Raw genomic sequence first — 109,503 nt, 5'->3', positions numbered from 1 at the left:
TGGTGCCCAGGGTGGAATTGATGGATTTGAGTTCCTCCCTGAAGCCCAAATACTGTTCCTCCTGCAGTCGCTGGGTCTCCTGAAACTTGGCCAGTACCATTGCCATCGTTTCCTGAGAATGGTGGTAGGCTCCCATATGTTGGAGAGGGCCTCGTGGAGAGTGGGTTCCCTGGGCCTGTCCTCCCCCTGTCGCACAGCAGCCCTCCCAGTTCCCCTGTGTTCCTGTGCCTCTGTCCCCTGAACCATGTGCCCACTGCCACTGCCCCCAGGTCTCTGTTGTTGTTGGGGTGGTGGGTTAACCTGGGTTCCCTGTAGTGGTGGACACACTGCTGATTGACGTGTCCTGGGGACAGAGGTATGGGCCCGCTGGGTGGGTGTTGTGCTGGTGTTTCCAGAGGGGGGAAAGTCTGTAGTGGCTTGTGCCAGTGTGAGGGGAACCGACTGTCCCGAGGTCCCAGATGGTCCGGGCTGGTCGTCTAGATCCAGTTGGACAGGGCTGCTGTCATCACTGTGGGCCTCTTCTGTGGGTGGAGTGGGCATGTCTGGACCCTCCTGTCCGGTGACGTTGGGTAGGGGTCCTGCAGGGGTGAAAAGGCATGATTATTGCATGTGTGTGTGCCATGTTGTGCAATGGGTGGGTGACCGTGTACCCCAGTGCTTGCATTCCTGTGTAGGACCTTGTGTGATGATGGTTTAGGGGGGTGTATGGGTATGTGCAGTGGCCATGCTTTGGTGATGGGTGTCCATGCTTTGGTGTTGCATGCAGGGCTTGGGTTTGGGATGTGTGGTTTATGATATTGGGACATGTGTGAGGAGTTGGAGTGATGGGGGTGAGGGCGAGGGTGGGGGTATGTGATGGCATGCAGGTAGGGTGGGGGATGTAGTAGTTAAGATTTGACTTACCAGAGTCCATTCCTCCAGCTACTCCTGCGAGGCCCTCAGGATGCAGTATAGCCAAGACCTGCTCCTCCCATGTTGTTAGTTGTGGGGGAGGAGGTGGGGGTCCGCCGCCAGTCCTCTGTACCGCGATGTGGTGTCTTGAGACCACGGAATGCACCTTCCCCCGTAGGTCGTTACACCTCTTCCTGATGTCATCCCGTGTTCTTGGATGCTGTCCCACTGCGTTGACCCTGTCTACGATTCTGCGCCATAGCTCCATCTTCCTAGCTATGGAGGTGTGCTGCACCTGTGATCCGAATAGCTGTGGCTCTACCCGGATGATTTCCTCCACCATGACCCTCAGAGAACCTGGGGTGTCTTTGCGGGGCCATGGGGTGGTGTGGGTGATGTGTGGGGTGGTGTGTGTTGTGATGTGTGAAGTGATATTTAGAGGTGTGTTGTGTGAGGTGCGTGGATGTTATGTGAGTGATAATGTTAAGTGCCTGTGGATGCTAGTGTTGTTGATGGTGGTGTCTCTCTCTGGCCTTCAGTCGCAATTGTGGTCGTAGGAGTTTGTGGGTGATGTGGGTGTGTGTTTTATATTGTATTGAGTGTGTGGGAGTGGTGTGTGTATGTGTATCAGGTGTGTTCATTTTGAATTGTCCAATGTGGTTGTGTTTTGTAAGTGTGTGTGTATTTTGAGCGCGGCAGTGTGTACCGCCAATGGAATACCGCGGTTGAAAGACCGCCGCATGGATTCATGGGTCGTGATAGTGTGGGCGTATTCCTGTTGGCGTGACGGTGTCAGTTTTGTTATCACCAGTTTATCACTAACCTTTGGTGTGGCGGACTTGTGTGGGTGTCTAAATTTTGGCAGACTCCGGCCTTTGGGTCATAATGACCGTAGTGGAATTCCGCGGCCACGGCGGTGTGTTGGTGGTCTTCTGCACGGCGGTAAGCGGCTTTTACCGCCAATGTTGTAATGACCCCCTAAGTCAACTGTGCAAACATTACAACGTATATTTCAGTAGTTGTGAAAGCCCTTTTTGTATATTTCTATGTGATTACAAAATATTTTATTAGGATGAAAACAAATCAGAATACTTTACATGTTGATGTTCAAAGGCTATGTTTTCTGAAACCCAGTTTTCACAGATTGTTAATACACTATATAGTTTTATCAGTAAAGCTGCAGGTTAGTGGAGAGGTTTTTGGACATTTACTGTGTGTAGATGACAATATGTTACCACACCATGGTTTAGTAATATATTTATTAAAATTGAGTGTTTAAACAAACTGAGAAACACTCCTGTCCTGATGGCAATGTTGCTAGTAAACTAAAAGAAGTCCTAGGTTATGTGGGCTAGACCTCATGGATATGTGGGCTAGATTCTTGTGATGCATGCATTAAACTTTAGTCTACTTAATCAAACAAAAGAGGTTTTTTGTAGTGCAGAAATGCTGAGCTCACATATTTGAAAGTGCAATCATATGTGAGAATTAAGAAAAAGGCGACTCTGTAAACTGCCTAGGATCACACAATTTGAGACCTGTTTATGGGTCAAGTACATTACAGTTAGGTCGAGTAGATTATTTAAGTTACTCTACCAGCAGGTCTAGTAACATTTTTATGATTTTTCGAGCCCTGCTATGATATTAGTGCCAAACTGATGTAATACAAACTGCCTCAACTGTCTCTATATTGCTGTTACCTCTGTCAACGTTCCCCTGGATTCTCCTATGGAGAGTCGAGCCCTATTTGGGTGAGGTGTTTATGTAGGTAATGCAACCATGTTTACCCTGGCAATATCAAAAGTCTTAAAGGTAATGTATGTGTTTGATGCTGCAGCCTTCTTTGAAACAAAGTCATATGTTATATGTATGTTAACAGCACTTCAATAAATCTTTGTGGATCATAAAATGTTGCAGGATCTACCATTGCGTAACTTGTCCTGCTACTTCTTTTTCAACCCAGAATAGAATACGTCAGTGGTATACATTAGTATACATGGGTTGTTCTGCTTCAACATCAACGTAACTTCGTAAAGGGAATCCCCTTGTTGTTAGAAGGGAAGTGTTAGACCTGGCATTTTTGTTGTGGTTTTCCCACTAATGTTTTTCCTTCAGACCTCTTGTTTTGCTGACTGTTTTTTGCTGGCTTTAGGACTCTACATTCTTTACCGCTTCTAACTAGTGCTAAGGTGCTTGTGCTCTCTCCTTAGAACATGGTAGACCTGTCTTATACACAATTGGCATATTTCATTTCCGTAGGTCCCTAGTAAAGGGACAATATCTGTGACCAGGGCCTCTAAATTAAATGCTACTAGAGGGCCTGCATAAATGATTGTGCCACCCTCATAAGTAGCATTTTAAACATTCCACGGGCCTGCCAATGCAGCTTGTGTGCTCAGTTTTAAACTGTCATTTCGATCCATCAAAATAAACCTTTCGCTAGGCCCAAACCTTACTTTTATGTCACCCCTAGGGTTGGGCCTGGAAAACACAGAGGACAGGGTGCAATGGATTTTTGAAAAGTACGACGTGTACTTTTAAGTTTTACATGTCCGGATAGTGAAAAGCTCTTACATTTATTTTTCACTACTGCAAGGCCTACCTCTCCACAGGATAACATTGGAGTTACCTTATTATATTTAGTAAATGTAATTCCCAAATGGGGACAAGAAATCAGCTCATGTTTGGTGCCTTTGGAATTGTAATGAAATGTCCTAACACAGTGAAGTTGAATTTTCTTACAATTTTGAAAATACACTTTTAGAACATTGACGTTTCCCTGCCTTAACCATTTGGTGCCTGCAGCCCTTCCTCTGGATCACATGACTGGGTATAGTTAACAGTTTAACAGTGGGCTTTGTGTATTCCTCCTAGTTAGCCACACATAATTGGGACCTTAGGTGTGCCTGGATGGGCCATTACTGGCTGGATGGGAGAGATGAGCTGGGCCCAGCCCTATTTAAAATTAAATAGGCTGTCCTGCCTCCACATAAAGGGCTGCATAGCCCCTGTAGTTAGTCTGGAGCCAGGGACAGGAAGGCAGGACACCTGTGTAATTCAAATGCCTGCCTCTAGAAGCTTTGCCCCACTTCAATGGCACAACTGGTTATAAATATTGGACCTCATACACCAGCTCTTCAATACACTTCTGGACCTGTGGATACTCTGCCATGAAGAAGGGCTGTTGTGCTGCTGAAAGGACTGCCACTCTGCTGGACTGCTGCTCTAAAGGATACTGTTCTAAAGGGCTGCTGTCCTGTTGTGCTGACTTGCTGCCCTCTTGCCTTGCACCTCGACTCTGCCATCTGTGTGTCCAACCCTGCCAAGCGGTGCCACCCCAGTCCTGGACCCTTGGAAACGAGCTTAAGGTGCTCTGCCATCCTCTGTGGATTCAGGAGAACCAGCTCATCTCCTTTGCTGTGCGGTGCTTCCCTGAGCAAAACCAATGTATCGTTTCTGCTGTTTGGATTGGAACTGGTGCAAAGACCTGCTATGCAGCCCACCGCCTCTTTGGAACCGCCACTGTGGTACACATCCTCTGTGCAGACCCTTGCATCCTTCATCAATGGCAACCTTAACTATGATGCCAAGCTCTATATTCCAGTGTTGCCATTGACGCATTGCCCCCAATTGCGCAATGAATGCTCACTGACGGACTTCACATCGTAAGCCCTTATCGTCAGGATCTTCTACGACGACACAGGACCTTGCACCACAGCCTCAACGCACCTTGGAATTGACTCATCACTTCGACTGCATGACGCATTTCCGACATGGATCCTTGCAATGCGCTGCAAACCAGGATTTAAGGTACTTTGTTCAGCGGGCCTAGCTGGGTCCCTGTAGCTGGGCTATTTGAATATTTATGATACACTATTTGTCTGCAAATATTGTGCACTAGAATGATTATATATATTATTAACAAGTCACCAATTATTATACATATGCAGTAAAAGGTTAAATAAGCCCCAGCCATATTTCCTGCATATTCCTAATCAATTAATCTAAACCCCGCTTTGGCTATAACTAACTGTCCGATAGCATAATTGTATTAGTCTATAACCATATGCCAAGTCATGTAAAGCTTCCTCACAGTTTATCCTGCCATTAGGTCTAAAGTGAGGCCCCCATGTTTAAGCATCCCTCCTGTAATCAATCTGTGCTTGTAACCCTTCTCCTACGCCGGAATCTTATACACCTTTCTTATGCATGGTGCTTATTGAACCAGGAGTGGTCAGTTCATGCTTGGCTCTTGTTTTCTTTTTACAGTGAACAATGCTTATTCAAAATATACTAATAACACATAAGCCTCCAGCTACTTTTTTCCCTTCTTCCTACAAGATAGAAATTGCAAGGTTGTCTCTGCTTCTAACCACATTCCAGTTGGTGTTTTTATGAAAGAGGAGGAGATAATAGAATGTTTGTTTCTCAGATTTGTTAGGCTGGGTATCAGATACCAATGGCAAGCAAGAACATTTTATGGGCTGCATCACTTAAACAGGTCTTTGTTAGAACACAAGAGAGCATGTTTCCCAAGCCCTGTATTTTCGCCATGCATTCTAATGCTTTTAATGTACAGTGACCATGTTAGCATACAACCATGCCTGTACTATAGCTAGCATTAAAATATATACAGAAATTTGACGCACGTCAGTATTGCATCCTTTACTGTGAGTCAGACAGTGGTCTTCCATCTTCAAGATCAATAATAGTCCACATAAAGGAAGAGCCACTCATCCAGAGCCTGTAGGGCCTCAGGCAGTAAGATATCAGCTATTTTAGACAGCCATACCACTACCTCTTGAGAACAGGATTTAGGCTTACTTTTCTTACTAAACTCTGAATCACTGGGGGTGTGGCCAGGATGGCAACCGGTTAAAACGTGATTCCCTGCCCTTCGTCCCCATTGCACGTGAAGCCCCGGTAAACTGCCACTGGGCCCCTGAAAAGCTCATGCCAGAGCACCACAAGCAGGGCCCACACTGCAACAAGGATGGCTGGGTTCCCACCTACATTGTCACAACAATAAGCCTGACGCAGCTGCACCACCACCTATGCCATAGGATGGCAGATGCAGCATACCACTCAGTGGCATAACACGGGATGGGTGATCCAACCGCGCCCGAACCTACAACCACCACCATATCGCTGAGGGTGGGGTGTCCACCTCGCTGCCTGGGTGGTGGATCTTTGGGGCTGGTCCGCGGTGCTCGTCGGTCCCTGCGGCCTTAGCTGTGACGTGCTGCACAGGCGATAGGAAGAGCCACATCACCTGATGACCGCGGGGCACCGGAATTGGGGGCATGGAAATAGCGCTGCCATGAAGATGAAGGGGCCTTGTGGCTGGTTGCTGCAGCCCCCGTGGCTTGATACTGGGGGCCTGCATGGAGATCCTCCCTTCTACTAGGGAAGAATTCACAGCACGCCATGGTGCACTTCACCCATCAGCGCATGGGGCGGGTGTTGCTGGTCCTGCCTGAGAGAAGCCACTTACAACCTCTCAGCTGCCTGGAGGATAGGCCGCACTATCAATGGCCCATGGACGGGGGCTCAGAGGCTGGGCCTCATGTACCTAAACCCTATAGTGCAGCAAATCAGATGGAAGGATTGGCCCTACCAAAGACACACTGGAGTTTACCCCCAAGGACCAGCAAACACCTTGCAAGCCACAGACCTCGACAATTAGAAAGTGGACACCGGAGTCGGAACCACCAGCTTGTGGGGTGTTTTCAGGCCACTGAACCACAAGCTACGGACAACAGAGACAGTGCACTGCACTTACTGGCAATCCATCTTGCCCCCTCCTGTTGTTCTGGCTGAGTGCTGCACTGCCCTACCTCTCAAGGCTACATGGACAGGTTGCGGGACATTGCCCCCGTGCCTATGGAGGGCCCACTGTGGGGCTGTAGAGCTTTGGTCGCCAGTGGGCGAGCGGGGGTTGGCCCAGACCGGGCGGAGGAGGTGGGGCTTGAAAGGGAGCTACCTCGCATGATGGTTTAGCCGTGCAGGAGAGTTAATTCCTCAGGACTGCTTGCCCTCACAACGAGAACCTGCCATCAAGATGCGTGGTAGCCATCTGACTCCCCCTTATCAAGAACGGAGAGGAGGGGGGGCTGAAATTAGGGAAGGACCCTGCTCCACAGAAGATCCTGGCCAATGACACCACAAATATTCATGAAGACAAAACATGACAACCACCAGTAACAAGAAGGAACACTCCCACAAGGAAATGCTAACTAAGATGGCCACTGCTGACCGACCCTTCCAGACAACCCAAGACACTCAGCCACTCAGCCAGAGATGGATGAAGCAGGAGGCTTCGTGACCCACTCCTTTATGGAGGCTCTGTATGCATCTCTGAAAGACGACCTTCAAAATGTCAAGCGAGAATCGTCTCTAGACCTGAAATTGGTTCAAAAGGTCTTGGCTGAGATTGGAGATAGGGTCTCCACACTGGAGGACAACGCATCCAGCAGAGATGAGGAACTCGAACATCTTCAACAAGAGATTATTCACCTTAAGGAACAACATGTGAACCTCCAAGCATATGCAGAAGACCTCAAAAACAGGTCAAGGGGTAACAATGTCCACATTAGGGGCGCCCCAACAGCGGCCAAGGGGAATGATATATATACTCGTATATTAAAGCCCTCTTCGCTCAAATCCTGGGATCTCTGGAAAGAGATATCCAGCTGGACAGAGTGCACAGGGTAGACAACCCCAGCTCGTCCACCTCTTGCCTGATGGACATACTGGCGCAAATGCATGATGTTCCAATAAAGGAGCAAATAATTTGTAAAACGAGGGGGCTTCATCCACTGCAATTTCGAGAACACACCCTGACAATATACCAGGATTTCTCAGCCATCACTTTCCAAAAGAGAAGGGACTTTTGCCCAAGGGTAAGAAAGGAGTCCCCTACTCATGGGGCCATTCATTACGTATATTGTTCTGCTGGGAAGGGAAGTTGCACCAAATTTCCTCTTTAACCTCCGCATGTGACCTCCTGGGTATTGATAAAGACACAGACATAGAATCAGATCCTGCCCAGTGAACCATAGAGGCCTTAGGTACTCTTGATTGTAAAAGCATCCACCCTCCACCAGGGACCTGCGACCAGACACCATAGCGCAAGAATGAACGATAAGTGGTGCTGGAGATGCTAGCAGGTGAACCAGACACATTGGAGACAACTTGAGATATACAGGGCCTTGATTTGAGTATTTGCATGGCCTAGGTGCCCTATGGGAGGTGAGGGAGTGGTAGGAATACTTCTGTCCATGGACTCTGATCTGTGAATTCCACTGGGGAGTTGATGGCTCGTGTTCCAGTTCATTTCTGTCCGATGGAGATTACTTTTGTTCTTGTTTACATTTCTTTAAGGGGTTTTACATTGGGGGCACTCATACATGCCTGTCAGGCTTTCCATGAAGGCAATTTCTCACTGTTCTGGAGTACTACACTGCAAAAGCACACATCAGAGACATGAAGGGCCCACAGATAGGGGGTAGCTTCAACACTCATGCAACAATACACGATAACCTACAGACTGTAATGCTTAATGTGAAGGGCTTTAACAACCCTGTGTAAAGGAAATCCATTCTCTCATACCTTGAACAGACAAAAGCAGACATATCCCTCGTGTAGGAGACACACATACTGGCAAGGGATTGGCATTGTCTAAAGTCCTGAGCCTTCACCCAGCAAATTCATTCCTCCATAAACAATAAACCAGCAGAAGTAGCAATCCTCACCTCTAGATCCTTTAAAGGAAGGGTAGAGGATAAGATAGCAGAGATCAGAGGGAGGCTGTTGGTTTATGACATTCGTATAGGGGACCGCATCTTTGCTCTTGGCTCTATATATGCCCCAAACAACAGCCAGGAACCCATCATCTGTAAAGCAGGTGCAGAAACTATGACCTCAAGGAAAAAAATGGTCTTACTGGGGGGAGACCTTAACACAGTGTTCCATAACGACGCAGACAGCTCAGCACCTTGTCATGGGGTGTCAGGGGTGATCTCGAGCAAGAGCGCTCAATGGGTACGGGAAATGGGGCTTCAGGATTTGAGGAGGGAAAGTCATGCTCACTCTCAAGATTACCCCTACTTTCTCATGCACAAAACCTACGCCAGGCTCAATTATTTTCTAGGAAGTAAGGAATTGCAAAATTTGGTTACCGACATTGAAATAGAACCTCGTTACCTGTCTGACCACGCTGCCCTAATAGACCTTACTCGCACTCTTGCGACCCACACAAATCGGCAGTGGCGTTTAAGAGAGACACACCTACACAGACCTGAAGTAGTTAAACAAATTGGGCAGGCTATCCACTTCTATCTCACGATCAATGACACTGCGATACCCCCATTTTGATTTTGTGGGATGCTTTAAAAGGAGTGGTCAGAGGAGAATTCTTAGCAATATCCGCGGCAGACAATAAGTTGCACCGGGTGAAGAGGGAGCAGCTGCACCAACAAGTTAAGGAACTTGAACCCATTCACTATTGCACGGGTGCACCCTGGGTATGGTGAAAGTTAGAGGCAGCACGGAAACAACAGGCACACTTGGACCCTGACAAGGTGTAATACTCTATCTTCCATCTAAAGCATTGCTTTTGCATGGGCGGGAACAAGTATGGTCAACTATTGGCCAACAGGCTTCATGCTCAGTGCCAAGCTATGAATGTCGAGGCACTGGCCTGGGAGGATAGCTCCAAGATCAAGAGCGTTACCTTATTGCTTCCACATTAAGAGACTTCTATAGTGCTTTCTACTCTGCTGAGTCCATTCCCACAGATAATGTGGATAGGTACTTAAGGAATGAAAACATGTCCCAGCTAACCCTGACGCAAGCAGATGAGCTAGATCGCCTCATCCACACAGAAGAAGTCACATCAGGCACTGCCCGCATGAAACCTCATAAGTCACCGGGACTGGATGGTATTCCGGCAAGTTTCTATAAGATCTTTCTCCACTCGCTGGCACCCATTCTGACTCGGGTATTCAAATTTATAGATAATCCACACAATCTGTTTCCATCTTTGAGGGAAGCATCTATAGTAGTAATTTCCAAGCTGGGGAAGGACAAACAGAAAGTTGAGTCCTACTGGATGATTTCCCTACTCAGTGTTGATGTTAAACTGCTTACTGGTATTTTGGCAGCTCAACTGAATCCGCAGATGGCGGATTTGGTCATCCCTGACCAGGCAGGGTTTGTTCTCCTCAGAGAATGCTGTGACATTACTAAGATAATCCTCCACATAATTGCTAAAGCTAAGAGTTCCAAAAGAGAAATCTTACTATTGCCCGTAGATGCCGAAAAGACATTCAATCACCTCCACTGGCCCTACCTGACAGCGATGCTTACTCACTTTGCCTTTGGATTCTGGTTTCACAACTGGATATTGAGTAACTATGGCCATCCAAGGGCAACCGTCAGGGTAAATGGTCATACATCAACCTTCTTCACCATAAATATGGGGACTCCACAGGGGTGTCTGTTGTCATACCTGTTATTTGCACTCTACGTGGAACCCTTTGCCGAAAAGGTGAGTGAACACCCGAATATCACTGTGGTCCGCTTTGGTGGGAAAGAACATATCATCTGCCTCTACGCAGATGATATCATAGCCTTAGATAACCTGCGCACGGCCCTATTGGCATTCTTAGAGGAAGTTGGGTACTTCAGTGAGGCAGAAGCTTTGCAGATAGATATACAAACATCCCAGCCCCTAAATCTCTTGGTTTCCCCACACATGGCAGCTCAAATCTCTAGCAACTTCCCAATTCAGTAGACCACAACTACCATTCCCTACTTAGGCTTCCAACTAGCCTTGACAGTTGCCTCTCCTTCGTTTGGCTGCAAGAGGATTTTGGGATGCCGGAGATAGAGAGACTACGCTATCTTCAAGCCCAACACTGGGTAACTCACCCTACAATTAAACCTGGGACCCAGAGATCTTTAACAACCTTTGAAAGATGACTGCTTGCTGTCGAAAACCCCAGGGCAGAAATAATGGGAGCTGGAACAGGGTAGACACCTGTCTTATCCAGGTGACTGGTTGACACCTGTTCGGTATAAGTCAATAAGGACGCTCAATGAAGGACCACACGCCAATTATAAATACAATTTAGCTTTACTAGAATTGCAGGTAAAATGTAGGCATTTAGCACATTAACAATAGTAGAATAAGAATAGCAATGAAAAGCATTTATTTATATATAAGTACACTACAAGGAGCATCTATGTGTATATATATATATATATATATATATATATATATATATATATATATATATATATATATAAGCAAAGATTTAATTGACAGATATAAGTTTTGATTAACTGTATACTAAAATGCATCACACTGCGATATTCAGGAAGCAGAATATAAATGAGTTGAATACTGCAGATAAGCTTTGATTTACTGCACACCAAAATGCATGTTTCAATTACTGCAGCAGACTCTCACTACGATGTTCAGGAGGCAAATTATAAATGAACTGAATACCTCAGATAAGCTTTGATTTACTGCACACCAAAATGCATGTTTCAGTTATTGTAGCAGTTCACACTAAGAGGTTTAGAAAGCAAAATATAAATGAGCTGAATACTTCAGGTTATAAACACAGTTCAAGCATAAATAATCAGTCATAATAATAGAGCAGAGAAACAAAGGCCTTTCATCCCTGTGTGCAAACTTAACTTAGTCCATGACATGCTGGGAAGTACTCTATCGCCTGTTTGGACCTCTCTCCCCCTCAAGCACCACGGTCAGCAAACAGGGAGACCGTGCTGGGCCATGGCAGCTTCCACAATTCCATCTGCGAGCTTCCAAATCCCTCACCCACACTTCAGTGCTTAAATAACTCGAAGCTTGGATTCTATCTCATTCTGGCATTTTCTAGCTATGTTATCAGTACTTGGCTGCTCTGCTCTTCTCCAGCCTTTGTTTTCATTCCATCTTTTCCCTATACTCTCGTTCTCAAAGTTGAGACGGAGTCTTCTACACAAACAAGCTTGAAAATAATATCATGAACTTTTCCACGATGTTTGGGAGGGGATTTCTACAGGCATTACACTCATCTACACTGCTCAAGCTAATTAACCCTTCGCGTCACAATGTCTTCCGCACCTTTCCCTATACTGATCAACACCTGATGCCTAAAGAATGGGGGAAGATACATTACAGAGCTCATAACACTGCTTGTAACTCTGCAAGCATAGAAACTGCTATTAAGATCATCACCTAGTGGTATCATACGTCCCCCCTTGTTTACAAAGATGCTATCCCAAACCGCAAGGCCAACTGCTAGCAAGAATGCGGTTCGCCGGGCACACTGCTCCATATTCTATGGGAATGCCCAAAACTTTCTCAATTCTGGGATCCGGTATTACAAGATATAGATATACACCTAGATACCTAACTGCCCAGATTTCCTGCCTACACAATCCTAGGCCTCTCTAACCCATTCACATTCCCCACATCCCCGCTCAAATCTCGCAAGGGCCGGCAAGTTAGCTTAGCGCTAGGAGCAACTCACCAGACGATCCTAGCACACTGGGACATGGCTAAGAAACACACACATTTGGCCTGGCTACCCAGAATGTGGTACATCCTGGGTATGAAGAAGCTGTACTTGGTACTGACATCTCAAGGGGACACATAGAGCGATTTATGGAAACCATATATAACATTGTTATTCTAAGAGTTCCGAGAACTGACATGCCCTAAATATCTGAGGTTGCTACGTCTCCTGGAAATTGCACCCCAACATCGAATGGATGAAGATCACACACTTGACACCTAAACCTCTTTTCCAATACAACAGCCTGAGAGTACCACAGTAGGAGGGATTAGGGAGGGAGAGGACCTTAAAACAGTATCTCAGATTCATTTCATAGAGTGATGATCCTGATCAGTTAGCAAGGGGCTCTGGTTGTACCATCATGCTCTACTGCATTGCTGATTTTGAATATTGAGTTCTGGGCACATTCGACTATTTGAAATTCCATTTTGTACCTGTTAGAAATGGGGTTACTGGTTGGCTAAGGTAGGTACTTCAGCCAGGCGGAAACCACCACTGTAGTCTGGGCAAGGCAGTTACACACCCAAGATAACCCCTGCTCACCCCCTTGGAAGCTTGGCACGAGCAGTCAGGCTTATCCTAGAGCGAATGTGAAACGCCTTTGCGCAACACACACAACAAATGTGACACAATAAATACACCACAAAGGAAACACTACAAGTTGGTTAAAAATATACTGTATTGCATAAAACATCATTAGACCAAACACAACATGTATCAGTAATACCCTGCTACACAAGCAGTTTGCTGAACATTACACAAGTTACTAGTACTCTGCGAAAGTAAGCAGTAGTCAGGTAAACACATAGGGTACTACTATTCTGCAACCTTATCATGAATGCCAAGCCATCACCATGAATTCACATTTCATGAAAACGTTACCATAAGGCATAAATCATATAAAACATTACCCACCCTCCAACAATTAGACAGATCCTGCAATTATGCACATCCACCCAATCAGGTCATGATAAAATGCAGAGGAAACACTGAGGGTAAAATGGAGCACAAGGGGGAATGGCAGTCTGAAGGGTAATTATCAACAATGCTCACCCGATGTTGACTATTGTGCACCTGTGCTCCATAGGTGAACTAGCTAGTGGATCTCTGTTCACCAAATCCGCCTAGGAGCTCCTGTGTGCCTCGTAAAAACAATGTGGTAACTTTTCCTGGTGGAGCAGCCCCGCTCCTTGTATGGGGGCCTCGACCACAGGGGATGATGGGGGAAACCCTCATTGGGCTTCACTGTAGAGTAATCCTGGCTGGGGCTGCTGCCACCAGGAACGTGGCTCTGTCTTCCCTTACCAAGGCCAAAGAATTATGCCCCCAGCAAATGCCCAGAAAGGCAGACCTCGCTTGATATTCTCCGCCGTCACAGGCTCCTCCAGGGAGCCCCGAACCGTCCTCACCTCTGGGGCCGCCAGGGCAGCTGCTTCCCGCTGCTCTGCTTCTCGTCAACGGATGCTGGGTCCACTCACCTGGGGCCGTGGCAGTAGAGAAGCAGCTAAGGACACGGCTCCAGAAAGGGATGCCCGCTTGTGCCCTGGAGGCACTACCTGGTGTGCGCTTTGTCCACGCTACTGGTATGCTAGCAATCAGCCAACATGGCTCTCCTCACTTCTCCACACCTTGTCCTCCACAAGGGAGGGGCTACACAAGCCCTCAGCGCTCTCCATGCACTGTTCGTCTTGTGCCAGAAAGGGGCAAGTGCTCCAAGACACAACACCACGGTACTCCCTACGCGCTGGTGCTCAGGGGAGATAAAGTGCTCTTCAACGGCTTTATTCAGAAAGACAGAAGCAAAGTAGGGCTCTCTCCACGCGCTAGTAAAAATATATTACTTGAACAAAGCGCTCTTCATGCGCTATAACAAACAGGTTGAGCGCTCTCCATGTGCCTGCCTAGTACAAACAGAGCTTGCCTCTCGCTGGGAAAATAAATGATAGAGCGCCCTTCATACGCTTGAGTAAGGGGAATTGCAGGGGGAAAGGGAGGGACATCACCCAGCCCCTGGAGCCAGCAGTGGGGGCACAGGCCTGCCAGGCCCCAGCAAGCAGGCCAGCACAAGGGTTCAAATGCAGTGATAGTCCCTTTGTGGCCTACCAGCTCACAGGTCAGCACAACAGCAGAGCATTCCCAAAGTGGTTCCTGGCGAGTGCTTCCCGCAGCATCTGGTGTCCAGTTCATCTGTCCATTAGTGTGTTAAAATGGGGGGACATCTCCCTGTAGGTATACTCATTTTGAGCAGCTCCCACAAAAGGGAGAGAGGGAGTTCCAACCAGCACTAACCGGTTCCAGGAATGTCCCCTTTCTCCTCCAGCACTGGCTCCAGACATCAGTAGGGGGTAAGCAAGCCCTTTGTGTGAGGCCAGGGCACAGCCTTCACAGATGCATGTGTGTCCCGCCTCTACCACTCTCAGCCCAGGAAGACTATTCAGTATGCAGATGTACTCTTGTTACACCTCCACCCTCCCTGTGTACAAGCTGTCTGAGAAGTATGCACAAATCCCAGCTGTCACTCTGCCCCAGACGTGGATTGGAGTAAAGCTGCAAAACACCAGAATCATAAGTATAGAAAAATGCCCCCTTTTTAAATCTGCCATTTCTACAATGGTAATAAAAAATCCACCTACACAAGTAAGCAGCATTTCTCACTAGAATTCCAACTATACCAAGCATGCCTATACCACTCCTCATAGATCATACAATACCACTTAGACATATGAAAGGCATTTCCAGTGCACTCCTATGAGAGAGGCAGCACTCACAGTAGTGAGAAACTAAATAAGTGGTTTGTCACTACTTAGGACATGTAGTACATAAACACATATGTCCTACCTTTTACATGGCAACACAAAAGGATGATGGGCGGAGTGCTGACAATGCAAACACTCACCCCCAGTCACAGTTCTGGGTTTAATCCATCGTTCTTTTGCCCACCATGCCACCCCAGTTAGGACCCAGCCATATGCAAATCAGTCCAAACTGGGGTGACGTGGCGAGCAAAATAACGATGGATTAAACCCAGATCTGTTACTGGGGGTGAGTGTTTGAAAAGTTTCAACACTCTGTCCATCATTTTATTTTGTTTTGTGATGTTGCTACCTTTTACATACACAGCACCCTGCCCATGCGGCTAGCTAGGACCCACTTTAGGAGTAGTAAAAAGGGAGTTTAGGCCTTGACAAGTTGTTGGACTTGCAACGTCAATGTGGCAGTAAAACTGTGCATGCATGTGCCGCAATGGCAGGCCTGAGACAGGTTTGAAAGGCTACTTCTGTGGGAGGAGCAAGCTGCACTGCAGCCCCACTAGTAGTATTTAATTTACAGGCCCTGTGTATATGGGATACCACTATCAAGGGACCTATAGGCATATTAAATAAGCCAATCAGTGGTAAGGCAGTCATACCAAGTTTAGACGAGAGAGCACATGCACTTTAATACTGATCGGCAGTGATAAAGTGCTTAGAGTCCCAAAGGCAACAAAACAAGGTCAGAAAAATAGGAGAATAAAGGCAAAGCGTTTAGGGATGACCCTGTAAAAAGGGCCAGTTCCAACAGTACCATAGATATGTTTATATATTTTGAGACATTATGAAAGAATTCTGTACTAACAACTCTGTCGTGTCAACTTCATTGCACCCCTGGCAACTGTCTCTAGGCCATACCGAACTTCTTGAATAAGGCTTTAACTGCTTTTCTTTGTCTAGCTTCAGTGTAAAAGAGGTCAAATTTCCGTCTCATCAAAACACCTAGAATCCTAGTTATTAGGGAATACTACCACTCCCACATTTCACAGTGAAAAAGCCTGACTGTCAGTGTCTCTGAAGTCCTTGAGACAAGGGCCTTTCACATAGGCAAGGTCAGCAGAACTTCAGCAGGATCTTTGAGCTTCTTCCTAGCAAGGAGTGAATAGGCAGCACTCAGCTCAACGTTCCAGAAGCCCTAACAGCATTACGTTCTACACTGATCTGTGTTCAAAGTGGTGTAAAGAAAGCTAAGACGTAGTAGCCCGCTGCTAGAGTCTATGATTCCACAAATGTTCTAAGCCCAGCCATTCAGGCTGGAACAGAATTTCCCTTCTCTGGACTTCATTAAAAGTGACTCCGCGTGGGGAGAGGCTGCATATTAACTCTGAACGCCTCAGACTTAATATTGGGGGCCTCATTAACTCTGACAGTGAACAATTAACAGAGATTATGAATTGTATCTGGAGAATTCCTTGAGAATTACAGGGAGAAACCATAATTTTGGTGGAACTCCATTTTTTCCTCATTCTACCCTCATCCACTACTCCCTAGACACTTCAGCTTCTTTTAGCAGCCAAACTTTCCAGGTAAAATATGAAAGGACTGCTGTGTTTCCGCAGACCGTGTAATCACTGATGGGGCCAGGGGCCCAGTCACTGACCGCTTCGAGAATTCCAGACAAACATAAATGTTCGTGACCTGCTCATGATAACCGTAATAACAGGTGCACCACTAGTAATATGGAAGCATTTAGCATGCATATACATAAACACACACACTGATCTTTGGAACCAGTATTGCAAATATTGGGCATTTGTTTGCAGTCATGCAATAAAATAACATGGGGGGGTGGTATGTCCATAGGTCGATAGGTATGTCCACTGGGTGCAGCTAATGCATTCTAAACATGTTAAATGTTTTCACCAGCAAGGGAAGGTGCAGAGTAGAGCAAGGGGGCTACCCCTATAAAACAATATTTTGGAGGGATCCGTGGTAGGCCAAAAGGTGTTGCAGAGGAGCAACAAGTTGCTGTTTAAGGATCCTTCTTGATCAGGGACCCTAAAAACTATTACCAAACAGTAAAGACACATAGAACTTTGGTCAGTCCTTAAATACACCTTCTGAAGCAACCATTGGCTGCATTCAATGGGGTACAAGCCACATATCATGTTTTCTGCCTCATTCCAACACATTGGAATGGTATAGTTCATTTGGATTTAGCAATTGGTCCCTGTGTATTGCTACTGTGAGCGCACATGTATGAGTGGTGATCAATATGGAGGAGTTCATTAGCATTCATTTGGGCTTTTGTTGCATGGGTGGAAAACTCTCTAAGTAATAATGGCGACTTTTTCTCTTGGGGCTCCAGTTGCGTCCATGGTTTATAGTTGAAACATTCCATGATGGATCCTTCCATTGGTGAGGATCTGGGTTTGTGTGCCAAACTTTGCACAGCCCAGCTCTCATCTTGCTTCTAAAACACTGAAGATTGAGATTAGCCTAATGGAGACCCGGGATCTTGTGCTTGTGACTACGCCCATCAGATGCTGTATTTGTCTGGTTCCATAATGTTTGACCCTTGTTGGGGACTCTATAATACTAAGCTTGCTTCTGGCTGGAAAGGGTGGCAGCATAGTCCCTGTAAGAAATAAATATGCAGGGCCGACAATGTTTAAAGGGGAAGCAGAGACACTTTATTACAGGGTAGCATGGGTAAAGTGCACAGAATTATAAAACCAGCAAGAATATAGGGTCCAGCAAGAGGCAAAAAATCCAGGGTGACCTTTCAGAAAATGTGGATTTCCCACACCTTTCAACAGGGAAGTTTTTTTTTACTTTGTGAGGAAGGAGGCTGGTCTTAGAGTGGGCGGCACCTGAGAATTTAACCAGGCCTTTAAGGCCGTCACAACCTGATGTACCTCGGAGAGAAATTAGTTGGACCAGGATTTAAGCCACCATTGCTTGAGCATCGGTGATTGAGCAACAATGAAATCATTGGGGGGGCTGGACCTGGAGAAGGAGTGGCCACTCGTCCCTAAGCCAAAAACACTAAAGCCTTGCGAACTGAAGGTTGCACCAAGGTGTGTCCCAAGGAAGTTGTGAAATCAGTAATGGATTTCAGTAGCGAAAAGTCTCTAAGCATGAGCTGAAATGCCATTCTTTGAAAAGGTTACTAGACGATCAGGTGCTGACCATGTCATTACGGCTCTTCGCCATGTAACAGTGTGAAGTATGCCAATATTATGTGGCACTGTGTGAGTTGGCACATCTGAGGCCAACCATACTACCAGAGTTTAAGGTCTTAAGGAGCAGCTGCCTTCTCTCTGAACACCAACAGCCAAAATCTGTGTTTGAAGTGCATCATTTATTGAATGTGATCAGGGAGTGTAATCCACAAGGCTGCTTTCAGCATGTATGTTGAGACATGTGTAGTGAAAGTAGCTACCTTGCACACACAAGTATTTAAAAGGGTGCAACAGCAGGCTGTGATCAATGCAGGACATTGGTGCACTATTTTAATTCCTTACTTATGATAATGCCTGTGGGAGTTCAAACTGGCCTCCATGGCTTCAGCTTCTCAGTGGTTCACCTAGATAACATACTGGCCAATGATGCTTTGTGCAGTAGGTGTGCTTCAGTAGCCTGTCAGAAGTCAGCCGCTTGCAATGCAGTTCACTTAACTTAGTTAAATGTCAGGGACATGGCCTGAGGCACGAGATGGTTGCGCCTCATAGAGCTGCTCTTGGCCGGGGCCTGTAATCCAGAACAAAACAGAACAATTCTTGATCAGCGACGAGCACCAGCACTCTTAGCCAGTGGAGGCAGGCAGAGACCCAAGGGGTTGTGGTGGGTACAGCCTGCTGCTGCTAAGGGCACAGTGGAGCCCCACACAGTGATACGGCAGGGACTATCTCCCTCCATGCCCATCCCAGTAGCATGTAGGTCCGAAGTGCTGCCTAGGTGGGGAGAAAAGACCTGTGGCACATTAAAGTCCTGAGTAGCCTGGTCAACACAACGTTACCTGCTGGACTGGCTTAGTGCTTGACGTGGCCTACTGTCCAGGACTAGGTGCCTGTGACGCAGTGTCTCCTCACTGTAGCCACTGTGAAGGTAGACACAGCCAAACTGGAGGCCTTGGATAGTACAAGTGCTTCCACCTGCCTACGGGGGCTATGCTCCTTGATCCAGCCCTCTTCCCCTTGTGGCTCACCTTTCCCAGCGCCAGGGTTGGACAGTGGGAAGTGATTGTCCACCATGGGCCCCAGACCATAGATATACCAATTTGGGTCCTGCAGTATACGAACCTATCTGTGCCTCTTCTCTGGCCTAAACTGCCTTACACTCAGGATTGGGGAAGGGCAGATCTCGTCCTATAGTACTGTGCCCCTGGGACTGATTCATCTGCCATCTCACATTTCACACAAGCAATAAAGACTGTGAGAGAGTGTTGGGGGCCTTATGGGGAGACATGGGACTTATGGAAGCCTCCCTCTGACACCGGCCACGACTTGGATGACTGGTGACATTGGTGAGATGCCCCATGATCCCATGACGACTAAAACACCGTGGCCACCTGTGGAGGAACCCAAGGCAATAAAAATGGACACAATCATCAGAGCCATTGCTAAGACCAGACTGGACCTTGGGGCAGAGTGGACGCACTGGCAGTAGAATTGGGGCACCTGCAAGAGGATCAACACAAACTCTTGGACAGTCAAGCATGCCAAAACGGCCATTCAGGACCTCCAGCACCAGGCTCAGAATATCAAGAAGCGAGTCACAGTACTTACCAACAAGGTTTGTCCCCTGGATGACCATATGGAGGACACCAAGGGTAGATCTATGTGTAACAATTTGCATGATAGTTTTCTGAACTACAGAGATAAAGACGCTATCCTACATGCTGCAAGGTGTATGGACCACTTATCCTTTGAAAACATGTAAGTCTTCTTCTTACAGGACTACGTTCTCACTGTCCAATTCAATGTGCCTCATTCATGGGCGTAAAACGAAAATTGAGAGACGCCAGCTTCAAATACACTTTATTGTTCTCTGCAAAACTAAAGGTGCTTGCAATCAGGGATCATATTATGTTTATGGAACACCCCGATGCATGAAACTGGGTCAAACAGCGGTGATACCCTTCACCTGAGACATGGAGTGATACCCCACAAAACCGTCTATGTTCCCCCTTGAGTGCCCGCGGTCCCCACCAAAAACCAGCCTCATACAGATCTACCTCCAGTGCCCTGTCACCAGCGCAGGTACAACGTGAAAGCATCTCACCCACTGGAAGCCGGATCAGACCCGCTCCACAGATGCTTCAGATGATGCCTCATGTGACAAAAAATCAGGGGCCTCAAATAAGCATGTTAACTATCATTCCTTCTTTAATAAGACCTCAGACAGCTGGAGGCATGATATAAATGCCCACACTGCTCGCATTCTGGCCTTCAATCGGAGGGAGACAAACACCATTGGGATGACGGGGTAATACTAAGCACTATCTTTGTGACTTTCCCTACACCTGTGCCTATCAATACTACTGATGTACTTGGTGGGCTCGGATCATGGCTGCTTTGTCTCATCCCCCTCTAGGCGCTAACATGCTGTCCTGCAAGGAACCTTCCCTGGACTCCTTCACACATATACACGTCAATGGACACATTCACCACCAGTCTTTAAATATGAACTCGGGTGCTCTCATACATCTTACATCTCTCTAGCACAGGCCTCTTCGACCCCACACATACCATTATCTCTTTAAGTGCTCCACCCTCACATAACACATCAAAAGCTACTCCCCATATAAGGAGCTGCAGCCCACACCAGGTATCTTTGGCCCTGGTGTGAGGAGGGACCCGGTGCTGAAGCATGCCATCTATGGGTGGGTGAGGGTTACCGTCTTTAACAAAACAACTGTCCATAGTACAGAGACTCATGTCCTTATTTTCCACACGTACCTCACTGTGTAAGTTTAGTGTTTTAGGGAGCAATACATGTTTGGTCTGGCCAAGTGCTCCCACAGGACCCTTTTTCTGTAAATTCCATTGGCATTTCTCATGACACCATAGCATACACATAGGAAGAAGCAATACATACGACATCCTGCATGTACTAGTGAGTGCTATACCACCACGCACTCTCCTCACATTCATTCAGAGATGATGAATTTCTCCACGTCATCACATTACCAGTGGTACTCGTAGTGTAGAGTGATCTCCTAGACTGTAAAATCACAGAACAAGAGATCAATTGTGCCATTCGAGACTGCCACATGTAAGACCTCAGATTTTGATGGGCTGCAAATCGAGTTCTGCAAAATGTTTGACGATCTACTGGCCCTGACACTGGCTGAACTGTATATTTACACCAACCCTTAACACAATGAACAGGGGGTTCCCTCGAGGTCACTTCCTACAGAGAGTTAGCCATGTTAGGTAGTGACTATGAGATCCTTAATAAAATCCTAGCAATGGGATTGCTGGACTTCATGTCTGGATCAGTCCATCCTAAACAAAATAGATTCATACCTGGCAGATCTACACCCCTAAATAGACGGAGACTGTGTAGGCTTCTTGAAAAAGCCCCGTCCCATTGGCACAACATAGATTTTCTGGTACTTGACTATGAAAAGGCTTTTGATATGCTTGAGGGAAACTATGGGGGTCATTCCAAGTTTGGCGGGCGGAAGACCGCGGGGGCCATTTCGACTTTCCCGCTGGGCCAGCGGGAAAGGCCCTGCAACACAGAATGGAGCCGGCGGTGTTGCAGGGGTGCGACGGGTGCAGTTGCACCCGTCGCGATTTTCACTGTCTGCTAAGCAGACAGTGAAAATCATGCTGGGACCCTGTTAGGGGGGCCCTGCACTGCCCATGCCAGTGGCATGAGCAGTGCAGGGGCCCCCAGGGGCCCCACGACTACCGTTCCCGCCATCCTGTTCCTGGTGGTAAAAAACGCCAGAAACAGGATGGCGGGAAGGGGGTCAGAATCTCCATGGCGGCGCTGCAAGCAGCGCCGCCATGGAGATTCAGCCCAGCCAGGGGTAATCCGGCGGGAAACCGCCGGATCCCCTTTTCTGACCGCGGCTTTACCGCCGCGGTCAGAATGGGCAGGAAAGCACCGCCAGCCTGTTGGCGGTGCTTTCCGTCGGTCACGGCCCTGGCGGTTTTTACCGCCAGGGTCGGAATGACCCCCTATATGTTCATGGTCCTCATAGATAAGATGTTACAACTAATTAAACTCCTATACATGGAACCAATGGCCAGGTGAAAGATTTGTCAGCTGATTCCTGATCCCTTCCCTCTAAACTGCAGCATGCACCAAGGATGCCAACTCTCGCCCCTGCTCTTCTTTAAGCTAGTAATGGAGCCGCTGGCGAAGCGTATCCACCAATCAGGGAGAGCGGCATACCTCTCAATGGTGCATTGCACTCAGTCTCTCTCCATGCAGATGTCCTAATTTATGTTAAGGACATGTGCGAAAGTGTGGATGACATAGCATTGATATTGCATGCCTTCAAGGCAGTCTCGGCACTGAGTGTTCAAATCCTGTCTGATGCACAACATAGCCGTTGATACTCACTGAATCAAGTAGGAACCTTCCAAATTCCAATATCTGAGCATCAACACTACCACGCCACTCGAGACCTGAAAGATGGCAATCTGATGAAGGCAATTTCCTCTCTCCTGCCACATATTGCGTTTTGGTAACCTCTTCCCCTGACAGTGCAGGACTACTCTTTTACTAACCTGCCATCCCCATACCCCGCAGCACATTCCGCTTACTGAACACCATGTTAGGAGACTTGATCTGTAATAAATATTGGTGTAGAGTTGCCCTAGCCAAGCTACAGCTCCCCATTTATAGAGGAGATCTGGGGGCCTTGATATTTGAGTGCTATTAGTTAGAGATGCAGCTCCAATGGCCAGCTAGTTGGCTACCCATCCACAGGGGATAGGCAGAGCATCCAGACTATTGTCTGGGAATTGTTCCATCTAAAATAAATTTTACCAGTGGCCCCTAATAATTTCGTATAGCCATGGCAGTTTCCAAAGGGAATTGCAAACCTCTATGGATGTGGTATGATATGCACCAGGGATCCCTCTAAGATCTATATGTGACTGTAGAGTGGAGATGGTGGAGACCTGGGAGTCCACAAAATGGGCACACTGTTTCAGGAGGGTGCCCTGATCCCTTTCAACCTAGTGTCAGAGAAGACTGGCCTTCAGTGTGACAGTTACTGGTGCACAGGTGACTGGTTGTGGTGTTAGAGCACTCTGAACTCCCTGCTCATCCTTTGACACAAGCTATGTTTACAAAGGGAACTGGAAAGAGACTCATCTTCTAGATTGCTAAAGACATGCCAGACAGGACCGCAGATTCATTAGTTTTTCTCAAACAGAAGTGAAAACTAGACATAGGACACCCCCTTACCTCCAAAGAATGAGGCAGGGCACTTGCATAAGCGTGTGAGGTCTCCCACAATGCATTATTCCAATACATACAGCACAACATCCAACACAGAGCCTATTAAACACCATCTTGACTTCACAAAGTCTACACCACAGCATCACCAGGTCGCCTCCTTGGCAGACATCATTTACGTGTTTTGTGTCTGCCCTATCATGTAAACCTTCTGGGATGAATTCTGCACTATCATCATGTGGACCACACGTGACAGGACATGGACAGTGCTGACAGCTGCATACTGGGTCTTCATGAGCATCATGAGGCAGGAAAGTGGTCAATTTCTTTATTGTCTTGGCCCTGCTAATAGCCAGGTGCACAACTGAGATCAAATGGAGAGCTCCACCATTGCCAAAAGCTACACACAAAGCTCAGCAAAGCACAGCTGTCCACTGGGCTGCAACAGAGTCCATGACATTGCGTCGAGAGGAGATACATGGTCTCTAAAGGTGCCCCGTCACAGCCACCTGGGTTGATCTGCTTCTTGCATTCTAAAGTTAAGTTAATGATGACACCAGGCCACAGTAGTCTGGCACATGAACAACAATTCCCTGCCCTTACACACTTTTAAGCCAACAACCCTCACTGTGTATTCCCAGCCCCTTCAAGCTAACAGATAGCAGACAGACATCCCGCCTCAGAGTGCATCCACCAGGAGACAATGCCACACTAATCTTGCAGGATTCATAGTGCATGAAAAGACTCACTATTGTGTTTTATTGCATGTTATTCGTTTACCAACATAATATGCTGTTGCTGCTTCAGTGATAGTCTCCTAAATGTTCTGGTGAATGCATGATATGACTTTTGCCTATGCTATGTAAAACAGAAAACTCAATCAAGTTGGTTAAAAAAAACTTAAGGCCTGATTTAGATCCTGGCGGTGACATATAATGGGATCATAGTACAGGGGGCGGGATATCCGTCATGTTTGTGACGGAGTAACCACCTCCACCAGAATGTAAATCAGACCCTTAGTTACAGACACCTCAATCAAGTTGGTTAAAAGCAAAACTTAGTTAAACGTCACTGAACTTAAATGGTCTAAAGATCCACTGGCCTTGTGATTACAGAAGGCCCACTACACTGTCCCTGCTCTTTTGCTACCCCTTTCCACATACACTCCCTAGTCCGAAGCACCTGATCTATTCTTGGCCTTGGTGGGCTAAAAGCAAAATGAGAGGCAAGCACAGTGCAGCAGGATTAGATCTTACTTTTACTTGGACTGCGACCTGAGGGAGACCTGAAAAAAAATCAGTAGGCAGAAGTAATTGCCAGGTGCCCTATTTGCAACCACAGGGGTACCAATTAACCACTGCAACCAACCACCATTGTTTTGCCACAGCTGAAAGTGGCAATTGCCCTCAAAGATTGGCAGGCTGAGGCAAGAAAAGGTTGGGGAGGACATTAGCATGGAGGCACTTGCAAATACTGCCATGCTGATGTCTCTATTCCTCCAGACTGAAGAGATACCAGGCAGAACCAAAATGTGGCAGAAACACAAGAACTTCACTGCAATGTCAAACTCTGAGGATTCTCCACAACCCAGGAGGCTCAAGGAATCATAGTAATCCAGTGACAAAAGGAAAACCCCTAGGAAGCCCTTTTTTAGGTTTCGCCTAGACAGTGCAGGTGCTGTCTCTACAAGACACATTGTTTACATACAGTGGACGTACAGCCCGCCCATAGCTTACCAGTTGTTAGCTTCAGTGTCACTCTCAGTTCCTTTGTCCCCATTTGTCACAGCGTGCGGGCATCATGTCCTCTGTTTGTGTTTGGCTTTCCCCTGGAACATGGACCAAGTACTTGTGTCCATCCATTGCTCAGGTTTTTAAATCTACTTTTTGTCCTTGTGTTTTCAGTAATTCTCCAGTATCCCCGCCCATGTAGCTTCTATTACCGACCACATGTCTCGCTTCCATGTTGCCTCTTTCCCCTCCCACTACCCTGTATTTTATGCCAATGCCACTCTGCTTTACTCTGCACCACTCTACTTTACCCTACTGCATTCTATTCTGCACCACTCTACAGCACTGGACTCTACATCTGTGTCACTCTGCTCTACACCACTCTAACCTAAGCCAGAACTTATTTTACTTTGCACAGGCACAGCATAACCACATCATCGCGATTGGCGCTTTTGGTGCTCTTTTTTTTTTTTACTTACAAATACTTTTGGTTCTACTTATTGTTTTTGTCATTTGGGTGTTATTTTATTTATTACATTACTCTATTTTTCTAAATTGCTTCGGCATTTTTCTTGTGTTCTATTTTCCATCTATTTCTGTTAGAGTGCAGCATATACTCTTTACACATTGGCTCTAAGTCAAGTATGACTGATTTTGGAGCAAGCTAACAGAAGGCTGAGCACAGGTTTATTTAGTGACATTTTTGTGGTTTACCCGGACAACGATTGTGTTTATTGTTTGAGTGAGGCTCTTGTTTCATGACCCTTACCTTGCTTCATTCTCCCGCCAGGTGCAAATTCCTGCGGGGTCCGCTGCCTGGATGCCTGAGCGACGGTTCCCTTCTCTTTATCGGTCTCCTTCCGTCTCTCGTTTGACGATTTTCTAAAAACATATTTTTGCTGGATTCTTCAGCAATGGTGTAAAAAAGTTTGGAGCTCCTCCTTATGCTTCCAGACCCAATGGCGGAACAAAGAGTCTGAAGATGGCTATCACGCACAGGAACTTCCGGGATGCCGTCCGACATCACACAGGGGACTAAGCACCAAATTATGGTCGACGGCGCCCAAGAGGAAAAAAAAAAGAAAAGGGAAAAACAGACAATTCTAGACCAAACCACTAGATAGCAGAATTATGCAAAGCATGTGAATCCAGAAAACGATTAATGCTGCAACACCCAATTTCATACATGGTCCCACCAACAACCACCGCTACCTTTTCTACCAGCCAGGCCATGGGAAAATCATACAGCCATTTGATTTTTACATGGCAGGTGTTTGGCAGGCTGCTGGAAGGGATACCACCATCTGACTGACCATATCCCAACTCTACCTTGTAACTGGCAAAAGGAAAGAAGCCAGTAGGGGATTACCTTCAGGGATGATCTGCTATGTCAATGAACAATTTGTATTTCATGAAACTCTCTACTTTGCATAAGCCAAAAAGATAGCTCAGATAAGTCATTCAGTCCTTGTTACAGTAAGTTTCCACCCACTTAGTGTATCTGCTGGGTAATAACACTGTGTGTTCCTATCTGGACATTTTCCACCAAGAGGCCAGCTGAATACTAGGCTGATAGAAGGTGATCCATATGGTGTTCTGCCGAGGGTGTGACTGCTGTGGTTCCTAAGAAACTCTCTCTGTCATTGCTTTGTGCATAGTGCTGATTCAGCATTAGTTGTTGGATGCAGCAGGGCCTTAATAGTCTTGGGTATCTTTGGGGGAATATTTAGGTATTTTATAGAGATCTGTATAGCTTGTATTCTGTCATTAGTACGAGCCTGCATCGCTTTCGGGGTTCGGGTACCTTCAAGCCCTTGTCTTCAGGATTTGTTATAGACCCAAGTGTGTTTTTTGGTTGTTTCAAATGCAAGTGGATAATACCCAGTTTTTGTGTGTATCTTTGACTGAACTTGTTATACTGGATTGTAGTGTTTGGCATGTGTATCCAGTGGTGTTTACCAATCCATGTAAAGGCCATCTGGGAAGAAAAATATTCTCCAGACTAAATGAGGAGTGTTGATTAGGAGTGTAATGTTGTGACCCCAATGAAGTTCAGTACAGTGTTAAACTGTGCCTCTTGAGGTCTATTGGATAGATGTGCAATGGTGTGTCTACTGTGTTCCAGTTGAGGGTCTGGTCGGCGCATATTGTTGTTAGTATTTGATGTGAGCCTGGTGCTACCCAACTAAAAGAAATATGACTTCTGCTATGTGTGTGGTCAGTGCTTCATGTTGTCGGTTGTTTGCTAGCGGAAGGCTGGGTGCACAGCAAGAGCTAATAACCAGTCACAAACAAAAAAGGATCTGACTTTCAGTGGTAATCTGGGAGTGATCCAGCAGGTGCAAATCTCTGTTCATCTCCACCAGTCTTTCTTAAATGGAGTTTCATACTGTACGGTAGTAGACGGATCCTGCTGTCAGGTATAATAAAGACACTAAAACATTTCAAAAAGATTTATTTTTTGAGTGGAAATTACTAAAAAAAAATGTACAATCAGTACCAGCATACAAGCAAGAAATAAAATATTAAATTACCCAGTTGCAAATAAAACACCAGACCCAACAGAAACAACAGTTTAGCAAGAATACAGAAAACCTCCTCATTTTTTTGTAACAGGCATCACTTACAAAATCGTTGACAAACAAATTACACTATTTTTAACGAGCCAGGTTCCATTCTCTTTAACCTCCTAATACCAATTAAACCAAATTAAAAGCTTACCAGTCACACTAGTATTGAAGAAGAGTTCAGCGAGCTTCTACAGACAGTGAATGGCAGTGATCAAGGCAGATCTTTATTATTTGAATGAACATCTTTATCCCATGATATGTTTAGTGTCATTCTGAAGTCTCCTAACCTATCTTTTCTAAATGGGACCAGCTTTTACCTTCCTGTGATATTACACTGCCTTGAATCGTGAGCCAGAAAACTCCAGCTGTATGAGGTGTTCTTCCTTGTGATCTGTACTGCTTCTATGGTATTCGTTGGTGAAGTGAATCTGAGTTCAATTATAAACTTTAGTTTCTTTGAGAAATCATTTTGACAGCTTACTCATCATTTTGAATTTAACAGCAGTTAATTCACAAAATAAGCACTATTAACCTGGGTATCTCCTTCTACAGCATTGCCAAAGTAACATCAATAATACTGTCAACTTTACAAGAAAGTGGTGCTTATAACTAGAAGCCACGCTACAAATATGACTAAATGTGCATATTGGCACAGCCATATTGCCATGCGTTCATCTCATGGATAGAGGCAGACAGATTTAAGTACCCGTCATTCTCTGGCTGATGGTGCATGCCAATATTTTAATGATAATTTTTTACCCTGAACTGGTGTTGACGCTTCCCAAAACTCAGATTTAGAACTAAAAGTTCACAATATACTTTTGCTGAAAATCCTTCAGAAGCTACCACATATTCTTTGGTGACAGGTTCGGTTCAGGTTCAGTAATAGAAAGATTTGAAATGGAGCACAGCTCTGGAAAGAAGAGGCAAATCTCAAATGGTTTCTACATTTACACCAACAAGTACTTGTGACACGTAAAATGTAAAGACTGATTTTTTCAGAATTCTTCCTATCCACACCTGTGCTAACAATATTTTTTATCCTGTTTTATCAGCAATGATACCCTGATATTTAGGAGTTAGGGAGCAAAATTAGGTCATCGAGAAACATACTACTATCACATTTAGTAAACAAAAACTAAATAGTACAGTCTGAGAAGCAACAAAAAATTCAAGTTCTTTCAATGACAGGTGCTTAGAATGTCCTCTGCCGTTGCAAGTGGAAAACTAGGAGACTTTCATCTTCCCTTTTTCAGATCCACCCTTCTGTGGAATTTGATCCTCCTTCTCAGATGTGATACTTTTCTTCTTGGGTCGCTCATCGGGTTGACGAGCAATTAGTAGTCGACAGGTAAGCAAGATGCCGAACACTAAGGCATGGGCATAGCGCTTGAGGGGGTCGCCAACCAGCTGATGGAAGAAGAGTACTGCCAGTACAAGGAGAAGGAGGATGAAATTAGCCACATCCTTTGGGCGACCAGGAACCAGAGTCATGACAATGCCACAAGCCACCTCCAGTGAGCCAATTATCTTTCTGAGGAGAATAGAGTTGATTCCCATCTTCTTCAGCATGGGAAGGGCTTTAACATAGGTCTTGTAGGCACGTTTCTGGAATGAAACAGAGAAAAGGAAATCAGTTAAGAAGTCACATTTATAGAGAAAATTGACTGTGGCAATGTTGCTCTTTACCCAAGAAGATGTTGAGTCATAGGAGTCATACACTATAAGAAATACGATTTATAAAATGTTTGTTGCACCATAAACTAGCCTTTTCCACTCATGTCCATATTATGGAACAACTGTTTCTCACCACGCAGTCCTCTGTGTTGGGAGTATTCATTGATATTTTCCAACTGTATGATCCCATTTTAAGAAACAAAAAAATTGCCACTTTTGTGACTCTTTTAATGCATTTTTTAAAAATATATATATTTTTATTAACATTTTGTTGTTTAATAAACAGTATCTTGGTTACAGTACCATCTTGTTTGCATCCTGTTTATGCGTATAAGTGTTAACATCACCATTGTCTACATTGTTTAGTTGCTCTCCTTCATTGTTCGATAACCTTTATATTTTAAACTTATGTAGGAGCATAGCATTAGTAGTACATCTTCTCTGTGTGATGTCCTATTGGCTGGACGCTGTAGCGCCGTATACGACACATTTAACTCGTATCAAACCATTATTAACTTAAACTTGAACCTGATGGCATTGTAGGGGGTGTGCCACATCCTTGTTTTTGTCTTTTTTTTTTTTTTTAATTTATGTGATGTCAGTGCTCCTAAACTTTGTCTAATTTCAGGTGGGTGGGGTTATACCGTGTCCAATCTGTCTGTTACTCAATGTCCTGGGCTCTATCCATTAATGGCCCGCCTCTTATTCAATCTTGGTCTCATCATTGTCCAGCCTATCCATATCTTGGTGGGTGTGGTAATGTCCCTTCCTCCCCATTGTTTACCCAATCTCCACTACTGTTGGTGCGTCTGTATCTGCATCCATTACTCTCACTATATTGCTCCAGCTTGTCACTGCTATTTCCCATTCCTGTGCAATAGAGTGGCGGCGCAGTCGCTTCCCCTCCCCGTTCTTCAGAACCTGGAGTTCAGCTCTGGCCCATGTTGTAACGTCTTGTCTCCACCTGACCCGGGGGGGGGCGAAGCTGTGCTTTCCAGTTCTTCGCGATTTGTCTCCTGTACAGAACCAGGGCCAGATTCAGGAAGCGGATCTCCACCCTTCCCCGCGGTAGTTCATCCCCATAGCCCAGTAAACACACGTCGGGGGTCGGATTCTGGTTCGTATTGAGGAGCCTTGATAGGTCAGACATCACCTTGCCCCACCCCTGCTGGATCTCAGGGCAGATCCATACCATATGGTCAAAGTTTGCATCTACGTTTTTACATCTAGGACACTTCCTAGGGTCTCCCCCATAAATTACTGTTAATCGATGTGGGGTGAGGTACGTTCTGTGTAAGTAATTGTATTGTATATAACGCAGTCGCGTGCTGCGAACGACAATCCGGGGATAAGCTAGGGCTCTGTTCCACTCCGCATCGGACGGTTCCTTACCGACTATCCTCCCCCGTCTCTCTCTCAGTGGTCGCAGGGAGTCTAGTGCATCCTCAATTTGAGCTCGATATAGTTTAGTGATCAGATGGGTCTCCTCCCCTGATGTCAACAGGAGATGAAACACCCTGTGGGTGGCCGGTTCTGCATTGACCGTGATCCAATACGTTTTCAACGTGTGCATCAATTTAAGGAACAGAAGGAACTGCCCCGGGGAGATTCCATCATCGACATGGTTAGCGAAGGATCTCAGTACTCCCTCATGAAACAGGTCTCCCATAGTCTCTATTCCCACTCTCCTCCAGGGTCCGACACTCAAGTCCCCCAGGTTCTTCCCTCCTGCTTCAATCGCGAGTGCCGCTAGGGGTAGGGCCGGGGAGTACGGGGGGCCCACACCTACCCTTTTTGCGCACCTCTTCCAACACACGTGCCACTCTTGTCATCAGGCTGTGCGTGTGGGGAGGGAGCTTCCTATTCGTCATTCGCGCAATGAACCGGTTTATATCCTCAACCGCTGGGGCGACACATCTCTCCAGCTGACCCTTACCTGTAAGCCATCTGGCTACCCACTGCAACTGGGATGCCAACTAGTAGGCTTCAAAATCTGGGGCTCCTAGACCCCATTGGCAAGTTGGTCTGCATAGTATCGAGAACGAGGTGCGTCTCCGCTCATCATCCCATATAAGTTCCCTGAGTAGGGTGTTAAGTTCACGGAACCATGCTGCTGGTATCAGAAGGGGAAAATTAGCGAAGTAATATAGGAGGCGAGGTAACATGACCATTTTAGATAATGCTATTCTGGCCATTATCGTTAATTTTAGCGATCGCCAGAACCCAACCGAAGACTTCAGGGATCGGAGCGCTCTACCCAGGTTACCCTTGCGCAAGTCTGTCCTATCGTGAAATAACTGTATACCCAGGTACTTGAAGGTTTGTGGGGCCCAAATCATATCCCCAGGGCATGTTGTTGGGCGTTCACCACACGATGACAGGGGGAACACACATGTTTTGCTACGGTTAAGGCGTAGTCCAGAGATATTCCCGTAGTTTTCCAGCACTCCCAACGCCCATGGGAGGTCCCCCTCTCCGTCCCTAAGATAGACAAGTATATCATCAGCATACAGCGAGATGATATGTTCTTGGTGTCCCCATTCCACTCCTCTACCTACGCCGTCCTGTCGCATCTGGGACGCCAGCGGCTCGATGGCCAGGGCGAATAACAGTGGGGATAATGGGCAACCCTGTCTGGTTCCCCTGTAAATCGGATAGATGCCGGATACCGTCTTGCCTGTCCTCACTCTTGCCAGCGGTGACGTGTATAGTAGGTCCACCCATCTGACCCAACCTTCACCCATTCCCATACGGAGCATCACTGCTCTTAAGTAGTCCCACCTAATCGAGTCGAACGCCTTCTCAAAGTCCACCACCAGCAATACCCCGGCTGCGGGTCTTGCATCGCTAGGCATATTCAGGACCGCAAAGAGACGCCTCAGGGTCAAGGAGGTGCTGCGATTTGGGACGAAACCATTCTGATCTTCATGTACAAGAATTAGTACATGGTTAAGCAGACGTTTAGCCATGATCTTGCTTAGTATTTTAAAATCACTATTTAGCATTGACAAGGGGCGGAAGTCGGTCACCGACGGCTGCTCTGATTTTGTCTTAGGGAGTGGGATCACCAGTGCCTCTCTCATGGTGCCCGGCATTATCCCAATTCGTAGCGCTTCTGAATACATCTCTAACAGCTGGGGAGCCAGCTGTTTCTTGAATTTTTTGTAGAAGTCCATGGGGAGGCCGTATGTCCCCGGGTCTTCCCAGGGGCTAGTTGCGCTATAGCTCCACTGACCTCTGCCAACGTTACTGGGCCCCCCAGGCTATCCCTGTCTTCGGCCGTCAAGCTCGGTATGGGTATCTGTTGTAAGTAATTATCAAAGACTTCCGTGCTGATTTCAGCCGGCTTCCCATAGAGATAGGTATAATATTCTTTGAGTGCGTTTTTTACAGTACCTGGTCTATTTCTGGATATCCCTTCCTTATTCAGCACATTTGTTATGGGCTCGGCCTCCCCACCCGGTCTTACCAACCACGCTAGCATTTTTCCGGACTTACCCTCTTCAGACTGTAAGGAGGCAAAATATTTTTGTGTATTGTGGCATCTGAGTTGCTCTTCGATCTGTGAGTCGTCCCTTCTTGCCTGATTGTATTCCTTGTTTTCTGGTGTGTCCGCCCCCTGTCCCATTTCCCTCTCATGTATTATCTTCTCTAGCTTGGTCAGTTCTCTTTCAAGTGTGAGACGAACTCCGGCTGATTGTCCCAGACAATAACCCCTTGTCACCACCTTAAGGGCTTCCAATTCCATTGATCTAGAGGTGGTGGATCCACTGTTAGTTTGAGTGTGATCAGTCAGAGGCTGTCTCAGGGTGTCTCTATATGCTGGATCCTCAAGCGCTGCAGGGGTTAGTCTCCAGGCCGGGATGGGGGGCCTAACCTCTGTCGCCCTCCATGTTACCAGTAGGGGGTTGTGGTTGGACAATGTACGGCCCAGATATTCTGAGTGAACCATCCCCCGTATAAGGTCTGCTGTGCACACCACCCTGTCAATTCTGGTATGGAGCCGGTGAAGGCCCGAATAGAATGAGTAGTCCTTGTCGTACAAGTGTTGTTCCTGCCAGATGTCCACTAGCCCTCACGAGTCCAACCATTCACTAAGCTTCCCGGCTATCTTGCTTGTCACTGCACCCTGCAGCGGGGGAGTTGACCTATCCAAGTCTACATCTAATATACTATTGAAGTCCCCTCCAACCAAGAGCTCCCCTTTCCTCTGGCGGGTGAGATGGCTCGACAATCTCGTCAGAAAGGGGATCTGGTCCTGATTGGGGGCATACATGCAACATAGGACTATCGGTATATTGTGTAACCTTCCCTCCAGAATCACAAACCTCCCCTCCCGGTGTATGTTGGAGGCCTCTATCTCTAGGGGGACCCCTGCCCGGACCCAGATCATTACTCCCCTCGCGTATGCTGAGTATTCTGTTGCGAACACCCGCCCCCTCCATCTGCGTCTCAGCATCTCAGGTTCACCAGCCACCAGGTGGGTCTCCTGTAGCATTGCCACCTGTATATTCCTCCTTTTTAAGTAAGCCAGTATTTTGTGTTGTTTGTTCGGTGACCCCATCCCCCTAAAGTTCCACGTTAAGAAGTTGTATTCTGTCATGTTGGTGTTTTACAGATTTATATCGGCTGCACTTTACCACCTTTACTTTCAGCTCTCCCCTGCTCATTAATGGAATTCTGCTGTTTTCAGACCATTCTCCACCCCTTGCCATCCTAACTTGTAACTGCCTATCCCAACTCCCCCTCCCCAGGGCGCCTCTCAAACAGTAGGCCTGCCCAAAAAAAGAAAACCTGTGCAACAGTGCAGCTTGTGTCAACTTTTAGTTGCTGTTCTCGCCAGTCTGCCTGTACGGGCGAGATTCCAGTAGGGGGGTGGCCCTGCACGGAGAGGCCTTTAGTACATCAGTTTCAGCCGCCCCGGGGTTGTCAAATAAGCCTTTGGGCATCAAAGATCGTCTGCAGTCTATGGGGTTACTATTGGGGCTTGCACGAGCTGTCCGAGCCCCCTGTCGACGACATCACAGTCTTGTCCGATTCTCCTCCAGAGCATTCCGGGGGGACCCCTCTCCACTCATACGGGCTGCTGCCTCTAGTGCCGCTCTTCTGCCACTCTCTTTTTGGTTCCAGGATGGTGCCATACGGGGGCGGCTTCGGGCACGTCGCCCCCTGGGGGTCGGCGCGGTCCACCCCTGACCGGACCCCCCCCCGGAGCCGCTCCATCTGCACACCACAGGCTTCCAGCAATTCCCATGCCTCCTCAGGGGATTGAAGAAATGTTGTTCTACTGTCTAGCATTACTTTCAGTCTAGCTGGGTACAGCAGCGAATATTGAATACCTTCGTTCGTTAGGGCCCTTTTGACTGCAATGTATGAGGCACGCTTGCTCTGTACCTCTACTGTGAAATCTGGAAAGAGTGTGACTTCGCCATTTGCTACTTTAAATGGGCCCTCTTCTCGTGCCCTTTGCAGTAAGATGTCCCTGTCTCTGTAGTGTAATAGTCTTGCGATCACCACCCGGGGGCGCCTGCCCAGCGCCAGGGGTCTCAAGGGCACCCGATGTGCTCTTTCCAGGGTGTAGAAGGGGGTCAGCCGACCCGGCGCCACTATTGTGCTCAACCATTTTTCAAGGAATTCCACCATATTCGATCCCTCGGCCCCCTCCGGGAGACCCACCACTCGCACGTTATTCCGACAGCTTCTCCCCTCTGCATCCTCTGCTCTTTGCTCTCGGCGTGTCACTCTGTCTCTGAGGTGCGTCATTTCGGCCAGTGTGGTTTCTGTCTCTTTGACTCTGTCTGATAACTTGTGGTGGTCAGCCCTCAGGAGGCCCAGCTCGACCGCGACCTGATTGATGTCGTGTTGCAGTGTCAATTTAGTGTCTTCTATCGCTCCTAGTATTTTGTGGCAGTTCTTAGGGGACATTAGGTGTGCAGGTGATCACTCCCCCAGGGGACGAATCAGAGTCCAGTATGCCAGCTCAGGGGTTCCTCCACCCAGAGCCTCGGTCTCCAGCACAATTCAAGGCCTGTCAAGGTTCCCAGGCCCGATCCCATTAGCACCGGGACCGGTGCTCCCTCACTCTGGTTCACAATAGGCTCAGGGCGCGCTTCGTTTGGTCAGAAGGAACATCACTGACCTGACCGTGGCAGACTACGCCTCAGGGCTCGATTCGGTCCAGATAACCAAGGCGCCCACAACAGACCACTATCATGGGGGTCATCGCGCGAGGGACCTCGGACCGTTTCCTTCTTATCTCCGTAAGCGAGCCCCGTCAGGCAGGCCATCCACCTCCAACGAGGCACCACAAAACGCTGCGTCGCTGGACCTTACTTCTGGGCTGGTGGCTGTCCGTTGATACACGGCTCCTCAATGGGCGTGCCCCTGCAAGGGCCACCCCAGGATCCTCCTCACCCCAGACGCTGCCGGGCGAACTCAGACATCTCTCCACCCGGGCCCCTCGGGCAAGACCCCAGCCTCAGGGCAACCCCATCGCTCCCACGGGGGGCCATTCCAGGCCTTGTCGCTCGCCAAGGGGCTTCTTGTGTCCGCCCCTCGCCTCACGCTGCCAGGGCCCCCAATGCTCTCCTCTGCCAGGGGGGGCACCCCAAACGCCAGGTCCAGCCCTCAAACCTGTGTTGTCGCTCAAGGCTCGTGTCCGCCGCAACAGGGGCCTCGGTGCCTCGTCAGGTCTCCATTTCAATCTGGCCCCCAGCTTTGCCCCGGGGCCCAGGGCAGCGCAGGTTTCTGTTCCAGTCACCTCTGGCCCACCTCCTCTGAGTTTGGAGAAAGGGGGGGCAGAGGGCCCGCCCGCAGCTCGGGCCGCCGTCACCTCGGCCCCCGCGGCCACGGGAGCACGAGGACCTCCGGTTCGGCGGCCCCGCCCACTTTTCCAGTAGCCCCCCCGGGGACCCTTCCGCTTGCCAGTGGACCCCGGGAGGGGCACCTCGATCTCCCGATCCGGTTCGGGCGGTGCTTCCACAAAGGCGCCCAGCCGCAGGGCTGGCCGCGCACCGGCTCTCTCCTCTGCCCGGCTCCCAGCACCAGTGCGGAGACAGGCCCCAGGCCGGGGGACTCGCCGCACGCCACTGACGCGCCCAGGAGGGCTCGCTCTGGGCTACGCTGATGCCCCGCTCCCCCACGCGGGTCTCCGCCTCTTTTCTTTTTTAGTTTGCCCCGGGGGGCGGCGCAGGAGAAAGGATGAAGTTCCGGCCCCTCCGGAGCAGACAAATTAGGCGTGCGCCATCTTCGGCTGCTTCGCCACGCCCCCTGACTTTTTTATGCATTACTGTACTTTTTATGCAAACTTTTGTGTCCTTGGAGTTCAAATTAATGTGTAAAAAAAAAGGTGTTTCTAAGGTTCTAAGCAAGACAAAATTATTATTTATTGGTATATAATATTTAGAATGTGATCTGCTTCATATTTATACTTTAACTACAAAATATTTAAATTTCTGTAGTGTTGGGATCCCTTCTGTTTCAATGTGTGTTATAATGCCAAAACAATGACACCCTCAGAATGAGCCGCACAGCGTTGCTTCATTTGCCATTACTTACCATTTTATTCTATATTCATCCCTGCTACACAATTTAGTACTCATTTTCAAGTCATCCTCAAATCATCCCACACAAGTTTCTAAACTCTGCTGATGACTTCAAGAGCTTGATGATGTGAAAAAGACTTCTAAAGTAATTGGATGATCATTCAATTACTCTTGAATGGCTTCTAAAGTAATCCTGTTTGACATGGGAATGGCAGTGACCGTGATTTCACCAGAGCCATTAGCAGTGTGTGAAAGCTCCCTAAAGTGCTGCACTCAGGCAGCACAACCCTCAAGTGCAGCACGCAGGCACTCTGAATCCTGGAATTCCCCCCAGTTGCAAGAAACTCTCTGCTGGCTTAACCTCAGCCTGCCCTGGCAGTGATTTTAGCACAGCACTAAACTGAATGCAATGAGGGCAGCCTCAGGGTGCAGGGGCAGGCGGGGCAAATACGTGGTGAAAAAGTACAAAATTCTGTATGTTTGTTGCTCTTTCGCCTGCATAATATAACACACACACTTTAAATGAACAATAAATGCAAGTTCAAGAAATGAGTGGCAAATGCACAATTTTAAATGTGAAACCTCAATTGGTTAATGCAATATCTCTGCAGATGTCTATGTGGGAATGTGTGTGTTTGTAACTGGCGGCAAAAAGAACAGACTGCTGGCTGGAGCATTGGGAAATACTAACGTATCTATTTATAGTGCAACAATGTCCAATCCTACGACATGAGAAAGCACTTTAACTAAGCAATTTAATAATTGTATTACAGCCAGTAAAAGATAAGTGTAACTCAATGTGTCACACATCTGGCTGTAGAATGACACTCCTAGGTACATTGAAACCATGTAAATGTTACACATTAGCAAATTTAAACTTGGCAGCTATAGCTTCGTCCTGACGTCTACCTCGTGTGGCTAGGAACCCCCACAATGAAAAACAAGCATGTTATTTTCGGCTAACCATGTACAGTTCTATATGTAGCAGAAACATTCATGTTCTCCACAATCTGTGCCATTGATGCTTGCAGGCTTCCAGTTCTAATTTTGTCATTTATCTTTTACATTTCTGTTATGATGTCACTGATTAAAGTTGAACTTTCAATGAGATGGCGAAGAAAACAAAATTACACGACAAATTATGATTATTACATTTTAATGAACCCTAGTCCACAAAATGGAGGATATGTAAAGGAAGAACATGTTGGACAGTGCCCTACGCTTAACATGATATAAATACAAATAAATGTAATTAGGATACTAGAAGAAAAATCGTTTGCACTAAAAGGGAATCTTAAATTGTATACATTTTTACTGCAATTAACAGCATGAACTCAAATAAACCCAGGAATAGAAAAGGGAAACCTGGGTTTAGAACAAGGAAAATGTTTTAAGTGATTAGAATACAATGCAATCTAGGGGAAAACAACATTATCATTATAGTGAAACCTCGAAAATAATTGCATTGAACACACGAATTAGGGTAATATAAAACTTTCCTCTATTGTGCAAATGAATACGTTACCTACCAGCAAACTAAATTACCTGATTAAGGTCCTCCTTGTCCCAGTTGTAAAGAAGTGAGGCGTCCCACCTCTCAGACAGGCTGCACACATGGTAGTCCTATTTCTATTTCAATATAATTCTTAAGGCCCCCTACTTCCCCCCACCATTCCTTTAAGTGACAAGTCAAAAGACAGGTGTAAAACCACAAGGGAGGAGCGATGACTGGGATGAGGAGAACGGTAATCGGGGTAAGGACATTTATAGATAAGTAATGTCATCATTACCATCTCATAGGTCCTCCTCGTCCAAGTCGTAACGAAGTGAAGAAATCACAAGCAAGAAATAAAGAATGCTTTACACCATGTTTTGAAGCTCAGTGTTTATTTAATGAAAACTTCATTGCTGCTGTGGGGACCCCAAATGCAAAATTATTCATAGATAAATGCTGAAGCTCCAATCATGTGTTTTTCAATGCATTCGTTTTATCAGACATTGGTCGGCATTTAGCCCCAAAGTAGGGCTCTACAAAATATCACATCAGTGGTATACACTTATGGGGAAAGTACCCTCTTTCTTAGCATGGTGATCCCCATTTTCTGCCTGCTGTCCGTGTGTTTGACTGTGTTCACTGGGATCCTGCTAACCAGGTCCCCAGTGATTATGCTCTCTCCCTTCTAACTTGGTAACTTAGTTACTTTCACCCCACATTTGGCATACTGCTGCCCCCATGTAACTCCCTAGTATATGGTAATCGGGTCCCAGGGCATTGGGTTACCAGGGGATCCCCATAGGCTGCAGCATGTATTATACCACCCAGGGGAGCCCATGCACAGTGTTCTTCAGGCCTGCCATTGGAGCCTGCGTGAAAGGGAGCATACACCTTTTTCACTACAGGTGACTGCACAAGGTCACTGTGACAGGGCCTCCTAGCTCAGAGGGCAGGGTGCAAGTACCTGTGTGTGAGGGCACCCCTGCATTAGCAGAGGTGCCCCCACATACTCCAGTGTCATCTTCATGGACTTTGTGAGTGTGGGGATACCATTTTATGCGTGCACTGGGCATAGGTCACTACATATGTCCAGCTACATAATGGTAACTCCGAACCTAGGCATGTTTGGTATCAAACATGTCGGAATCATACCCCAATACTGTTGCCAGTATTGGAAGTATGATTCCATGCACTCTGGGGGGCTCCTTAGAGGACTACTAACAGCCTTTTGTGGTTTTCCGGGCATCCCAAGGTGCTGCCACCCCTCAGACAGGTTTCTGCCCTCCTGCTGCTTGAACAGCTCAAGCCCAGGAAGGCAGAACAAAATATTTATTTTGGGAGAGGGGGATAACACCCTCTCCCTTTGGAAATAGGTGTTACATGGCTTGGGAGGGGTAGCCTCCCCAAGCCACTGGTATGCTTTGAAGGGCACATTTGGTGCCCTCTGTGCTTAAACCAGTCTACACCAGTTCAGGGACCTCTAGTCCCTGCTCTGGCGCGAAACTGGACAATGGAAAGTGGAGTGACCACTCCCCTGTCTATTACCACCCCAGGGGTGGTGTCCAGAGCTCCTCCAGAGGGACCCTGGGTTCTGCCATCCTGAATCCAAGGTTTGCAGGGACCTCTGGGAGCATCTGAGTGGTCAGGTCAGGCAGGTGAATTCAGAGCCCCCTCCTGATAGGTGGTCACCTGGCTAGGTGACCAATCCCCCTTTCAGGGGTATTGCAACATTGTTTCCACTGCTCCGTCCAGCTTCTGCAACATTTGCCCGGCTGTGCATCCTCTGAGGGCAGCAAGTCTTCAGTCTGCAAGAGAAGGACAAAGGAATCTCCCTTGGAGTGAGTGCTTCTCCTGTGGTGTGGGACCCTTCTTCAATAGTGCTGCATGGGCTCCTCTGCAACTCTTGGTTCTTCGTCGAGTGGGCCTCCTGTGGGGGCTGCCTCCTTTCCAGTTGACTCTTTGCCTTGCTGAGGATTCCCCTAGGACTCCCCGTGGGTTGAGTACTCCTGGACCTTGCTGGTCCCCAGCAGCTCCACTTTTGCTTCATCGTGACTTCTGCCTTTGCCAAGGCTTGTTGGTGGCATTTCCTTGTCACTAAATGACTGCAACCATCCATGCGGTGTTGGACGTCAACTGCATCCTCCAGGAACTCTTCACCTGCTCCAGGGCTGTACTCCTGACAGTCTTCGTCCTACTGTCGACCAACTCCTGCATCCACAGCTGGATGGGTAGTAACTCCTACTCCTCCTGGACTCTTATGTGACTTCTGGACTTGGTCCCCTTCTTCTACAGGTCTTCCTCTTTAGGAAGCCCACTGCTGGTTTCTTGCAGTCTTGTCTGGGTGTTGCATTTTGTTCGTTTTCTTCCTTTCGGGTGGTTTGGGGAAAATTAGGTCATTTCCTCATTTCCTCATGGTCGCTAGGGGGCACTGTGGTACCTGCCTTTGGGGTTTTCTGGTACCCTCTAACTCCCTTCTACACATTCCACTTACCTAGAGGGGGGTCCTGTGTTCGTATTCCATTTGTTTAGTATATGGGTTGGGCTCCCTCAGGGTCACTATTGTCTAACTGCATTTGTACTGTTTTCTATCACTTTGTAGGTCTACTGCTGATTACTAGTGTGTATATTTAGTGTATTACTTACCTCCTATTGGAGGGTTGCCACTCTAGTACTTTTTGGTATTGTGTCACTAAAATAAAGTACCTTTATTTTTGTAACACTGAGGGGCATATTTATTTATATTTATTTAATTAAATTTTTGACGCACAATCAGCGCAAATCCTGCCCCATATTTATACTTTGATGTCCGACCCCGCAGGCGTCAAGTTCCACCATGTGCGTCATTTTTTGGAAGGGGGAACCAGCCTTGCGTTAATTATATGCAAGGTAGGCGTTCCCTTCCTGTGCCCCATATTTATACTGTGACGTCATTTTGACGCACAGGAGGGGGCAGGCCTTAAAAAACGGCGCCCAGCCTGATGGGCGCCGTTTTTTAACGCCTGGGTCAGGGCAGGCGTTAAGGGACCTGTGGGCTCAGAAGGAGCCCAGAGGTGCCCTCCCATGCCCCCAGGGACACCCCCTGCCACCCTTGCCCACCCCAAGAGGACACCCAAGGATGGAGGGACCCATCCCAGGGAAGTAGAGGTAAGTTGGGGTAAGTATTTTTTTCGTATTTTTTTTGTGGCATAGGGGGGCCTGATTTGGGCCCCCCTACATGCCACTATGCCCAATGTCCATGCCCAGGGGACATAAGTCCCCTGGGCATGGCCATTGGGCAAGGGGGCATGACTCCTGTCTTTGCTAAGACAGGAGTCATTTCAATGGGGGTTGGGCGTAAAAAAAAATGGCGCAAATCGGGTTGAGGGCTGAATTTTGCCTCAGACCTGACTTGCCCCATTTTTTGACGCCCAACATCCATTTTCCCCTACGCCGGCGCTGCCTGGTGTGAGTCTTTTTTTTTTACGCACACCAGTCCGCAGCGCCGGCTAACGTCATTCAATAAATAAGGTGCCCGCATGGCGCTTTGGAATGGCGTTAGCCTGTGGTAAAATTTTTGACGCACAACTGCGTTGGCGCAGTTGTGCGTCAAAAAGTATAAATATGGGCCTGAGTGTTTTCTTTCATGTGTGTAAGTGCTGTGTGACTATAGTGGTATTGCATGAGCTTTGCATGTCTCCTAGATAAGCCTTGGCTGCTCATCCACAGCTACCTCTAGAAAGCCTGGCTTCTAGACTCTGCCTACACTATGCTAATAAGGGATACCTGGACCTAGTATAAGGTGTAAGTACCTTAGACACCCACCATACACTAGGCCAGCTTCCTACAATTAACATATGAATCTCTGCCAATGATGAGTATAACAGTAACACAAACAATTTCAGGTAACGGTACCGTCACTATCCATTTCCATTATCATCAATTATATATTAAAAGAAATTCAGTCTCATTTCTCTCTCTGATCAGGGCCATCCCCAGGGGCTCCAACCAGCGCTGCCATTTCAGCAGTAATTTGTCACCAAACATAGACAATCGTGCCCGAAATGCTCAGAGGCTGAATGGTTTTATAGCTCCCCCTCTCATAGCTCCCATTGTTCATCTTGAACCTGAGGCGATTGGGGCCGCCCCCATGTTCCTTTGGTCGTACCCCTGTGTGTTAGAGGATGCCATGTCTTAGGATTGGGTACTCTGTTCACCATTTCCATCCCAACCTGTGTGCGCAATCTCCATTAGTGTGGCCCATATTTTTAGGTCCTCCTGTAACTTATCATCCTGACGATTGTGCTTCATGTGTACCTCCTCAGTAAGTGCCCACTTGTCTATGTCCTTGCAACACAGGGTAATGGAGGGGGCCCGTGTACCCTGCCACCCTATGGCTCCCCACTTTCAGCCAAGACTAATGCCAACTGTAGGAACCTCCCCAATTGGTAATGGTTAACAAACGTAATATGGTATTTCCACGTGGCTGCCCTGCAAATTTCTTGCATGACAATTCCAAAGAAGTGGAAACAGCCCTAGAGGAGCGTCCTTGAATCTGTGCATGGGAAACCACACTCAAAGACTGATAAGCTTGACAAATAGCTTGTCAGTCCCACCTACTCTAAGCGGCTGCCCTAACTTTTGTGCCCTTATTGCCACTTAAAAGAAACAAAGAGATTTTGATAATCGAAAATCTATAGTGTGTTGCAGATAAATAAGCAACAACCTTTTCACATCCAGCAATGAAGGCACCAGGTCTCCTTCCTCTTGTAAGTTAAGAAGGAAAATCTCTTGCTGCAAACGATATTTTGAATTGACTTTAGGAATTAATTTGGGATCTGGTCACAAAACCAAACTATCTGGTAGAACCTGAAAATAAGGAAAATCAATGACCAGGACGCCCATTTTTGATGTAATGGCTAGTGAAAAAGCAGTCTTGACTGAAACCCACATAATTTCTGCTTGTTCGAGAGGTTCAAATGGCGAAAGTTGTGGACCTTTAAGAACCGTAGGCAAATCCCAGAAGGGACCAAGCAGTGGCAAAGCCAATAAGTCTCACAAATGCAAGAGCTATTGGCTTTGCCAATGTGGTTTAGCCATGTTGTACACCAGCGTGACTACTGTTCAGCATGGCGTAGAGTGGTGTAGAGTGTGTTGGACTACAGTATTGCAGAGTTTAGTGGAATAGAGTGGAGTGCCATGTCACTGAATTCAGCGGCATACAATGCAGCATCGTAGAATGCAGTGGCGTAGACTGGAGTGGAGGATAGCAGAGTGCGATGGTGCAGAGGGGAGTGGTGCAGAGTAGAGTGGCACAGAGTGGAGTGGCCAGAGTACAGTGGCTCAAAGTAGAGAGGAGCAGAGCAGAGTGGCATAGCATGCAGTGGCATAGAGTTGAGAGATGGAGAGGGCAGTGACAGAGTAGTCATGTGGCATAGAGTGTAGAGTTGAGTCAAGTGGCATACAGTGTAGTGGTGTAAAGTGGTGCAGAGTAGAGAAGCATAGAGTGGTGCACAGTAGAGTATAGTGCCCTAGAGTGCAATGGCATAAGGTGCACTGGTGTAGAGTGGAGTAGTGCACAGTAGAGCGCTGGATATTGCAGTGTTACAGAGTAGAGTGTCAGAGTGCAGAGGTGTAGAGTTCAGTAGAGTGGCACAGAGTACAGTGATGCAGAGTAGAGTTCAGTAACACAGAGTGCAGCTGTATAGAATACATTGGGATAGAGTGCAGTGGTTAAGGGTAGAGTGCAGTGGCACAGAGTGGAGTAGAGTGGAATAGAGTGCAGGGGTGTAGAGTGGAGTGGTGCAGAGTGCAGTGGTGTGGGGTGGAGTGGTGCACAGTAGAGTGCAGTGGAGTGGTGCACAGTAGAGTGCAGTGGTGTGGAGTGATGGAGAGTAGAGTGGACTGGCGTAGAGTGGAGTATTCATGATGTGGTAACACACTGCCATTGCAAACAACACATTTTCAATAGAAATTACCATTGCATTTGCACAGACATACAGTTTTACTAATACAACTTTCCAGTGCACAGACGAAAATATGTGGAAATTGCATCACCTAATCAGATGATTGGGGCGTGGCCAGTGGCTGATGAAGCCGCACGCTTAGGGAAGAGCTCTGGGGCGGCATACGGGGCCCGGCCCGCTTAATACCGCTGATCGGCACTCGGAAATCGGGGCTGATCGCAGGCAACAGCACCGCAGGACCCTTGGATCACAAAGGGGCCCTCGCGGACTCGAATCCAGCTCGGAGAGCTGTACAAAGTGATTCTTTACACCGTGGCCGCCAGAAACAAAATGGCGACGCAGCTGTCTGAGCGAGCGGCGGACCTGTGGCGAGGTGCAGAGGAGCGGGGGCTGCGGGGTCCGGAGGACTGTTGCTGATCAGCGGGTCCACCGGATGCCGGCGACCCATTCGGCTGAGCAGAGGAGGAACCGGTGAGTGGGGGGAGCGGCCGAGCGGGAGGAGCCGCAGCCCCTCGCCCTGTCGCGGATCGGGCCTGGTGACCGGAGGCCCCACCAAAAGCAGCGAGTGGGGCAGGGGAGCCCCCGGCAAGAGAGGGGCGACGGGGGCAGCGCGGAAGCCCCTCCCCCCGCTCCCGCGAAGGTGCATCTCCATAGGGAACCAAGACGGGGAGCCCCCCCGGCGGCCGAGGACTACTGGGTGGCGTGAGGGGTTAGGGGCGGCCTGGCTGTCGGACCCCACCTCCCGCCACCAACCGACAAGGCCGGCGAGACCCCACCCCGTGGCACTGAACTTCAAAAGGGGCAGGAAAAGAGGCGAGGAGACCAGATATCGGGATCTGTGGACTAGCGGAGGGGGCACGCAAGTGCGGCGGGACAAGTCCAACCCCATAAAGACATCCCACTGGCCCGGACCTCGAGAGGGGGCTCTCCGGCGCCGGGGGCCCCTTGCCGGGCTCGAGGACAGACGATGGAAGGAGGAATGGGTGCAGACACTCCTCCAGAAGCCTTTGAAAAGACTAGAACTGCCTGAAGAGATCCCTAAAAAACGAAATGACACAGCAGGGAACAAGTAAGAATTGGAGAGACACCACCTAGGAGCCCCCGCAACATAGAAACAGCTGGAGCAACGAACCCCCGCAGCTAGGAAAAGTACAAGGCCCTCGCACTTTCAGCTGGAAGGGGAAAAGTGACCGAAGGCACCCCTGACTCTGTCCCCGCCATCCGTTCTTGCTGCGACTCCGGGGTCCTCGACCTCCCCTCTGCGCCCACTCCATGAGAAAAGGCGACGAGCCCTAAAGACCCCCCCCTCCCCAAAAAAAAAAAACTTCTAATCTAACGACTCCTCCAACAATGGGGAAAACCCAAAAACGTGAGGAGCAGAACCAGGGTGAAACAGCAAGTGCTAAACCCACTAGCCACCCCACGAAATCATACCCCCAGACGATTTGTCACTACAGGAAACAACGCTGGACACGGTTCTTCTGTCCATTAAAGATTCTCGCGAAGCACTAGAGAAGAAAATAGATAACTTAGCAACGGGCCTTACTCTACTGAGAGATGACCATTGCAAATTAAAGGAGAGAGTAGGAACCAACGAAACGTCGCTCACGGCGATGACTTTAACACAAAAATCAACAGCTACCGAACTCATGGCCCTCTCCTCCCGCATCAAAACCTTAGAAACCAGAGCAGAAGATGCCGAAAATCGTGCACGCAGGAGCAACCTCAGGATAGTTGGGATACCAGAGCAAACCGAAACGTCTGCAGACAGTATGGAATCCTTTTTAGAAAACTGGATTAAGACCACAGTGACCCCGGAGGGCCTATCAGCATTCTTTGCAATAGAAAGAGCACATAGGGTACCTGGCAGACGGCCACCCCCAGGAGCTAGACCGCGACCAATAGTGGCTATATTACTACACTACAAAGACCGAGACTATATTCTCTAAAAAACACGTCAATTCGGAGAGATCACACGTAACAACCAACGGATCATGATCTTCCCAGACTTCACCAAGGAAACGCAAGCACAAAGGGCCTCCTTTAATGACTCCAAACGTGCACTACGCGAGAACGGCATAAAATATGCAATGCTCTTCCCAGCCAAGCTTAGGGTGGAACACGATGGCAAAACGCACTTCTTTACATCACCGCAACTAGCATGGGAATGGCTGGAATCTCTGAATATATGCACTCTGACCCATCCCTCTAAAACCCCACGCAAACCGGATGGGAAACGCAGCAGATCCTCCAAACGAATCACGGAAGCAGCCCCCCGTGACACCAATCCCTCCGCGAGATGCGAAACGCGCTGGAAGCAGCGGCAGCCTTGAGCTGGGGAACGAGTCCTCCTCCACAAACTCCGGAAAATGCACCCCATCTTGACTCAGACTGTGGGGGTTCCTCAACATCGCGTGACACCTTAACAAATCTGCCTAAAATCACACCAGGTACCGCGGAGGAGATTATCTAACCACTAGCTTCAAAGATTAAGATCTATGTGAGTACTAACATGACACTTGCCAACACATATAAGACACCAAGCAGAGTCCCCTTCAACTCTGTCGATGGACTATACTCATTATGTATACTTTCTGGGACCTAGATATAACATAGCCGGGCCCTAGGAGCAGCTCGGAGCAGGGGCTCGCAGCCTCTGTCACGCCACCCACCTATAGGACTCTAAATTAAGAATGTTTATGGTTTGGACGGGGAAAGTTCTGGCTACCGGTCCTGGGGAATGGGAGTTGGGATTTAAATCTGTTCTTATAGTTAGAGGGGTTTACATCGCACCAGTCATCCACAAACCTAACAACTCTAGTCATCACTCATCAACAAATTCATATAACAGAAGATTTGATCAGCGGTCCGCACCCGCCAATAGTCACCAATTTAAAACTCATAGTTCATGGCTGTAGTCTACAAAATGATAACATGGAACGTTAGAGACTTAAATAACATGTCCAAACGGTATAAAGTATACAGCTACCTCAAACGTAGAGGGGCACATATAGCTCTACTACAAGAAACTCATCTACTAGAACAAGAAGTCACAGCACTCAAAAAAAGATAGAGAGGCCAAATATTTGCCACTAACTACTCAGCATTTGCTAGGGTAATATTAATATGGATCCAACCAGGGGTTCCATTCCAGGCACTACTAACAATAATAAAGAGGGGAGATATGTGGTGGTCAGGGGAAGGCTAGATGGAAAAGAAGTGACAATAGGAGGCCTCTATGCACCGAACTAAGACAAAAATAATTTCTTAGATAAACTATCACGAGAACTAGGCCCGACCCTCACAGGACCAAAAATACTTGGCGGGGACTTCAATTGCATAGCTAATACGCACTTAGATAGATCCCACCCCCCCTTACAACACACGCAAACTCAAAAAACTGCCAAATATTTCGTGGAATGTCAACAACACTGGCAATTAGAAGACTGTTGGAGACAACACAACCCACTAGGTAGAGACTACTCCTACTATTCGACAACACACGATCTACACACTAGACTAGATACATTTCTGGTTTCCCAGGAACTGCAACATACTGTAGTAACAGCCGAATACCTATGCCGCACTATATCAGATCATAATCCCCTGATGGTCTCGCTGGCGTGGGGCGGGGAAAAACCGGCAATCCCCACCTGGTGAATGAGACCAGAGGCACTCGAAGATGAGGCCTTCAAACTCACTTTACACCAAAACATTGAGGAATTTTTCTCACTAAACGCAGGGTCAACATCCTCCAGAGCCCTAGAATGGGAAACCTTCAAAATAGTAACAAGGGGTAACTGCATAGGCGAGAGTATTGGGGTCCGAAAATCAATCGAGACTGAACTAAAAAAACTGGAGGACTCCCTCAGAGAAACTGAGCGCAAGCACCCAACACACCCCGAACTGCTATCCCTCCTAAATGAAACGAAAACTAAAATAACCAAAGCTAACTCAAGATTGTCCCGCTTTGACTACAAGCAGCATTTGAACAAACAACACGCAGAGGGTGACAAAGCAGGGGCCCTGCTAGCATGGCTTACTAGGCCCCATAAACAACAAACTGCCATAGTTGAGATCAGGACACCCACAAGTGGTAGTATACATGGTCAAAGGGAAATAAATACTTGTTTTCTCGAATACTACTCAACCCTATACGCCCCACCAGTGGATACTATCAGTAACATCCAGGTCCACGAATTAGAGACACTCACCCTCCCCAAATTGAATATAGAGGACAGTCAGGCACTAGCCGCGCCTATCTCAATCACAGAAATGAAAACAGCAATACAGGGAATGGCTAGAGGTAAAGTCCTGAGAACGGATGGACTCCCAATGGAGTTTTATTTGTTGTACCAAGACCTCTTAGCCCCAAAACTATGAGTACTATATGCTGAAGCCTGGCATAACAATAGACTGCCCCAATCAACTAACAAGGCCATAATGATCCCCCTGCTAAAACCCGATAAACCACCCACGGACGATCGCTCCTACCGCCCACTATCCATGTTAAACCTGGATTATAAAATATTAAGCCGAATACTGGCAAACAGACTGCTACCCCACATGACGTCACTAATCCTCCAAGACCAGGCAGGATTCATCCCGCAACGCAGCACAGCGCAAAATATTAGACGCTTAGTTTCAATTCTACACGCCATGCCCTCAACTACAACAATACCACAAGCAGCGATAATATCAGTAGACATAGAAAAAGCCTTTGATAGCCTACGGTGGGACTACCTGGAACTGGGTATGCTAAAACTAGGGCTAGGGGAGGGCTTCACTTGCTGGACAAGGCTACTCTATACCAACCCCACAGCGAGAGTATGCACAGGTGGCATCATCTCCGATTCATTCCCGGTGGGCAAGGGGACCAGACAAGACTGCCCACTATCTCCCCTCCTGTTCGCTATGGCAGTGGAGCCCCTTGCACAAACAGCGAGGTCTAGGAGGCACTATGAGGGTATACCGATCAATAACCAAACACACCTCATAGCACTATATGCAGATGACATGCTACTATTTCTTAAAAGGCTGGATGCAGGTTTACCAGGGGCAATAGATATGCTAGAAAGCTTCGGTAAGGCTTCTGGCCTCCGAATTAACTGGAGAAAGTCCACCATCTTTCCACTGACTGCTGACACTCCTGAGCCCGCGGATACCATAGGCCTCCCCTGGTCCCCGAATACATTTAAATATCTGGGGGTCAACATATACCATAAAGTAGAAGATCTCCTGGAGGTAAATGTACAGAGAGCTATTAGAGGACTCATAGCCAATATGCAATTCTGGAACACACTTCCCCTGACTGTCTTTGGGAGAGTTGCCCTGCTAAAAATGATAGCACTGCCCAGGCTACTATTTTACTTCTCCACCATCCCCCTAATAATCCCAAAAAGAGTATTCAAAAACATAGACTCCCTAATTGGGAGTTTTATATGGGGGTCGAACAGACGTAGAATCGCACTTAGCACACTCTAGAGGCCCACTTCAGAGGGCGGATTAGCTGCACCAAACATAGAGATTTACTACTGGGCAGGACAACTACAATGGATAGCAAGGGTAATCAGCGAATACAAACAACTCACAGACCTTATTAAACTGTCCTCTAGAAAACATTTTAAATATTTTACTGAACCCCAAAAAAACAACACAACAGCTCCCATTAGAATGGGAGGCGCCTAGACATTGCTGGGACCAATTCCTAAAACGCACGCGCACAAGAACCCCCTATACACCGAGATCCTGCTAATAGCTCTAAATCTCATCCCAAGGGGCCACATCATAGTACATACTAGCAAAATGATAAAATATAACATCACGAAAATGGGAGATTTGTTCAACAATGGTAAACTCTGCGATTACATGGAATTACAAGAGCGGTTCAATCTCCCCTCTGGCTTGTTCCTCACTCACACTACCTTAGTCAACACTGTTCAAAAGCTATGGGGCACAAAATCAAGTGAACCAGGCATACATGAAGGCTGCCACCTCCTCTGCACAATGGGAGACCAGAAAAGGGTAGTATCGAGAATATATAAATCTCTACAAAGCGACACCTGTCTACCATTGAACAAACTTAGATCTAAATGGCAGTCCGATCTAGACACTATCCTAGAGGATACTCAATGGACCAGAATCACCTCCGTATCCGTATTTACTCCGTATCCATGAACGTAAGGTTCAAATTGATAATTTTATACATTTACCATAGAGCTTACTTGACCCCACAATTATTAACCAAACTTTACAATACGAATAATTCTAAATGCCCACGATGTATAGAACTATCAGCAGACCTCCTGCACATGCTTTGGAACTGCCCGAAAATTAACTTGTACTGGACCGAAGTGCTCAGAAAAATTACCTCCAGCACAGAAAGAACAATCTCGCCCACCCCAATAGTAACAATACTGGGAGATTTCCCTCGCCCCTCAGCAAAAAAAATATCCAATAGATTCATAGATCTGGTGCTAATACTAGCAAAGAGAGAAATAACTTCTCACTGGAAAGACCCGGGAGGTCCCCTAGTGGACAGATGGCAAAATGCTTTAGTGAAATGGGCCGAAATCTAGAGCACAGTACTACTGAAAGAAGCACTGCAAGGTCAAAGACCTAGAGACAACGCCAAACACTGGGACGCACTGCTGGACAATCCTAAGACAATGGATGCCTCCACTTCACAGGATAATACATCTGACTCAGAATCAGACTCCTACAGTCAACAATTACTACGATATAAAATACACTAACGAACACCGACTAATCACCTAGCAGCAGTGGAAAGTTGCAATAAAAATAATGGATGATGGACTAAATGCGAGAGGGGGGAGGGGGTTAGAATACTCAGTTGGGACTAATCTAGTATCTGTATTTGTAATGCGACATAATCCTTTGTTAAAAGCAATAAAAGATATATTTAAAAAAAAAACTAATCAGATGATTTGTTTTGATCATATTAAAGTATTTGTTTCCAACACACTTCAGAAATAACAAAAACATGCCTCATTTGTCTTCCTAATTCTGATATGTTCTGAAATACTTGCACAGCTCGATCAAATGTTGTTGTGTGCTAGAAAAACCTCTTTCCTATCCTGAGGATCCAGCAAGATTGTCACATAAATCCTCTCACTTTGAAGTCCGAGAAAGAAAAGTAAACAAGAGCCCTTGGAAAATGGCACGTGGCATTTGACCTCTGTCTTTGAATGCACAGCAAACGTGATGAAATAAGAAAAAGATTTACAGACCTGTTTACGGAAAAGGAGCACTCAGAGGGATATTGTAAATAAAGTGTGGGCAAGGGAAGGTATGAACTCAAGATGGAAAGCTTAAAGCAAATAAAGCCAACAAATGGAAAGCAAGAAAATGTGAGTTACAAACCACCAAGCCTATGGCAAACAACAGGCAGAATGCACTCCTAGGTCAGCATTCTAAATGTTGCCAAGGTGTCTTTAGCAAACCAAACACCTGCTCTGTCTGGTAGGCTGTGACCTAAAAAGAACCTATGAACCCAGTTTCTGTAAATGAACAAAGTTTAGCAGGTCAGCAACTAATAGAGCAATTTGATCCAACTCCCCTCCTGAACACTTAAAGGCTGTTAATGCAACCTGCTGAGCTGCCAAGGAAGCAGGGGCTAATTCTTTCTCAAATCCCTTCCTCAAAGATTTTAAGAAATTAAATGGCACGCGCAACACCGGATTCATCCCTTTCGGAGAAAACCACTTAACGAATGAACCTTAACTTTTCTTATAAGAAGAGAGAGTAGAAGGTTACAAGAGAGCTGTATGTCTCTAGCTACCTGGCTAGAACAACCTATATCCTCCAACCTCTTAAGTGCCATGCCGTCGGTTTTAGTTGTTGAATCGGATGCACAGATAAGTGATAGGATTGCAGAGGAGATGGAACAAACCAGCCTGATAAATCTGACCCTTGAAAGGTTGAGCAAAAAGGAAAACAACTGTTATTTTGGCCAGAAGGGAGCAATTACTATCAACCTCACCCTCTCCTCCCAAATCTTCTGCCGCACCCTTTGGAGGAAGGGAATCAGAGGGAAGGTATACAAATGTCCCAGAGGCCAAGGAATCAGGAGAGCATCTACTGCCCATGCCTGATGACGGCTCAACCCTGTGCAAAAGACTGGGAGAAGTGAACTATAAGGAGAAGCAACAAGAATCTATCCAGGGAACCACAAACAGACAACAAATGTGATGATAGACTGACAGAGAAAGGTGGAAAACAAACAGACGAGGGAGGACTGCGACTGAGGCTGTCTGCATGATGACTGAGATCCCCTTTAAGATAAACTGCACACATGGCCATGAGATGCGTAATCTGAGCTAGGGTATTCAAATGAGGACACTTCGTACCGCCCTGGCGATTCAAGTAGCACCTTGCTACCTGATTGTCCGTTCGGACCATCAGGTTCGAACCCAACAGCTAGGGTTGAAAAAACTGTACTGTCTTCCACAATGGGGGTGATTAGCCACCAACTCAACTCCTGTACAATTGTCGGTGACAACGGGACCTGTATGTCGTAATTGGCCAAGGCTAATTCCCAATGGCTCAACAGACAGTTCATTAGAGATTTTAGATGGAGTTGCACTGGAGGTATCACTGATGTTGTGGCAGCCAGCTACCCCTGTACTTTTAAACAGAACCTGTCTGATGCTGATGGAAGGGACAGTAAAGTCTGAAGGCTGGCCTACAATGTCTCAAACCTGTTATGAGGGAGAAACACTGCTCCTTTCTGTCTGTCGAAAACTGCAACAATAAATTGCCATCGCTGAACTGGGTCTAGATGAGACTTTGTCAGATTCAGTTTGAACCCCAACCGATGTAGCAGGTTGACTGTCTGCTCCTCTGCCTCTTGAGCCTTAGGAAGAGGAAGAACAAATTAACCAGTCATCAAGATAAAGAAATAGAGAGACACCCTTAAGTTGTAAAAGTGCCACTACTGGAGCCAGTACCTTGGTAAAAGTCCTTGGTAAGGGCCTGAAAGTGATAGTACCTCTCCTCCACCGCAAACCGTAGATACTTCTGGCTGTCTCTGTGGACTGGGAGGGTGAAACTGACATCTTCTAAATACAGGAAAGCCAAAAAACTTGCCTTTCTGAATCAGTGGAATAATCGACTAAAGAGTCACCATTCAAAAGGGTCCCAATTTTACAAATCTGTTGGGAGTTTTCAAATTCAGTATGTGATGAAAAGAGCTGTCTGTTTTTTTTGTGATTTTTTTCCCGAAAAGAATATCGACTAAAAGCCCACTCTTTCCTGATCCACCAGAACTGTAACCACTGCCTTCTTTAGAAGCAATTTCTGAACACCACTGAGCATTGTGTCCCTTTTTGAGGGTTTCTTGATAATGAAGAAGACCTGAAGACATTTATAGAAGGATGACGAACAACAGGAATCTAATAACCTTGATGAATAATGGACAGCACCCACTTATCCGTAATCTGTCCCATCCACTAAAAGAAGTGAAAACTGAAGTTCTGCCCCACTTCTGGATAATCATTTCTGACTGGGTTCTTGAACAACTTGTCTCTGGGGCCAGTATTTGGTAGCAAACACGGCCGCCCGACCTCGAGCCCGGTCACGAAAGGGGCTTATTTTATATTGGTGCCCATGAACATACTGTTTGTGGAAAAAAGACCATCCCTCAAACGATCAGAAGGGCTTGAACAACTTTCTCTTCTCTACTGATCATTGGCCCGTTTCTTTTAACTCTTTAGCAAAGAGTATGGAGCCTAAAAAGGGAAGTTTATGGATTATTGATTTCTAGTAAGCTTCCAGTTTCCAAAGCTTCATCCAGAGGGCACGGCATCCAGCCACCGCAGCACCATAGGCTGATGCAAATGCCCAAAGCCAATCAAATGTCACATCCAATAAGAATTGGGGCAGAATCTCCATCGCAGCCAGAATGGAAGTTGGATTGCTCTTCTCCTGTAAGCAATCAAATAACCTCTCAAACTTTTTAACAACACTTGGGAGGAATAGGAAGCATTTGTGCTGGCTCGCAAACCAAAGCTACATGTTGTGTGTGAACGTTTTAAGGTTGAATCAACCTGTCAGTGAGATCTGCCAGGGGAGAGTCTTGAGAAGCCAAAGACGTCTCCAATGTTAAAATAGTATCAAGTTTTGGAATTTGCAGGAATTGTTAGTCAAATACGTCAAGTAGATACCTTTTGTTCACAAAGTGTGGAATGTTCTGCTTAGCAATATATCCCTCCACTCCTTTGCAATGATCTCCTTTATTAAATCATGAAGAGGGAGATCATCAACTGTAGAAACACTCTACTGTGCATAAAACCTTCCTTATTTAGGGTTTTAGGCTCCAAATCAAGGACCTCTCTTCTATGTGCCAACATGTTAAAAAAAAAGCTGGACATATTTTCCTTTAACGGAAGTATCCTGATCATCATTCAATTTCCCCTTCTGCTTCTTGTTATGAGGATCACTAAACGAATCCTCAGCCACCTGATTACTCATAGACTGGAGGTACGATTTAGAAATCTGTAGCAAATCCTCCTCTTCCAAGAACCGCATATGCTTTCTTTTCTGCGCCTCTTTACCCCACAGAAGGTTCAGAAGGCTCGTCCTGGGACTCTACTGTAGCATAATCAGAAGCAGGAACTCATAAGTGCTAAGGTCACGTCTTATTTATATCATCTCTATGCAACCAAATCCACAAGACTTGGCTGCTCAAAACACACAGAGTGCTGCCTTCCTCGTGGTAGCGTATACAACCAAAGATGCTGCCACTGGGTCAGAGTGCTGCAGGGACTTCCAGCACCTTAACAGCCTGCCCGCAGTCCACTCAAAAGCACCCCACCCCAGCCATGGACATGAGCGAGGAGGTCGGCCGGGACAGTACACAGTAAACCAGCTGAAACGGTGACACTGGTAAGTAAACATACAAAAACCTTTAAAATATAATTTGAATCCAAACAAATAATAAGCGTGTGTCTTACCTGTCAAGGACAGGGACGAAAACAGGAATGGTGGAGGGAAAAGCCTTAAAAATTCTACTGAAATAGAAAGAGGATTGGTCCGTGTGCAGCCTCTCTGGGGGGCAGGCCGCATCACTTTGTTACTAGGATGAGGAGGAACTATGAGGGGGTAATTGTTATTTATTGAAATAATACTGACAATAGTGGAAACTACATGTAGGATGCAATGTGCTGCCAAAATCAAGAACTTCAAAATTTACCTTCGAAAAATGAAAATGTAGTGACATAAACCTATTTACATGATCTGCCCAATACTGCATAGTGCAATTTCACAGATGCGTGGCTGCACTAGGAGTTAATGAACTCACTCTCTAGTGACAAGATAAGCACATTTTCAAGGAGATGTTTCTAAAAATAAGGATCATCTTGTTTATCACCGACTGTTAGAAATGGGGTCTCTGGTTGACAGTCAGGTTACCCCCTGTTCAAGCAAGGACCCTCACTCTAGTTAGGATAAAAGAGAATCACCCTCAGCTAACCCCTGCTTACCCCCTTGGTAGCTTGGCAGAGCAGTAGGCTTAACCTCAGAGTGCTGGGCGTAAAGTATTTGTACCAACACACACAGTAACTTAATGAAAACACTACAAAATGACACAACACCAGTTTAGAAACATAGGAAATATTTATCTAGACAAAACAAGACCAAAACGACAAAAATCCAACATACACAAGTCAAGTTATGATTTTTTAAAGGTTTAAAATAAAAAGAGTCTTTAGGTAGTTGTAACACCACACTAGCGCTGCTAGCGTGAAAATGTACCTGGTTTGCGTCAAAAATAACCCCGCACGGGCGGTGTGCGTCGAAAGTAACCCTGCACGGCTGTGTGCGTCGAAAACAACTCGGCACGGCGGTGCGCGTTGAAAAAGCCAGCCACACGACGATCCGAAAGTCCCGCGGCGCAGGGTGCGATCTCTCAGCCTCCGTCAGCGATGCTGCGCGTCGTTTCTCCTGCTCCGGGCGTCGGTGTTTCGGTCGCGTTTCCTGCGGCGTCGTTTCTCAGCTGCGAAACCGGCGTCGCGTCGTTTTCTCAGCCGCGATCGGATTCGCGTCGATCTTTTCTCCGCACGGTGCTCGGTGCGTGTATTTTTGTCCTTAGGCTGCCAGCTTCTCCTTTCAGGGTCCCAGGAACTGGAAGGGCACCACAGAGCAGAGTAGGGGTCTCTCCAGAGACTCCAGGTGCTGGCAGGAAGAAGTCTTTGCTATCCCTGAGACTTCAACAACAGGAGGCAAGCTCTACATCAAGCCCTTGGAGATTTCTTCTTCAAGATGGAAGGCACACAAAGTCCAGTCTTTGCCCTCTTACTCTGGCAGAAGCAGCACTGCAGGAAAGCTCCACAAAGCACAGTCACAGGCAGGGCAGCACGTTTTCCTCAGCTATCAGCTCTTCTCCAGGCAGAGGTTCCTCTTGGTTCCAGAAGTGTTTCTAAAGTTTGTAAGTTTGGGTGCCCTTCTTATACCCATTTTAGTCTTTGAAGTCACCTTTCTTCAAAGGGGACTCACACCTTCTTGTGAAATCCTGCCTTGCCCAGGCAAGGCCTCAGACACACACCAGGGGGCTGGAGACAGCATTGTCAGAGGCAGGCACAGTCCTTTCAGATGAGAGTGACCACTCCACCCCTCCCTCCTAGCAGAGATGGCTAATCAGGAAATGCAGATCACACCCCAGCTCCCTTTGTGTCACTGTCTGGTGTGAGGTGAAAAACAACCCAACTGTCAAACTGACCCAGACAGGGAATCCACAAACCAGGCAGAGTCACAGAATGGTTTAAGCAAGAAAATGCTCACTTTCTAAAAGTGGCATTTCCAAACGCACAATCTTAAAATCAACTTTACTAAAAGATGTATTTTTAAATTGTGAGTTCAGGGATCCCAAACTCCACATGTCCATCTACTCTCTAGGGGAATCTACACTTTAATCATATTTAAAGGTAGCCCCCATATTATCCTATGAGAGAGAGACAGACCTTGCAACAGTGAAAACGAAATTGGCAGTATTTCACTGTCAGGACATATAAACCACATTACTATATGTCCTACCTTATCCATACACTGCACCCTGCCCTTGGGGCTACCTAGGGCCTACCTTAGGGGTGCCTTACATGTAAGGAAAGGGAAGGTTTAGGCCTGGCAAGTGGGTACACTTGCCAAGTCGAATTTACAGTGTAAAAATACACATACAGACACTGCAGGGGCAGGTCTGAGACATGATTACAGAGCTACTTATGTGGGTGGCACAACCAGTGCTGCAGGCCCACTAGTAGCATTTGATTTACAGGCCCTGGCACCTCTAGTGCACATTACTAGGGACTTACTAGTAATTCAAATATGCCAATCATGGATGAACCACTTACATACAATTTAAACAGGAGCACTTGCACTTTAGCACTGGTTAGCAGTGGTAAAGTGCCCAGAGTAACAAAAACAGCAAAATCAGAGTCCAGCACACATCAACAACCTGGGGAACAGAGGCAAAAAGTTAAGGGAGACCACGCCAAGGATGAAAAGTCTAACACGTGTCCCCCCCCAGCTAAAAGTGGGGAGCAACTACCCAACCTCATGGGAGTTCTCATCACTAAGGCGGAAGAACCTGGACAGACCATCAGCATTGGCGTGCTCTGTACCGGGTCGATGTTCCACCGTAAAGTCCATCCCCTGTAGGGAAATGGACCACCTCAACAGTTTTGGGTTCTCACCCCTCATCTGCATTAACCATCTGAGGGGTCTTTGGTCGGTCTGAACTCGGAAGTGAGTCCCAAACAAGTAGGGTCTTAGCTTCTTCAGTGCCCAGACCACAGCAAACGCTTCACGTTCTATGGCACCCCACCTACGTTCCCTGGGTAGTAACCTCCTGCTAATGAAGGCTACGGGTTGATCTAGGCCCTCTTCATTCAGCTGTGAGAGTACTGCTCCAATACCATGCTCTGAGGCGTCTGTCTGTACAACAAACTCCGTGGAGTAGTCAGGTGCCTTCAGCACAGGTGCTGTGCACATGGCAGCCTTCAGGGCATCAAAAGCGTTCTGGCAAGCCTCTGTCCAGATCACTTTCTTGGGTTGCTTCTTAGAAGTCAACTCAGTTAAGGGGGTAACAATGGTACCATATCCCTTAACGAACCTCCGATAGTATCCTGTGAGACCTAAAAAGGCTCTCACTTCAGTCTGGGTCTTGGGAGGCTCCCAAGCCAGAATCGTGTCAATCTTAGGCTGTAGGGGTGCCACCTGGCCACTCCCCACCTGGTGTCCTAAGTACACAACAGAACCCTGCCCTATTTGGCACTTGCTCGCCTTAATAGTGAGGCCTGCCTTCTGCAGGGCCTCTAACACTCTCCAGAGGTGTTGCAGGTGTTCCTCCCATGTGGAACTAAACACAGCAATGTCATCCAGGTAGGCGGCACTGAACTCATCCAGTCCTGCCAACACCTGGTTGACCAACCTCTGAAAGGTGGCAGGGGCATTCTTCATCCCAAAGGGCATCACATTGAAGTGGAAGTGCCCATCGGGGGTAGAGAATGCTGACCTCTCCTTTGCCCCTTCAGTTAAGGCAATCTGCCAGTACCCAGATGTTAAATCAAACGTACTGAGGTACTTGGCAGCTCCTAACCGATCAATGAGCTCATCAGCTCGGGGGATGGGGTGTGCGTCAGTCTTGCTGACCGCATTGAGACCCCGGTAGTCCACACAGAACCTAAGTTCTGGAGTGGCACCAGGAGCAGCAGCCTTTGGGACCAAGACCACTGGGCTGGCCCAAGGACTGCTGGAGTGCTCAATAACCCTGAGGGCTAACATTTTGGAGACTTCCTCCTTAATGCAAGCCCTCACCCTGTCAGTCACCCTGTAAACCTTATGTTTAACAGGTGTACTGTCCCCAGTGTCCACATCATGTGTGCACAGGTGTGTGACTCCTGGGATCAGGGAAAACAGCGAGGCGAACTGTCCCAGCACGTGGCGACAGTCCCTCTGCTGTTCCTCAGTCAGGGAGGGGGAGAGGATCACTCCCTCCACAGACCCATCTTTCTCTCCTGCAGACAGGAGGTCAGGAAGAGGCTCACTCTCTTCCTCCACCCCGTCATCTGTCGCTAGGAGCATGGATAGCTCAGTTCGCTCAAAGTGTGGTTTGAGGCGGTTGACATGTAGGACCCTCAAGGGGTTCCTGGGGGATTGCAAGTCTACCAGATAGGTGACCTCGCTCTTTCTTTCCACCACCTCAAAAGGCCCAGTCCACTTATCTTGGAGAGCCCTAGGCTCCACTGGTGCCATGACCCACACTTTTTGTCCAGGCTGAAACTCAACCAGAGTGGCATTCTGGTCGTACCACCGTTTCATATCCTCCTGGCTTGCTTCCAGGTTCTCCTGAGCGAGACTCCTGAAGCGGGCAGTCTGGTTTCTTAGTGCCAGCATGTAGCTAAATACATCCTGGGGTGGTTTACTAGGAGCTTTCTCCAAAGCCTCCTTCACCAGACTGAGCGGTCCCCTCACAGGGTGGCCATAGATGAGCTCAAAGGGGCTAAAGCCAAGTCCCTTTTGAGGCACCTCCCTGTAAGCGAACAGAAGGCATGGCAAGAGGACGTCCCACTTACGCCTCAAGGGCTCTGACAGGCCCTGAATCATGCCTTTCAAGGTGCGGTTGAATCTCTCAACCAGACCATTACTTTGGGGGTGGTAAGGGGTGGTGAACTTGTAGGTTACCCCACACACCTTCCACAGAGACTTCATATAAGTGGATATGAAGTTTGTACCCCTATCAGATACTACCTCCTTGGGGAACCCCATGCGGGTAAAAACCCCCATCAAGGCACGTCCCACCACGGGGGCGGTGACCGTCCTTAGAGGAATAGCTTCTGGGTACCGTGTGGCATGGTCCACCAAGACCAGGATGAACCTGTTGCCCATGGCTGTCTTGGGATCCAGAGGCCCCACAATGTCAATTCCTACCCTTTCAAAGGGAGTACTGACTACCGGTAAAGGTTGGAGGGGAGCTTTGCATTTCCCCCCACTCTTGCCACTTGCCTGACAAGTCTGACAAGATCTACAATAAGCAGCTGACTGCTTGTTCATCAAGGGCCAGTAAAAGTGGGAGACAAGCCTCTTATAGGTCTTGTCCTGCCCTAGATGTCCTGCCAAAGGCACATCATGAGCCAAACCCAGTAGGAAGGCCCTGAAGCCCTGGGGTACCACCAGCATACGAGCTGACCCCGGCTCAGGAACCTTAGGCTCACTATACAGGAGGCCATCCTCCCAATAAATCAGGTGAGTACCTGGCGCCCCGCCAGCCGCCTGGGCTGCAGCCTGCTGCCGCAGTCCCTCAAGAGTAGGGCACTCCTTCTGCGCTGTGCAGAATACTTCCCTGGTGGGTCCCCCTTCCTGCTGCCACTGCGACAGCTCAGGGACCTCCCCCAGTTCAGCCACCTGTTCCCCTGTAGGTTCCGGGGCATCACCCTCAGGCTCTGCCTCCTCCCGGACCGTGGGAACTTCTGGGGCGGGTTTCCCGCGCCTCCTGCCTTTCCTCTTCTTGGCGGTCCCCTGGGCCACTGTTTCAGGCTCCAGGGGCTCTTGACTACCCTGATTGGCTGCCATAGACCGGGTGGATACGCATACCCACCCAGGCAGACCCAACATCTCCAAGTGAGACCTGTGTTCCACCTCCTTCCAAGGGGAATCTTCCAGGTCGTTGCCTAGCAAACAATCAACAGGCATGGTTGGACTCACAGCTACTTTCCAGGAACCTGAGACCCCCCCCCATTCAAAGGGAACCTGCGCCACTCTGCAGAGGCGCTCAGAATTGTCTACTGCAACTACTTGGTGAAGTACCCGGGGATCAATCTGCTCTTCAGACACCAGGTGACTCCTCACTGTAGTCACACTGGCTCCTGTGTCTCTTAGAGCCTCCACCCTCTGTCCATTGATGGTCACCCATTGCCTGTACTTCTTAGTGTTATCAGGCACTAGGTTTCTCTGGACCATCTCACTGTCCCCTAGTGAGACAAGGGTCATTTCTGCTGGTTCCCACCCACCTGAAACCAACTCCTCCCCAAGCGCTACACTGGCCAAACCCTGGGACGGTGCACCAGTGGGTGCCGGTGTACTTTTGGGGCATTTGGGGTCCCCCCTCACATGACCCACCTGGTCACATGAATAGCACTTACGTAGGGGACCACCTGCCATTGGCTTCCCTTTGGAGAACCATGGCTTCTTTTCACTGGGGGGTTGGGAATCCTTACCCTGGGAATCAGTTTGGGGCCCTTTAGAGAACTCATCCTGTTTGCCCTTACCCCCCCCTTTCTTCTGAGAGGGACCCTGCCCACCCTTGGCGTGGTCTCCCCCATACCTCTTTTGGACCCTGGTGCTCTCCCAGCGGTCCGCTTCCTGTGCAAGCTTCCTGGGATCAGTCAGCTTGCTGTCAATGAGGTGCTGGCGCAGCTCTGGAAAACATAAACTGTACAAGTGCTCCCAAGCAATTAAATTGTAAAGCCCCTCATACGTGTTTACCTTACTGCCCTTCACCCAACCATCCAGTGACCTGCAACAAGAATCAACACATTCCAACCATGTTTGGGATTCCTTTCTCTTGTAGGATCTAAACTTCTCCTTGTACTGCTCAGGGGTGAGACCATACCTGGTAAGTAAGGCCTCCTTCATGGCAGGGTAGGTGAGACTCTGAGCATCCCCTAGGGCCGTCAGTGTGTCCCTCCCCTCTGCCTCAAAATGCTTCCACAGGGCTGCCCCCCAATGAGCTTCAGGGACCAGGTTCATGTGGAGAGCTGACTCATAACCCTTGAACCACAAGTAGATATCATCCTCCCTCTTATAATCCCTCACAAGGTCTTTTGGGATGTGTACCCTTTTCTCAGGCTGCACTGTAGAATTGCTGCCACCATCCCTACTGGACTGACTCCTCTGATCAATCTCTTTTAAACTGAGCTCATGAGCCATGTTTATCTTCCTTTCCTCAAGGGCCAGCTTCCTCTGTTCCATCTCTAGACTGAGCTTTTTCAGCTCCAACTGGTACTCCCTCTCTGCCTGTCTGTCCTGTAATTCTCCAGGTGTCAGACTCTTGGAGGACACACTGCTACCTGCCCTGGAGATTCTCCCCTGAGACATAGCAGGCCCACCCACTACATCAGTGTGAGTGACTTGCAACTCCTCTTCCCCCTCTGGCTCCTCATCTGTGTGCCCCTCAGCTGCTTTGGCTGTCACCCAGGCCCTCAGCGCCTTTTGCAGCTCATCCTTCTTGGATGAGCTCTTAATGGGACAGCCAACATTACTACAAAACTGCTTCAACTGAGCCACTTTGTAGCTCTCCAATTTCTCCAAGTCAAAAGCAGCTTCAGCTAGGGCATCTCCAGACTGAGACATGATGAGAGGTTAAAAAAATATGCACAGTTCCAAAAACAGAAAAGCAAGTTCTCAAATGAAGTTCCAGAAAAGTCAATCACGGGATCAGCGAAAAAAAGAAACTGAATGCAGAGAAAAACAGTCCAAGTAGAAAAAACAAAAATCACAAGACTAGTAGTATGTGGTCACGTAGTGGTCTGAGATCAAAACAGTAGTGTACACTTAATTACTGTATGTCAAGTACAAATACAAGTCCAAATCCCGACCGCTGGTCACCAATGTTAGAAATGGGGTCTCTGGTTGACAGTCAGGTTACCCCCTGTTCAAGCAAGGACCCTCACTCTAGTTAGGATAAAAGAGAATCACCCTCAGCTAACCCCTGCTTACCCCCTTGGTAGCTTGGCAGAGCAGTAGGCTTAACCTCAGAGTGCTGGGCGTAAAGTATTTGTACCAACACACACAGTAACTTAATGAAAACACTACAAAATGACACAACACCAGTTTAGAAAAATAGGAAATATTTATCTAGACAAAACAAGACCAAAACGACAAAAATCCAACATACACAAGTCAAGTTATGATTTTTTAAAGGTTTAAAATAAAAAGAGTCTTTAGGTAGTTGTAACACCACACTAGCGCTGCTAGCGTGAAAATGTACCTGGTTTGCGTCAAAAATAACCCCGCACGGGCGGTGTGCGTCGAAAGTAACCCTGCACGGCTGTGTGCGTCGAAAACAACTCGGCACGGCGGTGCGCGTTGAAAAAGCCAGCCACACGACGATCCGAAAGTCCCGCGGCGCAGGGTGCGATCTCTCAGCCTCCGTCAGCGATGCTGCGCGTCGTTTCTCCTGCTCCGGGCGTCGGTGTTTCGGTCGCGTTTCCTGCGGCGTCGTTTCTCAGCTGCGAAACCGGCGTCGCGTCGTTTTCTCAGCCGCGATCGGATTCGCGTCGATCTTTTCTCCGCACGGTGCTCGGTGCGTGTATTTTTGTCCTTAGGCTGCCAGCTTCTCCTTTCAGGGTCCCAGGAACTGGAAGGGCACCACAGAGCAGAGTAGGGGTCTCTCCAGAGACTCCAGGTGCTGGCAGGAAGAAGTCTTTGCTATCCCTGAGACTTCAACAACAGGAGGCAAGCTCTACATCAAGCCCTTGGAGATTTCTTCTTCAAGATGGAAGGCACACAAAGTCCTGTCTTTACCCTCTTACTCTGGCAGAAGCAGCACTGCAGGAAAGCTCCACAAAGCACAGTCACAGGCAGGGCAGCACGTTTTCCTCAGCTATCAGCTCTTCTCCAGGCAGAGGTTCCTCTTGGTTCCAGAAGTGTTTCTAAAGTTTGTAAGTTTGGGTGCCCTTCTTATACCCATTTTAGTCTTTGAAGTCACCTTTCTTCAAAGGGGACTCACACCTTCTTGTGAAATCCTGCCTTGCCCAGGCAAGGCCTCAGACACACACCAGGGGGCTGGAGACAGCATTGTCAGAGGCAGGCACAGTCCTTTCAGATGAGAGTGACCACTCCACCCCTCCCTCCTAGCAGAGATGGCTAATCAGGAAATGCAGATCACACCCCAGCTCCCTTTGTGTCACTGTCTGGTGTGAGGTGAAAAACAACCCAACTGTCAAACTGACCCAGACAGGGAATCCACAAACCAGGCAGAGTCACAGAATGGTTTAAGCAAGAAAATGCTCACTTTCTAAAAGTGGCATTTCCAAACGCACAATCTTAAAATCAACTTTACTAAAAGATGTATTTTTAAATTGTGAGTTCAGGGATCCCAAACTCCACATGTCCATCTACTCTCTAGGGGAATCTACACTTTAATCATATTTAAAGGTAGCCCCCATATTATCCTATGAGAGAGAGACAGACCTTGCAACAGTGAAAACGAAATTGGCAGTATTTCACTGTCAGGACATATAAACCACATTACTATATGTCCTACCTTATCCATACACTGCACCCTGCCCTTGGGGCTACCTAGGGCCTACCTTAGGGGTGCCTTACATGTAAGGAAAGGGAAGGTTTAGGCCTGGCAAGTGGGTACACTTGCCAAGTCGAATTTACAGTGTAAAAATACACATACAGACACTGCAGGGGCAGGTCTGAGACATGATTACAGAGCTACTTATGTGGGTGGCACAACCAGTGCTGCAGGCCCACTAGTAGCATTTGATTTACAGGCCCTGGCACCTCTAGTGCACATTACTAGGGACTTACTAGTAATTCAAATATGCCAATCATGGATGAACCACTTACATACAATTTAAACAGGAGCACTTGCACTTTAGCACTGGTTAGCAGTGGTAAAGTGCCCAGAGTAACAAAAACAGCAAAATCAGAGTCCAGCACACATCAACAACCTGGGGAACAGAGGCAAAAAGTTAAGGGAGACCACGCCAAGGATGAAAAGTCTAACACCGACTCACAATAAGATTCAATTTACTGGTAACAAAAGGGGCGAGGATGTAGGGGATAGTGACAATGAGCCAGTGAATGGTGAGATAAAGAATGCAAGGCTAATGCACAACAGCAGTGAGTCTGATCATTGCAGGAGGCCGTATGATTGCACGAAGACTGTCTCTGGAAGACAATAAGTACAGGGATGTGGAATTCCTATCGCCCGACGCCCGGGACATCTTGTTTGGGGTCAAGGGCAACAAGTTTTTATGTTTACTTTGTCCTTGGGACAAGTAGGCCTAACCCCCTGCAGCACAAACCCTTTGGCTGCCTGTTTACAGAGAGTTGAACTCTCTGCAGTTGAGATAATGTGTTTCCAAAGGATAATGCTGTTCGAACTTGTATTTATGGTTCATTATTTGAAAGCCTTCATTATTAGGGTGCATGCTGTAAATAAATGTTTTAAGGTCACACTTCACTACTCACGTTGGTTCCAGTACAAAAAAATAAAACGTGTACACACATGTTTGAAAAGTTTAGGCTAAGAGGCTAAGTATAATGCTCCCAGAATGCTCTCTGATTATATGCAAATTAAGTGTCATTTAGTAAAATGTGTTGATGCATGCTAGTATTTCCCAAAAATATTTCTAATGGAAAATCAGTGTAACCATTTTCAACACTATTATGGGAAGCATGAAAATAAACAAACACTGACAAAGCCAACTGATCTGACATATTTTTATAAGTCTTTTAGTTTTATCAATGCGTGTCTTGTTTTGACATGGCTTTTGTAACACTTTATTGTTGTGGCAGCTACCAGGTCCTCAACATTGTAACAAACATTGGCAAAACCCCCCCAAAAAGTTTTTGAACTCTTAAAGCACACGTTGCCACCAGCGGCATAACAAAGGCCCGCAGCCGCCCTCCAGGGGGCCCCGTCAGCACAGCACCTGCCCTGAGTGAGTCTGGAGAGGGGGCTCCTCCATGTTCTTTGCAAAGGGGCACCCTCCAGTTTCGTTACGTCACTGATTGCCACTGTAGTTCCTGACACTGAACAAAACTACTTTGTGTGGCAATATGCTCCTTGTGGAAGAGCAGAATGCGATCACTCACAGTAAAGCCAGCCAAAAGAGAGAGAAATAGAAGTTTAATAAAAACAAAATGTCTTTGTTAACACCAGACCTAATTAGGGACCAAGACCCACATGTAGGTAGCTTTTTGCATGTCGCAAACAGCGACTTTCGCTGTTTGCGACGTGCAAAAAGCACATTGCGATGCACAAACCCAGTTTTGCGATTCAGTAACCTGGTTACCGAATCACAAAACGGGTTTGCGACTCGCAATTAGTAAGAGGTGTTCCCTTCCTAATTGCAACTCGCAGTGCAATGTAGGATTGTTTTGTGACCGCGAACGCGGGCGCAAACCAATCGCAGTTTGCACCCATTTCAAATGGGTGCTAACACTTTCGCAAAAGGGAAGGGATCCCCATGGGACCCCTTTCCCATTGTGAATGTCACTGTAAAAAAAAATTCAGAGCAAGCAGTGTCCTGTGGACCACTGCCTGCTCTGAAAAAATGAAACGAAAACGTTTCATTTTTCGTTTTTGTTATGCATCTCGTTTTCCTTTAAGGAAAACGGGCTGCATTACAAAAAAAACTGCTTTATTGAAAAGCAGTCACAGACATGGTGGTCTGCTGTCTCCAGCAGGCCACCATTCGTGAGGGGGTCGCAAATTGCGACCCACCTCATGATTATTCATGATGTGGGCATTTGCGAAGCCCTTGCGAATCACAGATGGTGTCAAGGACACCATCCTACATTCGGATTTGCGACTCACAATTTGCAGGTCACAAATCTGAACCTACCTACTTGTGGCCCCAAATTCTTAAAGAAAGTCACAAAAGTGCACCCATGGTATATGTCGTACCCCTATAAAATATTTGTGAACTGTATTTTAGCGTGGGTAAATACGATGTGTAGATTTGCTCATGTGAAAATCTATTGAGCATTTGCAAGTTCATTTTCCCTCCAGCCACTTTCTTCCCAACCCTGGAAGAAGTTCTAATTCTGCCATTGTCAGGAGTAAATGTCCAACCTTTCTTATTATGGGAAAATATTAGAGAGAAGCTGGTAAAAATCTTTAAAACATGCAGGTTAGTAGGTTTGCAGACTCAAAGGCATTCCAGCCCTGGAACTATTGCTTACTGCTTCCTCCAGCCCCAGTATGCAGATCTGCAGAAAGGTGGCAAAATAAGGAAATTTCTACAGTAGGGATTGAAACTCCAAGTATTCAAGCCCTACTATGGTAGTAGCCCTGGCATAATCAGAGAGGCTATTAATTGCTGCCATAATTTGTCGCCACACTACATGGCACCAAAGGGACAAGTAGATCTTTTTACAGGACAAGTAGATTTGAGAAGCAACCTGTCCCCTGGACAAGTAGATATTTTAATAAATTCCACACCCCTGAAGTATTAGGATTCTTAAGACAACTGCATGTTTCAAAGATGTTGTATGATAAAGAGGAAGGAGTTAGTGTTGTATCAGAGATGGGACACTCTTGTTGCTTTCTACAGCTTGTCAGTTGAAATCTATCTTGGCTGCTGGCTTGCCCTGCGGTTACTTTGTTTTTATTTTTAACATAAATGAAGCCTTACATCTTTACCTGTCTCTTGCCGCTCTTTGGACACAACAGTTAGGCTTAGTATTTCAACTCTATGTAATCTTAAATATACTCGCTGACAAACCCAGAGTTAAAGGTTAGATTTCGGTGAATTCAAACCCCAAAAACCTCTGATTTTCATGGGTTATGGTTTGCAATTTTCACAACACATGCCAAAACTCCTACTGCCCCCCCATTTTTTGCTCTTGATAGAAAGCCTTTTTTTAATGTGCCACTGGCAAAGTGGTATACTGAGCCTCATGGACAGCGTGAGTTATGGTGCATGGTGTGTGTTCTCAGTGAATTATTTTTATGAGGTACTGCATCCCACAGGGCATCTTTTAAAAGAGTAAAATGCATTTTTGATAAACACTTTTCTTTAGTTTTGAACTGAACAACACTCAGTGTCACAAACAGACATAAATACGTAAGATACACCACAGGGCAGACTTGCAGGATAGTATAAGGCGTTATTTGAGTAGAAGGCAACATAGCCAGATACACCACCACAAAGATTTACTCCAACTGACCCAACCATTTCCCCCATATTCATTCGTACTTCAAGGGGCACCCTTGGGCTTCAAGCACAGGTTTATCCTGCTGGGCACATCAGTCCACTCCACGCCACCACTGTGACAGCCTAGGAGGAACAGGGTTCTTCCATTAGCTGCAATATCACGTTTAGCCACCAAGGTAGCTGTTCCCAGAAAGGTCCAGACTGCCCTCAAGCCCCCGGAACACTCCAGGACCCCCACGACCAGCATCAGTGGTGAGAGGTGCATCTCCTTGCCCAACACCTCCATCAGTTCACCCACCACAACAGTCCAGTATCCTTGAATCAGTGGTCACAGCCACAACATGTGATAAAAATCAGCTGGGGGGTGTGAGCAGCGGGCACAGGCAGGATCAGAGAGGAAGCCTTCCCAATGTAACATGGCTGGGGTAAGTAGACGCAGTAGAGGTAGTAGATCTGGACCAGGCTGAGTCTAGATGAAATCGTTATGACTCGGGGAGCCATCAGTGAGTCATACCAGTCTTCATCATCTAAAGTGTGATAGATCTGAGCGATGCCTCCCCTGCCCAGCGTGCTCATGAGGAGTTTACTCTACAGAGGGCTGATTTCAGGGATAGATGTGTCACAGGGCACGTGGGTATGGAATGAGGGTCATAATTGCAGCCATTTGTAAAACTGTGCGGAAGTGAGGTTATCTGTCCTGTAGCTCCTGAAAGGAGCAAATGTTTGTCCCAGACCACATACTGCCCCGCTGTGTTATACCAATGATATCCCACCCACAAAGCCCGTCAGGTTCGCCACCTCGCAGAGCCATGTGCCGTGCCATAGGGGAGTCTGCAACGTGAGTTTGACATCCCATTAACTGTGATGGAGCACAACCCTCCATGCAAGGAAAACCACCTAAGTCTTCACAGGGACAGAGGATGGGACTGGGAAACCGTAGAACATGTCACATAATTCGGGGGAACCCCAGGGAGGTCAGTTCCACTTGGGTTGCAGGGTCAGACCATCCTCTGCTAAGCCAATCATTAATCACCAATAGCTGTGATAGTAGCTGTGATAGTTGATAGTAGCTTTAAAGGTTAGTAATTCCCCAGTCCCCTGCCATAAGGGGCACATTGACAGTGTGTAAGCACCAAACACGGCCTAGAATTCTGCCAAAGAAATGAGGATGTCAACTTATCCTGCTTCTGAAACCAGTGTGGAGGCAGCAAGATCAAAGATTTTGAAAAACATAGAGAAACTTCAGCAGCAGGACCATTTTATATTGGGCGATCATACCCACCTCATTTAGCAGAAGAGGTTGGCCTTTCTTGAGGTCTTTCTTGACTCTCCTCAACAGGGGATCGAGATTAAGTGACCAAGTGACCTTGGAGTGGAGCACATCCGATATACCCAAGTATCAGAAACAGAGGTGCACAGGAATGTCGGCTTGCCAGGCCAAACAATCCAGAGTTGTCGCCAGAGGCATAGCACTGATTTGGCTGGGTTGACATGGAGGCCTGAGGCCTCTCTGAAGAGCTAGAGGAACTGAAGGCATCGGGGTCACTTGCCTCAGGGTCCTTCAGGAAGAGGAGGACATCGTCCACATAAAGGGAAATGCAACCTTCATGGCCTTCGTCCCACCTCCAGCCCTGCACCTGGGAATCAAATTGGAGCAGGTGAGTGAGCGGCACTATCGCTAACGCAAATAGGAGGAGAGACAGGGGACAGCCCTGTCAGGTTCCCCGTCGCATATAGAAAATTTTGGAGACCACAGCATTGATCAGGACCCACGCAGTGGGGTTGCAGTAGAACGTGTGGACAAAACCACAGAACCGTGGGCCAAAGCCAGCCCTCAGCAACATACGGTACAGGTAGTTCCAGTCCACTGTGTGGCAGGCTTTCTCAAAATCTATGAAAAGGTTGGCTGAGTGAGACGGAAGCAGATGATGGTGGGCAAGAGCAACATGGAGTCGCCTAAGGCAGTGCTGTGTGCTCCTGGCCGGCATAAAACCGCATTGGTCAGGGTGTACGAGTGTGTGAAGAACATGTTTGGGACGAGTGGCCAGGATAGTTGCAAAGATCTTGACCTCCACATTAATGAGGGAGATCAGAAGGTAATCAAAGCAGTAGGCCGGAGGGGTTTGTGTCTATGGGATGATCACAATGGTGGCAGTGTCAATCTCAGGTGGGAAGGCACCAGTCTCTGATGCCTCTCTGTAGAGACAAAAGTAGTGGAAGGGTAAGAATTTCTCTCAATGTTGTATAGTATTCAGTGGGAAACCCATGAGGATTAAGTGGAAATAGCGGCTCCCACCTTTTCAGCCGAGAAGGGCTGATCCACCATCAGAATCTCAGAGCATGATAACCGAGGGAGGGCTATCTCATCCAGGCGGTAGGGGACGGGTTTGCCTTCTAATCTAGGAGCCACCGTGTAAAGATGGCTGTAGTACTCCGCGAACGCTTGGGCAATGGTCTGAAGGGTCTGGTGAGTGCAGCCATGCTCGTCTGTTATTTCTGGAATCACCCTATCCGTCTGAGGGTGGGACAACTTGCCATTCTTATCCCCTTACCCATAAACCCTAGCTGTCCAGGCACACCACATTTGGTTAACTGCCTTTGCAAGCAACACGAGGAAGATTTATTTACGCATTAGGTCCAACTGTCGGGGGCTGTCTCCCGTAGGATCAGAGGAAAGGCTCACCTCCAAACAGAGGGTACGAGCCTCCAAGTGGATTATGTGTTTCGAGTGAATGTGCTTCTGCTCTATGGTTCTGCCTATAGGCTGGCCCCTAGTGGTGGCCTGACTGGCTTTCCATAAGGTGTGAGTTGCCCTCACAGACCCCTCATTTGTTTGGAAGTAGGAATTAGCTCAGTTACCAGTGCCTGCGTGTAGGACTCATCCTGGAGATACCAGGCACTGAGTTGCCACATGGGACGTGGATCGACTATGGGGGAGCCAAGGTGAGCATGATCCAAGACCCTGCACAGGAGGATCTTGGATACCGTGCAGCATATGGCAGTTGACATAAAGATGAGGTCAATGCTGGAATGGGTATGAGGCACTGCGTAAGTGTTAGTTTATTGGTGCTGCTGAGGTTTCCACAGCCTCCATATATCACAGAGGCCAAGAGTGGAAGCCCACAGCCTCCAAATATCACAAAGGCCAAGAGTGGAAGCCAAGTTTGTGAAGCAATGAGAGCCGGTTCGATGGGTGGCACAGTAAACTGTTTTACAACAAATCAAAGAAATCACATGTTCTGAGTAAAATTCTACTATAATACCAAGTGGCATACATCTGGAGGTTTTTTCTCTCCATGTAAACAAATTTGTTATGGGCGTTGAAGTGAAACAAGGCATTTTTTTTTTCACCCCCTTAACTTTTTTTCCCTTGCATGGAAATGTTAAAAAATGAGCATGCTGGGACTTAACTGATTTTGCCATACTTGATACAGATCCATCCAGAAAGGCCGAAGTTAGACAGAAATTCAAACCATGCTTTTTGAATGAAAAGTACAGCTGAACTGTAGCTACGTCCCAGCGCCTAACCGTGTTCAGACTCAAGACCTGTTTCTTTTTGCACTGTCATTTAATTAATCAATAATTTCTTCGGTCAGTTGCTGCTTGTCTGTGTGAGCAGGCAGATGATTATGTGTTCCATTAAAGTTGGAATTAATTGAATGTGTTTCTTTATGCAACTTTACACCACACTCTTTATCGTGACACACCTCTAAAAGTTGATCCTGTTAATATTGTGCACCTGGTGCATAACTTTTAGTTCAAACAAGCATTTTCAATACAATAGGTCTCAGATTTGCTTGAGTTAAAGCTATTGGTGTTGTAAATGCATAACTGGACTTTTCTTGCCACATAAACTGGTCAACCCTGCCCCATAATTTGGTCCTCTCTGCCACATAATTCCAGTGGCCCTGAATATAACTAAAGCATTTCCATTTGCCTTCTTCCTCTATCTGCAGCACAAAATGAAAATATTAAAATTTTTATATTATTATTTTGGGCCCCCCCAACTCAGTGCGGGGACCCAGAGATGACCTAGAGAAATTCTGAGGGCAGCAAATATTGTAGTATATTGATTGCAATGCTAAGAACAGCCCCTAGAGGGCACCACTATAAAAATAACATTTGTAAGAAACATAGGGGGTTATTCCAACTTTGGAGGAGGTGGTAATCCGTCCCAAATGTGACGGATTTACCACCAGCCGTATTATGAGTTCCATAGGATATAATGGACTCGTAATACGGCTGGTGGTATATCCGTCACTTTACCGTCACTTTTGGGACGGATTACCACTTCCTCCAAAGTTGGAATAACCCCCATAGTCATGAAACCATATAGTCAGCCCCTACAGAACATAACCACATGAAAACAGAATGACAGAACCTAATGCAGTGTAAACATACATTTTAGGCCAGATGCAGCAAAGGTTTTTACCCATTCTGTGTCTATGGGAAAAAGTGTCCGTACATATGGCCCTTTGTCCCTAGAGGCTGTAATGCATTACACATTTTCAGGCCTAGCAGGCCAACTAGAATAATACAACAAGGCCCTTAAAACACAAACTACTCCCAGCTAAAAAAACAAATGTTCCAGCCATGAGAAAACTTAAAAAGACACTGACTAGGGGGAGGGTTTATTATTTTGCAACCCCAACCTAGTGTGGGGACCCAGAGATGCCCTACACAGAAAGAGTGCGAAGTGCAGAACATTTTGATGGTGATCCCATTGTCCTAAGACCACCATGCAGTGTTTTATGGGCAAAAATGTTTTGTAAAAGGAATGCCCAACAAAGCATAATGGGCAAGTTTCAGAGTGCTGCAAATATTGTAGTATCTTGATTGTAATGCTCAGAACAGCCTGTAGAGGAAACCATAATAAAAATACCATTTGTAAGAAACATGGTCATGTAACCATATAGTCAGCCCCTAGAAGGCATAACAACATGAACACAGAATGGCAGAAAGTAGTGCAGTGTAACCATATATATAAACCCTAGAGGGCATAGTGCCGTACACATTTTCAGGTCTACTGCAATACTATTACAAAAAAGGCCCTTAAAACAGAAACTACTCCCAGCTGTAAAACAAAAGTTCCAGCCATGAGGGAGCTTAAAAAGACATTGAATGGTGGGAGATGTTAATATTTTGGGGTCCCCCCAACTTAGTGTGGGGACCGAGAGATGACCTAGACAGAAAGAGCACATCATGCTGAACATTTTATGATGATCCCATAGTCCTGGGACCACCACACGGTGAGCTATGGGTAAAATAATTTGTAAAAAGAATTTCCTGCAAAGCATTATGCGGCAAGTTTCCAAGTGCAGCGAATATTGTAGTATCTTGATTGTAATGCTCAGAACAACCCTTAGAGAACACCATAATAAAAATATCATTTGTAATAAACATAGTTATGTAACCATATAGTCAGCCTCTAAAGGGCATAACAACATGAAAACAGAATGGCAGAAAGTAATGCAGTGTAACCACATATGTAACCCCTAGAGGGCACAGGTCCTTGAACATTTTCAGGCCTAGCAGGTCTACTGCAATACTATTACAAACAAGGCCCTTAAACCACAAACTACTCCCAGCTGTAAAAAAAAAGTTCCAACAGTGAAAGAGCCAAAAGACATTGAATGATGGGAGAGGTTACTACTTTGGGGTCCTCCCCAACCTAGTGTGGGGACCCACCGATGACCTAGACAGAAAAAGTGTGTCACGTTGAACAGTTTGGTGGTGGTCCCATTGTTGAAGGACCACCACAGGCTGAGTTATGGGCAAAAATGTTTGAAAAAGAAATGCCCCGCAAAGCATTATGTGGCGTGCGTCCCGACTGCAGTGAATATTGTAGTATCAGCTCTCCCGCTTTGCCTGGAGAGCCGCTTTGAGGATTTCTGTGTTTTTTGTGTTAAATCCTCCAGTTTGTATCTTTTTCAACTGCTAAATTTGTTAAGTGGTACTCATGTAAAGTGCTCGTAAGATCAAGGTTGTACTATATAAAACTTCACGTAGTCATGTAAAGCACTCCCCTGATCGAGTTTGAGCTATATGAAAGTTCAAGTCCTCATGTAAAGTGTTCCTCAGATCAAATTTGTGCTATATGAACCTTTTAAAAAAAAAGATATTAAATAAATTAAAAAGAACTCCCCCCCTCCAGCTTGCTGCCTTTGTGCGCATACACCACAAAGAAACAGCAGCATGCCCAAACAAGCATTTGCAAAGCAATGGGTCTTGCGTTTGCTTGAGCTAGAGCTATTAGCGTTGTAAATTCCTAACTAGACTTTTCTTGCCACTAAAATTGGAAATGAAAAGTAAAACAGTTGACATAAGTGAGCCGATTCAAAGCGCCACAGCTGCCATAAGCAGGAGTGCGAAGGAGAGACACAAAAAGAAAAAGATGTTTGCTCGTAGTCAGGCATATCGGGAATCGTGCAATTATCCATGTAACAGGGGCAGTCTGCAAGGCTGTAACAAAACCGCTCCAAGTAGGGACAAGCTTAAAGCATTTACCATTGATAACAAAGGATTTTTGAAAGGAAAGTCCACGAACGAGTGAAAGTGATGGGCATGTGGTAGGTATGGTTAAAAGTCCACAGTTCTTACAACATGTCAAAGCGATTGTGTGCTCGACCTAAAAATAAGGAAGAGGAAGAAACAATATATGGCCATGCAGCGCAAAGCGGCGAGACAAAAGAAAAAAGTAGTGCGCCACACTAAAGTATATGGCCGATCGTGCAATAATCCATGTAACAGTTTCAGTCTCCAAGGCTGTAACAAAGCAGTCTCAAGACAAATGTAAAGCATTTCACTACGAAATCAAGGGAATTTCTGAAAGACAGGCCAAGGAACGAATGAAGTGATGGGCGTGTTGCAAGCCCTCAGATGTAGATTACAACATGTTGAGAGACAACGCTTGCGCGCTGCCTAGGCTCAACCTAAAAATGTTTCACCTCTGCGGAATACTGTAGTATCACAATCACTCCTGAGATGGATCGGGCTGAAACTCTTAATGCACAGGTATGCATATATAAGTGATAACCGCAGGAGGCCCCATCTGACTACCTGGCGGTTAGACATTGCCTGGGAAACGTACACTGAGAGAGTGTGGCATGGGGGTAAATGAGGAGTAGGCGGGGGATGATGATACGCACCTTTGTTCCTTTTGTGTTAGTATTCTTTCTGTTAACATTTATTGTGGAATTATTTACCTTAAATGCTTCCAGTAATAAAAACTCAATAAAATGTATTATAAAAAAAAAAGTTTCACCCTCACTGCCAAGCCTATAAAGCAATCTGGCAGTGCCAGAACGGCTAGACTGACAGGTCAATGTGTGGGCCGCCTTTTTGTCTGTTTGTCGCCCTGTTTGAAGGTCTGGTGGGCCGGGGTTTACTGTTGATTTACCGGATATTACCACATACACTGCCTACAGCAACCACAAAGCACTTCTCCTATAATTGCAAAACACTCATACAGCGTGTCATCACAAGTACAAAACTGTCTTGTTTACAACCATGGGCCACGTTTTTTTACCTATGATTCGCTAATGGGGGCCACTTTTATTTTCATGCCCAGGCCTATTTTCCTCTACAATCCGACCTTGTGCATAGCGACCATATCCTTATTCTCCTAACACTGGTTCTTGCTTTGTGCGTTCCGTACCTTGGTGCTGGCTAGTCAAACATAACTTGGCATGAAGTGACTTTTTTTGTTCATGTGCTGACAGTCTCAATATACTCGGAACCAGGATGTTAGTTGCATATCCTCCACTGGCCCAAGGAAAGTCAGGTGCTCCTTGGCAAGGAGCAGAAGAAATGTTGCAGTTCCCGGCACACAGAAAGGCTGCCACCTTACGGTGCTGGAGGAAAGAATAAAGTTAGTATACAAGGCAGTTAAACATTGACCCGCCCTGTGCGGCACTAGTGAACACCTGACACCTATGTCATTTTTAACTACTTTTCAAGTTACCATTGAGCAACTGACACAGATGTCATTTTTAACTACACTTTTCAAGTTACCATGCAGGAACCATCAAACGAGTGGTGGCTTCCCTTTCCCAAAGTTTGATATATTGTCATGCTCTTTTTTGTCAAGAGGCTTTTCATCTCATAAATGTGTTTCGCAATTTCTGAATCTTACCGTATACTTCGGCAAATATTCAGAAAAAATACGAAATTTAGGGAAGACTCTTGTTTAAGAAGAAAAGCGGAAATATTTAGAAAAGATTAAAAAATGTAGGGTGGGGGGGCACTTGCCTAAGAAGAAAAGGGTGTGATCCCAGCGATTTGTACGACAATACATATCAGGCTGCAGTAATGAAGAACTCCTATTGAAATTGCTATTCCTCCTTCTTGTGGGGTTGTGATTTTTCAGGACACATTTGGCAATGAACAGGTAAGCCTAGAACACCAGCATGCAATTCTGAGCGAGATTAATAATAATAACAACATATATATTCCGCCAAAAACTGCGCTTCCATGTGTATTATAATGACAGTGTTCAAGGGAAGCCATGAGCCTTCGGGTACGAAATTGAGCTATGTCAAAGAATTGCACATTTCAGCTGGACAAAAGACGCTAACCGAAGAAAATATATTATCGTGTTTAAACCCTCAATTAAGGTGATTTAAACTTAAGCCTTCTTAAGTGGCTGGCTTAATCCCAACTGTGTCATCTGTTTTCACAGCATATTGGCAGCCACTGCAGCTGTTGGTCTTCTGATGTACAGCGCCTCTAACACCAGGCCCGGGAGTCCACACAAGGTTAATGCTAACAAAGCCAGTGCTGTAAGTACCTTGTATTCCCCGCCCCCGGCAGCAAATTAACTCTGACGTTGTTAAGTGCAATATTTTATTTATGCTGTAACCCTACTCTTATAATGGGTTTATGTGCGTACTTGTAACATGAGTTCAGGGGCTCTGTGGAGCGCAGCACGCACTACGTAGCAGCTTGATTCCCTCCTCAATCAAAAATATTCCGCAGGAATCGGCGGTCAAATGAAGCCTCTTCCTCTAGAGGATTAACTCTAGAAGAGGCCTGTTCCGCACATGTATGGAGACCCCTCACGTTGCGGACATTCTCCAATGGTGCCCCAATAAAAACACAGCCAGCTGCTACTGTAATGATTTGCTCCCCTTTGGCCGAGTGATTTCCCTGGCATAAAAAAATAACCTGGGAGTGTTATACAACACAATGGACTTGTTTATAAAGGTTGAGGTTGAAGAAAGGTCGTAAAACCCAAACCTGCTTTCGGATACCTACTGGGAGAAACCACACCATGGTGAGGAGACACATCGGTAGCCACCCTGGGAAAGGCAGAAATAAGACACCCACAATGGGACAAGGAGACACAGACAACATTGTGTAAGGGAAACACAGGCACACTCGCTGATCAGGGAGAAACTGGCATCCGCAATGGGTTAAAGGGACTCTGAGTAGTAGTGGTAATGTATTGCTTTTATCAATAAAAACCATAACTGTGTAAATACATCCATGCAATAAAATACAAGATAAAACCATCAAAGTAACACATACAAACTAAAAGGAGATGCACGGAATATAACAAATATATTCACCGGTTAGGCGAAATACGTGGCAATCATAAGGCGCCTTTCACTCTTAGTTTTGTGTATGGGCAGGTTCCTTGTATTAATAAAAATACCTGCTGCTCGCAGCCTACCACGCACCCTCCTGGAAGTATCAGAGTGCGCTCTCTATGTTTGTGCAGACACATTTATGATTGAAAGTATCAGAACGGTAAACATGTCATTAAAAACGCTGTGTGCAAGGTTCATAAAGGGCGATTTTAACCAGAGTTTCTGCCCATTGCGTAGTTGTGTAAAGTGCTTTGTGCAGATGACCCTGAAGTGAAACATTTCCTAATATCTTGCCCACTTTGGATGTGTTTTGGCAGGTTGCTTTGTGGCATGCGCATGGAGATCTCGTGTAGCGTGATTGTGGGAGATGTGAAAGGCAATATGGGCTTGGTGGGATAGCAGAGCAGTTGCTTGTGCTTGTCATGTCCCCACTAGCAGCCACACCATTAGGTAGCTGTAATCATAATTAACCAAGGGCATTCCCTCGGGCACTCCACCAACCTAGCAACCCTTCACCGGCCTGTTAAGACAGTTCAGACCTAAGGGGTGTAATAGTCAGTTATCAGTTTTTGTACAGTCATAGGGTTTTGTGTGCTGGTGTCTTGCAGAAGCAACAAGTCTCGGAATTTGTCTACAAACCTTCCACACCTAGCTAGAACACGTGGACTGGATTGAGAAAAGCAGAGTGCTAATGCTTCTTGACAGGTGCGAATGCTCTGAGGTGAAAAAAATCTGCTTCAGCAGTTTCCTCCAGAGTTGGTGTAACTTGGGACAGCAGCAAAGGAAGTGCAGCCATGATTCATTCGTGTTTGCAGCTGCAGTGACTGCAGGCTCTGAGTAAAATCTGTCACTGTCCGTCCTATTAGTCTCACATACAGAATCGTTTGATTCCGTTTATTGTTTTGAAAATATATGACTGAGGTTTCCCTTCCAGAAATGAATTGTTCCGCGGGAGTAGGGTAACTGAGTTCTCTAATAACGCTATGTCCTGGACTCTCCAGGTTGTCTTCACTCGCCTGTTAATGGTCCTTTTCCAGGTCGAGTAGGGCGTTCCCCGTTCTTTAGCGCCGAGTGTTCACTCTGGGGGGACCTGATGGCATTGCGCAGCTACTGCTATCAGGGACTGCCCTGGGTTTCAAAGATGACTTTCAGGTGGGCTTTTAACGAGTTGGTGGGCACCTTCAGGACCCTAATGTAATATTTAGCATGGCGGATTTGCAATCTAATACTTGATTTCCCACTCGGAGTACAGGAAGGAATGGCACCATTATTAATTAGCTAGGGAGGCAGTAAACTTTGCTGAGCAAGGGAGCTACAAATACCACATTGGGACAGGGAGTTAATTACACTCCATGCTCAACTGGCGGTGAAGAGGCTCATCAGTGCAACATATATTTGTGACACAAACACATTTTTCAGTAACTAGAGCAGAAAGGTCGAAATACTACACAAGGTCCCTCTAACAGCTTCTCATATTATCTGGAATATACAGCGTTTCATCAAAACTTCTACCACAAGCCATTCCTTGAGAAATACATCCCTGAGGAGTGATCCACACAACTGATTAGTTTTATTGATCACACTTTTCTTAAGCTGTTCTAAAGGAAAAATGTATTAATAACATGGTTTACAAGTACTCATTCAAACTCAATACTTTGAAATGAGACATTCCATAAAACACAATAATACAATCTATTCATTTAAAAAGTGAATATAACCTTTAATTACCAATTCCAACTAAAACAATTTTGTTAAAAACAACACTTGACAGTTAAGAAGCACGAATTAACACCTTTGGTGCAGCATGTCCTAATACCATAAAATTATCAGGTCAGGCCATATGTCCAGATATCAAGAGCTAAGTGAAGACGTTTAACAACACAGCTTAACACTAATATATTCCATTATGAAGGCAGATACTTACAGCATTAGAGCATGTCCTAATGCCCTGGTTTATGAAATCGTTCTAAAGTCTCAAAGTTACTAATGCAGGACAATAATGTACATTTAACTCTTGTACTGACACAATCTACAGTCGCCAAAGCTGTACCCAAACGTTTTCCATCTACTCCTAAATGAATGCATTGGGAGTAGTAGAAAGCCAAGCACTCGAGTCTCTGCTTGGCTGCACGAGTACTTACCACTGATAGACGACTCTATTTATTTTTCCAGTTATATAACTCAACGATGAGAGGTGCATATTTCCTTTGCTCAAACTCCATAAGGCCTACTATACAAGAGGTGACCAACAATTAAACCTTTATATAAAATAACGGATTTTCTTCCCAGATGTCCTTACCGTTCCCAGTTGGTAAATATTCAATGTGTCTATGGTATTACATGAGACCCATCTTTTTCAGATCAGTAAATGCTATAAAACAAATGTCAATGTTCCCTGTATTTGTTTTACTTTTGTTGGAATTAGCTTGTTGGCTTTATTAGACAAAGCCAGTTTGGACAACACTCTTTGCAGACCAATATGGGTTCTCTCCATAACGTATCTCAAAATGTGTCCTCTTCATATTGAGTATGTCATCTGCATATTGCATAGGGGAGTGCATATTTTGGAGAGGGATATTATTTTCTTAAGTCTGCAGTGGTAAGACTAAAATATACACTTGTTTCAAGCCTTTGTTCGTATAAACAGGCCCAGAGACTCTAGAACCATTCACAACTTTAACTCTCAAGCATGTGTCGAAGCACAGAGACTGAAGGCTCTTAAGAGGGAGTCCATATCACCAATTGCTCAGTTTTCCCCACAGCAGACCCCGATCAACCCCATCCAATGTAGCATTATAGTCCATGAAATATCCATACAGTGTATTTCCCTGCATATATTTGGTTTGATGCTGTAGATATGACAGGGCCAAAACATTGTCTGCAGTGCTGCAATGCGTTCTTAAAGAAGTCTGAAACAAGGGGGAAATATTTAAAGTATTTGCAAAGTCTTCCTTCAAGAGAAGCTTTGCATGCACCTATGCTTCAACATCAAGGAGTGCGACTAATTAGTAAGTTCACTGGTTCTGGGTGGTTGCCTTTCTTTTAATGAAGGATGTAACATAGAGCCTTTCTATGAGTTGGGAAAAAGTGCTGTTTGAAATGCCACTCTGAGCAAAGGCATAAACCATGTTGACCAGTAAGTCTTGTCTGCCATACACAGGGAGCACAATTAGGGCCTGGACCCTAAAACAAGAGGCAATGGACTCTTTGCAAAGTCAACTATCACTGCCACCCTTTCTGTGCATAAATGCGTTTTTATCTGTCAGGTCTGTCCCAGAAAGTAATGGGCAATGACCAGCTGAATGCTTCCAGTTCCATGAAATTTACACAGAGGTGATTCACTGAGGGTGACTGCATGTCATCACCAACACCTCATCTAAATTAGCTGCTTTATATCAAAAGGAAGCATCAGGTTCAACACATTATAGGGCAGTGGCACTGCGAAGTCTCTCTTGCAAAGACATTGATCTTCATGTTCCACCAACAGAAGAACAATCACTGTAGGAGGACGCTTTTGAGGTGTCTGATAAAGTACCTGAAACCTGAAAACAATACCTATAAAATGCTTTCTGAAGAGAACACATTCGGTGTCTTGCTGGTGTAATAAAGAAATCACAAAATGGCATAGGTCACAGTAGACGGAGATATACTATAGCTTGGCTGAAGCAGATTGGTCAGTAGGTCACCATATTGTGCATGGCGCAGACACATGTAGGGGTATATCAACCTCTCTATGTTAGAACAAGCATGACAGGTTTCAGATGTTGAGGAGGATTCAGCAACACGTTCTCCATCCCAAGTAGTGCACAGAGGGATTCATTCATTTTCCTAGCCAGTCATATAGGTAAAGGATACCATGGTCTGTGATGTCATGAGATGGGCTAAGAGGATTGTGGGCCTGGCTCTTGTGTCCAAGGTGGTTGTAAATGGTTGATCACTGACAGATTAGTGTTCTCCGTCAACCACAAAACAATAATAGCTATGTGGTATTTCAAAAATGGAATATGAAAATAAAACACTTACAAAGTTAAAGAAAATTAACCAGCTGCCTTTCAACAAGATATGGAAAATCTGAACCGAAGTGACTGTAATGCATTATGGCAATACTAAGTTAACTGAGGTAAATTCAAATAATCAGTGTCATAAAAGTTTAACAATAAAGTCCTAAACCTCATTCATTCTGTGTTTTCCCTCTTCCACCTCCCATCCTCATCCTCATTTCCCAACCAGTTCTACCCTTAATTACGATATCTGGGAAACCCCTTCTACACCCCTCTGATTCCCTTATCTTCTGCTAACAAATGAAAAAATAATTATACAAGTGTCACAAACAAAATAGCTATTAATTTGCTTCAATATCAAACTGGCACACAAACTCTAGGCTTTATTTGGGTACCTGGAGTAAACTGTTTCTAGCTACTGCTGGGTTGGAGTACTCACAGAAATCAATAAACGTGTGTAAAGTATAGTCCAGGAAAGCTATCCTGTGGAAGGTAAAATGCGTATAGTTACAGAGAGTGCACTTCTAGGACAAGCCTAATCACAGCACCAGTAAATTTATGACAGAAGTTAAAAACGTAAGGAAACCAACTAAATGCAAGCATGGCAATCATCCTAATGTTATATTCCATTTTATAAACCCAGGCTTAGAAGTGTCACATCATTCCTGATGAGATCCCATCAAAAATGTAGTCCACTAGGGGTAAAAAATGTAAAGGTCAACCAAGACTATCCAATAAGTTTTTCTAACACTGAAATAAACCAACAATTCCCCCTTTGGTGGACATACAACATACAATGCGGGGCCTAAATACTTTTATAAAAGACTATAATCTTTGTCTAGTTTCATTCTACAAAGAGTCAAACCATTATCCTCATACAGGAATAGATCAGTTTCTGTTTTATTATGAACTGCCACATGTATATACTACCATTTTCTCCATCATTTAAGGACTAAGGCAACGTCATAAAATTCTATTATTAATGCTGGGTAATTTCGTACAAAAAAATAAATTTACATAATAGCAGTTTATTGATTTAACCTTGTCTGTGCAGATATAGCTAAAAATAAAAAAAATGCATTCAACAATAAAGAAAGTCCAAGAGTCATCATTTGATAAATACAATTAAGAAAAAAAAGGAATAATAATATTAATTGGAGACTTAAATTAATCTCAATGTTCATACTAAATATATTTTAAATTAATCACTAATTGGAGGCTTTTACTTTGATTTATATTTATTTCCCAACAGTCTTAATAGGGCAAGACCACATATTTTTGCTACGTCCTGAAACACCAACATTCGCTCAATGCAAGCTAAATACCGTAAATCTCATACATGAACACTCCTGCTTGTCAGGGAGCAGAGCTATCTGGATTGCGTGAAATCCGAGATAAAGAACATCACTGTACTTAACACATGAGATTACGATGGATTCACAACGCTCATTTGAGATGGGTTACCCTCAATACTGTTGGATGTGACAAAGCACATTTAAATACAATGAACTGCAGTTTCCAAATGATTGTGATGAATAATTCACAACAATATTAATGATTTCAACAGACTTTCACTCCACAATTTCAGCCTCTATAAGTTATGAGACACATAAAGAATCACAGGGTTACACCTGAAGTCACATCTTATATCAGCCACAAGGAAGCACCTAATCAGGGCAGCAGAACCTGCCATGGCTTGCAGTAAGTGTGCATGAAGGTCAACTTTCCTGACCAAGGGTAATGCAAAGAGTGATCCAAAACGAAATAGTATGCTTGGTCACTGCTTACTCAGGTGCAGTGAAACCAACACAAGGCAGGTCATCCATATTCAAAATAATAGGAGACACCTTCCCAGGCTCCAGCCTTTCCAAATGTTCCTCCTCACTGCAAGGATGAGGACGCAGAAAGGTAGATGGAAAAGGGATACACGTGCCCATGTGGAGAGGGGCACTTGCACAGGGCTAGTTTGTCTGGGTAAAAGTAGCAGCTGGTCTACAGGGCCCGCAACTCTCTGATCCAAAGTAATCACCATAAGAAAAGGCAGTCTTGAGGGACAGAAGACAACGTAGACAATTGTACATCATTGCAAACAGTGTCCTGAGGAAGGTATGAACCAGGTTCATGTGCCACTGCAAAACAGCAAGAGCTGTGGGCAGGAACATAGAAATCATACCTTTCAAGAAATGAGACACAAGGGTCAAGTTGGAAAAGGATTGATGGTCAGGGAGAAAAAATAAATAAAAGGTGCAGCCAAGTATATCTTCATGTTAGAAATTGCCAAACCCTGTTGAGCATAGGAAATAAACTACAAACCGTCAAAGAGAGACAACGTGCAAAAGGGTCCAGGCACCAGGGCTTGTTCCAGGCTCCAGTTTAAAGAGACTTGGTAGGTAGTTTTCGGGGAGCCAAGTTGACATCTGTTACCTCTAACAGTAGCTCAAATATCTCTAACTGGGATCACTGAATCTCCACATGTGCCGATGAAGTGTCCAAGCGTTGGAACAGAGGACCTAGCCATCGTACTGTTAAAGCAGATCTGCTTTATTCACAAGGTGAAGAAGATGTCATATACTGGGTTCCAAAAGATTGGTACACCAAACCCTCTCACTCAGCCAGGGATGATGAGAATAAGCTGTGAGCTATCCTTTTTTTAGATTAGTAGAATTGGTGGAACCTCATCAAGCAGGGCCTTTGACCAGCTGAAGTGATAGATGCCCGAAGAGACCCTCATGGTGGGAAGTGTAGGGTGCAGAGCAGAGGGAATTTCCTGATTAGAGCTGGCACAAAAAAATTAGTGTAGGGAAGCCCCAACCTGAGAGCTCACACTGGGATGAAGCACTGTTTTATGATCTTCCACAGACAGGCGACTCAAGGCTGCCTACCAAATAACTGTGCCTACCAAATAAGTTGTCACTGGAAAATTCCCCGTTTTAGAGCTGACTGCCAAAAACCCAAGAAATCCCACATATGGTCAGGGAAACTAATGTCTCCCCCTCCCACCACCCCTTTGGAGGTAGCGTATGCCTGTAGTGTTGTCCAAAAGAACTGGCACATCACCTGCAAGGGAATGGAAATAATTTCCTCAGTGCTACGCAGAGAGCCCTCAGCTTCAACAAACTAATGTGTATTCATTGTTCTGTTGGTGACTAAAGGCGTCACACTGTCATCGCCCTCAGGTAAGAGTCCGAGCTCAGTTTGGAGGCGCACACAACAAAAAGTAGTCAGCGACTGTATAAGACAGAAAGGCAGAACCCACTGTGAGGCTGGAGAGGCGTATCCACAAATAAAAGCCTGAAAGCAACATCTCTACACAAGCAGAGGCTTCTCTGATGCTGAAAACTACTGCTGTGTGCGGCACCACCAAATGGACCTTTTCATCACCAGGTATGTGAAAAATGCACAAAGCTATCATATCCTGACCGGGTTCTGTCCAGGAGTCCACTTGGCTCCACCAGCCTGCCCCGTGCCCCCTAGCCTGCCGTCTGCCGCCTGGACAGCAGTTCGAGGCCCTCCTCCACTGGCAGGCACCCACCTGCGCCTCATCCCTGGTGCCTAGTGGTAGGCATCTCCGTTTGTCGAATAAGTAATCCTTTTGTGTTTTTGTATTTTGTATATGCCGTTTCTACTGCCGTTTTTTTCATAGCCATCTATTCCCCTGACCCTTCTGATTCTCTGCGCTGCGCGTTTCGGCCCGTGCCCCCCCTGTACTTCTTTTTCTGCCGCTCTCACTGCCCGTTTTTTCCACCGGCTCCGACCGGTCGCTTTCTCCCTGCTGCTGCGTCCCCTGCGGCCCCGTCCCCCTCGAACACCCATTGGCCCTTCCTCCCGCCTCCCAGCTGCGCCACCCTCCCACCCCACCCTCTTAATGGCGGTCGCTGCGCCAGAGGAAAGCCCGTCTGCGCCCGTCCGTGCCTGGACCGCGCCCAGCGCCATTCGCCCTGTTCCCCCCAATCCAGACCCCCCCAGACTACACTACTCAAGTACCACACTCCACTCCCTCAACCCAGGACTACCCCCGCCTGCACCCAAGCCAACCCCAAACACACGCAGGGACCTTTCACCTGCTATGCTTGCCAGTTCTCCTGCTCCTCCACAAACACCAGAAACACCCACACAGTCCTCACCCCCCCCAACAGACCCTACTCCAACACCAACAAGCCCCACAACCCCAACACACTCCACAACACCACAATCCAAAGCAACATCAACATACCCCACAACACCACTAACACCCCCACACCACAACAACAACAGCCCCCGCAACCACCTAAACTGCATACTCCTAAACACCCGCTCCGTACACAAGCATGCCTTCGAACTCTGGGACTTTATCACATCACACTCACCAGACATTGCCTTCCTCACGGAAACTTGGATGAATCCCTCATCTGAGACCGACATAGCCACAGCCACCCCAGATGGCTACAAAATCCACTCTAGAGACCGTTTAAACAAACCAAGAGGGGGCATCGCCATTATTCACAGAAACACCATTAAGGTCACCACCAACACACACGACACCCTAGACAGCGCAGAACACATGCACTTTCTAATTCACATAAACAACCACCCTCACAGGAACCCTCATCTACAGACCGCCATGTCCTCACCCGCCCATTCTGTGACGCCATCGCTGACACCATCAGTCCTCACGCCCTCACTTCCACAGACTACATCCTCCTCGGTGACTTTAACTTCCACCTGGAGAACCCCCACAACCATAACTCCACATCTCTTCTAGACAACCTCACAAACCTAGGACTCAAACAACTGGTCACATCACTCACCCACTCAGCAGGACAAATACTAGACACAATCTTCACCTCGAGCAACCACATAACCTGCACTCACACCACCGAACTCCACTGGACTGACCACCACTGCATACATTTCTCCTTCTCCAAACCCCCCACACACCACCACCAACACACCACACCCTACTGCATGTGGGACAAGATCCCCACGGAACTCTTGAACGCCCAGCTCGCTCAGAAGCCCCCCCCAACACCAACGACCCCAACATTGCTGCCCATAACCTCACACAATGTATCACAAACTGCGCAGACTCACTCGCCCCTCTCAGAAGAAACATCACCACCCGCAACATCAAGAACGGCCCCTGGTTCACCACTGAACTCCAAGCGTGAATGCTGCAAAACAGAGAAAGCTTGGCGACAGGAACCCTCAACCACCTTCTCCACCCTCAAAACCACAGTATACAAACATCACCAACTCAAACGCACTACCAAAAAGGCATACTACAAGGAACGCATAGACAGTAACTCACACAACAGCAAGGAACTCTTTACCATCATCAAGGATACTCCAAACCCAAAGCCAGCAACATCGACCCCACTCCCACACAACGCCTCTGCGACTCCCTCTCCAACCACTTCCACCTCAAAATCTTAGACATACACAACAGCTTTACACCACAGGCACTCGCCACCTACACCACCGACACAATCAGCAACGATTCACCCCCCTCAACCTACTACTCACCTGGGCCCCTACCAACAACAAAGAAAACGAAAAAACTATGAATTCCATCCACTCAGGCTCCCCCTCGGACCACTGCCCCCACCGCATTTTCAACAAAGCCAGCCCAACCATCGCCCCCAAGCTTTGTGCCGTAATCAACAGCTCTTTCGACTACGCCACCTTTCCAGACTCATGAAAGCACGCAGAAGTCACCGCTCTCCTGAAAAAGCCCAAAGCAGACCCTGATGACCTCACCAACTACCGCCCAATTTCACTTCTCCCCTTCCCCGCCAAGGTCGCTGAAAAACTACTGAACACCCGCCTGTCTCACTTCCTAGAGGAAAGCAACGCACTCGGCACCTCCCAGTCTGGATTCCGCAAGAACCACAGCACTGAGACGCCCTCATCTCATGTACTGACGACATCAGAGTCGACAAGGGCGAGACCATTGCACTCATCCTCCTGGACGTCTCCGCTGCATTCAATACTGTCTGTCACCAAATACTCCGCACACGCCTCCACAACACAGGAATTCGACACAAGGCCCTAGACTGGCTTGCCTCCTTCCTCACCGAAAGAACCCAGAAAGTCTGCCTCCCCCCCTTCCACTCCACAGCCACCAAGATCATCTGCGGAGTCCCCCAAGGGTCCTCACTCAGCCCCACCCTTTTCAACGTTTACATGGCCCCACTCGCCAACATCCTCCGGCCACACGGAATCACCATCATATCCTACGCCGATGACACCCAGCACATCACCTCCCTCACCCGAAACCCTACCACCACCAAAACCAACCTCCACGCCGGACTCTTTGACACCGCCAGATGGATGTCAGCAAACCACCCCAAGCTAAACTCCAACAAAACCGAAATCATCTTCGGCCCCAACAAAACTATATGGGACGACTCCTGGTGGCCCACCACCCTAGGATCTCCACCAACGCCCGCAACTCATGCACGCAACCTTGGCATCATCTTGGACTCTTCCCTCTCCATGACCCATCAAATCAACGCCATCACCTCCTCCTGCTTCAACACCCTCCGCAAGCTGCGAAAAACCTTCAAATGGATTCCCACAGAGACCAGAAAGACCGTCACCCATGCACTCATCAGCACCAGGCTAGACTACGGAAACACCCTCTAAGCTGGCACCACAGTCAAGCTCAAGCTAAAACTCCAGAGGATCTAGAACGCAGCCGCCCGCCTCATCCTGGACCTCCCACGCCATGAACACATCTCCTCACACCTCAGATCCCTTCACTGGCTTCCGATCGACAAGAGGATCACCTTCAAAATCCTCATCCATGCACACAAATCCCTCCACAACACTGGACCAACCTACCTCAACGAAAGAGTGACTTCCACACTCCCACTCGCCCCCTCCACTCCGCCGACCTCGCACTCGCCACAGTCCCCCGCATCCAACGCGCCACCACCGGAGGCAGATCCTTCTCCTACCTCGCCTCCAAAACCTGGAATTCCCTCCCCACTAACCTCCGCAAGACTCAGAACCTCCCGCTCTTCAGAAAACAGCTCAAGACATGGCTTTTCGAACAGTAAATCGGCCTCCCTCCCCCCCATGCCCCTTGAGACCCTTACGGGTGAATACCGCACTCTATAAAATATTTTTAATTGATTGATTGATGCAAAAGAAGCTTCAGAACCAGAGCTGCAGTTTAAGTCCAAAATACTGGCTTCAGATCCAGGCTGTCCGAGATCCTTTGGGGTGGAGGAAAGGCACTCATGAAAAAATGTCCAGACCGCTCAAATGAAGGCCAGGCTTTGAGTTGCAGTGAGGATGGGCCTCTATTTATTGATGACGAAGCTCAAACAATAAAGGAGAATCATGGTGCCCCTCAGATAACTTGAAGTCAGCAGGGAGGGGGGGCCTTCTGTGAAGTCCTTTGAGACAAGTCATTCGGGAAACCAACACAATGGGGGCTTTCCACTTCACTACACTTCAAATTCTGCTTCAGCAAACTTCAAAAAATATTTTGACTTCTACAAGCAGTTAACCCCTATCCTTGTGTAATGAATGCTTAAGTCTGGAACACAGGATTCAGATGACTCACGCTATAAAGAGCTATCACACCTGAGGAAACACGTTCAGTACAGCATTACCAGTCAGTGCAAGAGGAGTCTTGTCATTGCACTGGTCAGACAATCCAGTTTCAAAGAATTGAGGCGAGCCTGGTACATTTCCACGGTCTGCAGAACATAAGCGCTTTCTGTAACAAATCTGGTAGGAGTGCTACTGCACACATTTTAAGTAAATATTCTTCTTTCGAGGGATATTCTCTTTTTGGACACACTGCTTAGCTAAATATAGGCCTGAATTCTGGTAAAGACATTAAAGTTTACAGAATTAAGTTGTGTCAACCCCCCACTAATAACTCAGAGTGGAGGAAACTGACACAAGTGTGTGGAACTTGGTATTTTTTACACACAACATAAATCTCGAAGCCAGTGCGGCTAACAAACGCTTATGTAAAAGACTTTTCCAGGCACTCACTATTGTGAAAAACGACATCTTGTTAATCATAGTCAATGAGTGTACAAGTGCTAGAAAAAGAAACAGTTAAGAAGGAACTTCGAGTTTCCCCTTATTGAATGATATGTTATTCTAAGAAGAGGTATGAGCTGTTAACTATTTGAAAGAACAAATTATAAAAGAATCCAGGATACAAAAGGTGGTATAATCAACCCTAAGCAACCTAGCCATTGACTGATCTTTAGTAGTCCCTCAACTTAGACCACTAAGTAATCTTGTAATTTGTTGTGGTTGTTGTCGTCTCTCTCTCAGCTGTTCCTTCATTTAAAAAACTCCTTTCTCTCACCTGCAACAATGGTCTTATGCATAAGATCAGAGCGCAACTGGTGATGTCAGGAGGTGGGACATTTCTGAGCACTGTGCCACTCAAAAAGAAAGTTTTGGATACTGACACCTGCCTTCACGAGACAATTAGCCAAGAACAAAAAATAAATGGACTCCGGGCCTTCTGAGGGAAGCTGCCACCACAACAAGACCCCATGGTGGTCATATGTGCAGTCATAAGACCAAAAGACAGTACCGTGAACCGGCAGTGTTGAGCCCTCACTGTGACGTGGAGTTTACACATGTGAGCTGGGAGGATCAGCAGAGGGAAATAGGCATCCTGGAGAGCCTGCAAAGACTATACAACCTCGCATGTTCATGATCAGGTGAGCCTGAATCTGGTACAGCATCTTAAGTTTATCCTGACGGACAAAAGCTTCAAGTCCAGAATGAGCCTGAGGCCCATCTTTCTTGGGGATCAAAAATTAAAAGGAAGAAAATCCTGTGCTTCTCTCCTAAGGCACTAATTCTTCACCAAGGTGTGGACTGGTGTGCAGACTTCCTGACAGATGCCGGATTTTCTATAGGATAGAGAACAAAACAGAGAACGTAAACCCTGCAGACCAGCTGGAGCACCACCAATCCGTGGTGATGGACCCCTTTTGGTTCAGAAAATGGAAACCCTGCCCTCCCCCCGCCCTCCAGCCTGAAGCTGGTGGCAAATCAAAAAAGCTTTAAAGTTGCAGAAACTGTTGAGAGGGAACACTGGAGCTGCTGCACAGGAGTCCTTTAGATCCACATTTCCCATTTAAGAGCAGAAGAACTGCTATAGGTACTGGCCCTGATGGGAAGGTAGCAGCAAAAGTTAGCCTCTCGAAGTCATAAAAGGGATGGTGCTGCTGGTGGAATTGTTTAATTAGGGAACCCATTCCTAGGCAGTGTGCTATTGCAAGAGGTAGTTGCTTTATGTGTTTCTCACCATGAAATGGCATCTCCATTAGGGCAGACTTGAAATTTTTAGAGACTTCACTTGGGAACAGAGCTGCTGGAATCCCTGGCCCTGAAGGATCTGGCCCACTCGTGGAGTCCAGACATTGCAGAGGACAGGGCAGCCCTGAAAAAGTCCAACGTGGTCAGCCCAAGAGCCTCAACCTGAGGAAGAGGAAGAAGACAGCGTCAAGAAAGGCGCTGCCAAATTCCCAAAACAGTTTCGCCAGCAGGACTCTTTCTTCAAAAAAGAAACAGAGGATTGGTCTTTGCTATGCTATTTTTTGTGTTGTTTGACTAGAAAACATTGCAAGATCGCTCACTGTCAAGAGAATTACCTGAAGAAAGGGTGAGGGACCTTTTGAGGGTCTCTTTACAGGCTCAAGCCAAGACCATCTAAACGTCCTAACCCTTGCTACATTCGGGTGCTAGGAGGAATAGTAGTCTACATTGAGGGTTTGTGGTAAGGGTCCAAGCACCAAATGCAGATTTTATGTGGATGGGACATGGGCATTTCTTTGCGACAACATCAACACAATTCCTCTGGAGGTGATATTTGTTCGATTCTGTGTAATAAGTGTTGTGAAAATCATAAAAGAAGTCAGTGAAAACTGAATAGCACAGCGTACACATCAGTAAAATATGAAAACAACAGGAACTGAAGCCAGAAGGCTAAGCAGCACCATATAAAGGAGAGTGTCATCACTTCCTGGCAGGTGAAACTGCGAAAAGCTATGTGTGTCATCACCGTTGGCACAGGAGGTCTATTGTCAGAGAAAAGGTTTCTGGATAGTCCGGTGCCTGAAGATACTCACATAATGATTAATCTGCAGGAAGAAGTATCCATCAAGATCAATGCTGGAAGCTTTCATGCTAGTGTTTACTGCTATGATGAGGATTTGCACTTCATAATGGTTCCCCCCAGAAAGCTTTATAAAAGGGTGCTCTGTATAAACAAGGCACGGCATGCTATTTTGTTGCACGTTGTGGATGATTTTGAATCTGCATATTGACGTTTGGATGGATTGCAACATAAGTTACAAATAAATTCTACTAAAACCATAAATAAGATGGCAGACAAAGTTGTACCACAAAATTTCCAAGGTGATTTTTATAACTATGTGAACCACTTTTAATCTTCTTTGTTAGTGCTCTGGCTCAAAGAACAACCAGATTCAAAAGATTTGGGCCCGATTCACAAACATACACTTTGAATAAGTATATTGCTTTTTGCTTATTCACAAAATTAGAGTGTAGGTTAGTACTAAAAAAAGGAAGAGTTTTAAGTACCACTAGTACTGCTTCGCCCTCCCAAAAAAATAATGGAGGTAGGGAATTACAATAAAACCCCTTCTGAAGTAATGTTAAATGAAATAAAATATTTTAAATAGTTAAAACAGCATGGGAATTAATGTTGTGTTAAATTATTTAGAATAGTTGAATTATAAATACACATCATTCAATGTTAAAACAATATATATATACATATTTAATATTTAACTATAAAAGAAAAACCTTGCAAGACCCGTGTCATGAATTTCTACAGGCGAAACCTGTTATCAGCAAAACGCACCATCTGCTCATGTCACGCATCTTTTGCCAGTGCCACATTTCATTTGCGGTTAAAGTGTCTTTCTCTAAACTCGATCAATGCATATATGCTGCATATTATCCCCTTCACTTTATCAAAATCACTTAAGATCTGGCATTTCTTTTGTCTTTCACTGCAGCAGAAAACAATCAATCTAGAAGGTTTTTCTTTTCACACGTATTCCTGTCTGCACCCAAAACTTAGTGACTCATTTAATTACAGTCCAGCAGGGAGGCAGGGGATATTATTACCTCCACCACACCGAAGGACTACTTTTTATCAAATTTAGAGATGACTGCCTCCCAAGTGGTCATCTCTGTACTTTGGAAGGAATTTCTGTCACAACGTTTGGTGGATGCCCGCCATTAGTTCTGACGGGCATTTACCAAACATTTCATTTTTTTCTTTCTCGAAAATAAACTCCCAAAAAAAGAGTATATTTTTGAAAAACAAGAACCCAGTGGGCCCCACACCCTGGCAGTTTTCACCAAGATGTGGGGGTCACTATACATTTGAGAGAGCGTAGCTTATATAATCTATATTAACATGAAATGTTTATGAATCAGTGTGTGATGATGCCGCATAGAAAACTATAATAATAGTAATTTTGCTTAGACATGCACTTGAATTGTGACCACGAAGAGTGGCCACCAATGTTTACGTAGACTAACAATAATGACCAAAATGTTTATATTATGTTTAAATGAGTTTATACTAATGTTCGCGTTATTGAATCTGTATTGAAATCCTCATAGGCCTTAAGTTAGCATGAGCCGAAGTTTAGCTGCCCTGGCTCTCATATTAAATGCATTTTTCTATTTTTCAGTGTGCTGACTCACAGGGGGACATGACCCTGCTTGTTCTTTTTCTTCAAACTTGGAAGATGAATGTAACCATGTTACATCCGTTCTCATCATTTTCTCTTGTTCACAGAATAAATGTTAAAGTAAATTGAAACAATGTAGATTAATGTAATGTACAAGGTAATTCAAACCGATGAAGACAATGGAACTGCTGGCCAAAAGATGTGCAAAGAATTACAAAAGGATGAAATCATACCGGACGTACCACCTCTGAAGACGTCAATTACAAAAACCAATCAGAGACTTGTAAAACAATATGGGGTGAAGAATTGGATTACCTAATATACTTTCTGGTAGGTTAAAGATAGTGGGGTATAGCAAATGACCAATAGAATTGTGGGGGAATGTATAATGGAAAAGGGATAAAAACCCATGTCACTGGGAGTCATTTAGAATTAGGTAGGGAATGCTATTGATTTTATCCAGAAACTCTGTCACTCTGTTTGGTGACTTGTTGGTTTACTTAAAACAATCCTCGCCCTTAGAATTGTCCATGTTACACTTTACCTCCATATGAGGGAAGTGCCCTTTTGCCCCGGAGCTGAGTTCTGACTGATGGCGATTTGACTGATGTCCTGAAGACGAAGATTGAACCTGTGCGCTGACCTAAACCTTGGAGGGTAATTATGACAATGCGATTGTAATTTGTCTGTTTGCTTTTCCTTTCTAGGTACCAACTGCTTGCTTTTGACAGAGACCTTAGCTAGATGTTTTCCAAATTAGTGTTCTAAATTGTTTTGCATGAAGCCCAACATGCGAATGCTAATCAGTGGTTAGGACAGGTGTTCACCAAACTGGCGCAAATAGACAAACGACTGAGACTATGCTTTGTTGAACTGACGCGTTATTGACACTCTGCTAAATTTGATCTATGTTCACGCCGTGTTACGTTCTGATGTTTGTGATTCTCGCTTTAATGAAATCTTACCAAAGTTGTCATATTGTGACTATGCTATTATGTTTCTTGGTGTTGAGATTTACGCATCTTCTCATAGACTGTAATTAATAGGGAATAAAATTCATAACATTTTACTAAACAAGGTGAGGTTATTCATGGCTGAAAGGTCATGGTAGCGTCTTTGAATTGATTAATGACTTTGACTAAAGTGAAATGCATTGTTGTGATATAAATTGATGACATTATTGATGTATTGATTGACCTATTGATCAGCTATCTCGTCCTAAGGTGTCTCTCAACTGGGTCAAAAGATTCATTGGCCTAAAACGAGTCCTGATGTGTAATAAATTATCATAAAGGGAAGCGTTAACAATTTTTTCCTGTGTAACCTCCGATGGACCCTATTCTGTAGGGTAGTTGGAGGAAGTATTCTGTCAATGGAGCCAACTGGGGCTCCGTCGACGACATACTTAAGGGCTACTGGGCCTTATTACAACTTTGGAGGACGGTGTTAATCCGTCCCAAATGTGACGGATATACCACCTACCGTATTACGAGTCCATTATATCCTACTGGAACTCGTAATACGGTAGGTGGTATATCCGTCACATTTGGGATGGATTAAAACCGTCCTCCAAAGTTGTAATAAGGCCCACTGTCTCTAAATGACCCAGGTGGACCCAGGGATTGGCAACCTGGGAACTCTGTATCCTGCCTGCCAAATTCTAAATCGAACCCTGGGTGCCTAATCATGAATGGTGCCATACCCGTAACCCACCTTCCGCAATCGAACACAATAGGACTTTTATGGTTTAGAGACTGTCTTGAGTAGACTTAGCTATGTCTCAGTTTCCCTAACCATAGTAAATTTCTTCACCTCTCAAGCTGGCAACTTACACTTGCATTTCTTGTAACAGCATAGCATACAATAGCATGATCCGTGACACTTCGGAAGTCCCAATGCATTACACAAGATATTTGTGAAATGGGAAACACTCCATCCAGTTATTCATGTGAGCAATGGCTGCTTACTTGAGTCATTCTATGTAATAAACACTCTCCGGTACTCTTGTGCTTTTCGTAACACAGCACACAGCTGCTTTGTACCGGGCACTCAATGAACTCTCAATTAAGACACAAAACACATCACAAAATAGGTCACACCTCACTCCAGCATTATGCCAACCATGTACTTGGGCCAAACCTACTTGCTAGTCCTCTAAATCTGACATCAACTCCCTTTTCCTGTACACCTGCATACAGTAATCACAGCTACACAGTAACACGGTCTACAACACACAGCAGACTATCACAAACATCATGTGACTTTATTTAACATAGGTCTCACCTTACCCACACCCACAGCTATACATCCTCTGCATGGCATACCAGAGCTGTTGATGGGAAAGAGGAGCACTGCCTGGCCTACAAAGCAATATAATGCCATTCCAATGGCAGCGTGAGTGTTGAACAGTGACAGTAACATAATATAATATGACCTGAGATGTATTGAAGCATGGATGTGGTGTAAAGGCACATTGCATTTACTATAATCGAAACATGCGCATTTAAAGCGGCCATCCCAGGTAATAAAGTTTTGCATATTCATAGTGCATATCAAGGGCAGGCTTCATTTTGCATATTTACCACATGTATGAACCAATTATATGCCATAATAACATTTAAAACGTTCTATGCAACTGGGATTTGGTGGGGTTGTCACATACAGTATGTTGTGCAAAATTTTATTTAAAGGGCATGTCATATGATACTTCCGTCAACCTTTGAACTCCATCATTGTGTCCATCATCAAATACACAAAGGTCAAAATAGAAATTATTCTTCTCATTTGCTTATGAATTTTTGGACAGATTACTGATTGATATTAAGAAATGGCTCTGTTATTTGCTGCTAATCATTACTCTTAGTCCTACTCCTACGTCACAAAAATCACTCGACAGATGATGCCACCTCGAGACAAGAAACGCGGACGCATGTAAGAATGGATAGTGCCGCCTACCCACGCTGAGCGCTGTAATATGCTAGCATTCCCAGAATTCTTCTTGAAAAGCACTGACCTGCACTTTTGTGTGGATTACGATACCTTCAATGAGGTGACAGAGACAGATGCACATTCGATGGCCCAAACTGATAAGCTGCTGTTCCAGCTGGAGGCTGCCCTTCTCTTCCGCACCACTGATCTGACCAGTGAAAATTGCCAAATCGCACTGATGCCTAGTGGCAAGAACAAGACTGCATTCCTAATGCCAAAAAGCTTTTACCAGTTTATGGTGGTACGTTTTGGGCTTACGACTATTAATGCGACTGTTCAGCACTTAGTAATTTATGCTCTAGCAGAGCATGGAGAGGCATGTGTGAACTACCTTGTCCGCACTAATATCTTTAACTATTTGTGATAGGGTCATCTGAGGCACCTCAAACAAGTGTTGGTGTGGACACAGAGCAAACCTGATCTTCAAGGCAACTCATTGCCAGTTGGGGCAGTCCTCTGTAAGATCCACCCATTGGGTGCTATGATCCAGTCTGTGTTCGAGAGGAACGTACCCAAGCGAGAGCTTTTCTTCTACTCAAAAGATACTACAAGGTATTTTGTTGCCATGTTTGGGTCCAGGTTTGAGCCGTTAACAGCCTTGACTTCTAAGCAGCAGCCTGAGAAATTGATTTGGACAGGGGAGTGTCATAAAGCCATTGAGCACTTGAAAGCAACACCAGGCAAGGCTTCAGTGTGGAGACATCTGAATTAAGTTACCCCTTCAATGTACAGGCTGATGCTTCCGACAAAGGAGTTTGAGCAGCACTGACTCAATTTGATGACAAGGGAAGGGAGCGCCGAGCCGTATATATCAGCAACTGACTAATTCATAGAGAACAGGACTGAGCTGTCATTGAGAAAAAATGCTTTACAATAGCGTTGGCTTTGAGGACGTTTAGGCTTTACTTGTTTGCTACAAAGTTTGTGATCCAAACAGATCGCAAATGATTCAAGTGGTTCCTGGAAATAAGATTCAGAATGCCAAGTTATTGAGATGGAGTATCTCATTACAAGCTCTAGATTTCACTATAGAATACGAGGTCAGAATCCAGCAAGGCAACACATACCGGCTTTCCCAACGGTGTTGCCGTTTCTATGACGAAGCATCTACAAGGGTAGAGTAAGCTGCTAAGCAGACTGACCTGGGAAGGGTTTTTGTTGGGTGTCTGTTGGGACAAGAATATCCCCTGCAAGATATACATAGCTTTTCCTGTTTTAGGTTTAAATCTATAATACCTGATAAAACCAAACACTGTATGCATATACACTGATAACCACCTGCTCAACCACAAACTAAAATGCCATTCAAAGAAAAGAAAGTAAGAGTGAATGAGTCGTTTTTATTTCTTCCTGAAGTGGCCAACACAAAGTAACTGTTGTACAAGGGAGCAGCAAGAAAAACTGCTCTAACGTTATTTTGCTTCAGTTCTGTTACTTAGGGATGTCATTAAAATATTGTTTCTTCTTCCTTTTGTTTCCTTTAGTTTTGTGTACTTGGGTTTAGAATCATGCTTTAATCCAGATCTAATTATTTTATATACTGTAAAGAATCTAGGACTAGTAAATTTATATTTTATTGTTTGGCAGGGTTTAATTCTTTTAGTCATCGGTGATATGACTGGCTTATAAGAATCTTGGTCAATATGTACTAGCACATTAACCTACAGACACAGAATGGGTAAATCCCTTTGATACACCGACCCCCTTTTCTAACAAGTCAGTATTGATAGCAGCTCAACTGCCAAAAAACCCACGCTTTAAACATTCAATACAAGATGTAGCAACAGGTACCTTTTAAAAGAATGCTATCACCATGTACATGGTATAATGGTTGTTTTTGAGCCAATAGTTACAATGTTAACGGTAAAATATAAAGTCACAGAATACCATGTCATACTTGTTAAAAGGTCAGGGCTGACTTAAAGTGAGACATTTCCCATGGGGACACTTGACAGCTATGAATGTCCACACTTCAGCAGCACCACCTTAAACTCGTCAGGCAAAGAAGCAGAAAAGCAGTGGTGAGCATGCTTAAAGCATCATATTTCAGGTGCCTTTGAATGCAATAATACAAATTAATCTGGTGTAATTCATAATGTTGAAGGTTTCACAAGGTACTATGCGGTTTCCAGGGTTGATTATCCCTCAATGTCATAATATTCAGTAAAGGTAAATGCCCCTCCCCACCAACTGTGTACAGTAGATGGTAGGGGAGAGAGGTGAGTCAGAAGATCCTGTTCTTAAAGGTAGGGACATCTCTAGGCAGAACCTGTCCTTTTGTCATCCCCTGGTTGCTATGTTAGGAAGGCTTATGGCCTAGCGCAAAGGTTGTGTCTCTACAACAGCTGCTGAGGCTCACTGTGTGATGTGCAGAAGATGAAGTTAGAACCTCGATCTTATGGCCGTAAATGGTGTAAACGGCTGTAAATGGTGTGGTGTACACACCGTGTGGCATGCTGAAGGAAACTGAGGTCATCACTGGGGCAAGGATCCTACATTTTCGGCCCAGATGGTGCAACTGTCCAAGACAAAGCGTGTGACTACCAGGCCAGCTGCACTGTGTACCCAAGTGGCGTGAGTGAGAAATGAAGCTGCCTTCTGCGCTCCTGCACCGCGTCCAAGGATGTAGCTTTAGTGAAATAGACAAGCACGCCGACCAGAACTGCTACAGCCGCGTCCCACTGCAAACAGGTAGCGGCTGTATATTGGACTGCTTGGTAGTAATACTCGTTTTATTTCAAGTTCACATAAACTGACCAACCGGTTGACAAGGCATGGTGACTGCTTAGTGAACTTTCAGCTGTGATATTCCTGTCTAGACCCTGTCTTTCCTTGGAGATATTCCAGATCTGGACAACCTCAGAGGACTAGGAAAAGGACACTATAGTTAGAGGGGCATCTAATCACCTGTAGTCAGGAATACTAAACCCTGGAGTTACCCCATTATCGTCTGTAGTATTTCGTTTTCCCATGACCTTTAACTACTTCCCTGTTCCTAAAGATACGCACTGACCTGGAGAATGAATTACTGTGGCTGTTGTGTGATTTCTGAGTTTTTGGCCCCCTTCACACTACGTCTTTGAGAAGCCTCTGACTGCCTCGTCCTGCTATCCTGACAGACAAGTACAGAAGAGTTGGACAAGTTTGCAAAGTCGTACGAAGGCAGAAGAACGAGGCAAATAACCACAATCACCACAGTTGGGGCCCAATAGCCCGTTTGGCCTGTTTCCTTTGAAAAGGGATGCGGGGCAAAGGGTAGCATATCCCACGAAAGTGATCTACAAGCGCATATTGCCTTCACAGGAGAATACCCAGAGGCTTATTGCACCATGTAAAATGTTCTGTGCTCTTACTAGGCAGAGATCAGGTCCTATCTTCCACGTAGCATGGCTCTAACCCTCCCACCCCCGTGACCAGCACAGGAGGTCAACGAGCCACAAGATGGAGGCCCAAGCCAGGTAAGGATGTCCACAGCTCCCAAGTCCTCGTGTCATTCCGAGGCAGCAGGTAAAAAACACAAGAATTAAATGGGGGAATGCTAGAGCATTATGTAGCCCAGCCGGTGGATGGGACTTTGTATTCTAGCATGCTTACAAGTTTCTTCCGTTCGTGAGGTGGGCTCAACTCACGAGTAATGACTGTGACGAGGAAGAGGAGCGTAGGGGTAATCTGGGACATGCTAACCTGTCTGTGGAAGATAGAGGCTTCCCCTTTAATCACAGTTTCCCGCTTGACGAAATGTGCATTCCTTGGTAAATCACTTCATCACCATCGATGCTCTTCAGCTTCCTTATCTTTCCTTGCAAAACGGTGAAAACATGCAAGCCTAAATGTTTGGAACATGATATTTACATTTTAGTGTCCTAACCTTCAGTTTAAAATGGTTAACTCGGGATTATGCAGTGTAATTTAGTAGTTTCACAGTTTTGATACAGATGTCCGATCTACCATAGGGAGAACATAAGACCCTGCAGTTCAACATGGGGGACACTTCTCAGCGGCCCCCTACAACGTCCTAAACACTAATATTCTCACTGGAACTGTGTTTACAGCGTGCCTCCTATCTGGTGTGCTTTCGATAAAGTGTCCAACTAGCTCATTTGTAGGACTAAAAATGGAGTCACTCACACATTATAAGCCGCATACTGTATAAACGTATTTGTTATCGTAGCATCCTACTTGAAAGAGCAGCATTTTACAGCGTCAATACACTCGTTTTAGCATCCTGCATTTTAAGAACTGCCTCATAAAATTGGCATTACCTCTGTCTGTTGTTTAAAAGGAACACTAAGTGATTGGTTCAAGACCCAACTTCGGCTAATGTGCAATTCCCATTCCATTGTTCTTTCCGCTTCCTGTAGAATTATGTCAATCTCTACTTCCTCGATTCATTATTAATGGAATATGTTGAGCACTGGCCTTAAAATGTATGCAAAGCGTTATAGGCGGGGGGGAGGGGCGCACATACGTGCGTTACGAGCAGATGTTGGGCAGGAAAGGCTATGGAGAAGCGCTCGAAACTAGCTCTATTGTTTCCAAAGATGGCCAGTCAACTGGCATTAATGCCACATCTGTCTACGAGCGAGCTTCAATTTTAGCACCATGTGGTGGCATTTCTCAACATTTTATACATTGCTCAAAACCAATTTAAAACTGTAATTATCACAATATTTCTTGTTCGGTCACCTCGAGGTTATTACCAAAAGTTGTCACGTATGTACGCGTGGGATAGAAAAGCAATTCCAAATTGCACGCTGCTGTCTTCCCTGTATCGATACCCAGAAGCCATTTCCCGAAGCTTCCACGGCCCTGTAAACCTGCCGGCTGAAGCACCGCCACTAAAAAGGCTTCCGGCTGGGACATCCTTCTGGAGGATACAGGGCGCAGTCGAAGGCCATGCCACTTGGTGGGGGGTCAACATATGACCCCCCCGACCCTCCCCCCACGGAACCTCCACCCACCCTCATACAATACGGGGCTTGCTTTCGGATGCTGATCGGCGAGGCTGCCACGGGTTCCACTGAATAACCGGAGAAAATAACGGCTCTTTAATAAAGCGCCTAGTCATGCAATCATCAAGCTTCTGGGGTCGTAACACCGATTCCATTCTTTCACATCTGTTTCCCATGTGTCTTTCAAAATAACCACGGGTCCAAGCAGCATCTGAACCGCTTGGAAACGCGGCTTCTTTGCCCTTTCCCAGGCAGGGCCAAGCCACCCTGGCAGCATCGAGCCGCTAAGGAGGAGACAAAAGGCACTATAGCCCCCAGCCGCCACCGCCGCCGCACTCACCATCTCACCGTACGCATCCTTGCTGAGCCGCGGGGTCAACTTTATGGTCCCCATGAAGACAAAGAAGAGCCCGAGAGCCACGGACAGGGCCACGATGGTCACGGTCCTGGGGGAGGCCATGGGGAAGACGGGGTGAGCCGGCGTGCAGGGTCTGCTCCGTCAGGAGGCGGTGGGCACTCTCACCATTGAGCCAGGATGGCACAGCCGAGCAAGGGCGAGAGCAGATGCGCAGCGCTAGAGCAGGGCTGGGACGAGGAACCCCTGGGTCCTAGCGCCCACCGATCACAAGCCAAGAACAGCCTAAGGTATTGATTGCCTAGGTCCACCGAGAGGCGCTTACTACTCGAAGACACGTTTTTTCCATCTATCTGACTGGTTGCCTGATGTATAGTGAGAGATAATTTTTACAGATTCTAAGTGAAGAACCTGCTTAGGCGGTACTGAATGCATAGACTTTTCCAGCTGTCCATGTAGTGTCTTAATACATGTTTAACATATGAGGGTATGAATCCAGTCAGCACACTGTTTTAGCGATTTGTCCATCCCTTGGTGTACAACAGATAGTTTCTTCTTAGCAAAGGGCCGCTGAAATAGGTACATTGTGAATGATATCCATGAAATTTATACAGCAGTTTGCCACAACATGGCAAAGTATTTGCGATAGATCTGTCAGCCTTTAAATTGTCAAACATATCTTAAGTATCCCGGTGTTGATGACATGGAACCTCTCCACATTTTTCTACTTTTTAATGGTGCATACAATAAATAACTACTGCAACCACCAAGCAGCGAGATAACTAAAGTGTTTAGTAATGCTTCTTCTAGCCACAAGAATCTGTGTGATGAAGTAATATGTGCCAGTGTAACAAACAGCTCAGTGAAGATACACAGAGTTGGACTAGAAACTAAACCATCCAACTGATGAAAAGTCCCTAAGGTCTGACTCATTGAACTCCATTTTAAGTGGGCCCCATCACCATTTTAGACAATGGGCATCGCCATTTTAGAAAATGGATGTCATCATCCTTCTCAGTTTATGCAGAAGCATTGTCATGTCTGCCATGTGACACAGGTGTCATCTGACCTTATCTTTCTAAGAACTGTAGAAGTGCCGGGTAGTTCGACTATTGACATAAATGTAATGCCAGATGCAACATCAGTCTGGGTCTAGTGTCTGCTTTTCATTATGTTAAGGTGGAATAAGAACAAATACAGACATAGCCAAAATAGCTTATTCTGAATTGACGTCCACTTATGTTAGGAATTTCAGTCTCTGATAAGATTTAGTATTTAAGGAATTCCATTTGGTAACTTGTCAGGAGAGGGTTTTCGCCAAGATTATTGCACCAAATTCTGCTAGAAGACGGTCTCACCTGCTGTAGGAGGCTGGCCTGGCTTGTAGTGGGTACCAATTGTACTTACACCTTATGCCAGGTCCAGTTATCCCTTATTAGCATAGTGTAGTAGTGTTCTAGCAGCTTAGGCTAATAGAGGTAGCTATAGCCGAGCAGCCAAGGCTGAACTAGGAGACATGCAAAGCTCATGCAATACCACTTATATCACATAGGTACTATATCATAAGAAAGTCAATACTCATAGGGCCAGATGTATCAAACAAATTTGCATTCGCAAACGGTGCAAATAATTAAATTTGGCCGTTTGCAAATGCAAAAACGTGGTCTGCGATGCATGAAAGGCATTTGCAGAAAAAAAATAAGGAATCGCAAAAATTGCGATTTTTTGCGTTGCGACTTGGTTTTGCGTTTCGCAATTTGCATCACGCAATTTGCGACATGAAATACCGAATCGCAATTAGAGATTCGGTATTTCAAGTCAGAAATTGCGAGACGCAAAATGCGACACGCAAAACCAAGTCGCAATTTGATGCATCAAAAAATCGCAAATTGCAATTTTTCACAGAATGGCCTTTTGCACATGCAAAATACCACTAAGTGAAACCAGGTGGTAACCAGGTGCAACCTATATAAAGAGGTCCAGAATGCCTCAGACTCTTTTCCACAATGGCTGCACTCTACGTCATGGCGAGGAGAATGAGGATCTTGGCAGGTTTGAGGTGAGGGAGGAGGAGACAGGAGCGCATTTTCACAGTGCGCATTACCCTTTTTGACCAGACAGAGGAGGAGATATATGAGAAGTACAGGTTGAGCTCAGCAATGATACTGGACCTGATAGCTGAGCTACAACCCATACTGCAGCACACAACACATAGGACTCATAGCATACCCACCCATGTGCAGGTATTATGCTCCATCCACCTACTTGCCTCAGGGAGCTATCAAGGGGTCATAGCAACAGCTGGAGGAGTATCACAGAGTGCCCTCTCTAGATTTTTCAATGCATTTATCAACGCCATGCTGAGTAGGATACACCAGTACATCAGATTCCCCCACACCCCACAGGAAATACAGCAAACAAAAATAGATTTCTACCAGATAGCACAGTTCCCCCATGTCCTAGGTGCCATAGATGGGACACATATTGCAATCTGTCCACCATCGGCCACAGAGTATGTGTACCGCAACCGTAAACACCAGCATTCAATGAATATACAGGTGATATGCAATGTCTCCTACATCATAACTTATCTCGTGGCCAGGTACCCAGGAAGCACACATGATTCATACATCTTTCGCCACAGTGGCATTCACACAAGACTGCTAGCTGAGGAGTTTGGTAAAGGATATCTTCTAGGTATTGTCCCTCTGTACACTGGTGCATCGATGGCGCTGTGACGACAGATGGCTCACTTACTCATTATACTCTCTGTTCCTTCCAGGAGACAGTGCCTACACAGTGCGCACCTACATGATGACGCCCTACCTCAATCCTACAACACCAGCAGAACGGAGATACAATGCAGCACACAGGGCAACCCACAATGTGGTGGAGCGCACCTTTGAGCTGCTGAAGAGTCACTTCCGGTGCATCCACAAAAGTGGAGGGGCACAACAGTACAGCCCGAAGATGAAATGTAGAATAGTGGCCACATGTGCAATCCTATGTGGTGGGCACTGCTACGCTGCTGAGGCTAGATGTGTCCTCAGCCTCCCCTAGTCCCAGTTCATTGGGTGTAGCAGACCGGTTAGCCAGCATATTATCCAGCACATTAGTGATCTGAACCAGTCCCTGTGCCACATCCCTACTGCTGTGCGCTGCCTCCACCTGTGCGTCCACAGCACGCCGCAATATGAGGGCTGTTGAAGTAGCGAGGCGATTGACTGAGCGACAGAATCCACAAACATGGCCATAAAACGCCTCTCCTGCCTGCGGTGGCTGAATCTGTCGTGCCACAGCTCTGTGCACAGTTCCCTCACTGCAATTGTCAGCTCCCTGGTGTTCTCAGAAGCTGTGATCTGTCCCTCATGCAGTTTTGTGATGTTGTAATTAAGGCACTCCAACTGCCGATGTAGCCCCCCCCCCATGTTGGCATTGTGTTCCTGCATCTGCCTTTGTATTGCTGACATTTTCCTGTTTTGCAGGCGCTGCTGTTTCAGCATAGCGGATTCCAGGCCACTGAAGACTCATGGGCCCTCTCCTGCTTCCATGTGCTGTGCGCCTGCATACTGATGCCTCCTGCGGGGTGTTGATTTTCGTTGTGGCTGGGACTCCTGCATAACAGTGGATCTGCCGTCTGTGGAAGGTGTGTGGCCGTCATCCCGCATGTCGTTTGAGTCCTGGCTCAATTCGGGTAGCGGTACAGCCCTAGCCCTGCATCTGATAGGCGCAATATTCAGTGACTCACTGGTGTTTGAGTCTGATGCAGGGTGGGTTTCGGCATCCCCACAACGGCACTTGCAGATGTTGCTGGGCCTGGGCCACCTGCAACGACAATGTGCAGCATCTCAGTTATGTATGTATCACCAAAGGTTACACAATAGTAATAAATGTACTGTTACATCATATCACTATGTAGTGGGTGTTGTGTTCTTCTGGGTGTCACTCTTACTAATTACATTCTATGTGCTACTTTCAGCTCTGGGTTGTGGACCACCACTCCCATAAGGCATTGTTGTGCCGCTTCTAAGATGTGGAATGGACTACTTCTCACAATGCTTTGCACTACTTGCTAATTCCTAAGGAGCATTTGTACATACACATATAGGGTTACATTTCAATATTGCACTTAACTTTACTGGTCCTTGGTGTGCCGGATGTGTCGATGTCAGTGACCCCACTGACAGCTTCTGGGAGGAGTGTTGACTCCACCAGGTCATCCATCGGGGTGGAGGGTGTCTCAGTGGATGGTCCGCCTCCTGTGATCCTTGCCTCCGGTAGTCATCTTGCCACCCTCTCCTTGGCACGGGAACACAGGTCGTACGACCTCTTTTTTATCTCCTCCACTGAGCGCTGCGCAACTCCCACAGTGCAGATTTTTGTTTGAATGTCCGCCCAGAGTCTGCGCTTTTCACACTCAGGGACCTGGAGTGAGCTCTTTCCAAACAGACGGTCATGGATCCTCACCACCTGCTCAGTGAGAACCTCAAGTTCCTGCTCACTGAACTTCAGTTTTCTTTTCCTCGCTCCCTTCTCCTTTCCCTGTGCAGAGGTGTCCATGGTGATGTTCAGTCCTTCCTTGTTCACAGACTTGCTCCCTGTGGCTGGGCTGTGTCTCTCTCAGTGCTCCTTTGGGTGTAGCACCTGCAAACTGCCTGGGATGACTCACTTCCTGTTTGTGATGTCATCAGGCGCTGCCAGGTGTGCGTTCTCGCACTTTGCGATTTTCAATTACCGAATCGCAAATTTTTTGCGATTCGGTATTTGGGCCTCGCAAACCACAAATAGCAATTTTTAAGAAATCGCTATTTCCGAATCGCAAATATGTTACATAGCATATTGCGACTCTGAAATAGCGATTTCTTAAAAATCGCTATTTGCGATTCGCAGAGGGCTTTCTTCATACATCTGGCCCATAGTTACTAAAAATAAAGGTACTTTATTTTACTGACAATGTGCCACAAATATCTCAGAGGATATACTCCCTTAGGAGGTAAGTAACATACACAAAATATACACAACTAACCAAATCAGGTAAGTAAAACAGTCAGAAAGTAGTGCAAGCACTGTAGAACACAATAGGATGCTATTGGCCTAGGGGCAACACAAACCATATACTAAGAAAGTGAAATGCAAACCACAAATGGACCCCTATGCTAGAGTAGTGTGTAGAGGGTCGCTGGGAGTGTAAGAAAACACTAAGGGGGTAATTCGGACCCCGGCGGTCTCAGACCGCCGGGGCCAGGGTCGGCGGGAGCACCGCCGACAGACCGGCGGTGCCCCGCAGGGCATTCTGACCGCGGCGGTTCGGCCGCGGTCAGACAAGGAAAACCGGCGGTCTCCCGCCGGTTTTCCGCTGCCCTACAGAATCCTCCATGGCTGCGGAGCGCGCTCCGCAGCCATGGGGATTCTGACACCCCCTACCGCCATCCTGTTCCTGGCGGGTCTCCCGCCATGAACAGGATGGCGGTAGGGGGTGCCCCACAAAGTATATCTGCTATGCAGACACTGAAATATGCGACGGGTGCCACTGCACCCGTCGCACCTTCCCACTACGCCGGCTCAATTCTGAGCCGGCGTCCTCGTGGGAAGGTTGATTTGCCCTGGGCTGGCGGGCGGCCTTTTGGCGGCCGCCCGCCAGCCCAGGGCAAATCCCAAAATACCCTCAGCGCCGAAGTTAGAATCAGGCCCTAACGGTGTAAAGGAGACCAGGAGACCCTACCCCAAGACCCTGGAAAATAGGAGTAAAGTACTACTGTGTCCCCAGAAACACACTAAAGTCATGATAAAGGATTTTGCCAGGATCACAACACTTGCTCTTGTGAAGGAGGGTAGGGAACAACCTTTAAAAGCTCCCAAACAAGACATTGTGGACTTTGTGCTTGGCCTCAGATCAAGGATGGCTGAGTACATGAAAAAGGCCACTAAAAACCTTCAGGTCAGCCAACAGCTCCAAAAGCAATGGCATGACCAGAAGGCTGTCCTGACACAGTACCAACTAGGACAAAAGGTGTGGGTATTGGAGCCTGTGGCACCAAGAGCACTCCAGGACAAATGGAGTGGTCCCTATCTCATTGTGGAGAAGAAAGATGAGGTCACCTATTTGGTGGACCTGGGCACTGACAGAAGCCCCCTTAGGGTGCTTCATGTCAATCGCCTTAAACCTTACTATGATAGGGCTGACTTAACCCTGCTCATGGCCACAGATGAGGGGCAGGAGGAGAGCATGACCCTCTCCCTGACCTCTTCTCCACCACTGAAGCTGATGGCTTAGTGGAGGGAGTTGTGCTAGCAGATTGCCTTACTGCTGAGCAGAAGGACGACTGCATAAATCTCCTTGGACAATTCTCTGACCTCTTCTCACTAATTCCAGGTACAACTACCTGGTGTGAGCACACAATTGACACTGGAAACAGTTTCCCTGTCAAAAGTAAACTTTATAGACAGCCTGACCATGTCAGGGACGGTATCAAACAAGAGGTACAGAAAATGTTAGACCTTGGAGTGATTGAACCCTCTGAAAGCCTAGTCCCAGGAAGGCAGAACAAAGCATTTCCTCTGAGAGCAGGGTGTTACACCCTCTCTCTTTGTAAATAGGTGTTAAAGGCTGGGGAGGGGAAGCCTCTCCCAGCCTCTGGAAATGCTTTGAAGGGCACAGATGGTGCCCTCCTTGTAGAAGCCAGTCTACACCAGTTTAGGGAACCCCCAGTCCCTGCTCTGGTGCGAAACTGGACAAAGGAAAGGGGAGTGACTACTCCCCTGTCCATCACCACCCCAGGGGTGGTGCCCAGAGCTCCTCCAGTGTGTCTCAGACCTCTGCCATCTTGTTTCCAGAGGTGTGGGGGCACTCTGGAGGCCTCTGAGTGGTCAGTGCCAGCAGGTGACGTCAGAGGCCTCTCCTGATAGGTGCATACCTGACTAGGTGGCCAATCCTCCTCTGAGAGCTATTTAGGGTCTCTCCAGTGGGCTTTTCCTCAGATTACGACTTGCAAGAATTCATCAGGGTTTCTCTGCACTTCTCTCTTTGACTTCTGCCAAGGATCGACCACTGACTGCTCCAGGACGCCTGCAAAACTGCAACAAAGTATCCTGAAGACTACCAGCGACATTGTAGCGCCTACTCCTGATGGCTTTCTCGACTGTTTCCTGGTGGTGCATGCTCTGGGGTCTGCCTGCCTTCACCCTGCACTGGAAGCCACGAAGAAATCTCCAGTGGGTCAACGGAATCTTCCCCCTGCTTCAGCAGGTACCAAATTTCAGCTTCACTGGTATTCTGGGTCCCCTCTGATCCTGACGAGCGTGGCCCCTGGAACACAGGTGGTGGACCCAAGTCACCCAGACTGTCCAGTGGTCCAACTGTCTGAATTTGGAGGAGGTAAGTCCTTGCCT

The 109,503-nt window shown here is 46.5% G+C and overlaps 1 protein-coding gene and 1 long non-coding RNA gene across 2 annotated transcripts; one reads left to right on the top strand and one right to left on the bottom strand.

The window, feature by feature from the left end:
* Window positions 1–27,827: 27,827 nt before the first annotated feature.
* TMEM35A (transmembrane protein 35A) lies at window positions 27,828–102,342 on the bottom strand. The gene is made up of 2 exons (XM_069213341.1): window positions 102,100–102,342; window positions 27,828–29,567 (listed from the first exon to the last, which is right to left on the bottom strand). Exons 1-2 carry the CDS (start codon window positions 102,217–102,219, stop codon window positions 29,187–29,189), a joined length of 501 nt encoding a protein of 166 aa, XP_069069442.1. The 5' UTR covers window positions 102,220–102,342; the 3' UTR covers window positions 27,828–29,186.
* On the top strand, window positions 102,285–106,022 carry LOC138265540 (uncharacterized). Its single transcript, XR_011199374.1, has 2 exons — window positions 102,285–102,404; window positions 105,600–106,022. It is a non-coding gene; the product is annotated as an uncharacterized lncRNA (long non-coding RNA).
* Window positions 106,023–109,503: the final 3,481 nt, after the last annotated feature.

Source organism: Pleurodeles waltl, chromosome 2_1, assembly GCF_031143425.1.
Source record: "Pleurodeles waltl isolate 20211129_DDA chromosome 2_1, aPleWal1.hap1.20221129, whole genome shotgun sequence".
NCBI classification, from domain to species: domain Eukaryota; kingdom Metazoa; phylum Chordata; class Amphibia; order Caudata; family Salamandridae; genus Pleurodeles; species Pleurodeles waltl.
Note: the sequence above shows the minus strand (reverse complement) of the source record. Positions and strands in the feature narration are given on the sequence as shown.

Coding starts and splice junctions, on each gene's coding strand:
- TMEM35A (XM_069213341.1), bottom strand. CDS start 102,219: ATGGCCTCCCCCAGGACCGTGACCATCGTGGCCCTGTCCGTGGCTCTC. Junction 29,568..102,099: donor AGGATGCGTACGGTGAGATG/GTGAGTGCGGCG, acceptor GTTTCATTCCAG/AAACGTGCCTACAAGACCTA.